At 34.0% G+C, this 131,395-nt stretch overlaps 10 protein-coding genes, 1 long non-coding RNA gene and 1 pseudogene across 17 annotated transcripts in view; 8 read left to right on the forward strand and 4 right to left on the reverse strand.

Annotated features, from left to right (window-relative positions):
* LOC145576798 (lysine-specific histone demethylase 1 homolog 2-like) overlaps positions 1-1,554 on the forward strand; it is a 4,585-nt gene extending 3,031 nt beyond the window's left edge. The window contains exon 2 of the mRNA XM_081634505.1: positions 373-1,554. Coding sequence (XP_081490631.1) covers positions 373-1,115 — 743 coding nt within the window. The 3' untranslated portion in view covers positions 1,116-1,554. The remainder of the gene's footprint in view (positions 1-372) is intronic.
* A 1,502-nt stretch (positions 1,555-3,056) lies between these two features.
* Positions 3,057-3,890, reverse strand: LOC145575644 (protein ULTRAPETALA 1 pseudogene; annotated as a pseudogene).
* Positions 3,891-11,273: 7,383 nt separating this feature from the next.
* On the reverse strand, positions 11,274-19,165 carry LOC145576799 (uncharacterized). The gene is made up of 8 exons (XM_081634506.1): positions 19,072-19,165; positions 18,753-18,881; positions 17,443-17,495; positions 17,303-17,348; positions 15,614-15,691; positions 15,125-15,247; positions 13,136-13,203; positions 11,274-11,930 (listed from the first exon to the last, which is right to left on the reverse strand). The coding sequence occupies exons 2-8, from the start codon at positions 18,858-18,860 to the stop codon at positions 11,843-11,845; spliced, it is 564 nt and encodes a 187-aa protein (XP_081490632.1). The 5' UTR covers positions 18,861-18,881; positions 19,072-19,165; the 3' UTR covers positions 11,274-11,842.
* Positions 19,166-20,876: 1,711 nt separating this feature from the next.
* On the forward strand, positions 20,877-25,756 carry LOC145574880 (O-fucosyltransferase 20-like). 2 transcript variants are annotated; one of them, XM_081632755.1, is made up of 6 exons: positions 20,879-21,739; positions 21,873-22,041; positions 23,476-23,565; positions 23,656-23,939; positions 24,032-24,290; positions 24,706-25,753. In XM_081632755.1, exons 1-6 carry the CDS (start codon positions 21,156-21,158, stop codon positions 24,943-24,945), a joined length of 1,626 nt encoding a protein of 541 aa, XP_081488881.1. In that variant the 5' UTR covers positions 20,879-21,155; the 3' UTR covers positions 24,946-25,753. The 2 variants fall into 2 exon arrangements, with proteins under 2 accessions (XP_081488880.1, XP_081488881.1); XM_081632754.1 differs by having other exon boundaries at positions 20,877-21,739; positions 23,476-23,939; positions 24,706-25,756.
* A 457-nt stretch (positions 25,757-26,213) lies between these two features.
* Positions 26,214-26,939, forward strand: LOC145575645 (uncharacterized). The gene has a single exon (XM_081633476.1). It carries the CDS (start codon positions 26,214-26,216, stop codon positions 26,937-26,939), a length of 726 nt encoding a protein of 241 aa, XP_081489602.1.
* Positions 26,940-32,865: 5,926 nt separating this feature from the next.
* LOC145576800 (uncharacterized) lies at positions 32,866-44,318 on the forward strand. 5 transcript variants are annotated; one of them, XR_014098557.1, is made up of 14 exons: positions 32,866-33,038; positions 35,166-35,279; positions 35,903-36,013; positions 36,091-36,153; positions 36,305-36,418; positions 36,550-36,699; positions 37,107-37,184; positions 37,255-37,476; positions 37,644-37,730; positions 40,687-40,806; positions 42,762-42,854; positions 43,001-43,116; positions 43,206-43,430; positions 43,834-44,318. XR_014098557.1 is itself a non-coding variant. In XM_081634507.1 (12 exons), the coding sequence occupies exons 1-12, from the start codon at positions 32,889-32,891 to the stop codon at positions 43,061-43,063; spliced, it is 1,365 nt and encodes a 454-aa protein (XP_081490633.1). In that variant the 5' UTR covers positions 32,866-32,888; the 3' UTR covers positions 43,064-43,736. The 5 variants fall into 5 exon arrangements, 2 of the variants coding, with proteins under 2 accessions (XP_081490633.1, XP_081490634.1); XR_014098556.1 differs by lacking the exon at positions 43,834-44,318 and having other exon boundaries at positions 43,206-43,733; XM_081634507.1 differs by lacking the exon at positions 43,834-44,318 and having other exon boundaries at positions 43,001-43,736.
* A 4,135-nt stretch (positions 44,319-48,453) lies between these two features.
* On the forward strand, positions 48,454-94,423 carry LOC145574881 (uncharacterized). 2 transcript variants are annotated; one of them, XM_081632756.1, is made up of 7 exons: positions 48,456-49,045; positions 49,801-49,878; positions 51,241-51,275; positions 51,361-51,416; positions 53,332-53,433; positions 55,416-55,504; positions 55,634-55,907. In XM_081632756.1, the coding sequence occupies exons 1-6, from the start codon at positions 48,605-48,607 to the stop codon at positions 55,472-55,474; spliced, it is 771 nt and encodes a 256-aa protein (XP_081488882.1). In that variant the 5' UTR covers positions 48,456-48,604; the 3' UTR covers positions 55,475-55,504; positions 55,634-55,907. The 2 variants fall into 2 exon arrangements, with proteins under 2 accessions (XP_081488883.1, XP_081488882.1); XM_081632757.1 differs by lacking the exons at positions 55,416-55,504; positions 55,634-55,907 and adding an exon at positions 94,333-94,423 and having other exon boundaries at positions 48,454-49,045.
* Positions 58,803-60,504, forward strand: LOC145576801 (F-box/LRR-repeat protein At3g48880-like). Its single transcript, XM_081634509.1, has 3 exons — positions 58,803-58,965; positions 59,063-59,580; positions 59,660-60,504. Exons 1-3 carry the CDS (start codon positions 58,888-58,890, stop codon positions 59,826-59,828), a joined length of 765 nt encoding a protein of 254 aa, XP_081490635.1. The 5' UTR covers positions 58,803-58,887; the 3' UTR covers positions 59,829-60,504.
* Positions 94,424-97,224: 2,801 nt separating the features above from the next.
* On the reverse strand, positions 97,225-98,592 carry LOC145575646 (uncharacterized). The gene is made up of 2 exons (XM_081633477.1): positions 97,953-98,592; positions 97,225-97,892 (listed from the first exon to the last, which is right to left on the reverse strand). Exons 1-2 carry the CDS (start codon positions 98,590-98,592, stop codon positions 97,225-97,227), a joined length of 1,308 nt encoding a protein of 435 aa, XP_081489603.1.
* A 12,195-nt stretch (positions 98,593-110,787) lies between these two features.
* LOC145576802 (uncharacterized) lies at positions 110,788-113,182 on the reverse strand. The gene is made up of 2 exons (XM_081634510.1): positions 112,943-113,182; positions 110,788-111,230 (listed from the first exon to the last, which is right to left on the reverse strand). The coding sequence occupies exons 1-2, from the start codon at positions 113,076-113,078 to the stop codon at positions 110,935-110,937; spliced, it is 432 nt and encodes a 143-aa protein (XP_081490636.1). The 5' UTR covers positions 113,079-113,182; the 3' UTR covers positions 110,788-110,934.
* A 9,910-nt stretch (positions 113,183-123,092) lies between these two features.
* LOC145576803 (uncharacterized) lies at positions 123,093-124,609 on the forward strand. Its single transcript, XR_014098560.1, has 2 exons — positions 123,093-123,936; positions 124,021-124,609. It is a non-coding gene; the product is annotated as an uncharacterized LOC145576803 (long non-coding RNA).
* A 578-nt stretch (positions 124,610-125,187) lies between these two features.
* Positions 125,188-131,091, forward strand: LOC145574883 (uncharacterized). Its single transcript, XM_081632760.1, has 8 exons — positions 125,188-125,352; positions 126,118-126,222; positions 126,401-126,468; positions 127,179-127,251; positions 128,077-128,168; positions 128,252-128,356; positions 128,900-128,999; positions 130,906-131,091. Exons 2-8 carry the CDS (start codon positions 126,118-126,120, stop codon positions 131,080-131,082), a joined length of 720 nt encoding a protein of 239 aa, XP_081488886.1. The 5' UTR covers positions 125,188-125,352; the 3' UTR covers positions 131,083-131,091.
* The last annotated feature ends 304 nt before the right edge of the window (positions 131,092-131,395 follow it).

The raw sequence follows: 131,395 nt of genomic DNA on the forward strand, positions 1-131,395 counted from the left end.
CTATTATTGCAATGGCAAGGCTGCTTGCATTTGGCCCCCCTTCCTTTGGTACCCCAGATTAGCCAGATCGATTTTTAGGCATTGTAGAAGAGTTGCTAATTGATGTCGATGTAACCTTTTTGCGAGAATTTTAATGTCTGATTAACTGATGAAAGACTTTAGATGGCAGTAAATTCTTAGCCAATAAAACATGGGATTTACAGCTGAGATTTTGAAAATAGGGGTGACTTGGTGCAAATTGACACATATAAGAGGGGATTCGGACGTATTTTCCTATTGTATATCCCTGTTACATCACAATTTCCATTCTCATTAACAGGCTTCTGATTCATATTGGTCTTGTTTGTTTTACTTTTGTGGGTGGCTTAATAGGTATATACAATCCAAAAGGTGTTCAAGTGCCTGATCCTATTCAGACAGTTTGCACAAGGTGGGGCACTGATCCTCTTTCCTATGGCTCATATTCTCACGTCCGAGTAGGTTCAACTGGTATCGACTATGATATCTTATCGGAAAGTGTTGAAAACCGATTGTTCTTTGCTGGCGAAGCAACAAGTAGGAAGTACCCGGCCACTATGCATGGTGCATTTTTGAGTGGCCTAAGAGAAGCTGGCCGTATTTATCGAGGCACTAGGAGTTTACAGTTGCATGGAAGGAAAAATGGGCAAAAAAGTGTTGGACCCAGCTTTGATACCCTTCTTGATCTTTTTAGGAGGCCTGACTTAGAGGTTGGAAGGTTCTTGTTTATTCTCGATCCGTTGACAGAAATTGGGAGCTCCCTCGGGCTTTTGAGAGTTGCTTTTGAGGACTTCAGCAGTGAACTCTGTGATAATTGTAGTTGTTTAGTTGACCAGGGGACAAAATGTGCAAAACATAGTAGCCTTCCTTTGCAGCTTTACGCAGTAGTATCTCGTGAACAAGTAGAACAGCTGCAACAAGTAAATGGAGGAGATCGAGATAGGTTGTTGTATTTTTTCAACAATCTTGGGCTAAAGCTCATGGGACCGAGTGCTTTGGGTGCTCTAGGTAACACTGTGATCACTGCCATTCAAAATGCACGAAGAGGTAGAGGCAGGTACCGTTTTGGAAGTGGACCTCCTCAAGGAGTCATATAATTGCTGCTGGTCAGCATTGTCTGGTTGTGTTAGTGTTTGTAGATTACAAACTCAAGCTTAGAAGGTTGCTGTTTCCTCTTGTTTCCAGCTAGTGGTAGATGTTGCAATGATGAAGTCGTGAAGCAGTCAATGTAATTTTTTTGTTTGGTGCTGTTTCCGACTGGTAAGAGCAACTAAAGCGAGGATGTATTTGTCAGGGAATAGGTTGTAGTCTGCTGTGGTAGCAACTAGCAAATGGGAGTGAGGAAATTGGGTGGTAGATGACTAGTTGCTGCTGCTATAACACCTTCTGACTTCACAATTACAGTTATGCTGGTATTCTTGGGCCCTTGCTCACTAAATGTAAATTTTGTGTACACTAAAATTTTTGATGCTTTGAAAATGCAACACTTCTGACCTTGTGATATACCAGTAGCAAGAAAAAAAAACATTTTGTTCATGTTCTTTGCTAGTGAAAGTAGGAATGGTTGATAAATTAATGTGGCATTGTGGCATCAAATAGCAACGCACAATCTTGGCACACCATTTGAGAAAGTGATTAGAAAAGGTAAATAGACGGATTAAAGCTAAAAAATTAAAAATTTAAACATTAACCTAACAATAGTTTATTATTGATGGTAAAATTAAATCAAATAATTTATCATGTTTACCTAGCTAGTTTATAATATATATCTTCCTTGAAATGCATGTTAAAATGACGTGTTATAAGTAAATAAAAACAAAGAGAGTATGATCTAATATAAATATAGATGAAAAGAAGCCCATTTCTTATACTAATTCCGATTTTTATTATTTGCAATTTTAGAATATTTTATATCTCACAAATAATACCCCGAAGTTGCAATAAATAAAAATCAGAGGTAGTATTACTTACTTATTAGGCATTAATGGACACATATATTGTGGTAGAAAGGAAGGAAAATACTAATAATGGTAGAATTTACTTGTATTATTTGAAAAAACCAAACTTTTTTTTTAAAAAAAAAGGTGAAAAAACTAACCTGTAACTATATCATATTAAGGTTTTGTTTGGCAATAGCGTTTATGATAGTGAGTAGCGTTTTGACCAAGTTAAAACACTAGTGGGTAAATAATAATTAAAAAATTTAAATCGATTGAGGGAGACATGGAGTAATACAAATATACAATTAGGCCTTGTTTAGTTCAACTTATTTTTACTTATTTCAGAATAAATAAGTTCAGATCAGAAAAAAATAATTTCATATCAAATCAGATCAGAAAAAATAAATTCAGATCAGAACATCGTTTTATTTGCGGTTTTTTATCGCTAAATATCTTTGATTTCGTAATAAAAAAAAAATTGTGAAAATTAATGAAATACACATTATTGTGAATCTAACAAGATCCCACTTGATATATTTTTACCTTATAAATTATCGTACACTTAAGGTCAAATTTTATTCAAATTAGACAGATTAGACCAAACCAGATCAAATCAGATCAGATCATATTAGACCAGATCAGATTTGATCAGCAAAAATAAGGTGAACCAAACAAGGTTTTACTGTTACATACAAAAAATGTTAAGCATGCATGCCATATTAGTCATATTACTTATACTTAATATATAAGGATTTGTGATTCAAAAAAAAAAAAAAAAAAAAAAAAAGGATTTGTGATAATGGCACAAGTAAAGTCGGATGCATGAAATATTATAATTTAAACTATAGGTTTTTTTTTTTTTTTTTTTTTTTTTTTTTTTTGAGGGAATAATTTAAACTATAAGTAATAACACTAATAAGAAAATTCTGTAGAATTTCAGCTCTTAAAAATAACAGAAAATGGACTAAAATAGTTTAGTACAGAAAATGGACTAAAATAGTTTTAGAATAAATTTTAAAATAAAATCCAACCATGTAGATAAATTCTACGATTATTACATGGATAAAGTTTGATTTTGATTCCTCAATAATCTCCAATTCAAACTTCAATATTGAGAATGTAATCCAGGCAAGTACGACAGTCGCAATCGTCGAATCGGCACATATCGCAACCAAAGCATACACATGATGGGCAACCCTCGCATGTTGGTCTTGCAGGACATCCCCTTACTAGATTTTTAGCTCCCCTTCTTTCATCATCCTCACACCTTAAGCTACACATTACAAAAAATCGTTCTCATATTAGTTCGTATCCATGTTACATGGATTACACTTCAAACAATCGATCATATAATATAAGTAAGACATAGCCCTGGATGGTAATTAGCTGGTAGCAGATTAATATAGCTAATTGTATTAGCTGGTTTAACTAGCGAATTATATTAGTTAGTTTGATTAAGTGGTTGTAAATAGCTGATTGCATAAATGTGTAATAAATAATTGTTTATTGTTACAGAACGTATCTTTGATAGCGCTGTATTTTATCCAAAGACATAAAAATGTAACATGTGCAGATATGCATGTATCGTGATATGTTGTACGTAAATATAATTTCGATTTAAGAAGGTAGGAAGTATACAAGTGACGAGACATGAAGATAGACTTACAATTTGTAAGGAAAGTCAGAGCAAGTCCAAGTAGCACTGTTTTTGGTAGCTTGGTGGTAGGCCTTACACTGGTCTTTGTTTCGACACATAAAGAGTCGGCGCTTGCCGCAAGCAGTGCATTTCATGAACTCATCACGGTGGACAGTTCGACTTCGAGCAGGCTTAACTGGATCACTGCGGTCTTTAATTGATCCTTTGTAATACTTGAGCAGTTTTGTATCCCTTAGAGGCTTAGATACTCTTTCTTTACATCTACAAAAACCCATATATGTCCCCTCCAATTGCTCGCTCCAGTAAACCCTGCATGCTTCTCGAATTCACTTGGACTTATTTTTTCTGTGCACCAAGTAACGTAGGGCATCACTTGTTAGATTTTACACTGCAGAGCATGATGTAAAAACATTTTCTAATATCATGGGTTAAACAGTCCGTCTACATACGTCAACACTTGAGAGTAGAGGGGAAGACCATGTGATGTAAAAGTACTTCCTCCGTTCTTTTTTACTTGATCTATTTTGACTTTAACACTATTCATCATCTCTTCTTTGACCGTCTTTTGTGAATAATATGTAAGAAAAAACATATTCATGTTGGATCTTTTTGAATTCGTCTTAATATGTACTATCATAATATATAACTTCTATAATTTTTATTTATGAAGAATTAAAGTTATTAATAGTTAAAGTTTTGCATTGACAAGCGTGATAAAAGAAACAAGTCAAGTACAAAAAGATGGAGGAAGTACATTATTCACGGGGATAATAAATTTACTACTCCCTCCATGTTTTAATAATTGTTATAGTTTGACCGGCATATATGTTTAGGCAATTTAATTGACTCAAATAAAATATTATAAAAGAAAGATAGTGGAGTTAATAGTTTATTAAAAAGTAATGAATGTGAGAGTAAAAATATTACTAGTATAAAAAAAGTATTAGTGGGTTTAGATGGGGACCATAAGAGGAGAAAGATGTAATATTTAAATGTAGTTTAAAGACTATCTCCAATGGTGAGACTCAAGTTTGAGTATTGAAATATAAAATGAGTTATTTTTTACCTCCAATGGTGATACTATACCCACTTCTCAATTTATTAATTCATGTGAAGTCTAATTTTCCAATGATAAGACCCTCTAAAGTATACAAATATCACTTTCAATTTATGGCCCACTAAATCCATTTCTTTTTTCTAATCTGAGGAGTTGTTTTCTAATTTGTATTTATTTTTAAAAAGAAAAAGGTAAAACTTAAATAAATAACAAAATATATTAGAATATTGACAAGAGACCCACATTTTTTATCAAAAGAAACTCGAAGTTGAGTATCTAAATTTAACAACTCCAAGAAAGTTGTTAAGTTTATATATCAATTTATTGGTATACATTGCAAAAATACTCTTTCTCTCTTAAAAATACTCACTTGAGTCTCACCATTGGAGATGGTCTTAGTGTAACACATATTAATACCCGACCGAATTTGATAAGTGTAACCATTATTAAAACATGAGGGGAGTAATTAAGTTCAAATAGTTTCAAACAACTATACAATGAACTTGTTGTAAAAAAACTATACAATGAACTTATAAATACATGCATACAGATTAATTACAAGGGATTCTGTTCAATTAAAGAGAATTATTGGTGTCTACAATTAATGTCACACGTAACTCTAAGATAATTTCAGAAATAATTGTTGGCTTTTATAGTATGAGTAGTAATTTTTTTTTTTTAATAGTTTTTTTATTTTTTATTTTTTTACTTATTTATTTTTTATTTTTTAATGGTAGAATGAGTAATGATTTAGATTAAAATTTCAATATACATATTCTAAAATTGATTGATTGAGAAAGTGCAAGAATGATCAAACTCTTACAAAAAAATCATTCAGTACATCTGTATCATATCCATAACTATAAAGGGTTAGAAAAATGTGATAATTACAAGTTGCGCAAATTCATGAAACATCACATGTAACTTTAATAATAATGAAAATAATAAACGGCTTTAATAAAAAAAAAAAAAAAAAATTGTATGTACCTGTATTGCAGCCAGGATAGCAATCACAATCTATTTCAATTCTACCGTCACGATAAATTGAAATTTTGCCAATAGAATCACCATATTTAGGATGGGTAATACCACATAGAAGTTTTATGACTTCGTTATTACTGTCTATCAAAGTCATTCCCTTCAATTCTTCAGGTTTCCAAAAGGCTTCATTAGATGAAATAATCTCAACTTCATCATCATCATCATTGTTAACATCATTCTTGCCATCATTATTAACATCATCATCACTATCATCAATGACAATTACATCATGTTCGGGTACTTTGTTTCTCTTCTTTCCCTTCGATGTCTCAATATCTGGCATCGTATTAATTTATATTTAAATCAAATATTAGCGGGTCAAACTCTTTGAAAGTGGTTAGAGAATGACCAATTATTTAATAGTAAATCAATAATAAAAAAAATTTAAACTAGAACGACTGGAGTACTTTTGTTCATATAAAATTATTAATGTAAATGAAATAGTGGTTTTATTCACTTGAGGTGTGTACTAAAAAAATCTATAGGCTTAATATATAAGAGTACATATTTAAAAAGCAAAAAGTGAAGAAAGGTATTGAGATAGGAAGAAATCCCAAAACCTCAATTTTATCTCTTTTCTAATCAAGATTTGAAAGCAATTAAGAAAAATGAAGCAAGAGATTAAAAGAAATAAATAATGTATCATTTTCAAGAATATAACTTTATTTTTAAAAATTAATCTACGTTACTTTGAAAAATTGTATAAAAGACGAAATTAATATTCAGAAGTATGGAGAATGCCACATGTCGTATTATAACTTCCAATTTGAATTGAATTCAAACGAGTACAACAAATTGAGTTGTTTGAAAAAAATATAATAAATTTTACATACAAGAGGTATAGTGAATTAGTTAATGTTACACTCATGAGATGGATTTCTCACATTCATCAATAATGTTGTACAAAAATGAATAAAGAAACACTTAATAACTAATAGAAAATGGCATGAACTTATCAAAGGATTGGATAAAATATAGAAGTGAAAATTTATCTCCATTCATTTGTTTTTACCTCTGAATCTTACTTTGCTGGCATTCATTGTCGGTATCAAGTCTGGATAAAGGAGGAGAGTTGCGATAGGTATGTGGCAGCCAGCGTACAAACCTAATTACATCTTATGAACATGAATCGAAAAGCCTCCATTTACTTTCTACCTGTGAATGTTACTTTGTGGGCGTTCACTCTTTTTTTTCCCCTGTGATATCAACAATTATTTCAGAACTTAAATAGGAGAGAAAAGGTGAAATAAAAATAATTGGTTGTTACAATAAACAAGATCATTATTATCCAGGCACCTTTTTCAATTTTTAAATAAATTTAGATTTAATACGTCACTTAACATATGAAATGGAAGATCCGTTATGATTTATTACTTTCTTACAATATACTTACCTAAAAATTGAAATAGTCTCCTTATTTGTTTGGATTCTATGTCCAATATCTTACATGAATGATAAATGTATATAATGAAATACATTAGATATTTAACTTTTGAGAAGGTATTGCGTGCGGACAGACGCACAAACTGTTTGGTGTGAGAGACTTGGCTGATATATTTTACTTGTTAGCTGATATGTTTCATGTGTTGGCTGATATGTTTCAGTTGTTGGCTGATATGGTTTTTAGGTTGGCTAATATATTCCTATCGTTGGCTGATATGTTTTTTTTCTCTTTTGTTGGCTGATATCAAACATCATTTGGCTTATCTGTTTCTTTAGTTGGTTGGATATATTTATTTTGTTGGCTAATATGTATATTTTAATTGTTGGCTTATATGTTTCATTTTGTTGGCTAATATGTTTATTTTGTTGGCTTACCCGTTGCTTTTGTTTGCTAATTTCATCTTTTTGCTGGTTGATATGCTTTCTTTGTTGGCTGATATGTTCCTTATGTTGGCTGATAAGTTCCTCTTGTTGGTTGACATATTCTTCTAGTTCGCTGACATATTCCTCTTGTTGGCTGATATGTTTTTTTTGTTGGCTGATATATTCCTTTTGTTGGCTAATAAGTTTTTGTTAATGTCTAATATGTCCGTAATATTAGCTGATATTAGACATTTATTAACTGATATGTTGATTTTTTTGGCTTATATTATCTTATTCCATTTCCTCCTCCTCCTAAAGAACTCCACTCACGCAACTCCACCGAACCACCATTCCTTACCTTCTTTCCACTGCCCCTGTCACAACCCCCACCCACCACCAACACAACCACCATGCCTTATTCCCTTCCTTCTCGCACTCACTCCCACCAATCGCAGGGAGTTCGAATTGCAGGTTGTAAATCGCAGGTCAAGGGTGGTGGTCGAAGGTTATCGCAAATCGCAAGTCGTAGGGAAGAAATTGCAAGCCGAAGGGTGGAGTTCGCAATTGCAAGTCGCAAATCGCACCACCAAAATCGCAAAAGCAGTCTTCGATTCAATCGGCAAATCATCAATTTTGATTAATTTATAATTGTGTTATGCAATATAATTGATGTGAATTTCTGATTTTGATTTTAATTTTGATCTAAAAAAAGAGGAGTAGAGGAGAAAGAAAGAGTAGGGTAGAGAAGAAGGAGAGAGAAAGAGAAAGAGGAGAGCTGTGCAGTAGCCGCACGAACTGTTGGGTGCGGATGCCCGCACCCAATAGTTTGTGTTAAATTTTTTAGTAGTGATGCACTCCATTAATTTGTTGATCGGTTTAGTATGGGCCAAATTTTATAAGCCCAATAGCTATATCTTACGGTTTCTCGATAATTCTAACACGTTAATTAACTTATCGGCAAAAAATTATGGAAGATACTAGAATGGTTATTGGTGAGTGTTCATAAAGTTAATTTCTAGATATATGTGACAAATTTTAATAACATGTGTTCAAGTTTAGTTTTTACACTATTCATCCACCCCATACGTTAATGAGAAATATGAGAGATAAGGCGTCTATTAGGAGTGATCCACCACAATCCACCTACCTCATCATCAATATGATCCTCCGAAGTTCTAACCTCCTACATATACTCCATGAGTGTTCCTCGTACACACAATCTCAAGTGTTTATTTTACTTACCCTAATTACATAGGATTGATTCTTGTATTCTCCTATTTTCAAATTAAATCCTCTGTACTACCTACAACCCTTCCTTCATTATGATCAAAATTGAACTTCTCACAACCCTTTGTCATTCTTCTTCCAATCCAATGACCCTTACTTAAATTTTTCGTCTCAACAAATTCAAGGTCAATAGATCTCTCTGTGAAAAACCTATATAGCGCTTGCACAACTAGAATTCCAACCTATGTGCATGCTATATACTATGTATTAATATATGTGACTTATGTGTGGCAATCTTTTCTGCTCATGTCATGCACGCATGGAAGTTTTTCTGCTCATGTTGCAAGTAGCCAAGGTTGTCTAAATCCTAATCATGGAAACGAACCATAATAATCGGTTTTTGAGATTAACAGTAATCGACATATAGATGTCTCAAAAGGAAAATGTAACTTTATAGTCAATCATAATAATAATAAGGAAAAATACACTTTAATAATCCCAACTATTGCTGATTTATTTCTAATAGTCTCAACTAAGGTTTATTTTTTAATAATCTTAACTATGACCTGAGTTTGCTTCCAATAGACCCAAAAACCAGTTACCTAATGAAGTGGTAAACTTTTTTTTTATTATTTGTTTTTAAACTCCACATGTCAGCAAATGATTGGCTTACTATTAAAAAAAATAAAATAATAATAATAATAACAAAAACCATCCTAGCCACCCCCTCCCCCCTTCACCCACCGTGAAACCCTAGGCCAACCCCAAAAACCAGCCACCCCTAAACCACCGGTCGACAGGCCCTCCTAACCCCCAAAACCACCTACCGACACACCTCCATACCTCCATACCCCCAAAACAATTGCTCCTCCCGCAGACTTACACTTCTAGCGACGGCCCTCCCAACCCCCAAAACCACCAACCACAATCCACCCCACACCAACCCCTAATTGCTCGCCGCTTGGTTGCAGCAATTCAACCTCCAATAACCACCCCTCTTTTCCCTCCCTCGCCTAAAATCAAAAAACCTTGGTTGGGGAGTTTTGCTAGCAAGTCTAAGCGGAAAAGAAGATAAGGAGGGAAGTTGGGGTGGTTTCGCGAGAGGAGCTAGGCTAGAAAAGGAGGGAGGTTGGGGTGGTTTCGTGAGCGAGCAAACAGGTGGGAGGGTGGTGATTTTGCGGATGGTTGGGGGTTAGTTTATGGTGATTTCAAGGGTGGGGGAAGGGAGGGGGCAGTTTCGGGCATGGGGCTGGGGAAGGTGGTTGTTTTTGGTGGAGTGGAAGGGGAAAGGGGAGGTTTCCGGCGAGGTAGTGGCGGATTTCGGCTAGGCTAGGGGGATGGGGGTGGCTGGTAGGGAGAAGAGGTTTTTTTTTTTTTTTTTTTTTAACTTTTTCAGCTTTTTAGTTTTTATTTATTTTAAACTTTTAATTTTTTTTTAACCACTCACATGATACCACGTGTCAAAGCAACCTGTTATATTAGGTTGATTACCAATTGGGACTGCTAGTGGCAAACTGACATAATAGTTAAGATTATTAAAAAATAAACCTTACTTTGGATTATTAGAAATAAATCGCTCATAATTTGGATTAATAAAGTGTATTTTTCCCAATAATAAAAAAATTATGAAGCTCCTAAGCAAATAAATGAGAATTTGATTATCAAGCGCTTATAAAGATTTTTAAAATTCCCACTTCTTTTTTTTTTTATTTTTATTTTTTTTAAAAGGATAAAAAATTCCCACTTAAGGCCTATTTTCTTCAGCTTAATTTTAGTTTAGTTCAGTTCAGTTGAGCTTCAATTAGTTCAGTTCAGCTTTTAATTTCCTTATCCCATAGACAATTTATTTCAGCTCTATTCAGTTCAGCTCTAATCAGTTCAGTTCAGCTCGGTAAATCAGAATAGGCCCTTAATATAGTATACAAGGATAGATTTTCAATTTCCACAAAACATAAGAATTTGATTACCAAGCCCTCCAATTCTGAAGATTTGCAAATGCGTTCATAACATCCAAACAAATTAAGCCATTTCTCAAGAAATTTGATATGGGATTTAATTTCAATGAACAACAAATGCATATTCCTCTCTAGATTCCTCCATCGAATAAAATACAAATGCTTTTGAAACTTTTATTCCTATGTGAATTGTGAACCAAACAATGCCTCACATTCCTTCATAGATGCAAACCTCTAACCCTCCAAAATAATACACTAAAGAATATTGAAAAATATTCAATAATACAATCACGTCTCTACTTCAACTCATAACCTTGTGCAGTTGTGCTAATGTGGCTCATGGAGGGTTTTTTTTTTGTCTTTAGTTTCTAAGCCTAACCCATAAACACAAAATCATACTCCTAAATTCAAGACAAATCCATGTTTGTGCGCTTGCAAAGATAAAGTCTTCATAAAAGAAAGGTTATAAATTATATGAAGAATTTAACATTGTTTGAGGAAAAAAAAAACATAATCAGGACAAATAGAGTGCAAATCTTTCCTAAATTTCATAATTGCATTATAATCTCATTTCGTTCTCTTAAAAATCAAGAACACTTTTTTGAGGGAAAACAAGATTTCCTTCATCTTTTCCTCCCATTGCATCTTCCTATCATATCACCTAAATCTATATCCCATGATAAGTGGTCGAAGTATATATAAAAAGTACATATGGCACTTGGAGTAGCTAGGATTGAAGGAATATATATGCAAACTTAAATTTACAAGATGAATTAGAACGATAATTATGGGAGAAATTCCCAGTCTCTAATGCTCCTACCTCTGTACAAAATTACTGAAGATGAAAAAAACAGCATTCTCATAATACATCCGACTGCCAGAAAATCGCCTAATAAGTGATACTCCTATCAACTGCCAAATCAATGACTGATTGGAAATTTCCAAAGTAACTGTTTCGGGTGTGAAATAAGTCCTTCAGGAAATTAACAAGCAAGTGAAAATTTAAAGGATAGATGAATGGCTTTAGGTTCTCTGCTTCATCAAATACACTCAAAAGGGCAGATCTCATTTGCCAATAGATAATGCATGATAACAGCAGACCTGGTATAGCATTGAATTGAATCATGGACCATTGATTGTATCATTCCTGCATATTTCTGTTAGGGGGAAGAAGAAGAGCAAGCCTACTTTTGTATCTGTCAATTCGTTGCGATCTTTCTTCTCTAAATCTGCAGCAAAGAGGTGCAAAAGTTTTATAAAGTTAATCCATATTTTACCAGCATATCGCCTAATACATTGAAGCACTGACAACTGGAAACTCTAACCAAATTAGCTTGATATATACCCACAAAAGCAAACAAAACAGAGGGAAGAGATTTTTATACGGTATAGAGATTAAAATTTAATTATCATTTTTTCACATTCCACAAGAAGTTTTTTATTGAGATAGGAGGGCTAGAGTGGTTTTTCGTCTAATCTCACCAAGCTCGTTCTAGGAGGGATTTCCCTAAAATTCCCCCTTCTACGATAGGCCTTCTCCTTACCATTTTTTTCATTAAAAATAAAATAAATAAAAAAACAGAAAAAATAAAATAAAAATAAAGTTTCTCATTAATTAGGTCACTTAGCTGAAAAAACTGTTCAAATTTCTATTCCTTATACCTTAGGGGAATGAAAGTTATAATCAAGCCTATCTAGAAGGAAGACCAAATTGTTATAATTATGATATAAAAATCAGTTAAAAAAAATATTATAAACAGGAGTTAAAAATACTTTTTTAAACAGTGAAGCTATCTAGGATCTCTTCATGGTTGCAGTTGTGGTTTTTAATTGTAGATAAGGCTTCAACGTGGTGATTGTCTGGTTGAGTGGTTGTGCATTCCAAAAGGAGTTGGCTGTGGTTTGCGGCAGATAGGTGACTAGGATTTTGATGTTGAGTTACGTTGTGAGGCGGTGGTGACCAATGTTTTAAGTGGTGGCGATGGTAGGCAGGAAGATGGTCGTGGCTGCCTGGCTGGTACATGTAGTCATGAAGCTGTGATGAGGTTGGAGAGGGGTGGAAAGTGGGGGTGGTTGGCAGGTACAACAGGGCGGTGGTTGGTGTTGTCAAATTAATTATTAAGTTGGCTGGGGTAGTGGGGTTATTCTAGTTATTTGGATTTTAATTATGTCTGTTGGGGTGGTCGGGTTATTTTTATCTTTTGGTTTATGAAAGGAATAATTTAGAAAACAGATATCTAAGATTTCAGAATGTTTCAGTGCTGCAATTATTTTAAGACGTCCAATAACAATAAGTGTTGCAATAATCTAGAAATCGAGAAAGCATGTGATTCAAAGATGGCATTTGATGCAGAAAGTCAACTAGAGTTTTCAATCATGGCTAATAAATAAACCATTTAAGCAACACAGAATCACGAGGGATATCCGGATATACCTAGCTCGAATTCTTTTAGCTCGCTTAATATGCCTGGTTAGCAGCACTTCAGCACATGGAATCTCAACCTGCATGCAGAAAGAGGGAAGTGGGATGAACACTCCTGAAAAATGTCACACCATGGCAATCTTCTTATCCACTTTGTTTTTAATAACATAATTAAGAAAGTTTATTTAAAAAAATAAATAAAGAAAAGAAACTAAGGAAAGACGATAAACAGGCTCTAAACATAGAAGCCCCTCCCCTCATATTATAATTAAAAAAATATACACAAAACCACTACAGGTTGAGTAGCCTGGCCAAATCCACTTGTCTTTTATTCCATTCCCAATCAAAAAAGAGTAGTTCCAACGAGACCCATCCTCAAACCAAAAATAATTGTTCTTAGCATAATAATGGACTAGACACAACCCAATGCCCAAAAGATTCACATCAGACTTAACTCAGCTACTTAGGTCCTACACAACTAGTAGTCACCAGTCAGCCAACAGAGCACAGAGATAGTAATCAACAACTCCAGACAGAAATGAGGGAACCATCAAGCAATTTTAATACAACAACAATACCAAAGCTTAATTGCAATACAATGGGGTCAGTTGCATGAACAAAGATTTTACCTCCAGTGATCATCGACATAGATCCTCTCCTATTCCCCTTTAATTAAGTGCAATTGTCATAGAATAGGAATAATATTCAATAAAAAAGAAATAACTATGATAAAACAAAAAAAAAAAAAAAAATGTAAAGAAACCGATAGACTGTTGTATTATTGATGCACGTAAATAACCAGGGAGTTAATACAACCAAGGCCTCAAAGTAGCTATTGATCTACAAGGACGAAAGAAAAAATTACTGAATATATCAGATAATACTCCCTTTTAACTGTCATCTTTATATTAATACAACCGGTCCAATTTGTTGGCCTGAATAGACCAACTTGGCCCGAGAAACACGCATATTTGACCCAACTTTGGCCCAATCCGGCCATATGATCAGCTCCAAACCAACTCCTATTATTCATTAAATCCTTCCAACTTCACGGGCAAGGCAATAACAGGATTCCTAACAACACCAATCTGCATTCCTCAGATGGTCATTCTGCTTATATCTTCCACACGTTAACTGAATTGGAAGTCTATAGTAAGTAGGTTGATGCACTTTAACCAAATTTCTTCTGATCATATTTAACCCCTATATCCAAGTCATATAAAGCCTCCTTATTCCCCACTTTCCTTTATGTTGCAACTTCACCTAATACATTGACTGATTGACTCACCTCGTCTCCTGTTCCTTCACATGGAAGCTTTCACCGTTGTTTACCATCCGATTAACAGAGCTAGAGAATTCCCTCAAACCCCAAATTTAAAAGTCATCAGTTCCACCATCTTCAATTCTCTCTCTTTCTTTTCCCCCTTATTCACACCTCCACACTACTAACACTAGCTATAAATGGATGGTCACCCCATAGTTAGTTCCAAGTTCTCTGAATTATCTCAGCATTAAAACTCAAGGTGCCTACTAAGATATTCCAATTCTATTGAATATAAAAGAATGCTACAGTCATGTCAAAAACAGAAATGAATTAATTCTACACACTACAATACTAAATTATTTTGAGTAATCTAACGTTATTCAAGATCTATCAAGGATACTCATACAATATCCAAATAATATGATTAATTCTTCAACAACATCCAAAACTCGTCATGAATGCTATAAAGGCATCCAAAAATAGCTACTGATTAGCTTGCTAACTGAATTGTACTTACCAACATATAATGAATTATTAAGTTAAACCATCTTCAATCTTCCACAATCATAAAGTAGTTACTATCTTGCACAAAAGAAACTGTAAAATAAAATATCAATATGACAGGTATTGGAAGATAGAATGCAAGAATACCCCTATGCAGTTTCAAAATTTACGATAATATTTAAGACAACAGATATGCAGTATAGTTATAATATTATAGTCCAAGAAGAACCAACCTCATCAACTTCTGATTCATATTCATCATCTCTATCCTTTCTCTTAGGCGAGGAAGATTCATACAGACGCAGAGGCACAGGCAAGGGCTTCGGAAGAGACATTGAAACATCACCATATTGTGGCTGCAAGTATTAAAACAATTTAGTAAATGGAGATGGAAAAATATAGATGAACTATAAACAAGAAAACAGCATACAAAATCTTCAGTACTTCAAAATCCAACAAAATACTCCACAGCCAAGGATTGATAGAGATTGTAACTAATAGCTATTTGGCATATCCTAATAACAACCTCCCTCAATTTAATCTCCAGGACTAAAATATGGTTTTGGTCAAACAAACAATTGCTTAGAGATACATAGATAAATGGGAATCAGTTGCATATGCTCTGCACAGATTAAAAAAGGTCCACAGATCAAACTCGTTATACACTCATCACTCAATAATAAGAACAGTATAAATGAGTAATATGACCAACGTTTGCTTACTTGATTATCTTTTACGTATCCATTTCTCAACCATGATCGACAAAGCGCATATAATGAAGCCTCATCTGAAATCCTGACCTACAAAAAGTAGCCAAAACAGACTTAGTATAGAAATTTGATGAAAGATAAAAATGATTCAGTTTCAAGTTATAATTGCACAGGAAAATGTCCAGACCAAGATTTTCAGGAAATTAGAAAGTAGAGGCTGCGATATCAAGACAATTATCCCCATAACCCCCATTTGTACAGCAATAACAGCAACAAAATTTGAGAAAATTTCTAAAAGAGTGCTAGCGGGATATAAAAAGAGAGGAAATACATATAATATATTTGAAAGAGCCTTAACAAAGGAAATCAATGGTTTGAAAAACACAAGAGTTTAGGCACAAAATTAAATAAGTATATAATATAAATTACATGAGTACACACATTAAGTCATGACATGCCCTCGACATGCATTTTCTCCCTCTACTCCACCCTACACGATGTTATATTGCCCTCAATTCCCAAAAATTCATATCACTATAAATCACCCCCTTCCAAGTTTTCTCAAGTCTTCCTCAACCCCTCAAGATCCCATCATTTTGCCACTCTTCAAGCCTCCTTATTGGAGCCTCGCTTGATCTCCATCTTACATGGCCAAACCACTTTAGGTGGTTCTCCCTCATCTTGTTCTCAATAGATGTAACTTGTACTTTCTTCCTAATCATCTCATTTCTCAATAAATCTTTTCTTGTATGGCCACACATCCAACACAACATACGAATCTCTTCCACATGGCCCACATTCATCTTATGAAAGTGACAATGCTTCACACCCCAATTTTCCGTACATTATACAATGCAAGCATGATTGTCATACGGTGAATTTACCCTTCAATGAGTTCAATCTGATATGCCGAAATCACATAAAAACCCTGTATCACTCTTCCACTTCAACCAACTTGCTTTGATTAATAAATCGAAGAAATCAAAACCTTGAACAATCCTCCCACCTAAGGGTAATTTGCCCCTAGCTCCCTAATTCTAACTCAGCTAAACTTTACATTTCAAATATACCATCTTACTTCTACTAGCCTTAACCCTTAGGTTCCAAAGTTCGTCTCCACAATACCAACTTACTTCCTAAGCCTTCACTCATCTTATCAATCAACACAATATCATCGCCAAACATCATGCACCATGGTATATCATCTGTGAATTGAACTCGTCAATTTGTCCATGACTATGGAAAAAAGAAAAAGGCTAAGTGTAGAACCTTGATGTACTCCAATTGTAATAGCGAACTCTTCCGTCTTCTGTCTTCCCAACACTAGTCCGTACAAACTTGTTAAGTCCCTCATACGTGTCCTTAATGCAGAAATATAATCCTAAATATAATAGGACTAATAAAGTAATAATAACTATTCCTAGCTGCAAAAGACTATGCAAACTGATAAACATCCTTTAATCTTAATGTATAGACTCAAACACCTAAGACCTAACTGCATAAGCTAAAATGCCAAGTGGATAAGTCAAACACAAGAAACATACGTAGTATAATAAAAAAAAAAACCTAAACACCTTCCCCCAACCTGTATTAACTAAAAATAACTAACTTATTCCCACATGAAGAATCAAAACAATTCTTTATTGTTCTGGGGCTGATTATCACATACACATCATTCATAAAAAGAAATATATACCCTACCTTTCGATCTCTAAGAGTGACCAAAGTATCATCTTTGTCTTTGTCTCTGCATAAGTCAAAGCATTAATCATGGCCACCGGTCTACAACCTTAAAACTAAAGCTCACACAAGCAAAGAGCTAGGCGAGAAGAGATTCTCACATAGGATCTTTAGGAGCATCATTATGAGGAGCAGAGAAGGAAAATGAACCAGCCTGAACAAAATAAGCTTTCGATAAGAATTAAAAAATAAAAAAAAGAAAAATAAAAAAAGAAAGAAAAAAAGAAAAAAAGAAAGAAAGAAAAAAAAAAACGACGAGTTAAATAGAAGCATTCAAATGCAATAATGCAAAGCACGTTAATCATAGAATACCAAGTAACAAAAGAGCACGAGTATGTAATTCTGCCAGGCACATCTACCATAAACGACCAAAGAACCACCTCTTGGTTGGCAGAAACGCCGAGGCCCTGAGTATGGAAATTTTCAAAGCAACTTTATCATAAGCAACCAAGACAAGGTTGTCCCATGATATGAAAAATAAGACGGAGAAAAAAAGAACAAATTAAAAACTTTTGGTCAGTCCTCAATAAGCAACGCATTGTTTGTTACTTTCAAGTCTTATCTCAAGCAGAACCTGAGACTATTGATGTGCAGTTGCAAGGTAGCTTACTTAGAAATTACTCAACCTACACTCCTATACTTGAGCCTACTAATTTTGAACATAGCATTGTACTCCCTCCATCCTAATTTAATAGTCACAAGAAGGATTGCAAAGAGTTTTAGGATATATATATTGTATGTTGGCTTATCGATTTTATGTTAATCAAAAAGTAGATGCAACTAAATACAGTGGAGGAATTTTATAATTGAATGAGAGGGATTTTGAGACCCTAACTTTAGGTAATCGCAAGAGAGAGGTAATAAATTACTGGTAAGTCCATGACATTAGAGGAAATGGGACAAAGAAATTGGATTGGGTGTAAATGGAAAGTCTGATAATTAGATTGGGACTGAAAGAGCATAAAAGAACTTATTGAAACTCCTCCATTTTGCTCTAATACCCGAAAAATGTTCCATAATCTTATGAGTCATATTGAGAGTGCTAGAATTTTCCTTGAATCTAATTATCTTTTTCAAATCCCTTACAACAACCTTCAAAATTTCATGCAAATATTTGTACAAATACCACATGGAAGGGAACCTAGATGTACTACTTTTGCAACTAAACCGGCCCGTTCAAGATCATTAAATCACAATCTCAACAGGGCGAACGAGACAACGTAATTATGTAACACCCACAAACTTTAGCCAGGTAAGACACAAATTCCACTCAAATCAAAAGTGATGACTTCATAAAATCTAAAATACCAAGTAAAAAAGCAGCAACATTGATTCAATACTTCACTAGACAAATCCTATATCTTAGGAATTAAGAAAATCCAACAAAGACGTAAAAAAGAAGAAATCAAACCTTTGACTGAGGAAAATTGTTCGAGGTAACGCCTTTAGAACCAACAGTGATTGGAACAGATGACATGTGAGCATCAGAAGGATGCAAATTAGGACCACGAACAAACATTAAAGGATTATCAACAAAATCCTGCAACAAATCAGCAACCAATTTTGATTTAACTATCAAATAAGACTTGAAAAATCAAATATGATTCTTCTTATTACTACAAAATTGATTTTTTTTTTTTTTAGTTCAATAATCCATCAAGAACCCTAAATTGACTATACTCATAATTAAATCATGATTTTTTCTTTAAAAAAAAAAAAGAACATCTTACCTCAGAAGCTTCGACAATGGAGGAGAAAAAGCTCGGAAGCCGGTTCAATGTAGAACCCGTATACGCGCTTCAAAGGAAGGGATTCTGAAAAATTTCCTCCTCCCGCTTTAAATTATGTTGTTTTTTTTAAAAAAAAAATATTCAAAATACATAGAAGTATTCCGTATGTTTGGCATGACCGTATGAGTATTTCCTACGGTATTATATTTTTAATTAAAATACATTAAATTGATTAATATATCAAGTGAAATCTTTTTAAAAACGTTTCTAGCTAATTTCAACATAGTAGAATTTATAATAATAATAGGCCTCGTTCACTCCAGCTTATTAAAAGCAATTAATAAGAGAGAGAGAGAGTTAATGTGGTAATTACTAATTAGACTCGATAAAACTGTCCCATACATGATTGCCTAATCAATCTTTGAAATTACTTGACTCAATGGTTATATGATACAGACTATGCCCCCTTGAACCAAACTAACTCGATAATCAATGTTTTTATAATGATTATTTTTTGTAAATAAATATTTTATTAATAGAATTAAAAATGGTCTTAACTTTAAATTTATTTGAACGGTTCCTATCGAAAATGACTAGTTCTAATTAACTTGATTAGCATAATAGCATGAGTGTAAGATTTAGATGGATAAGTAAGAGAAAGTGGGTGATAACAAAGTAAATACATTTTACAAGGACATGACCAAAAATTACTAAAAAAAAAAAAAAATGAAACAGAACCGTATGGATATTAGAGTATCTCTTATGGTTGCAAACTTGCAATCAGAGGCTTGCTTGCTAATTTTAGAAATCTTTAGTCAACTATTAGCTTGATGATTATGAAAAAACTAGCTTGGAAAACAAGAAAGAATAGTAGTCAATCATTTATTAGCAAGTGATCATGATCCATTTAGATAGCAATCAAGTAGCTATCTACTGAGATACAAATGGAGTAGCTAATAATAAAATCATAACTTCAAATTTTATGTAAAATGATAAACCTAATTTAACAATCGATTAACTTGTCATTAAAGATACTCTAGCATAATTAAAGATAATCTTCACTTATACGTCTCGTACTCTATCTAAAGTCAAATATTACACTTACTTCCTTCGTTTTTTTTTTTTTTTTTTTTTTTTTTTTTTTTTTTTTTTTTTTTTTTTTTTTTAAGTATATTACTTTCTAAATCGTTCATTTTTATTTTACTCTATTGAACTCACCTTCTTAAAACTCAATGCAAAGCAAACTGATACACTTAAAAAAGAACAACCATACTGTGTGGTCGACCACACTGTGTAGCCAACTGACACACACTAAAACACCGATTGGGTAACCCTTGACCAACCGAGTAGCCCCTAAACAAGTAACTCGTGACTGAGAAACTTCTGACTAAGTTAGTAACCTCTAAACAAGTAAGTTCTGACTGAGTAACCTTTGACCGATTGAGTAACTCCTGAATAAGTAAAACCGATCACACAATTTGAATAGTCACATATAAATTTTGTAAAAAAGAAAGGGATAAAGTAATTCGAAATAAAAGGAACCCTTTAATAGACTACCCTAAGCAAACAAATAATAATAACATAATAATCATCAATCAAAACTCACTCCCACTCCCACTCCCACTCCCAATAATGCATTGGTTGTAACATTATAATATAGACAAGAATAAAGCAAAACTTAAAATGAAAGACACAAAATGATGGGGACAACCCCCCACTTTCCCCCCAGTTATTAGGCCATACCATTATATCAGACTATACCATATGTTGTATCAGTCCACTTTTATTCACTAGGGACGCGTATAACTTGCTCTATCCATCTTCTCTGTGTTCCCGCCGCCAGCTTTCCCTTGTTTTTTGTATTCTTCTCTCTTTCATCTCTGTTTCCAGCTTGGATATTACAGTATTACAAAATTATTACCATAATAATACTGAATTTGTTCAACAGAAATTCTTTCCATTCTACTTTTTGTATTTTAAATTACAAGCAAACTCATCATCTTCTCAAGAAAGGAAGAAAAATAGAAAAAGTGAAGTAAAGGGTAGTATTGTAGAGTTAGTTTTGAACAAACAAAGAAAGAAATATGGTGAAGAACAACAAGAAGCAACTACAACAACAATCTTACATTGCTGTTTCTTCTGAAATCATAAATTCCCTCTCTTCTTCTTCTTTACAATCTCTTCTTGTAACTCATCATCAACCCCAGATTAAAAGATGTTCAAATAAGCCAAAGAAATGGGTCAAAAACCCAATGTTTTTGCTGATTTTTACTATCTTCTTGTTGGGGTTTCTGGGTATGGTTACGCTTTACTTCCTCAATCTCCCGAATGCGTGTAACCAGCAGCATCAGCTGCGAGATGAGGAAGTGGTAGAGTTTAAAAGTAAAATGACAATATTGCCAAATATAGTCGATTCGAGTGAAGATTTCTGGAATCAGACGATTGGGTTCGGACTCGGGTATCGGCCGTGTTTGGAGTTCAGCCAAGAGTACAGACAGACGAGTGAGGAGATAGTGAAGGATAGGACTAATTATTTGATGGTGGTTGTTAGTGGTGGGATGAATCAGCAGAGGAATCAGATTGTTGATGCTGTTGTTATTGCTAGAATTCTTGGAGCTGCCCTTGTTGTTCCTGTTTTTCAAGTGAATGTTATATGGGGAGATGAAAGGTAATTTGTTTTTTACTCGTTGCTCATATCGTATTGTATCGTGTTTTCTGGGGTTTATTGTTTTAGGGTTGCAGTTGTTTTTATTACGGAGTAATTAATTGTGTGTTTGTTTGTTTGTTTGATGATTGTTCAGTGAGTTTTCGGATATTTTCGATTTGGAACACTTCAAGAGGGTGCTTGCTGATGATGTAAAAATAGTCTCATCTCTCCCATCAACGCTGTTGAGGATTAAACCAGTTGAAGAGAGTCAAACTCCCTTTCATGCCACTCCTCATTGGATCCGCCATCACTACCTTGGAAAGGTAACACACTAATGTAGTAATATTACTTATTGATACTCAGCAAATTTCAATTGGAATTCTTTTAGTTGTTGTTATTGTATATGAATTTAAGCATTACTTGGGTACGCGGCTTTTACATGTAACATGTTTTTGTACCATACACGAGTATGTTTCAACTCTTGAATGTATAATTAGTAGTTTTGAATGAGATTATTTGTGCTACTTGGATAAGGTTGAAATTTTAGCATTGTAAGGAATTTAAATATGGTATCTTTCCCCCTTCGACTTGATGTTACAAATTCTGTTAATTTACATGTGAGTGAGTGGTGCTCATCTCTTATGAGTTTGCTCAAAGTTAAGGAATGGGGTGACTTATTTTGGGTTATTGCGTGGGGTATTTGGCTTAGGCGAAATAGATGGGTTTTTGAGAATCAGAAAAGGGGAGTGGAAGAGGTTATTCACAAGGCCATTGACCTTATCAGGGAGTATGCTTTAGTTATAAAAGCGAGCAGTACTTGTGTGGTGAGCAAACAAAGCATAAGACTACCTGGGAAGCCCCTGTACCAGGTTTGCTGAAAATCAACTCCGATTTTGCTTCTATCAGTGGCTCATTTTCTGGAGTTGGAGGGGTCGTGAGGGACTCAACGGGTGATATAGTTGTTTCGGTGTGATTGAAAATTCATGGCAGGCTTCCTGTAGATGTAGGGAAAGCGTCAGCTTTGCGTTTTGTGTTGTCGATTGCCATCAAAGCTGGCTTTCGCAGGTTTGTCTTGGAGACTGATAATTTGAAGCTTTTCCACCATTTGAAGAAAGGTCTCGTTTTGCCTACTGCCTTTGGTCATGTGGTTAGGGACATTATCCTTCTAGCTAACTCTTGTGATAATGTTTCTTTTTCTTTTGTTAAAAGGGGTAAAAAAAAGAGTTGCTCATGACTTAGCTCAACTAAGTAGTAGTTTTAATGAGATGACAGTGTGGTTTGAGGAGTATCCTCAAGAAATTTGTAGTACTGTGTTGGCAGATTTGGAGTCTTTAGCTCCGTAATAATATGTGCTTGCATCCCGTCAAAAAAAATAAAATAAAAATGGATGCTTAGACATTTTGCTACTGCTCTATTAACATCAATAAGATCAAATTAGGACTGTAACGAAATTGACAGAAAATTCAACCACATTTGTCTGCTTTGATTAGTTATTATAGCTCTTCCAAAGCTAAACTAAGTTTCAGCAATCATCTGGAGCCTTTAGTAGTGTGTGAGCTAAAAATCATTGTCTCAGTGATACTAGTAGCCGGAAGTAGGCTAGTAGCTACAACAAATTTTCTGCTGGCAGCCTAGCATACATCTAAATTTTCGTAATTTGTAATTTGTAATTTGCATCAGATGAGTCACACGAATCATTATTTCCATGTAAGTCTTGTATATAATAGTAGGTGTTGTTCTGTTTGTTTTCCTTGCAGCTGAAAAAGTATAACGTTTTGTTGCTGCGTGGTCTGGACTCCAGGCTCTCTAAGGATCTCCCATCTGATCTTCAGAAGCTTCGTTGTAAGGTATCATATATGTCTTACCATGATAATCTGTTACTGTTTTATTTACTTGCAGTGAATTTGTTTCTTACCAATTTTCTTTTGCTTGCAAAGGTTGCATTTCAGGCACTCAAGTTTGCTCCTCACATTCTACAATTTGGTAACAAAATTGCTGAGAGGATGAGCAGTAAAGGCCCTTATGTTGCTCTCCATCTGCGAATGGAAAAGGATGTGTGGATAAGGACTGGATGTTCACCTGGCTTGAGCCCAGAGTACGATGACATGATAAACAATGAGAGAAAGCGGCGCCCTAAACTCCTTACTGGCAAGTCCAACATGACTTCCCATGACAGAAAGCTTGCAGGACTTTGCCCCTTGAATGCATTTGAGGTTGCTCGGTAAGGAATTATTTGACATTTCTAAGTACTTTGATCTGTTTTTGGCATAGATGTTTTGTCTCTTACGCTTAATTCTATTATTATGCTTTCAGATTGCTCAAAGCTCTTGGTGCTCCAAAAAGTGCTAGAATATACTGGGCTGGAGGACAACCACTTGGTGGCAAAGAGTCCTTGCTTCCTCTCATTAAAGAATTCCCTTACTTTTACAACAAAGAAGATCTTGCACTGCCTGGTGAACTAGAACCGTTTGCAAACAGAGCCTCGTTCATGGCTGCCATCGACTATATAGTCTGCGAGAAGAGCGACGTGTTCATGGCATCTCATGGTGGAAACATGGGACATGCTCTCCAGGTACCTTTATCAACAAATTTCAGCTTCTTTTTTTTTCTTTTTTTTTAATAATATAAAATTGACATGAACACTTCGGAATTAATTGTCACATGATAGATGTCTCCTTGGCATTTTGTCTATACCACTCCATTTCACTGTAGATGACCTTGATGTCTATGGAAATCTTAATATTATACATAATTAATCTATTTCCACCTTAGGAAATGTAACGCAGTCTTAAGAGAAGACTTGCCTAATTGTTGTATACCTTTACTTTTCATCTTAAGAAATGTAACAATTTCTTTTTGGGCATCCGATAAAGTTGCAATCAAAAGGTTCAGAAGATGAGAAACTCTTGCTAAACCAGAATGCAATCATAAACGGCAATATGTAGCTTGGATCAGTTTCTGACAATTCGGATTATTTTTTTATACAGGGACAGAGGGCTTATGCAGGACACAAGAAGCATATAACTCCCAATAAGAGACACATGCTGCCTTACTTCATGAATTCTTCTCTGCCTGAAACTGAGTTTAACAAAATCGTGAAGGAACTCCACCACGACTCTTTAGGGCAGCCAGATTTAAGGATAGACAAGCCAGGAAGAGATGTTACCAAGTATCCTATCCCAGAGTGCATGTGCAATACTTCTTCAAACAGTCATTCCTTTGCTTGAAAACTCACACTTAATTCGTTTCCTCATCACGTATACTTGTCAACTCTTAGGAATGGGACGAGGAATAATCACTCGAAAAGAGCTAAGCTAAGACAAATATTACAGCAAGTATAACCGGATGATATTCAGACTAACAAAATCGCTCTTACACCTTAAAAGCGCAATCTTTGGTGCACTTCAGTGCAAGGTTATTCCTTTATTCTTTCCATTCTTTTATAGATTTTGTTTAGCTTATACACCCAGTAACTTAGTAAATTTTTTTGTTTTATCACATCCTATACTTGTATATATGTACAGATAGCAACACAATCAAGATTTACACGTTTAATTATTTCCTTTTCAATGTAGAACATGCGATATTGTAATGCAAGAATCAATATCAATATTATTATACAAAAGTTGTATGTAGTAGTAGATGATTACTGCAGCATAATTTTACAAGTATTATTCAGCTCAAACTTTACAGCACAAAAAATAATGGAATTTAATAATAGATACAGTAGTTAGGTTCTTATCTTTATTATTGTCCACAATTTACAATTGTTTATAAGTATGTAGTCTAAGAGAAAGTCAATAATGAAATAATGATGAATGTCTATTATATAGAAGTAGGTGAGAACAGAATTAGAACATGGCATGTTCAATTTTCATTTCAAGTTGATTTGTATACCGGTAGATGGGTCACTCATTTAACAAAAATTAATAACCTCACTAATTTTAGGATAAAACCAATTTGTTTAAATTAATTAATTAAATAGACTTCTTTTAATGCATATATATAACAATCAAATTCCAGGACCAAAAACTAATTCCAATTAATTAAACCTCACTAATTTATTGGAGCTTCCACATCAGCTTGCACAGTCAGCAGTGCCACGTCATAAGTTTGTTATAACTACTTCCCTGATTTTCAGGAAGTTAGTTATAGATATTTCTAGATTTTTATTTTTGTAATTTCTAGATTCTTTATTCTCCCTTATATATTCTTACATGTTGTAATTTGTCATTATTACATACAATACACAAAAATTCTCCCAGATTTTCTCTCTATTTTTCAGAAAGTTTCATGGTATCAGAGCCTGCAATTCCTGGTTTTTCCGATTGATTTTTCAATCAATTTCTTCTTGATTTTGATTCTTTCTCTTTTCTTCCTGATTTGTTGTTGAGATCATTGTTTTCTGCTGAATTTCTGATCAATTTGATCAATTTTTACGCTGATTTTCATCTGTTCTTCGATTTTGTTGCTGAAACCTTGAATCTGTTCTTCAATGGCTGCTGAAACTTCTTCGAATTTGCCTTTGAATCAGAATCCTTCTAGTATCTACTACATACATCCTTCTGATGCTAATTCAGCTCAGCTTGTTTCCTTCAAGTTTAATGGCGATGGTTTCACCAGCTGGAAACGATCAATGTTGCTTACATTGTCAGCCAAGAACAAGGCAGGTTTCGTCAATGGCACTTACAGTAGACCAATTGATGAATCCAGTGCTGAGTTCAAAGCTTGGGAACGATGCAATGATCTAGTTTGTTCCTGGATTTTGTTTAATCTAGATGAATCTATTGCTAGCGGTGTGATGTTCTTGAGGTCTTCTCATGAAGTCTGGTTAGATCTTGAGGAGAGGTTTGGATTCACTTCTTTGGCTCAGATTTATGCTCTAGAGCAGAAGTTAGCTGAGGTTTCTCAAGGTAATCAGTCTGTTTCTGAGTTTTTCACTTCAATCAAGTCAATTTGGGATGCAATTGATGAGGCCTCTCCTCTGCCTTATTGTACATGCAATAAATGTAGTTGTAATCTGACTAAAAGAATTTTTGAGAGACACCAGCAGAAAATGGTGCTTCAGTTCATGATGAAGCTCACTGAGCAATTTTCTACTATTAGAGGCAATATTCTGATGATGCAGTCTCTTCCTAAGGTGTCTGAGGTATACAGGATGTTTGCTCAAGAAGAAAACACAAGGAAATTTCTCAGTTGTCTGCTGGTGGTGAATCCTTAGCTTTTGCAGTTGACAGAAGGAAGTTTACTTCTCCTGGCTTGAACAAATTTTCTAAATCTCATAATTACAATCAGAATTCTTCTCAAATTCCTTATAACAGATCTTACACTGCTGGTCAGAAATCATTCAATAATTACAGTCAGAATTCTAGTTCATTTGGTAGACAGAATTCTGAGCATAAGTTTGCTAAACCTAGACCCAAGTTTTACTGCACTCATTGTGAGATTCCAGGTCATAGCATTGATAGATGCTTTAAGATCAATGGTTATCCACCTGGTTTTACTGGTTTCAAGGACAAAAGAATGGCTGCAATGAGTATGGCTGAAGATGATTACATGGAGGATGATAATTCTCTCAGAACAATCACTAATAGAGAATACAATCAGTTTATTTCTCTCATTGAGAATCAGAAACCTGAGGTTGCTCCTACTACTTCTCAGAGTCATGCTATGATGGCAGGTAACTTCTGTTTGCTATCTTGTTCTGATTCTAAATGGTTGCTTGACAGTGGTGCTTCAGACCACATTTGCTCTGATTTATCTTCTTTTTCTGAATACAAGCCTGCTTCTATAGTGGATAAATACATTACTATTCCTGATGGTTCTAGGGTATTAATTACTCATGTTGGCACTGTGAAATTACATGGTGGTATTGTCTTGGAAAATGTGTTACATGTACCTGATTTCAAGTGCAATCTTATTTCTGTACACAAGTTGTGCAGAGATTTGAGGTGTGAGTTACTTTTCACTCATGATAAGTGTTTTGTTCACACACAGAGAGGAGAGTTGATTCTTCTTGGTAGCATGAGTTCAGGCTTGTATAATGTTCAAGACCATCAGGAACAAGACAGTTGTATTGGAGCTTCCTTCTCTAAAGCTTGTGTTGTAGTAGATGATAATACTAAGCTTTGGCATCTAAGGATGGGGCATTTACCTTTTGCTCAATTGAAGTTGATAATTCCTAACTGTGATATACATAGTTCTATGGTGGATTCTATTTGCCAAGTCTGTCCTAGAGCAAAGCAAACTAAGCTACCTTTTCCTCTTAGTAGTATTAAGACTGAAAAACCTTTTGATCTTGTGCATATAGATGTTTGGGGCCCACATTGTGTAAAAACTATCACTGGTTGTAATCAGTTTCTTACTATTGTGGATGATTACACCAGATTTACCTGGGTTCATTTTCTGAAGAATAAAAATGAAGTTGTTGCTGTTATGTCTGATTTCATCTCTATGATTTCTACTCAGTTTCATGCTAAAATTAAGATGCTTAGGTCTGATAATGCTCAAGAGTTATGTGAAGGGGAAATGAAAGTTTTGTTGAATAAGCATGGTGTTTTACACCAGACAAGCTGCAGTGATACCCCTCAACAAAATGGGGTTGTTGAGAGGAAACATAGGCACATCTTGGAGACTGCTAGGGCTCTTTATATACAAGGAAGGGTTCCAGATAGATTTTGAGGAGAGAGTGTTCTTTGTGCTGTGTATTTGATCAATAGGATGCCATTGTCAGTGATAAATAATGACATTCCTTATCAGAGATTACATGGTTTTGTCCCTGATTTATCTCATCTAAGAACATTTGGATGTCTTTGTTTTGCTTCTACAACTAAGGTGAATAGAAGTAAAATGGATGAGAGAGCTGAGCCTTGTGTGTTCTTGGGCTATTCAGTTAGCCAGAAAGGGTACAAAGTCTATGATCTTACAACAAATAAGGTCAAAGTCACTAGAAATGTCAGATTCCATGAAAAACACTTTCCCTATCATTTGTTCTATAGAAAACAAAATCCAAATTCCCTGCTCTCTACTGACATATATCTTCCTGTTTCTACTTCTCATCCCTTGGATTTCACTGATGAACCTATCTATGATACCTCTACTTCAGTTTTCCCCAATCATGATTCACTCTTATTTTTTCCCTCACCATCTTCTTCTTCTTCTTCTTCTTCTTTCTCACACACTTCTTCAAATTCTTCTGATTCTTCTACTGTTTCTATTCCTGATCATTCTAGTCCACCAAGAAAATCATCTAGACCTCACAAGTTTCCCTCTAAGTATGATATTTACCACTGTAATGCAGCTGTTACTCCAACTACAGTTACAGAACATTGGTGTAATCTGGTGATGTTTGACAATTTCACTCCAGATCACAAGTGTTTTCTTGCTAACACTTGTGATATTCATGAACCTCTCAATTACTATCAAGCTTCTCTAGATCCTCTCTGGGTTGATGCTATGGACAAGGAGATTAATGCTCTTTTGAGTAATGAAACTTGGGAACTGGTAGATCTTCCTAAAGGAAAGAAGCCAATTGGCTGCAAGTGGGCGTACAAAGTGAAGCTTAAAGCTACTGGTGAGTTAGAAAGGTGTAAATCCAGATTGGTTGCTATGGACAAGGAGATTAATGCTCTTTTGAGTAATAAAGGTTCCAGAAGGCATTCCCAATCCTGATAATAAAGTTTGCAGATTGAATAAGTCAATCTATGGACTAAAACAAGCTTCAAGACAATGGTTTGAGAAACTAGTAGCTTCTTTGGTTGGTTTGGGATTTCTGCAGTCTAAAAATGATTATAGCCTTTTTATCAAAAGGTTTGGTGCTTTAATTTGTGTTGCTGCTGTATATGTGGATGATATCATCCTTACTGGGACAGATGAGGCTGCAATGACTGCATTAAAAGTTACTTTGCATTCAGAATTCAGCATCAAGGATTTAGGCAGATTGAGTTATTTTTTGGGTATTGAGGTTGGGTATTCTGATGCTGGTGTTATTCTTAGTCAAAAGAAATTCACTAAAGAATTACTTTTGGATTGTGATCTGCCTTTGAAGCCTAGAGCTGTGACTCCTCTTCCCTTGCACTCTAAACTACAGCTTCTTGATGGTGATTTAATTGGGAATCCTGACAAGTATAGGTCACTTGTGGGCAAGCTAAATTTCTTGACCCACACTAGGCCTGATTTATCTTTTGCTGTGCAAGCTCTCAGCCAATTCATGCAGAAGCCAAGGTCAAGTCACTTAGAAGCTCTCATTCATACCTTGAGTTATGTGGCTAATACAGCAGGCCAAGGCATTCTTCTAAGTGGTTCTACTGAACTCATCTTACAGGCTTTCACTGATTCAGATTGGGCTGGTTGTGCAGACACCAGAAGGTCTGTTACTGGTTTTATTCTGCTCTTAGGAAAGTCCCCTATTGCTTGGAAGTCCAAGAAGCAGAGTCTGGTTTCTAAGTCATCAGCAGAGGCTGAGTATCGTGCTATGTCTGCTGCTTCTTCTGAAGTCACTTGGATTGTTAGAAGAGCTTGGTGTGTGTAATTTGAAGCCTGTAACTTTATTCTGTGATAATCAGTCAGCTATTCATATAGCAAGGAATCCTGTTTTTCACGAGAGGACCAAGCATATTGAGATAGATTGTCACTTTACACGTGACAAAGTCTTGGAAGGGTTGATCACTTTGGCTTATTTGCCTAGTGATGCTCAACTTGCTGATCTTTTTACAAAGATCATTCCTTCTCCTCATTTGCAGAATTTGTTGTCCAAGATTGGTGTGATTTCATCAGCACCTATCTTGAGGGGGGGTATTGGAGCTTCCACATCAGCTTGCACAGTCAGCAGTGCCACGTCATAAGTTTGTTATAACTACTTCCCTGATTTTCAGGAAGTTAGTTATAGATATTTCTAGATTTTTATTTCTGTAATTTCTAGATTCTTTATTCTCCCTTATATATTCTTACATGTTGTAATTTGTCATTATTACATACAATACACAAAAATTCTCCCAGATTTTCTCTCTATTTTTCAGAAAGTTTCAGAGGCTGATAAGAATTGAAGACATTTAAATAACCAGGACTATGTATCCTCAGACCTCACTAATACTCGCCAATAAGACATCTTAATTAAGACTCTCGCTAAACAACAAGTATTTGTGCGAGCAGAATAACACAAAAACATTTGTCCTAATCCCCCAAATCTAGCTTGGCCAAGCATGAAATCAAATAGGCAAGCTAGCATTACAGCTCTTCATAAATTCATCCCCTATAATCCATTGGTTCAATAAACGTCAAGTCCAATCATTGAAAGTACAAAGTATAAAGTTATAAATTATAGTAAGGGCCTGTTTTGATGTACTGAACTGAAATGATTGGAGATGAACTGAGTTGAGCTGAATTGAATTGTTTATAAAAAAGGAAATTAAGAACGGGACTGAACTGAAATTAAGCTGAAAAGAGCAGACCCTAACTCTCTATGAAATTGAGACAAATATGTTGGCAAGCTCATTGACAAATTAGAGTGTGTACTAGTACCACCCTTTGTCCCTTAATAATCACTACAACACGTCAATACCCCATTTTTTTTTCTTCATTTTTTAAGTTATAAGTATAACAACTTACTCTTAGAAAACCAAAAATTTACTTAGTACAAAGTACCTCTATGACTAACATTACTCGTTAAAGAGACTATGTATTTAATTTTATTTATTTATTTATTTATTTGAATAGGTAATAAGAAAATAAACATGTAGAAGCCCTTTCATAGGGAGAATTTATAAATGCAAGCTAGGTTGCACAAGTACGGGTACTGACACGAATACAGGTATGAAATGGATACGGAAAAACGTCTATCTCAAAATAAGAGACACGGGTACGGAATTTTAAAATTATATTTGTCATTCCGTCCTCTCATTAAATCATATTGTATGATATTAACAATATAATTTATATGAAGGCACTCCTATTATTTAATAATTATCTTATCTATCTTAATTTACTTAAATTTTCTCATTAAAAAAGTTGAACAACCCATATCATAGTAGGATATGGTACGAGACGTATAGTCGTGTGTCCCACAAGTGTCGGTGTTTGACACGGTAGTTGGATAAAGTGCCATGCATCCTAGAATGTTTTTTTTTTTGGTGTTTAGAGAGCTATAAGGGCGGGGATGAGAATCGATCTCAGGATCTCCTGAAATCGGGAGAAAAGCTCTAACCACTTGATCTATCCCTCACTCTCATGCATTCTAGAATGTAAGTGAACAACCAATTTGATCCCTCGCAACAACAATTAGGAGGGGACTGGAACCTAACCACCCATAAGCCACGACTGATCCTAGAATCCAGATTAGCCCGAAGGGTGAAACGGGTGAAACATCAAAAAAAATAAAAAAATAATATAAGTAAACAAAAGAGGATGGAGGATGGAGGATGGGATCATGGGAGGGAGTACCTTATATTGTATACTAGCTTAGGCCCCGTGTCATGCACGGTAAATCTAATTTATTTATTTATTTTTTATTTTTTTATATAAAAGTAACTAAATTTAACAAATAAAATTTGATAAAACAAACACGTCAAATATGTAGAAATTATATAGTCATAATCTATATTAAAAGGCAAAGCAAAAGATTAATATATAATATCATGAATTAGATTAAAAAAATTACAGGGTGGTTAGTGTTACAAAGGTTACGCTGCACACAAAACACGCTTAAAGATTTAAGTCATGTTAATTTTAAAGTAATTTCATTAATATCAATTAAATGAATCAATTTTATTAGGAAGTATATTGCTTTTTTGGCAAAATCTAATAAAATCCGGTTAAAGTAATTTCGTTAATATCAATTATATGAATCAATTAAAAAGAGTTGTATTAAGATTTTAGTTAAATGTGCATGGAAGAATTAAAAACATAAAAGGAAAATATTTATTACAAAGATAATATAAAAGATTTGAAAGAATATTATTATAATTGTATAATACAAATATTCTAAAAATATTTTTTGTTAAAAAGGAAGGGGAATTTTGGAGCGAAAAAATAACATCAGAATATGACACGTATCACCTCCGGTGTCTGTTTTAGTATTAAGTTATTGATTGATTGATTATTGATCTGTACTCCTACCTCTTTTGGCCTCTACAACATTAGAACAACAGCAATCTCCTTTGTTGAGACTTGAGAGATGATGATGTTGGGTTTGTCAGGTGCACCATTTTCTTATCCCCTGAAATTATACAAACCCATTAAAGCCATAACCTCAAATTCTTCAGAATTTTCTCTCTCCTCTCCTGTTACTCCTCGTTATCATCTTAACAGCCCATTTGTTCCCGAGGTATGTCTCACAATTCCCCGCCTTTTTTCTTTTTAATGAATTCATGCAAGTTTTATGTAAGAGTGCATATTTATGTAGTTTGCCCCAGATAATGCAATAATTTGTTTGGGGAATTAAACAAATTTTGTTACTATATGTGAAGCTTTTGCAATTTGTTATCATATAATATGGTGAAGAAATTGAACTTTGCTGAATGTGTATGAGTTTATGTGCTTTCAATAGAAAGAATGGATTGACTCATGTAACCCAGTACCCCAAATTGGTGTTTTTATTGAAAATAGCAATTTTCAGTGGTTTTATTTGTAGTCTTGAAATGAAAAATTATAAGTTTAATGTCGGATTTAACTTGGCATTTCTTTGTCGGAGGGATGTCGAGTTTATAACGGTTATGACTTGAGAATGTATGTCCGCTTATAACTGGGACAATCTGGAAGAGTCAAGGAAAATAGGGGATGTTTTGGGAAGTTAAGTATACAGACATATAATGTCTCCACTCTATATACAAGTTTGGATTAGACTGACTTAACTTGGTACTTTGTTTCAATAAAATGTTCAATTGTATGGCCCTAGGAAAGATTTAGCTAGAACTTTAGGGGGTGTTTAGTTCGCAAACCCGGCATGGGTTTGGAATTGGGAATCAAACTAGGATGGTATGGGTTTGAAACGTGATTTTTAATACCATGTGTTTGGTTTTGTTCGAGAATGAACATTTGTCTTTTGTTTGATACCTGAAAGTGTGGTATAAGTCATACTCACCTCCCCTCTTGAGTTTTGAAACTCTATACCCCGTGGGTTTGAGATATAGGTTTTATCGATTCTAAATCCATACCTCATTCCAAATTATGTGAACCGAATACCCCTTAGGGGATTTGTCTTTTTTTTTTTTTTTTTTACCATGACACTCTAGCCTTTGGATCTAAATGTTGGCATTTGTTCTAGTTTTATTTTTTGAGTTTGTTAATTTTATAATTTTGTTACTAGTTATCATTTCCCTAATTTTAAGAATTATCCATGACAAAGGTGTGGTAACTTTATAGTGAAGCTTTATTAAAGTGTGTTAATAAAACCATGACTAAGTTTAATAAACCTCATTAAAACCTTATTAAAACCTTTTCATGACATACACCTACTATTATTTTAACACATAAACCTACTATTATTAACGACAAAGGTTTTAATAACCATGACAAAGTTTTTCATCAGGGCTTAATTTGCTGACAAAGGTTTATTAAAACCATGACAAAGGTGTGGTAATTTTTAAAAAAGCTTTAAAAGTTATCCATGACAAAGGTTTTAATAAAACTAGCTGACCATTATATGTGAAGCATAAATTGGGTTGTCATCCTAAGTCCTGTGGTTTAACTGTTTCTATTTCCTGCTTTAGTGTTTATAAATAACTGAATAATATTTGTATTTGTATCTCAATTCTTGCTGTAATTTAAGTTATAAAAAGTTCATGAATGCTCATTATTAAATAGATGAGCTGATCTTGAATAAGTTTAAGAGCTTGTTCAATTAAAGAGCTTGAACACAAACAAAGTTACACTCTTTCAAATTAGTTCATGAACAACTCGTTTAATTAAGCTTGTGAAGCTAATTTATCTGTGGTCGTGAACAAGTTCATTTATAATCATTATAAAACGCTTTGTTTATGTAAAAGTTCACTTGTTGCCTTGATTATAACTAATCATTGAACATTATTCTATGAATTTAACTTAAATTATTTGTCTATATATTGAGATTTTCAAATGTTGAATGCGCAAATCTTTATTTTCCATCTGAAAACCTTTTTATGAGAAATGCTCGTGTATTAATGGAAACATGTTTATGAATTCAGCATGATTAATAAACAAGTAGTTCACAAACACTAGAACCTTACCAACAAGCTGAGCTTGAACAGATTATAAGCTTGGTTAAAAGCTTGGGCATGTGCTTGAGCTTGCCTAAATGAAATGTCCATGGACAAGGCAGACACTGTGATTCAAGCCCTGTCTGTCTCGATGGATACTGGGCTCAGCTCAGTTACAACTCTATTTAAAGGCTTATGCAAATCCTTATTATTTTATTTTTTTGCTTTTGTGACTAGTAAGAATGACGTTTTATCCTCTTTTGATGTCAATAATCCAGGTTGATTATGCAGTGGCTTCATTACACTCAGAGTTCAGGGACATCGACAATTTGGTAGCACACAATACTTCCCGTGTTCTAAAAGCCTTTCAGAATGCTCGAGTTGGATCTCATGTGAGTGGATCTGGAAACTCTATATGCTGTATAGGATAGTGTTTAAAGGCTTCTTTGTTAGATGGAGGTAATTGAGCTTGTTAGGTATGTATTGTCTAGAGTCCTCTAGACAGCATGTTGGCAAAGTAAGTCTTCCTTATTGGGCATGCACTTGGATCTTTGCATCTGTCTGATAGCACCTGAATTGTTATCAGTCAATATAATTGTACAGATCTCACTATCTTGTCAAAAAGACAAAGGTGAAGTATGAACGAATTCGACTATTGTTCCAAATTTAGGATTAGTTCAGAGGTAGACATTTAAAATTATTTATTTTAACTACTGGATAAACTTTTATGTCTACAGCTACAAGGCTACCAAGCAAAAATATTTCATTTTTTTTTTCTTTCTTGGGTAACTGAGGCAGTAATGACATCTGATGTTGTCAGGAAGAATTTATGTTATATTGCTATGAAGTTATTGATAAGTGTTGATTTTTTCCATTAGTCCAACTATGTGCCTCCTTTGTTGCCCTGCCATTTAATTTTGCAGTGTTAAAGATGCAGTTTTCTTGTTCTCATAAGATAATACATATCAATGATCTCAAGATTCCTCAACAGAGATCTCTGATCCACTTTGTGTAGTTTTTTGCTGGATGCACTGGTTATGGCCATGATGAAGCTGGAGGACGTGAGGGTTTAGACCAAGCATTTGCCGATATATTTGGTGCTGAGTCTGCTATTGTCCGTTCACATGTAATTTGTTTCCCCATTTTCTCTCCGCATTCTTTGCTTTTTGTTCCCATTGCTATGTCTCATTGTTCATTCTTCAGTTTTTTTCAGGCACCCATGCTATTACTTGTGCTTTGTTTGCTATGTTGAGGCCAGGTGACGAGGTTAGTTATTTTTCTGGTTTACTTCTACTTGGACATTTGCTACCTAACAGCTCTACTTGCACTAGATTATTGAGATATTTACTTTGTTTTCTCTAATGTTTTAACTATTCCTTTTCTAGAAGTGTGTCTTGTAGACTCATTAGTTTTCCAGCTTCTGGCAGTTGCTGGTGCTCCATACGACACTTTGGAGGAAGTCATTGGAAAGCGTGACTGTGATGGGATTGGATCTCTAAAAGATTTTGGAATCAAATATCGAGAACTTGCAGTAATCTTTCCTTGCATTTTTTTTCTCTTTTCTTTATTTTAGTTTTACCATATTTTCTCCTCCCAAAAATGGGAAATGAAAGCATTCAGGTGACAAGCTGCAGAACACTTATGGCTTAGATGCTATTTCAGCTTGCTGAGGATGGTGGGCTTGACTGGGATGGATTGACAAGTGCTGTCACTCCTCAAACAAGGTGTGCACTCATACAAAGATCATGCGGTTATTCATGGCGTTGCAGTTTAAGTGTCAATGAGATAGGGAAAGCGATAAAAATGATAAAGGTATTTCTGAGGCAGTAATTATTAAACTACTTTTTTATCCTCAGCTAGTTTTATTAAAAGTTGTACTACAAGTAATTGTAAAATGATAAAGGATCGTAGTTATCATACTGTAAAAATTTCAATATAATCTTATTTTATACTCCAGTAATTGTAACCTTGATGCTCTAAAGTTGGCCTAATTTTAAAATAAAGATGACTTTTTCAAGTACCATGTCTTTGATTGTTTGTTTATGAAGCTTTTCCTAAATCTTCTCTCTCTAAATTTTCTGAACATTTCTTCTGTTAACTGATCTTAGATGAGTATTTTATTATCTTATATCTTGTTGTTTATAGTTTGTACTTAATAAATCTCTCTGCAAAGAAGTTTATTTAAAAATCCCATCTGCTAAAGTTAATAAAACATGCAGGTGCAGAATCCAAACTGTTTGGTCATGGTGGATAACTGCTATGGTGAATTTGTGAATGCAATTGAACCCCCAATGGTGGTATGTTTCTAATTCTATTTGTAATATTAGTGCACTGGAGAAGGAACAAGAACTAATTAGTTTTTGACAGGGTGCAGATTTAATTGCTGGAAGTTTGATAAAAAATCCAGGAGGGACTATTGCACCATGTGGAGGTTATGTTGCTGGGAAAGAAAAGTGGGTGAAAGCAGCAGCGGCTCGCTTGTCTGCTCCAGGACTTGGAATTGATTGTGGCTCAACTCCTGGTGATATCATGCGGACTTTCTATCAGGGATTGTACCTTGCACCTCAGATGGTTGGGGAAGCCATCAAGGTATTATATGCTAGATTTTTTTTTTTAAAAAAAAAAAAAACTTAGAAGTCGACCCCACTTTTGGGATTAAGGCTTTGATTGATTGATTAGAAGTCTGATAATTATCTTCTTAGTTATTTCAGTAACTACATCCCTGGAACAATTCTGTAATTATATTTTTTGAACAGGGTTCATTATTAATTGCTGAGGTTATGTCTTTGAAAGGGTTCAAAGTTCAGCCACGTCCCCGAGTTCCAAGGAATGACACAGTGCAGGTCGATTAAAACTTAGCTTCGTAATATTATTAGTTGGATAATGGATGCTGTTTATACATTTTGTCATAAATTATCTTTACTGTGATGTTTAAATCATGTTGTGCTGGTAAATTTACTTCTTTATTATGTTGTATGTAGCAATATATATGTGGCATTTCTTTGACAAGATGATGAATCTAATTGGAAAATCTATTAGACTATACCAACATTGGCGTATATAAGTTGACGTTACTGTGATGTGTCACCTGTGTTATGCTGGAAAAATTTCTTCTTTATTATGTTGTAGTCTGGATCATTATTGGCATCATTATGACAGTTGCCTGCTAGGCTCTGCTGCTCCAGTTCTAGACTTTTGCCTTAGTGTCCTAGTGAGATGGTATTTTTTGTTGCCTACATAATTAGCTAGCTAGTTCAACTATTTGCGACTTACTTGAAGCCAATTGAGTGTCTTTTCTGTGAAGGTATTTCTGTGGGTAGTTATCTTTTACGAAAAGGGAATCTCAAGGTAGCCTTTCTCTGTGTACATCTCATAAATTTTGCACCATAGAGGCTAGAGCAGCTATCAATCAATCAATCAATCAAAGCCTTAATCCCAAAAGTGGGATCGGCTAACATGAACCAAATTTGATTATTCCGTGTAGTCATCAACATAAATCTTTCTCCTCCATCCCTTACGATCCAAAACTTCATCCTCACGTAAATCCATGCACTTCATATCCTTCCTCACTCCTTCCAACCAAGTCATCTTTGGTCTCCCTCTTCCTCGTTTAATCCCTCCATGGTCCCACTCTTCCACTCTTCGCACCGGTGCACCCTCGGGTCTCCGTCTTACATGTCCAAACCAACGCAGACGATTTTCCCTTAATTTATCTACAATGCCCGCCACACCTACTTTCTTGCGAATAACCTCATTTCTGATTCTATCTCTTAAAGTGTTTCCACACATCCACCTTAACATGCGCATTTCCGTAACCTCCATCTTTTTAATATGCTCTTTCTTAGAAGCCCAACATTCTGTACCATAGAGCAACACTGGTCTTATGGCAGTCCTGTAGAATTTTCCCTTCAACTTTAAGGGAATGCTGCGGTCGCATAACACTCCCGTGGCCGCTCTCCATTTAAGCCACCCTGACTTAATCCTGTGGGTCACGTCTTGATCAATGTCACCATTCTTCTGGATGATCGACCCTAGGTACTTAAAACATTCACTCATGGTCAAATCCTTTCCATCCAAACTCACCACTTCATTGCTTGTCCCCCTCTGAGTGCCAAAACGACATACCAAATATTCAGTCTTACTCCGACTTAGCTTAAACCCTCTAGATTCCAACCTTTGCCTCCATTGCTCCAACTTGACATTAACCCCATCCTTAGTCTCATCCACCAAAACGATATCATCTGCGAACAGCATACACCATGGAACCTCATCTTGAATTGGTCTAGTTAATTCATCTAGAACCGTTGCAAAAAGAAAAGGGCTTAATGCAGACCCTTGATGCAATCCGATTGTAATAGGGAAATCTTTTGTCAACCCTCCGCATGTCCTCACATTTGTTGACACATCCCGATACATATCCTTAACTAGGTCTACATACCTTCGTGGGATACCTTTCTTCAACATTGCCCACCAAAGTATCTCTCTTGGCACCTTGTCATATGCCTTCTCTAAATCAATAAAGACCATATGAAGATCTTTCTTCTTTACCCTATAAAACTCCATCATTTGTCTTATCAAATGGATTGCCTCCATAGTAGATCTCCCAGGCATAAAACCAAATTGGTTATCTGAAATGCTTGTGCATGCCCTCAACCTTTGTTCAATCACCCTTTCCCACAACTTCATAGTATGGCTCATAAGCTTAATTCCTCGATAGTTAGAACAATCTTGAGCGTCTCCTTTGTTTTTATAAACCGGGACCAAGGTGCTCTTCCTCCAATCTTGTGGGATCCTTGTAGCCGTCCATATCTTGTTGAAAAGGTTTGTTAACCAATCAATACCAATCTTACCCAAACACCTCCACACCTCTATCGGTACCCCATCAGGGCCAACCGCCTTCTTAGGTTTCATCTTCCTCAGTGCAATCTCCACCTCTACTCTCCTAATCCTTCGCACATACTCCATGTTGATTTCTTCATCACTCATAGAGGTATCTCCTATCACAACTCCAATACTTCCATTAAATAATTCATCGAAGTACCCCTTCCACCTGTCCTTGATGCCCTCCTCTTGCACTAGGACCATTTGGTTCTTATCTTTGACACACTTCACCATGCCAATATCCTTCCTTGCCTCTTGTCTTCTCTTTGCCATCTTATAAATGATCCTTTCTCCCTCCTTGGAATCAAGCTTTTCATAAACCTCCTGATATGCCTTTTCTTTTGCTTGGCGAACAGCTGCCTTTGCCTTACTCTTAGCCTCCTTATACGCTGCAAAGGTTTCATCACTCCTACATTTTCCTAAGGCTTGATAGCATTCCCTTTTTTGCTTAATTACTGCTTTCACCTCTTCATTCCACCACGAAGTATCTCTCTATACCGAAGTTCTTCCCCTTACTTCCCCTAAGACCTCTTTGGCCACTCTTAGGAAACAGTTCTTCATTCGTAACCAAGTCATGTCCGGATCCACCTCTCCATCCCAATCCGCTTCTTCAATTACCTTTTCTGTAAAAACCTTAGCTTTTGCATCCCTTAGGGTCCACCATCTTATCCTTGGTTCTTCTTGTCTAACTTTTTTCTTCGCCTTCTCTTTCAGACGAATAGTCATTACCAATAGCCGGTGTTGGGTGACCACACTCTCCCCTGGGATAACCTTACAGTTTATGCAACTTTGTCTATCTATGCTCCTTGTGAGCAGGAAGTCTATTTGAGTTGCATTTGAGATAATAGTTGATATTATTTCATTCTTTTTTTTGAAGTAAAAGGATGAAATCTGATTATATTAGTCTTATTAATTCAGGCTGTCGAGCTAGGGAATCGAGAACGCCTTATTGCTTTTTGTGAGGCGGTGCAGAGAAGCTCTCCTGTTAGCTCGTTTACTAAACCAGTGCCTGGAGCAACTGCTGGATATGCGTCAGAGGTTGGTTAACTATACCCTTTTATTATTACATTGTGTGTGATGCGTAATTTGTTTGGATAAAAAGCCATTTCATGATGGCTTTCTAAAAAATTCCTGGGAACAATCCAACTAATAATATTACGAAGCTAAGTTTTAATCGTAATTTGTGTGATGCAAAATTTGTTTGGATAAAAAGCCATTTCGCAAGTGCTAGATTTGATTGAATTGTTTTATATATTAAAAGTCTGATTTTCTTGTTCTTAGTGAATCAGTGAATGCTCACACACACACACACAGATTTTCTTGTTCTTAGTGAATCAGTGAATTCTCTCTCTCTGTCTTTCTCTGGAGACCGTTGGGGTGTTGAATGGGGTTTTATAACGAGATGATCAAATTCTAATGGTTTGGTACAACTTTTATATATTGCATATCTCATAGCAGGTTAATACAGAATATGTATTGAACATTTCTATGCTTTCCTTCTTCAATTCAGACTAACATGAGCTCAAGCTTGGTCTTTAATCAAGATGATTGTTTTGAATTTTAGGTCTTCTTGTTACATTCATTAGAATAAGTTTATATTGCTTTGTATGTTTCAACGCGGCCTAGTGGGTTGCTAACAATCAATCTAAGAGGAGGGGCACTTTAGGTAGTAGGCTTGTAGCATAATCATACGGTTTTTATTAAGGAATAAGATAGCTATTAAATCAGGGTAAAAACTTTATATGTAGAGAATATTAGAGAGAGGAAAGCATTTGGAGTATTAAGGAGAGTTTTCCTGTTGATTGTTTTACACTTTTGTTGAGAAAAGGCCTCTCCATTGCTTGAAAGAGTTGAAAATATCTTCTATTATTGTTGTATTTTCTAGATATTGGTAGTTTACGCTTCATCTTTTTCCATTAATCTCCATATGCCATTCCTTATTTCTGTCAGCTACTAAGGGCCTGTTCTCATTGACTGAACTGAACTGAACTTATTAAAGCTGAATTGAACTTATTTGAGCTGAACTGAACTGAAGTGAATATTTTATAAGAGAAGGAAATTAGGAGCTGAACTGAACTTATTAGAGCTAAATTGAACTGAACTAAACTGAACTGAACTGAACTGATTAGAGCTGAACTGAACTGAACTAAACTTATTAGAGCTGAACTGAACTGAAGTGAACTGGACTGAAAATAATCGTATCAGAACAGGCCCTAAGTTGATTCTTAACATCATTACAGTCCTGCATTTTTTCACCTGGCAAAAAAAAGGTGAGACGATGCTAGGCAAGGAGGTTCAGCTATTATGATTTACGAGTAGACTTTCAGCATCTCATAGGGAGGGCATCTGTCATTTTTTTGATGTAGTTTTTGTGGCTTACTTATGTGTTGTATTACATCTTAGCGTTCTTGCTACCACAATCTGTAGGAACTAGATAAAGTTTTACTTTTACTTTTGGAATTTGGAAATATCCTCTTACTTGTTTCACTTTCACAAATTTTTGTTAATTTTTTTTTTCCTAAAAAGGACCTTTTGTTCTGAGCTTCTGACTAGTTTATCTACTGGTAATGTTGTGTGCATCTACACCTACAAGAAGTGCAGTTATTTCCTGACCCTGAAATCTGCCATATAGGGTATTATTGTAGTTAGTGTCTAGGAAATACATCCAATTTTACCATTTTAAAATGTGACTGTCCCTCTCTGAGCTCTGACTCTCCAAGGCTTCCTTGTCTCCCGTAACATGAAAATGAGGGTGAGAGTCAAATGAATTATTGTCTCAAGTTATTGAATTATGCATGTTCTTTCCTACAAGATCAAGGACCAACTAGGCGCTCATTTGATTTTGCGTTTGAACTATCTCTTATTCTCATCTGATTAACCGGAAATGCGTGCTAATTGCCACTAATTCTTTTTAGAAAAGTATAAATAAAATAAAATAAAATGGAATAGCTTGCTTCAGAAATGAATTGATTATAAGGTCTATGGTGATTCAGGTGATCTTTGCTGATGGAACCTTCATTGATGGCAGTACCAGTGAGCTGTCATGTGATGGACCACTGAGGGAGCCGTTTGCTGTATTCTGTCAGGTCTTTACTTATAATCCAACTTTTGGAGCTATCTCACATCGCTTGTTTTTCTTATTGTAATAGTGAACAAAATTATGGAGTTTTCTATTTATATGGGGTGTTTGAAGTCATGTTAAATTGAATTGGGATGCCTGAATTTGATGCAGGGTGGTACTCACTGGACTCAGTGGGGATTGGTTTTGGGAGAGGTTCTTAAATCCATGAGTTAGAGCAGAGAAGCCAGTAGCATTTTTCTTCCAGAAGTATTATTCTTTTAGCTGAGGTAAAGAGAATCCTGGTGGCACTTTAAATCTGTAGCACTAACTAAAGGATTTATATTGAATAATATTGACACCCGTGTATCATGGACAGTTTTGTCAACATTTAAGTACATGGATCTTCATACAACTGATACAAGTGCAATATAGTACAAGGAAGAACTACTCTTGCTGTGAGAATGGGAAAAAGCGACAACCTAATTTTGTTAATTGTTTGAAGCAAATGATGTGTGATTTGTGAAAGGTTCTTACAGCTTCCCTTGCCTTGGTTAAGGAAGAAAAGCTGATGCTGCCTCAAGACTGACTGCTTCTATCTTAAGTTAGTATATTTATCAGTTAATAATTTTCATACGTTTTGCTCATTCAGGAAGAAAGAGTTCTTTTCTTATCTTTATATCATCCGTTTAATTATGAGGCAAATGCATCTCCTAGACCTACCATACTGTCCATAACTTGTTACCCTGGAAACTCTAGTAACTTGTTTGAGTTCTCTTGCATGATTTCTGTCTGCTCACAACAAACCTTTGTAAAATATCCCTGGATTTTGAAATGAAATAAAAAAATGTGTTCAAATTCATATGTTGTGATTACGTGGATTGTTCAAATTCAAATGCTAACCATCATTGTGTTCATGATGCAAAACGCTCTGCTCTTCCGCTTCATATATATGTGCTTGAGTTCTAATAAGGAAGTTATCATTGTTTGGTTCTCTTTTGCTGCAGGAAACCTTAAATCAAGTCTTTGCTTTGTTCAGGGGCCAAAGAAATGATGCAGTCATGCCTAAATGTCTAAACAGCTTTGATGTAAACAGTTGATCTTCAACGAATCAAAAACAAGCTTCTTTCGACTTGATTCCCATTAAACACTGATCATATATTTTTTGAGGCTCTGAACATTATTACTGTCTAGAATTATCATGAAAAAACTGATTTTTGTACAAATTTTGTTTAGATTTTATAGAAGGGATTTGAGGAGAACAATAGAAGGTAATAGAAAATGATTGTTAATTGTATTGAATATTAGAAAAAGTAAGAGGGAGAATGCTTAGGCAAATTAGAATCTAATAAGATTAAACACAATCATGTGTTTACTTGTTTAAATAGTTTCATGTAGAACGCTTAGGCAGATTCTCAGAAAAGGATCTGCTCAATTAGGTTTAGGGGATTTGATAATCATACAAAGGCATGGAGAAAATAGAAAAAAATGTACTACAAATCAGTGAGATTTGACTAATAAGGATCTGAACTAATATGTTAAGATAATTAGTTTGACTATGGAAGATTTTACCCATAAATATTGGTAATTTTCTTCCTTGACGTTTGCCTTTTTGCCTTGGACTTGATTTCTTTGTTTAGTGATTTATTGTTTGCAGAGTAATTTTGATACAAAGATTTTCTTCATATTCCTCTTTCCTTTGCTTGATTGATAACCTCTTGCCACGTGCCTTAGATGAAAATCTTCACTCAACAATACACAGTAGAGTTCTTGATTGACATTGTGAAAAAAACTTAATATGATAGATTTGATGCGTTAATTTAAATTAGAATTGAAATCCTTTAATTTGGAACTCCAAAAATAATTTCCTTTCTATTTTCTTGACCACTTTTTCTTGGAACGCTCTCATTAGTGATCTATGCACAACATATAATATTTTAATGCCAATAATATTGATTTAATTTAATAAATAACAATCAAATAAACCACAAAATTATTAACAAATAATTAAATATAAAAATGTCTGCTCTAACCCTCATTTTTTTTTTTTTTTCATAATTATTATCCACGACCTTTTAGGAATTGAAGGAGGCCTTGATGAACGAAGTCATCTACTTCATTTAGGGATTTAAATTGTATCTTTGATAGTATATACACATGAAACTGCAAAGGTTGATACCAACTAGAAAATTTATTAAAGAAAATATATTTTACTTGGAAAAATGTATAAAATATGTGCAAAACATGTGTTTAAGTTGAGCCCATGTTATTATTCTAATGTTAATAACTACTACGGTACTACGTCCTTTTTTTGACACATTTTGACTTAATGCACTATTCACATAACTTACTTTAATTTGACTTTCTTTTGTGATTTTTTTTTGTTTTTTTCAACAGCAAAAGGTTTTGTGATTTAGTCTTAGATAAAAATATAGTCATGTGGGGTCATGTTAACTTCGTCTCAACGTCTAGTTTCCGAATACCAAACTTTGATAATTTTTTTCTATTACGCAATTAAAGATATTTACATTTAAAAATATGCGTTGGTAAATGTGCCTAAATGAAATATGTCAACTAATAAAATACAATCATACTTTGAGTAAAAAAACATACACTATGATTTTTTATACATTGACAATTCTTGACTTGTTTGAAAAGGCTTCTGATCTCCTTATTTTTCCATCTCATTGGACGATCTTGGGGGTGCGCATATTCTCAACTTGGTTTCTCCCAATCAAATGGGACTGCAAAAGGAAAATGCGTTAGAAAATCCTATTATCATATGACTCCAATTTTTTTTTGAATAAATCTTAATTGGCCAAATGAGTATTCACAATATTTTTTTTATTGTCCTACTTTTTTTAAAAAAAAAAATCAAGTTTTTATCTAAGAATTTTTCTATAAAGTTGGATTGTAAAATTTTCTAAAAGTAACAAGTAAAGCACATAAATATCATTCCTAAATAATTTGCGAATAAATTAAAAGAAAAAAAAAAGTATATACAAAGTAGAAAAGAAATTTATTCAACAAATTCAAAAGCTAACCCATCAATGTGTCATATAGTTTCATAGTTACATACTCGTTGCTAATAAATGTAAGCTAGTTTAACTGGTAAACTCTGTAGGGATGATATCCATTTTCTTATATAATAAAATTGACTTTGTACCATTGTACTTTACACCTTTGTATAAAAGAGAAGAAAAAGATATAAGGAACACCTCATTGTTACAAAAAATATAAGGAATACCTCATTGCATCCTTTAATTTTTAAACACTAATTTGTATTGATGGTGGCTACCAATTGAAATTTTTATCCTAACAAAAAATAAGGAGAACCCAATGAGGGGGGGGGGGGGGGGGGGGGGGGGTTTAGATTTAACATCAACGCTTTCTTCCCAATAATAAATTATAGACATTTAGATTACAAAAGTTTAGGGTTTCAAAGACATCATATATAATACTTAATCCAAAATGTGAACCAAATCTTCGTGATTAGTTGTGATTTCTCACCTGATTTGTCTACTTAAAATGAAATCAGTATTGTATGATCATGCTCTAAAGTGAATCAAATCAACATTTGTTGATATTGATTTTTTTTTAATTAAAAGTCTATTTAAAAATAAATAGTCAACAGTACATGCGTAAAATATATGATGATAAATTATGAATTAATAATGTTAATCGTATCTTCATCATGATAAACCAAATCTTTATAATTAATTGCAATTTCTCACATAAGTTATCTACTCAAAAAATAAATCATAAAATATGAATGTAAGATATTGCGATATTAATGAGGGGAGGGGGTGGTGGACGTGATTTCGTATCATATATGTCTATCTATAATGAAATTAGTATGTCTATAAGTGTGATTCTATATAGTGAACTAAATTGTTGGCAATGATTTAGATGTTTATTTTACCAAAAAAAAAAAAAAAAAAAAATCAATATTTGTAAATGCATGATAATAAGTTATAAATAATGTGAATAAAATCTTCATGATCAACCAAATCTTCATGAATAATTGCAATTTCTCTATTTGAAACATGTATCATGAAGCTAGTGTAAATGTGCAATTACAATGACAAGGTGGTGGTGGTGGAGATGATACCATTCTTACCAAATTTGTGTACTTAAGGTTAGATGAAATCAATATGTGTGAATGTGTGATGCTATAGTGAACTAATTCATCATTATTGATTTTGATTTCTTACTTAAATAATGGATAATTTAAATGAAATATACGTGTGTAAACGTTGATATTATAAATTATAATTAGGTTAATGTGAACCAAATCTTGATGATATATTGTGATTTCTCACATAAATTGTCTACTTAAAAATGAATCATTAGTAGGGGTGTGGAAAAATACAGGTTCCCAACAGAATCACAATCGAAACTTGTTAGGAAGTGCATGTTTCAGTTTTTCTTTTTTTGGGTAATAGAATTAAGAACTTGTTGTAACAACTTCCGGTTTAGGTTCTCAATTTTCTTAGAACTGGAATGAACTTAATATTTTAAAATGTAATTTGTTTTAATAATAATTGATTTTCAAGAATTAAATTATGAAGATAAAAAAATAATTTTCAAAATCATGATAAATAATTGTTGAAATCCCTACATTTTTTTTTACAAAATAAGATAAATGAATTTTAATTATTTTTTACATTTAAATATAAATTAAAATAAAATGCTTATATTCAGTTGAATTTGATATGATTTTTAAAAATATCTTAATTAATTTCTTATAGTTATAATATTATTTTCAAAATTAAAATGTCTTTGCCTAATTATTATTCTTTAATATCAACATAGTTCAATCATCATGGAATTCATTAAAATATGGACACGTCCCTAAACTCTCCTTTGCAATGATGATCTCCACCACATTAGCGTAACTGGTCCCTAAAACTTTCAATAGTGTAATAAATTATACCTAGTCATCTTTTCAGTCCCTAAACTTTCATTTAATTTTTTTTCTGAACAAAAAAAAATTTTCATTATTTAGTATATAAATGCCAACTCAACTTAAGAATGTCTCTAAACTTTGAATTAAAAATTTTAATTTTTTTTCCACATGTATACTAAGGTTTCTAAACTTTGGTAAATCAACAATTTTCTACCGAAAAAGACACTAATGGGTGATTGATGGACCACTTTACATCATTTAAAAGATGAGAGAATAAGACCCTATTTAGTTCGCCTTATATTTGCTTATCTGAACTTATTTGATCTGGTATGATCTGAATGTCAAATTTGACCAAACTTTGACCTTAAATATACGATAATCTATACGGAAAAAATATATCAAGTGGGGTCTTGTTAGATTCGTAATAATGTGTACTTTATTAATATGTGATTTTTAGAATTTTTTTATCACGAAATTAAAGATATTTAGCGATAAAAAACTGCACATAAAACGATGATCTGATTTGAACTTATTTTTTCTGATCTGAACTTATTTTTTCTGAAATAAGTAAAAATAAGGTGAACTAAACAAGACCTAAATTGTTACAAATACTAAAGTATAAGAACTTTTTTTTTTTTTTTTAAAAGACAAGTTTAAGAATTGTATTTTACCATAACTCGACTCCATCCTTGTTTAGTGAATATAAAGACTAGCATTAACGGTTGGTACAATATACTCGAGAAACATACATAAACAAAAATCTTTCCCCACCTCAAATTGGTCTGTTTGATTATTTTTTCCCATTTATTCGTCTTCAAAGAGTTCATACCCATAAATTTATTTGCTACTCTGTAATTAATGATTTTCCAATGACAACACTTTCCCCTGTATCCTTCACCACTTCAACCTGTTTTTGCCATAAACCAACAAATATTTTTCTTCCAAAATCATCTCAACCCATCAAATTTCACTATCTAAAAACCACAAAAAATGTTAATTTTCATCAAAATTGCTTGAAAATTGAGCTATGTGCTTATAGAAGAAAAGGGTTTTTGCATGATATGAGAATTAGTGAAAATGGGATTTTATGGGGAAATGAGAAGAAGTTGAGGTTGCAAAAAAGGGTTGTATTGGTTAAATTTAATCAATTTCCTGATAATTTTAATGGTGGGAATGGTGGTGGAGGTGATAAGAGAGATGATGGTACTACTACAAGAGTGTTGGTTAATCTTGCTTTAGCTGTGGGATTGACTTATCTTACTATGACTGGCCAACTTGGTTGGGTTCTTGATACTATTGTATCCCTTTGGGTAACTCTTATCTACTCTACTTGTTTCAATCAATTATGTTTATGTTTGTCTATTAAATTAGTTATGGAGTTGTTTATTTGGATATTAATTTGTCTTGTGAGTGTTTGCTAGTTTGTGGGAGTTAAGAGTTATCGGGTTTATTGTTCGTGTTTGTGAGATTGATCAATATCGGATATTAATTTAGGGGGTGACATGCTCATTTTGAGTCTCAGCTTGTTTTTATCTTCATTTTGTTGTTGGTTGTTTTGAGTGTTGTTGCGAATTGCGAATTTGCTCCTTTGAAAATGATTGTCTGTTGAATATCTTTTGTTTGTAGCAAATTAGCTATATACGTTTTCTTGCCTTCATGTTAGTAATCATATAGCGGCTTCAATGCATGAATTTATTGTTGATTGGTATAGAATTGTCTGGAAGATGGTTGATTGGTATAGTGTTAGAATCCCAAATTTCAATTTCGCCTTTTGCCATTCTTAAACATAATCATCGCATTTTTTTTGCCATTAGAGAACTTTATCAAGCTTATAAGAAATTATCCTATGTTGTCATTTTGGTGCTGCGGCTGTGTTGTGCATGCTAAGTATTGTGTACAACATCTAATTACTTTTCGTATGTTTACCGTCGTCATGCTAATCTACATTTAGGCATCTGACTTTGCTCAATTGATCAGCATTGTATGAAAGCTGCCACATTTAAAATATGTATTGCTAAAATGGAAACTTTTACTGATGCCGACTTTCCACATTGTGCATATGCAGCTACTGGCAATAATTATACCTGTAGTCGGCTTAGGAGTGTTCCTATGGTGGGCAGGAAGAGACATAATTCAAGATAGTGTGAGATATTATAAATTAACTTACTTTTCTCCTTTTGCTATGATATGCAATGCATGGGTTAAATTTTTTGTTAATTTTTGTATGAAGGATTGTTCATATTGGAATTATTTGCTCATAGTGCGTTGTATATTCTTTTCAAAGACTTGGAGGGTATAAATTTACTATATCAATGCTTTTTACTAATAAACTGATAATTGGTATCATTTTCAGTAATTTTGTAAAGCTTTGTTGCCTAATAATACTATATATAATGTTGGAGTGTGGTAGCTCTCTTTGGAAGATCAAGGAACTTAATTTCTAGTCTTCTTGTTTTGTTTATACTAGTACTACTGTACTAGTTGATGATATGAGCAGGTTTCTTGACCAATTTAGCTTATTTATGGCAATTGCTGAATTGCTGTTCCTGTGAGTGAAAAGAAAATTCTCTTTTTCATACTAGTCATTTTATGTTTGGTTCTTCTTCATATTCTCTTCCCAAGTCCCACCTAGACTCCTATTGAATCAAATCCTGACCACATTTTAAAGGATTTTGAGCTACCATGACCATAATATCATGCAGTGACAACTGTGTACTGTCTGCATCACCTGCGAAAATGAATCCTTGACCAATAGTGTGATTGTCATTGCATTTTTATTTATATAAAATTCTGCTTTCAGCTCCTTCCATTCTTCTATACATACCCTTTCCAAAATCTAATACCAATATGCTTCTATCTCTTAATCTTTTATATGATACCTTTCTTGATCAATAGCCTGTAAATGTTTCTAGTTATATGAATCTTTGGAAGACCTGCATTACTGAGTGAGCTTGCCTAGATGTGTTGAAAGTTCGGAACATATGAACAATAATGAGCATACCAGAAGCTCAGACGTGTTTCTGTTGATTTAGCTGAATTTTAGGAACATTTTCAGAAATTTAGGTGGTTTTTGTAAGTTAAGTTGTAAATAGATCTCCTAATTGTGTTAGCAATATAAATGTGGATGGAAATAAGCAGGAAGATCAGAGACACTTGCAAAGGCAGGAATTTAAATGAATGTTTGTCATTCCTTTTATAGACGATCTTATTATATTAGTTGTTGAATGAAATGGCTTTGAAGAAGTAATTTCATTATTAGTTTCCCATACCAAGCACAAATTATGTATATATGTAAGCTTAGCACAATATCACATCCTTCTTGTCTTGGATCCCTATCATTATGTAGGAGGTGTTTACATTGCCTTTTCCTCCATTATATATCAATATGCTAAATGCGCAATTCGTGGTTTTGACTCTTGAATAACAACTACTGGTCTACTGCTATATGCTGTTATCTGTTGCTTTCGTTGACTAACGGGTATCTGTATGGTGTATATATATGCAGTGTCCAAACTGTGGTAATGCTTTTCAGGTTTTCAAGTAAGAAACCACTCAATCGCTTAACAACTATGATTATTACTATGTTTTTTTTTTTTTTAGATTTACTAATGGTGTCTAATATCAGATCAACTCTAAATGATGAGCCTCAGTTATGCCCATATTGCACTCAACCCTTCTCAGGTAAATAATGTTAGTTTTATTTGTTGTAGATTGTTGAGTAGCTATCTAAATTCCAGTAGTGTATTACAATTAGATCAAAATGCTTTGGAAGATTCTTTGGTATACCATCACCATGTCATATATAAGCTCTACGTAGACTGACCGAATGCATAAAGCCTTTCACTGGCAGTGCTCAATTAGCCACAGCTGCGGCACCCGACATTTTTCATATGATTTCTTGTTACTCTTGCTAGCATTCTCACTTTTGATATCTCCAAGTGTTGTCCATCCATTCCGATCAGAGTTTAGGCTGTAGTGAAAGGTTATTTCATTTTGAAAAAAGAAATAAAAAGCAACACTAGTTTTCACGCTTTACAAGACTTCAAAAATATTTGTTTACTCCGTATTTTTGTGTATATTATCAAAAATACACAGTCAAAGTTTACAAACTTCATGCTAGTAAAAGTTAATGTTGCATTGATCTGAAACAAAGGGAATGTTATAATTGAAAGAATACATTTGATTATAATTTATAGATGCATATTATTTTATGGAGGAAGAGATTGTTTTGGGTGTGAGCTTACCTACACTTATCTGCGCTATATGAACTTACCTGTACTTAATAATCTGAATTGATTAGTACTATTGTAGTTGTGAATTGAACTTAAATTACTCTTATCAACCCTTATTATAACTTATTGGCAACACATGAAGGATTAATGTCTTATTTGATTTAGAACTACCAATCTCCAAGATTTTTTTGCCTAGAAGCAGTCAGACCCTACTTGAATCTTGACCAGAATATACACATTTTCTAACATTCAACTGCTCACTAATTCTCAAAATATTTTGCCAGTACTGCCTTGGTTCTTTTTTATTTCTAAAGTGGTCAGAGTTGTCTTCTTTCTTTAAGCAGATCTGAATAGAAATAGTGTTTTCTTATTTATTTCTATGCTCAATACTTTCTCTCCATTGTTCAAAAACCTTTTCTATGTGGTAGCAGTTTTTTTTTTTTTTTTTTAATTTTTTTTATTTAATTTTTTTTATTTTTTTATTATAGTAAAAGCTTAAAATAAAAACAATGTTCAGTATCAATCAATCAAAGCCTTAATCCCATAAGTGGGGTCGGCTACGAAATGAAGAAGTATATTAAAAAGACATCCAAGAGGAGGGATATTATGCAGGTGTATAAGGATGGCTGAAGCCAAGAGTATCATGCCCTTGAGCTATGAATTATGATTCCATCTACAAATCAATATAAACCAACTGTGCCTCAGAATGTAAAACCTGACTCCAAAACGATTCCCGTGTAACATATTATTCATCATTTCTTTATCCTCCAGTGCATCACCAATTGCAACAGAGTCATCTTCAACTTTTACTGATCCACCCCCTTTTCTTCCTTCTTTCCACGCCACTAAAACTTTTCTGGCCTTACTAAATGTACCAATGATGACCAGTTCTCTTTGGAGGCTGTCTCGTTTCTCCTCCTCACAGGTTTACATATTGAATAATTTTCAGCTTACATTCAATTAATCATGGCTCGTAGGGATGGGGACTCCATTATCTACCACATAGTTGGGGAAATGCCCCCCCCCCCCGCGGGTTCATGAGAATGTTCTGAATTTCTTAAGACAACTTTCTCTTCTAAAGCTTTATGCTTTCTCTACATTTTTTTTTTAAAAACAAAATTTTCGTTTTCTATTAAAGTAATAAGAGTTTGTCCTTTGTCTCTTTGAGGATTATAATGCACTGGTTGTAATTAGCTGAATGCTATATTCTTTATTATGGAGGCTGCAAGATTCACCTCACTATTTGCTAAGTTTTCTTCTAACAACTATTTTATTACTCCATATGATATTGGTTTATGGAAAACTTTTCTAATTGGAAAAAACTTCTCATTGCATGTATCTACGGATTTGTTGAAATATATCAGTGGAAGGGAATAAGTTTGTCAAAGAACCTATTAACTTTTCCTCCAAGCGTTCAACTCCATTTGGACAAATATTTGATGACTTCTCACCTTGGTCTAGAGAAGGTATGATCCTGGCTTTTAGATTCTTTTGCACGTATTTTTCCTTTCTATTTATATCCTTTAGTCATTTCCTTGGCAAATTAGGCGTGTTCTCATATTCCATGATTGATAACAAATTATTGCAAAATGCAAATGTGTGTCTTGTCAAAATTTTTGGCACTATACTATCTTAAATTAGATTTACTTTTGCATAGCTTTACAATTTTCCTTCTTAAGCTTTCTCAAAATGTTGTTTGGCTTTATACTAATTTTGATTAGACATGCCTGCCTTGTAACCGTAAACTTCAAATATTTTCATTTGGAATCTTGATCTAATCTGGATATTTGGTATATTCTGTACTTATCAGTAGCGTCCTTAGATTATTGTTCTGGCCGGTGCTGGTGCTGAGTGATGCCACTTTGTCTCTGTTGCTTGGATGTATGCAAGTTCCTTTTTCTTTATTTCTTATCATAATTGTGAAAGTTTATAAAGTATTTGAGCACTAGAAAAAGCATGAAGGAAAAGTGATGATATTCCTTGGTAGCTCACTAAGTTTGACAAGAGGAGTGAACTACCGGCTGAAAATCCTCCTTTCTTATTTCATAGAACATAAGTAATTATTTTAGGAAGATGCTTATGGGCTTATGGATATGAATAAACCATGATCCTGAGAGAACTATGGCACCCTTTTATATTCTATATCATTTGAGGGGGAAGGAAAACAATAAAGCGAAGAACAAGTTGATGTATGAACTCTTCCCTTTCATCCCCTCTTTCCTTCCCCTTTCTTTATCCAAACACACTATTAGTCATTTCCTTGGAAAATTAGGTATGTTCTCATATTATATGATTGATTATTAATTATTGCAAAATGCAAACGTGTGTCTTGTCAAAAAAATTTGGCACTATACTATCTTAAACTATGGTATGTTATCATATTATATGATTGATTATTAATTATTGCAAAATGCACACGTGTTTCTTGTCAAAAAAATTGGCACTATACTATCTTAAACTATATGTACTTTATCTTAGCTTTACAATTTTCCTTCTTGAAGCTTTCTCAAAATGTTGTTTGGCTCTGTCCTACTTTTAATTAGACATGCCTTGTGAGTATAAACTTCGCATACTTTCATCTAGAATCTTGATCTCTTCTGGAAATTTAGTATTTTTTGTACTGATCATTAGCATCCTTTGGTTATTGTTCTGGCAAGTGCTGAGTTATGCCACTTTGTCTCTATTGCTTTGATACATCGAAGTTCCTTTTTTTGTATTTTTTTTTTTTATAAAGTATTTGAGCCCTAGAAATTGCATGAAGGAAAAGAGATGGTATTCCTTGGTAGCTCCGTAAGTTTGACTGGAGGAGTGAACTATAGGCTTAAAATCCTACCATCTTATTTTATGGTACATAAGTAGTTATTAAGAGGATGCTTATGTGCCTATGGCTACGAATAACCGGGATCCTGACTCCTGAGAGAACTGTGACACCCTTTTATATTCTATGTAGTATATCATTCGAGGGGGAAGGAAGACAATAAAGTGAAGGACAAGTTGACGTGTGAACTGGGTATTTCTAGGTGTACCCAGATTTTCTGATCCTTTTTCCTACACTATTCTTAATAAGCACCAGTGAAAACTGAAGAAATTTTGTTTGTTAATCTGTCACTGCTAGAAGCCTTATTGTTTCCATTTCTCTGCAATGCTGGCAAAATTGAGACTACAGATTTTTTTTCCTCCTATTTTCTGATGTTTAGTCAACCCGTTTTTTTTCTTACAGTGGCTTATCAAGTTGAAATGCTAGATGTAAAGTGTTTCTATATTGATCACCTCTCCTGCAGACTTGTTTTACATAGCTACCAAATTTTGTTATACAATATATATGCTTAGATATGAACCTCAAATTTAGACTTGCTATCATTGGTACTAGGCGGTTAGATAATTTGCTAGAATGCTTCAGTAGTCTACTCTCATAGGTGACAACTGACAAGTAATTTTCTATTTGCAGAAAAGAGTGCTTCGTCATCTGTAGTTGATGTTGAAGCCGAAGTGAAAGATGCAGAATGAAGCTCACATAATTTTTTTTCCTGTTTAAAGGTAATGTTTTGTTGCAACACTCATCCTATGATAGATATGCCCAAATTATAGGCTATATTTATGTTTAAGTTTCGAGATAATAGGTCTTTTTTAAAATTTTATTAACTTTAAACTATATAATATTGCCAGTAATCAGGCTTGGTCTTTGGTGTAGCAAAATCCAGTTTTGAAGTTACAAATATAGAAAGGATCTAGATATGTGTACAATCTTATTGTCAGGTTATGCGAATTGGTTATGTAATTCATCATATAGTGTAGCTATTTCTCTAGGATGAGCTTGATGAGAGTTGGCCTCACGCTAGAATGTAAAAGCTTGGCATACTGCTCCATGCCACTACTTTTCATGTAATGTAAGTTACATTCTAATAGAATTGTACATACATGTTGTAATTGTTATCTTAAATCCTGTTACAAAATTTTGTTAGTCATGCAATTTATATGTGCCATTACTTTCTTTTAGGGTTGTGCAAAATCTTTTCCAGTTTACCTATTAATATATGAGCCTAAACCATAAGTGGAAATTCGGTCATTTAGATAAGTACATCATTAAAGAACTTAGGATTTCTTAAATGTGTTATTAACAACGCTTAATTACATTCTAAAGAGAGAAATGGAGGGAAAGAAAGGATGCACCATCATCCATTGTTTGGAATTAGAAGGATCAATTTTCTTTTCTCCTTTAATAAACCAAATCCCTTGATTGTTGGAGAGATTTGGAAGAAAAATGGAAATTCACCTTCTCCCTCCCCTCACCTAGTCACCTCCCTTTTTTCCTCTGTATTGTTATCCAAATAAAGTGTAAGTGTAAATTCTATGAATGAGTTTCAACAAAAAAAAAAAAAAAAAAAAGCAAAATGGGGGTTGTTAATTCATCACACCCTTTAAAGAAAAATATTATTCATAAGATTTCATAACACAAACAAAATAAAGAAGTAAAGAATTTTTCTGTCAAAAAAAAAAAAAAAAAAAAAAGAAGTGATCATGGAATTTGATTTGAATATAAACTTTCCTTTTTTAAAACTTTCCTAATTCTATTCGGATTTAAACATGTTCAAAGATAGTCAGATATTATTTTTGTGCTTCATATTTTTTATCCAAATTTTATATGGTTGGATAGATCTTGAAATTATCTTTCCAATGATATGTTATAAAATTCACCTTATATGCTGAATTAAAATTATTTTTAGGCTGAAATTATTTTTATCGAACTTAAATTAATTTTACTAATTCTCTATTATATATTTTTTAGGAAATTTTGTCTAGAACTACCCTAAAAATAGGGTCATTTGTGAATAATTACCCGTTTTTTTTTTTATTTTTTTTTATTTGTTAAGAACTACCCACAAGTTAAGAAATGTTTGGGTAGCACTACCCATTAACCATTAACGTTTTCCGTCCAAAAAAACGTTAATGGGGCCTACTTTTTCACTTTTCCCACTTAATTAACTCCCCTAATTACCTTTCCTCTCCTTCCTAATTAACTTTCCCTAAACCCTAGAAATTAAAACCCCAAATTTAGACATCTTATGTATTACAATGGTCAATTAGACATCCTATCAATGACAATTACTAATTAAAATGCAATTGAATTCAATCTCAAAGTCAAAATAACCGAAACCTAGAACTCAATTGAAGCCCTAAACCCTAGAAATCAAAACCCCCAAATTTATTTAACCCATAAATCCTAATCCGAATCACTAATTTACACCTTAATTATGTTAATTGCGTTCAATTAAAACTTGTAAACAAATACAATAAACCATGAATTAAAAGGAAAGTGTGAAACATTACTTGAATAATTGAGAATTTGTGTTCAATTGATTGAGTATGTTATTTTGTATTTTTGAGTGAGAATGGAGGGGAAGTTAATTAGGGAGGAGAGAGAAGATAATTAGGGGAGTTATTTTTTTAGTGGGAAAAGTGAAAAAGTGGGCCCAATAACGTCTTAATTAGACGGAAAACGTTAATGGGTAGTGCTACCCAAACGTTTTATAACTTTTGGGTAGTTCTACACAAATAAAAAAAAAATGGATAGTTGTTCATAAATGACCCTATTTTTAGGGTAGTTTTAGACAAAATTTCCTACTTTTTAAAAAGTTATTAAATAATTAAAGTTATTTTTAGTGAATTGAAATTAGTTTTATTAAATACTTCGTATTATTTTTGTAAGGTGAAGTAAAAATTTTATTTATTTATTTATTTATTTTTTTTGTAAAAAAAAAAAACAGAGGTAACGAATCCTTTCTAAAAAAAATAAAATCATTAATTTTAGTTCAAATTACCTCAGTTTAATCCTCGGGTGTGATCTAGTGGAAAGGTTTGTTACCCCCTCTATTTCATATAAAGTACAACACTTTCTTTTTACATCTGTTTTATAATAATTGCAACACTTCCTTATCTAACGACCCACCATTATTTTGTTATTATTTCTCTCCCCTATTTACACTATTTTTCTCTCCCACTAACAATTAAATATATTTTCATTAACTATACTCTATATTACTACATATAAAATTCTTCTTTTGATCCCATTCTATAACTTTCCTAAAATTTTATGTAACCTATTGTGAGATCAAACCAACTGGACGTATTTTGAGTTTGTCATTTTTAAAAAATACTTCATTCGTTTCTTATTAGTTAATATATTTCTTGTTGATTTTGCATTAATTGTTTTTTTCTCTTCCCGAAACCTATTTATTTGTAAATTTAGAACCCTTGAGAAATATTTTAAAATTGGATTATTTTTTTCCCCTCTCCTCCATTGAAGCACCTACCTGAGGTAACTTATTTTTCTTAACTATCGAATATCAATTTCACATATCTAGTGTAAATCTAATTCAATTTAGGGTTCTTCTAATGTGAATTAACTATTGAACTGTTGGTTTATAATTTTAAGAGTTTAACCAATTCCAGAATTTTACTATTCATATATTGTTAATCGAGAACAATTTGATTTGATGATAGAATCAAATTTGGTTGCTAATTTTCTTATTGATGATTATAAAGATGGAATCTTTGCCTATTTAAATATCCAATTTAAGTTTCCAGAATTTCATATTCAACGATATATTCAATTTTAGGGTTTACTTATTTCAATTTTGTTTTATGGTAATCAATTTCGCATGCCTTTGCCTGTATGAGTGGTATTGTGACTAAGTTTCGTATTTAGCTTGCTAATGATCATATATTCAGATATTTTCTTTCTTTGAATTAATTTTTACTCTGCAGTTAAAACATAGATATAACCCCTTATAGAAGGGATGCCTAACTCATCCTTGGTGATGATCGTTTTTTGCTTTAATTGTCAGGTCGAACAAATCGTGTTGTAAAATACTGTATAACTTATATGCTGTGTTGCTGTTTTATTTAACTAGTGAATAGCTATGGATGTCAAAAACTCCATTATATCTAAACCTACCATACCTCAAAGCGTAGATACCCCACAAGTTTCGCTCTTGAAGGTATGCCTGTAACAATTTGTGTACAAATCTGCAGCTTAATTTTGGGGCTAAATCGTATAGTTAAATTCTTATGTTGGCTGTTTACTTCCACTTGCAGAGTCACAAGCAGTCGATCATTGGTACATTAGACCCTTGTAATAATAAGAAGAGAAGAGTGACGAAGACTGGTCTACAAGAAGAAGAATGCAACCTAGTGAGTAGGCAGTGGGAGAATTTGGATTCAAATATCCTTAGAATAATATACTCCCACGTACCTGTTCAGGACTTATTCCTGAATGTGTCCTCTGTCTGCTTATCATGGGAGGCTGCCTGCTGGGATTACATGTTTTGGAGTCGTAATGTTGTCGATTTGAGTGCCACAGGTGCTGGACTTGGCGTTTATGATATGTTAGATGTAGTGTCACTGGTCAAATTCAAATCAAAACCTGTGCCAGGGATTTTTACGGCATCTGACTCATCAGAAAAGTATAATGGTATGGCTACGAGTTTGATGAGAAAGTTATGCCGCATATTTGAGGGCCAGAGTATACAAGGTTGGATAGACTCAATTCAGACCATTATCCTGCCCTATGATTTGGAAATATCGGATACACATCTTCTCTACATTGCCGAGAGGTAAATCATAATGACATTTTACTTCCCCTATTGCTTGATATCTTAACAAATATCATCTGATAGACTATTTATGCTGCAGAACACCTCGCCTACAACACTTGATACTCCTGTGTCCCTGTAAGATAACAGCTAGTGGCTTCACCAAAACCATCCAAAACTGGAAACATTTGAAAGAGATACATATAGGGTCGCTTGAAAATTATGCATTCATTCGATCATATCCTGGAAGAGATGGGCAGAAACTGTAAGGAGCTTGAAATTTTGCACATACATCAGGAAGATTTCAAAGTTGACGGTGCAATTGCAACAGTAGTTGCCAAAAGCATGCCTGGATTGAAGAAAATGGAGTTTGAGCTTGGAGATATGCGTCCCACTGGGGTAGTATCCTTGTTTGAGATGTGCCTGAAACTGGAAGAGATGCGCTTCAGCTGTTGTGCATTGAAACATGATTATGACTTCCCACCGGAATATCCAGAATTATCTATTTTTGAAAGACGTTGCGGATTTAACTTGTTTTGGATCGACACCGGTGAAGCTGATGGAGAATGGAAAGTGGAACCCGAAGTAGAAAGCCTTGAAGAGTGTAAGGAGACAGTGGAGAGATTCAAGTATAATTATACCGCAGAAGAATTGTACCACTTCATCACGAGCGAGGAATATAAGGCCATAAGACTATCACGTTTTGAAAATTGGGTAACTGATTCAAGGAGTTGGTCTTTAATGAAACGGCCTTTTTCAGCCCAACGTGAAAAGCAAATCATCGAAAAATATACAAAGAAATTCAACGATCGAACAAGGAGTCGAGGGAGACGTTGAATTTGGTTTGCAATGGCGATGTGGCTGAATCCTTTAATTTCTTGCAGCTTTTGTCGATTAATCTTTGTTAGATTTTCCTCTGATGAGGTTCGGATGACTAATTTTGATCCCGTGTAATGTACGGTAATTTTTTATTATACAACTACAATAATATTATTTCAAATCTTTTATACTTCATCCGTTCTTTTATTATTGCACCATATAGGTTGGCACACTTTTTTTTGGTAGTGGGAAAAGGGAAGAGAGAGAGGGGTAAAATTACAAAGTTATCCATGTAATGTAAGTATAAACTAAAGAATCAAGTGGCAAAAGTAAGGGTATATTGGGTATTTGTAGTGTGAACATAGATATTTTATTTCCTAAAATAGAAACGGTGCAATATTCGTGAAACTTCCTAAAAAGGCAAGTGGTGCAATAAATAAAAAACGGAGAAAGTATTATTTTTGTAATAAATATTTTCCTTTATATTTGGTGTTCTTAATTCTTCCATAAACATTTACCTAAAATATTAGTCCATTCCTTCTTTTTAATTGATTCATATAATATATATTAATGAGATTACTTAAGCTGATTAATATTAGATTTTGCCAAAAAATAATAATAAAATTGAATTGTTTCATATAATTGATATTAATGAAATCACTTAAATTTTTCAGCATATTGTGTGTGCGGCTGACCACACCATATGGCGCCGATTATAAAAGAATAAAGTAACCTTTATAACACTAACCGGGCAACCCCGACCTGTAATATAATATTTAATCTAAAACATGATATTATATACTTCGCAGTAATATTTTGTTTTGCCTTTTAATATATTTGATGGGTATGTTTTATTAAATTTTATTTGTTAAATTTAATAATTTTTTTTAAAAAAACTTAATTTACCGTGCATAGCACGGGGCCTAAGCTAGTTAACTCTATTGTATTGACAGAATAGCCCCTTATTACACTTATAGAGCAACACCAATAGATTAACCTTTATATTACTAAGTAACCCTTATATTTTTAACAGAATAACTCCATAGGGACTGATCACATGGCCAACCATATCATCCTTGATCATTTAGAAAACTAAGGATTTCTTAAATTTGTTATTAACAAAGCTTAATTACATTATAAAGAAAGAAATGGAGGGAAAGGAAGGATGCACCATCATCCTTTGTTTGGAATTAGAAGGATCAATGTTCCTTTCTCTTTTAATAAACCAAATCTATCTATTGTTGGAGAGATTTGGAAGGAAAATGATTTTCACCTTCTCCCTCCTTTCCCTTCCCTTCCCTTTTCCCTTCACTATTGTTGTCTACAAAAAAAGTTAATGGAGGGGGCAGGGGAGAGCTCGACAATTCATCACCCTCTAAAGAAAATATTATTCATAACACAAACAAAATAAAGAAGTAAAGAGTTTCTGTGTAAAAATAACAACTTCAATTTTAATTTGAAATACCTCAGTTTAAACATTGAGAGTGGTCTAGTGAAAAGGTTTGTTATCTCACATGTTGTAAGATCATACCTACTAGAGGCACTTTGGGTTTGTTTCTTATTAGTTGATATATTTCATTTAGGTATATATTCCGAATTTAAATCTATTTTCCTTAAGATTAATAAAATTATTACTCACTTGTTTGTGGACATAGCCAATGTGTTGTTGGTGAACCACGTACATTCTATGCATGTTTCTTTGACTCCTCCCGAAATTGCGTTATCGAAGCTGAGCCCACTCGGGAGTTTTAGCGGCGAAGAGGCTGGGCGAGAAGGGCACCACCGAGCGAGGTCTTTGTATTCGTTATTTGTTTTTTTCTTACATCCTTCATAATAAATTGGGATTAGAGCAGGTTTGATTGCACCATCTGATAGACATCGTATGTGTTAGGCTTATGTTAATAGTGTCATGCCTAAAAGTCAGAGAAGTAGCAATTTTGGTGTTAAGCTTTGCGAAGTTAAGGAGGATTTTTTTAAAAACAAAAGAAGGATTACTTGTTACAAAAGAAATTACATATTTTGTAGTATAATATAGTAAAAATTAATAAGGGTATATCAGTATATGTGCAACACAAATTATTTTGCACATTTAAATAATCCTATGATTTAAAATACAAATATTGATTTAGGATTATTTAAAATAAAAAATTTTCACAATTATTACGCAGGGTAAAAAAAACTATTCGTCGGGAAAAAAATGCTTATGCTTATTTATTTATGTAAAATAAATAAATAATACGTCAAATACTAATGTAACACCCTAGAAATTCCTTTCCTTTTAAATACCTATTTTTCTCTTTTTAAAACTCAAAATAGAAAAATCTAAGACATTACCGCCACCGTGAAAACGGCTAAGGCAAATATCAAAGACACACAGCGGAAGACTATCTTTGAAAACATTCAAAACAAGTCAACTTTAAAAGTCAACCAAACGAAAGTAAAGTCAAACAAAAGTAAAACGAAGTCAACCTACAACTTGAAACTATTGTAGGCCCTTATTAAAAACCAAACAACTTAAAAACCTTTGCGTTAGTCTCACAAGCATAATATAAAATAATTAAAGCAATAAATCACATCAAAATCTTATGGAAACTAAGCATGACTCGCTCTTCACTCATGTCCATTATGAATATGCTTCATCACTTGAAAAGATCCTCTCTACTTGTCCCCACTACTCTCCATTAGAAATGATCATCGTAGGGCCAAGGCAAAGACAAGGCCAAACAAACATACAAACACACAATCAGCAATGCTGAGTACATAAGCGTAAATTTCTTTGATGATGTAGGAACATGCTAGGCTTTGAATAAATAATTCCAAACACTATCATGATAGATTTTGATTGGAATTTGTTATTTGGTTGACGACGTTGGTTATTGAATTATGAAGCATGGATTATTTGTGATGGATTAGTGATTGAAAATAATTAATTTGACATGTTGTATACGAATCACACTTTTATTATTGGCATGATAATGAGCATGTTTAATTAAACTAAATGTTTAATTTGGTTTGGAATATTGAAAAGGAATTTTATTATGGTTCATATAATTTTTATGATGCTATAAGCATGAGGAAAAAGCTATTTAAGTGTCTATGTACACGATGATTAAATTATATTTTGTTGCCTTAGTGCACTTAAGGTGTTTCTAACACCGAGGGATAGGAATTTTGGCACATTATGCGTTTAGGTGTCTTTGACATCGAGGTAGATTAAAAAGGGTTCAACATTAAATATTATGTGGTCACTAATTATTCAAGAATTAAATTGGTATGTTGAATTGTTTGGAATAATTATAATGATTGATTGTGTTATGGTTTGAGAGTCACCACCAAGTCTAATAATATGTAAACAACGTAAAGTGCAAGAGATTACGCATCAAAACTCTTGGAACGTATATACCTTGAGTATGAACATAGGGGGGAGTTATGGGGTTTTATATTCAACCATAACTTCTACTGGGAGTACAGGACACTGTATATTCCTTTCCATTATTATGCACAGGAATTCCGCCACTTACGAGTGGTTCTTTTATACTGGCACGGTTAGCTACTGTGTTAGTACCCCTTTATCGGGGCAGGTTAGGGGGAAATTACCCGTTCGATGCGTAATCAATGCTAAATGAATAAATTGGTTTTTTATTTGAGGGTCATGTTGTATGTTGTATGCTTGTAAACAGGTGCAACAAGGTAAGTTGTGTGATGATAGGATGAAAGTTCCTTTGGGACCCTTCTTAATTATTATTCTGCTTGTTTCGATTAGGATCCTTGGAGAAACACTCATACTCCCTATGCCCCAGCTTATTGCAAGCACGACAAATAACTAGATTGCCATCACAATCTTTCTCATGGTGGTTATTCTTGCACCTTTTACAAAAATAACGCCTTACATCCTTGTTACTCCCTTAGTTAAAGTTCCTAGCTCCTCCATTGAAATTTCATCCCCTTTTAACCCTTGGTTAAAGGTAACAATCGTCAAGGGGGGACGAAATTTTAATCACTAATCCATCACAAATAATCCATGCTTCATAATTCAATCACCAACGTCAACCAAATAACAAATTCCAATCAAAATCTATCATGATACTATTTGGAATTAATTATTCAAAGTCTAACATGTCCCTCATCATCAAATAAATACCAAGTACGCGAACGTACCTTGAATACGATCTTAAAATCACGACGACTATACGAAATCATTATATGCTCCACACAAATATACAGTTCTTAAATCACTCATAAATTATTTAAAACATGTTGAAAATTAATTTAAAACCCCTTACTTTAATCCCCATTAATGGGTTATCAAAAATCTCTTTAAGAAACTTAATTATGGCTTACTAATAAAATTTCCAGCTTTATTAAATCATGAAAACTTGTTGTAAAACACTAACAACAAGATACTAAAAAGCTCACTTCTCTCTCCTCTAACAAAAACCCCCGTAAACCTAGGTGCTCGCCGGAGATCCGGCGCCGCAACCGTTTCTCCGACAAGCTTCCTTTATTTTCTCCTCTTTTAATCCGTGGGAATCGCCGTTCGAGCCTCCAAGAGAAGAAAAAGCAGATTCGCGACCTCAAAAGGGCTTCAATTTCAGGTATATTCTAATCAACGAGAAGTACGATTGTGTTATTATTACCGACGAAACAAGAAGTCAAGGCTAGTCTTAACGCCGCCGTTGAAAGGGTATCGATAAAAGATTTTCCCGACGGTAAAGGTGAAGTTAGGGTTAGGGTTTTCTCTTTCCTTTGCCGAAGTTCGGTCGAGGTGAGGCGAGTTCTTGCGTTGGGCTACAAGATCGGTTCGTTGTCGTCCTAGTGGTGTTTCAGGGTGAGGTAATTTGCGTGCTGCTTCTCTTCTTTATAGTGTTATAGGTTGCCCTTCATTAGTTTGTTGTGGCTTTTGTAAGTGATGGCCTCTTTCATAGTTGGTTTTCTCATTCTGTTATTTGGTTTGGTGGATCTCCATGAGGTTGTTGTTAGGTGTTATTTAGACTCTAACCATGTGTGGAGCTTAATTATTTTGGTGGTTGAGATTGTAAAGGATAAAGGAGTGTTGTAGGAGTATTGTTTTATGTTAGTTTCTGTCATAGGGGTTTCAAGGTACTATAATGCCTTGTTTGGTTCTAGGTTGATGGCGGTGAAAGCTTGTTTTTTTTAGAAACTATGGTGTTTGGTAAGGAGTTGGTTGGTGTTATTTGGTCCTCGTTCGTGTTCTCTTTCGATCCCAATTGTCGAAAGATCTTTGGAGAATTGACTATGTTTAATTCTCATTTTAACGTAGCAATGGTTTCTCAAATCGTTGCTCAAAAGGCGGCTCCCCAAATGCAAAGTTTGGGGGTTCATAGCATGTCATCAAAAGTCTCTCTTCTTGAGGAGAGACAAAGAGTACCTTTTTACGGTACTGTGTCACAAGATGCGGTTCTTTTCACCCGGTATGGCCTTGACACTTCCTTTTTACCAACCCTTTTGCTGTTAATCCTAATCTTTTGTGGTTTGCTCATCAACAACAAAAATTACTCCGTCCTTCTCTCAACTGCTCTACTAGTTCTTGCGACGACTCTGAAGTATGATCCAAGACAAGTAAATTTGGTTTCAAGCAACCGAGATCCTTCAAACAAGAAGTTTTTAAGTTATTGCTTATGTTGGTTTGTAAGAGCTAGTTTAGCTCATTTAAGTGTTTTGATGTAGTTTGTATTAGTTTGATTTTGCTGTTGTCAAAAAAAAAAAAAAAAAAAAAAAACTTGTTGTAAATATGTTTTAGAAAAAATTGTCAAAAATAATACAAACTTTCATCCGTCCACTAAAAACAAGTCGAACTTTCGATTTTTTCTAAATAATACAAATTTTAGGGGTAACCATTTTAAACAAGACAATTTATCTAGAACCTAAATAACCGGTTAACATTTTTTATTTTTTTGATAAATTCATTTAAGAATTTAATTAACTCCTAATTAAACCTTTAATCATAATTAATTTACAAGTAAAAAAATTAACAAAAAAATAATAAAACCCCCCTCCCCTCACCACCAGCCACCCCCACTTCCCCCCACGCTACAGCAACTCCCCTCTCCCATCCCCCAGCAGCGCTAGCCCAGATACCCCGCCGGCCCGCCACCAATCCCTACCTACCGCCGGCGTCGCCCTCCTCTCCCCCTCCCTCGAACCACCAATCCACCATTACCAGAACCCCATTCACCTTCCCTGGAACCGCCATCAACGAAATCTATCTCCCTCCCCACAAAAAACCTTCGAAATTCCCTCCTTTACCCCCGGAACCCCTTCCTGTCATACCCCAAAGCATATTCTTCTCTTTCCCGACGGTTTGGTCAACATTAGTGAAGCCCCCTCCCCTGAAATTCCTCTCCTTCTGCATGAAACCCATGAAATCCCCCTCCCTCCCTACGAAAACCCCAAATTGCCCCTTCATCCAGCCTCAAACACCCTAGTCGGTAGGGTTTCGGCGGTGGGCGAAGGGGTAACTTGGGGTTTCGTGGGTTTTTGAGTGAGTTTCGTGGGTTTCTGTGGTGGGTGGGAATCGCGGAGGGGAGCAGGATGGGTAGGGATGCCCAAAATTGGTCGCTGGCGCGGGGGAGGGGGTTGAAACGCTAGCAGGGATTACCGGCGGGTGGGGCGCCACCAAGGAAGGGGGAGGGGAAGGGTGGTAGTGGGGAGGGTGTTTTTTTTAAAAGAAAAACAAATAGGGAGGGTTAAAAAAAACAAAAATAAATAATAATAATAATAAAATTTAAATCTTTTTATAAACATAAAAACAATAAAAATATTTTTAAAAATTCAAATTAAATTATCAAACCAGTAAAAAAAAAATCAAACTAGTAAAACAATGACACGTGTCTTATCTACCTATTAATCAAGTCATTAACCGGTCATAACTTGTTTCAAGAGAATACCCCCTAAAGTTTGTTTTATTTAGAAAAAAATAGAAAGTTCGACTTATTTAGCGGACGAGTGAAAGTTTGTATTATTTTTGACAATTTTTCCTATGTTTTATAACACCTAATTTAATGATTTATACCACCCATAATCAAATTCCATCATCATACACTAATTTAGAAACCTAGGGTTTCCAATTTAGGGCTTTTTAAATCAAAACCAAATATGTAAAATTTATTTGTATAATACTTATAATCAAACATCATAAAATTATTACAAATATCCAAAACATCAATTAATTAAAGGCTAGTTTAGGATTAAAGCAAAAGAATTGAAAAAATATTTTTTTTTCTCGGAAGCCGCACGCACACAACCACCACAACACGCGACTAAGATGCTACCGCACTCGCCGGTGTCGCCGCGGATGATGGCGTGCGCGCTGTTGGCTGTGGTGGCGGCCAACGGTGAGTGGTGGAAGTGGCCGGCCGTGAGTGACATAAAATAAGGGGAAGGGGAAGGGGAATTAAGAAAGAATAGGAAAAATAAGAGAAAAGAGAGAGAAAATTACCTTTGAGTGTTCTCCACTCTGGGCAAAGTTCAATTTGCCCATGTGTTGGATATTTATACCCTTTTTCTCTGAAAACCCTCTTAAACTTAAATTCCCTTCCTACCTTTAATAATCCCTTTTCTATTCAAACATGTATTTGACTTTGACTTTAAAAATTACCTTTTTTAAAATCACATGCCCCAAACTATATTTTTAAATAATAAAATAAAGTATTTCCAAAATTATTAAATAAATAATTAAAATACCATAAATAATTTATTTCAAATTATTTAAATACTTTATGAAATACTTATATAAATTAAAATACGTATTAAAAATACGAGGTATTAAAACTACAAAAAAAATTATTTAAATCACGTCGGATGTTAAATTACTCGCCCAAAGGATATGGAAGACTACATTGTCTTCTTTATATGAAGATGGACTGGATTCTTATTATTCTTGTAATTCTATTGAACGTAATCTTACCAAATACAAGGAAATAATACATGTCCACCTACAATCCAGCTTTAAATTTCTAAAACAAACACCAGAGAAATAACTATTTAAATTCTAATTTAAGATAATTCTATTCCAATTACTGTTGTCACAAAATGATTTATATAGTAATTTAGTGTTTTTGTTTTTTCAAGCCTTTTCTCGGATTATGCTCTGAATGGATTAATATGTGTAGACACCCAAATGTGTCTCCCCAAAACCAAACCCGGTGATGAATACTTTTCACGTCGAATTGTAATCGAATGAAGTGAAAGTGTGGAAAGTCTAGTGTTGCGGTTAGTTTTTATTTCTCTTCTTTCTCTCTGTTTTCGAAAACCTATTTTATGAAAATAGCCAATCCAGTTTAGTTTGGTCCATGGATAGGGTCCAATAATAGTGTAGTTGGATTGGGCTTGAAAAGAGCTTTCCAATGATATATTATAAGCCCAATTCCGATGAATAATGAGGAAGTTATGGCCAAATTACTAAACTGGGCCCGGTTTGACCTTTATATGCGGCCCAATGATCTAGAGGAGGGCCTATTATGATTTATCATTCCTATTGCAATTAGGATTGATTATAGTCTTCTAGAATCTTCTAGAAGGTTCTTTTGAATCCTAATGTGATTAACATTGATAATTGAGTTTTATGAGTTTTATTTAGGATAAAAGAAGTGTTTTCAATGAAATTACAGTTTTACCCCCTCGTACGCTTAATTTTATCAAAAATATGAAAACGTGTGAAAAAACTGCCTGCAGTGCCGCACCACAGGCTGTCGCGCGGCGACAGCGTCGTGTTTTATTCTTCTTGAAACTATGATTCTTTTTTATCATATTCCGGCTGATTTTCGTTATAAGTAGCCTTCTTAAACCTCCGTTTTTAATTACCAACTCTCATCAAGAATTTCTTGATTCTCTCTATTCTTTTTCTAAACTTTCCCTCAAACAAAATTCTTCATACATTAGTTCTAGACACACTTAGCCAAGTTCGAAGTTGCCTTCGCCCTAGACGTGAAAGGTTTGATATTTCTGAGGGTTTGGTCCCAAATCTCTATTTCAATTATTTAATTTGATTGTTTGATTTTATATTTTCCTTGAAGTTACTAACATGTGTATTTTGTTATTAGAAAGAGATACGAGGCATCAAAGTATGTAGTCTTATTGCTCTATTCTTGAAGAAAGCATGTTTGTTATTTATTAATTCCTAGTATCATGTTAGGATGTTATTATTGCTTTCTAGTATCATGTTTAGGGTGCTTCCTATGCTTTCTAATATCATATCAATATCATGTTAGTATCATGCTAGGGCTAAAGCTTTGATCTTTATTGCTTAGTGACATGCTAGGGTTTGTTATTAATCTTGTTAGTATCATGCCTAGGATCTTGCTATTATTATGCTTTAGCGTTGATATGATTATGGTTATGATTATGATTGTTAATTATGATTATTATGATTTATGATTGTTATGTTGCTTGATGTTTATTTATTATTGTTGCTTGATCACACCTTTTATGCATGTTTAAAGGGAATTTGTACTTGTAATCACGCTTAATAGGATAATTAATAATCTTGTTTAGGGTTAATATGATTATAATTCAAGTGATCGCCAATAATAGATTTATTTGTGCATTAATATTCAACCAACATAGATAAACAGGTTTAGGGTTAATCTGTTGATTGTATGTTAGTCAGAAAGCGCACATGAATACGAGAAGAATAAAGCGCACATGAATTTTGATTGTATGTTGCTTGCTGCTTGCTGCTGGGCGTGGCGCGCCATGCCCATGCATCACAGCCCCTGCGCGCCAGCATGCACGCTAGCAGTGCTAGCACGCTAGCGCGCTGCTAGCTAGCTAGCATTGCTGGCTTGATGCTGCTGCTGCTAGCGTATGCTAGCGATGCTTGCTAGCCATGCACCAGCAGCACTGCCTGCGTTGGTGCGCTAGCACGCACCAGCCAGCCTAGGCTCGGCGTGGTGCGCATGCTAGCCACCATGCTAGGCCATATGCCCCTAGCACTCGGTTTTCTCGGGGCATTCCGATACTAGGGGTATTTTGGTCATTATGTTGATTTATTAGTAATTTTCTCGTCTCGTCTTTTATTATTTTCAACTCGACTTCCGACGTTCCAAGCTCGAATTTCCGACGCCTAAATATTAATTACTCGGTCGACTCATTAATTCCTTCCGAATTAATTCTTTGCTTTGGTTCGTTAGTTGCTTGGGTGTGACTCGAAGGGTTCAGTCAAGATTAAGCTGTAATATTAATTATACATTAATATTACTGATTGGAAGCGGCCTCCACCTAGGCATTCCGATCACTTGACCTCACTGAATAACTAGCTTTCTAATAATTCCGAACCCTCTATCGGAATAATACACTTGTTCGAAGGACACCATTTATTTCAAATGAAACCAAGCAAAGAACATTTTTAATCTACGTATATTAAAGTACAATGTTTATGATGTACAGAACATATAGTTCATATATAAAGAACATATTGATCAGATTTAATGAACATATTACATTCCAATAAAAAAAGAATATGTATCAAGAAATGATAAAAGAACATTTATCATAATACGAAGAATATCATCTTCAACCTCAGAAAATAGCACGAAAACAAGGTACCATGAAATCAACTCTATTATAACATTGAATCACTTAGAAATAAAAAATTTACCATGGTTTCTCTCTATATATAAATTCTCTTAACAAAAAAAACGAACTTTTATTTACCAAAAGTATTCTATTAATATATAAAATGTAAATAATAAATCAATTTCATGAATCAAGGAATATAAATAACAAATCAATGCCTTAAATCAAAGAGGGAATCGTTTTGATTTTTTTTTTTTTTTTACTCATGTACTTTAATTTGTATGCAATGTTCTTTCCGCAATTTTTAATACCTTAAATCAAGGAGTGAAACCCGTTTTTTTCCCCTACAATGGCGTATCAAGTTGAAATGCTAGATGTCAAGTGTTTCTATTTTGATCACCTCTTGTGCAGACTTGTTTTACATAGCTACCAAATTTTGTTAGACAATATAAATTCTTAGATATGAACATCAAATTTAGACTTGCTATCGTTGATAATGGACGGTTAGATAATTTGCTAGGATGCTTCAGTAATCTATTCTCGTAGGTGACAAGTAATTTTCTATTTGCAGAAAAGAGTGCTTCATCATCTGTAGTTGATGTAAGCCAAAGTGAGAGATGCAGAATAAAGCTCACATAATCTTGTTCCTGTAATCCTGTTTGAAGGTAATGCTTTGTTATAACATCTCATCCTATGATAGATATGTCCAAATTATAGTCCATGTTTACATTTATGTTTCTAGATAATAGGTCATCTTTTCAACTTTATCAACATCAAACTTTTTTTTTTTTATATTCTCAGACTCTCAGTAATCAGGTTTCGTCTTTGTTGTAGCAAAATCCAGTTTTGAAGTTACAAATATAGAAGGGATGTAAATATGTATACAACCTTATTGTCAGGTTACGTGAATTGGTTATGTAATTCATCAAGTAGTGTAGCTATTTCTCTAGGATGAGCTTGATGAGAGTCGGCCTCACACTAGAATGTAAAAGCTTGGCATATTGCTCCATGCCACTACTCTTCATGTAATCTGTAGGATGAGCTTGATGAGAGTTGGCCTCACGCTAGAATGTAAAAGCTTGGCATACTGCTCCATGCCACTACTTTTCATGTAATGTAAGTTACATTCTAATAGAATTGTACATACATGTTGTAATTGTTATCTTAAATCTTGTTACAAAATTTTGTTAGTCATGCAATTTATATGTGCCAGTGTGCCACTAATTTCTTTTAGGGTTGCGCAAAATCTGGTCCAGTTTACTTTTAATATATGAGCCTAAACCATGAGTGGGAATTTGGTCATTTAGTATGTCAAGTAGCTAGGTTTCTGGTATAGGTAAGTACATCGTCCTTGATCATTTAGAAAACTAAGGATTTCTTAAATTTGTTATTAACAAAGCTTAATTACATTATAAAGAAAGAAATGGAGGGAAAGGAAGGATGCACCATCATCCTTTGTTTGGAATTAGAAGGATCAATGTTCCTTTCTCTTTTAATAAACCAAATCTATCTATTGTTGGAGAGATTTGGAAGGAAAATGATTTTCACCTTCTCCCTCCTTTTTCCCTTCACTATTGTTGTCTACAAAAAAAATTAGTGGAGGGGGCAAGGGAGAGCTCGACAATTCATCACCCTCTAAAGAAAATATTATTCATAACACAAACAAAATATAGAAGTAAAGAGTTTCTCTGTATAAAAAAAAAAAAGTAACGAGTCCTTTCTAAAAATAACAACTTCAATTTTAGTTTGAAATACTTCAGTTTAAACCTTGAGAGTGGTCTAGTGAAAAGGTTTGTTATCTCACAACATGTTGTAAGATCATACTTACTAGAGGCACTTTGGGTTCGTTTCTTATTAGTTGATATATTTCATTTAGGTATATATTCCGAATCTAAATCTATTTTCCTTCAAATCAATTAAATTATTACTCACTTGTTTGTGGACGTAACCAATGTGTTGTTGGTGAACCACGTACTTTCTATGCATGTTTCTTCGACTCCTCCTGGAATTGCGTTATCGAAGCTGAGCCAACTTGGGAGCTTTAGCGGCGAAGAGGTTGGGCGAGAAGGGCACCACCGAGCGAGGTCTTTGTATTCGTTATTTGTTTCTTTCTTGCATCCTTCATAATAAATTGGTATTAGAGCAGGTTTAATTGCACCATTTGATATACATCGTATATGTTAGGCTTATGTCAAAGTGTCATGTCTAAAAGTCAGTGAAGTAGCAATTGTTTTAGCCTTGTAACTCTGATGTTAAGCTTTGCGAAGTATAAGAAGGACTCTTTTAAAAACAAAAGAAGGATTACTTGGTACAAAAGAAATTACATATTTCGTAGTATAATAAAGTAACAATTAATAAGGGTATATGTGCAACACAAATTATTTTGCCCATTTAATCAATCCTACGATTTAAAATACAAATATTGATTTAGGATTATTTAAAATAAAAAAAAATCACCATTATTACGTAGGGTAAAAAAAAAATATTCGTTAGGAAAAACATGCTTATGCTTATTTGTTTATGTCAAAAAGAAAAAAATTACGTCAAATACTACAAAAAAATTATTTAAATCATGTCGAATATTAAATCACTCGCCCAAAGGATATGGAAGACTGACTTCCAACAGTAGAATAATGCGAGAAGAACAGAAAACATTGTCTTCTTTATAAGGGAACGGAGCTAACTAAAATGCTACGATCTTTTGCTGATAGAATTATCGGAAATAATTCGAATGGACCGGAGCAGTTCCATTGGGCGCGTCCCCGCTGACTTCCTAAAAACCCAATGTCGGAAACATTGGATCAGGGTGAAGAGGGAATTTGTTTGCCCATAAGTACGAGATCCATATTGCAGTTGCAGATCAATCTCATGGGGATGATGCAAGGAATCTCAGATGTGCCACAATTGAGTACTGATTATATGGTGGCCCTGTATCAATTGATGGAGGAGCCCAGAACCATAGAAAAGTTCCTTGAGCTGATATCAAGAGATGGAATAGTTTCTAAGAAGGACTACGACACTTTGAAGAAATGTGTAAAAATGGGAGCCACCCAATACTACATTGATTGGGTTGGTTTCGTCTGTGCTGGGGAGGATGTTGACGACCTTGATAGTCGCATCAAAGAGTTTAAATACAAAGAATACAAATAGCTTAACTAGGTTAACTAAAGTACGTGAACATAATAAATACACTAATTATTTACATAATCTAATAAGAATACATGTCCACCTACAATCCTCTTTTCCCGGATTATGCTCAAAATGGATCAATTTGAGCGAAATAGATACATATAAAAATGATAATCCCTAACTTTCTATTGATCAAATAACGTCAAATTGGAACAAGAACGATAATTTTCAAAAAATCTACTGTAAAATAGTTTTTACGTGGAAATTTCAATTACACCAGTTTTGCCCGAGACAAGCATTTGTTGTACCAAGTAGCAAATATAAAAGAACTTTTAGAATAAGTTTTAATGTTTTAGAGTAAATTTTTATTCATCTTAATCATAAAAAAAAATATATATATGTATAATTGCAATTGCGTAATAACTACATCTCATTTCATATAACTAATTACATAAAAATTATTTACGTATTGACAAATTACATGAAGTGCATGTAAGTTGTTATATTATACAAGATTTTTTTTTTTAAAAAAAAATAGTGTGATTAATTGACCCTATTTGTAATCCCCATATTTTCAACTTGATTATAATATATTTATTTATTATTTATACGACTATTTTTCATTTCAATTTTATATTATGAATTATTTTGATGTAAAAGTAATAATATTTTCATTATTAGCAAACTAAAACTATTAAGTTTATAGTTTAAGTCATAATCCTCTTTTAAGTTAGAAGCCCAATGCCTAAGTTTTACTAAAGCCCAACCCACACAACCCTTATTCTTAATAAAATTAGGAAACTTGGTCCAAATAAAAACCCCAAAAACCCTTACTTTCCCTCACTTCTCTTCCTCCTCTTTCACGTACTCACAACAGTGGAAAAAAAAAAGTCGAACACCCTGCAGCCGCTGCCGCACTACCACACCACCTGCCGCGCCACTGCCCAGCCACTAGCCACCTATTGCAGTACGCCTCCTTCTCCCTCCATTTTCTTTACTTCTCTTTGATTTTATTAAATTGATTAAAGTTTCAATCTTTGTTTAAATTTTGTTTTAAATTATTATTATTATGGTTTGATTATATACATAAGTTATAAAAGATCATGAATTTATGAATTTTGATATGTTTAAATTATAATACAAAATTTCATATTTTATATTATGTATAATTTAGGGTTTAAATGTTGATTTTTCATGTTTTAGGACTTAAAAACGTGTTAAGCAAGTTAATTATCAATACTATGATTTCATAATGACAAAACCCACAATTTTATACTTAAAATTAATTTCCAGATTATATATTTTGTGAAATTGGAGTTTTATGTTGTTTATTTGAAGGATTTTAAGGTTTTAATGTGTGATATACTATTATAACTATTGAATTATGAATGTAGATCATTAAAAGTTTGAAATTTACAATTTAATTTATTTTTCAGATTCTATATAATTTGATTTTTATTAGTTTTGAGCCAAAAATAAAGGTTTATAATGCTTCTACATGTTTTAAACAACTATTTATGCAATATGATAAGTATAGATTATTTGAATTGCAAAACTATTAATAAAACAAATTTTCAGCATATGTTACTAAGTTAAACTTGCTAGAATTTTATATTACACGCTATATTTTCATGATTTTAGCGTATAAACTTATAGTAAACTATTGAATTATTAACCTTGACTATTGGGAATAATTTAAAGGCATTATTTTGATGGTTTAAGAGGTTTTAAAGTAGTTTGGTATTGCTGTAAATTTATTTGCTTGGGTATTGATTTAGTTCTTGTTTTTGGTTTAGGAGAGGACTTCGTAGAAGGCGACTTCTAGTTACTAAAGTGGCCAACCAATTCGTTTATTCAAGGTACGTACGAGTTACGAAACCTTGCCTTTAGAAGCGTGCATAAGGATGTATCGAGAACTTAGTATCATGTATAGAGAAGACTATGCTTAATTGTTTGGTTATACATTGTGATCTGATTTCTGTATGTTGTGCACTATTCTAATTTGCAAGTAATATTTATGCATTAATTGTGCAAGATGCGCTCAGAGGCAAAGGTATGTGATTTGGTGGAATGATTTATTTATTACTCGTTCATGATTATTGAAATAGAATGAGTAAAGGAAGAATTTAAGTCTAATAAGACGAGGTTAAGGTTTTTGGGTGCCTTATGCACTCAAGGTGTTTATACACCGAGGTAGTTAAAGGAATCAATAATAAACATTGCTTGTCACTAATAAATCAAGAATTGAATTGGAAATTTGGCTTGCTTGATTATTGAATTGATATTGGATTGATTGTATTGTTTTGCATATGAGTCATCACCAAGTCTAAACTTGTAAATCACGTAAAGTGCAAGATGGATGAGCAATAAAACTCTAGATTGGTGCACATCTAGAGTAATGACAATCAAGGGTTGGGGTACACGATTGAATGTTAGTAGCATGCTAGGGATTTCTTATTATATTTCGTAGCTTGTATGTACTCAGCTTTGCTGATTGCGTGCTTTTGTATGTCTTTCTTTGGTCATGGCCTTCGCTTTTCAATGACCCTGTGACGATCCAATTTTTACACTTGTAATATTGGGGAGCAGATTAACCATAGGTTCTTACACATTCAGCATTCGCATCAAGGTTGTGGGATTTTGTGTGGAGTGTTGGTTACTTAGCAAAACTTTATTTGCTACTTAATTTTGAATTTATTTAAACTCGGTTTCATTTTTATACTACTTTTATTAGTTTGGGTTTTGAATAAGGGCCTTAATGGTTCCAAGTTGTAAGACTTAATTTGGTTTTGTTTGTTGGTTTTGAAACTTATTTATAACTCAATTAGTTTTTCCGCTGCTAATTTCTGATATAGCCTTAACGTTTGAGCACGTGGCGGTAGCACATCAATAATTCTCTTGGATTTTGTTTAGGGTACTCACAGGTTTAAAGAGAGAATTATTGGGGTGTTACACCATTGCTTTAAACTTAGCTCCATCACTATTGTGAACTTGAATCCAGTGACAGATGTACTCAGGTGCAAAGTGGTGCACGTGACTCAATAGAAAAAAAACTGAAGTTTAATAATTTTTAAGTTTCATTTTTCAGGTCTGATTGTTTGGAATTACATATTTCTTGGAATTTTGCAGTTGTATTACTTGAATAATTTGTTATTTCTGCTTAATCTAAAATCATACTTGCTTTTAAAAGAGTTTTTAATGTTGATATTTATTTTTCAGGGAATGGTTTGACAAAAAAGAGGAGAATAAGGTATTGGTTTTCATAAACATCGAGAGACTCTCAAATTCAATTTGAATTACTTGACTTTCTAGAATTTCGATGAATTTGAAGCTGAGAGGAGGCGAAAAAATCAAGCTATTGATGATGCTCTTCAAGCCGGATTTTAGTATCGACAGAAAATTCCAAATGTGGATTTTAACTTTTCAAATCCATAGAGATGACACTATGTAAAAACATCGAATGAGTGATGTAAAAAGTTGGTATGCAAGAAGTATATAGAAAATCTAAGACTTCTAGTGAGTTCTCTTGACTCCTTTCATTGAGTTGGTATCAATCTGTTATACATATATATATATATATATATATATACATATATATATATATATAAAGGGATCACTAGCTTACGTAAGATGGGAAAAATAGTCATACTCATTAGTTTTTTTTTTTTTTTTTTATTTTTTTTGAAAGATAGTCATACTCATTAGTTAATAGCTAACACGCAAGATGAGATCAATTTATGGACCAAGATTTTATTTGGTGTTCGTCCACCAAATATGTGTAATCTATTTACTTTTAAGCGTGTATTCTTTTCAAGTGTAAGTTTACAACCTAACATCTATCCAAAAAATTGTATTCGATTCCTATTTGCCTTTTATTAAACTGTACACATACCAGGAATATAGGCCTCAGTGCCTCACATATTATTTTGAAAGATATAAGGGGTCGTTTGGTTAGGGATAATTAGAAAAGGGAATCAATAAGGTTTATTCTCTTTGTTGTTTGTAATGCAATTTTGATAATTCTCTTTACCCTCTTCATTCCCATGAACTCCTTTACTCTGATTCCCCACACCCCTATTTCTATTCCCTTTTAGGGCTGGCAATGGATTGGAGGTGAACACTCCGAACTTTTTATGCTCGAATATAACCTTAAAAAGTTAAAAACTACAATAATATAGCCATGGTGGAAAAAACAATATATGAAGAGAGCTAGGCAGCGGCCACCCGGGTACGGCGGTGGGGGTAGTGAAGTGGTGCGGTGACAAGGGTGAGTGCGGTGGTGCTGAAAAAAGGTAAGAGTGGGTGTAACACCCCCAAATCTCCCACTACGGAAATACCAGTATAATACGTATAATTATACCGTAGATATAGACTTGGGCGTATTACCGCCACGTGATTACGCAAGGCTACTTAACCTACTAAATAAAACAATACTTTGCAGCGGAAATTTCAAAACTCTTCTTTATTAACAATAACTATAAATAGAAACCAATGTCATGAGTACTCAATTTAAATACAAGACCAAAACTCCTAATTTAGATGAAACCAAATCCCGGGACTCCAATGCATCAATTTATTCACTCCACCTGAAATAACACTGCTTACCATTACGGTAAACAGGGCGAACCAAAACAAATAAGAAGTACGGGTTAGAAAAATATGCTAAGTACGGTAAGTGCAAGATAATTAAACTCAATTTATTTGTAAACATGCTTTTGAAATCAATTACAATAATTAATCCAATAATTCCAACTCATAATTCAAAACCGATTCTCAATATTCCAATATCAATAATCAATAAAACCAATTCCAATTATTTTAAAACCAATTCCTCATATTAAAACCAATTCCTCATATTAAAACCAATTCCTCATATTAAAACCAATTCCTCATAATAAACCAATTAAACCAATTCCTCTCCCAAGTGTGCACACCCCCCAAGCTAGTCTCCTTATGTTACAAGGCTATTCTTGAGGAAAGACCCGGTCATACAAAGTCCAAGGCCTTATCAATAAACCAAATCCGCATAATGGGATTACCAACATGCTTATAAAGCATAAATAATAATAAATCAATGATTCAATAAATTCTCTTTTAAATCCAATAATTCAACCTTTAATAATAATAATCCAAACCCTTTTTTTTTTATAAATCCAACATGCTTTCAAAACCAATCCTTTTTAAACATGAATAATAAATTAATTAATCAAAACATGTTATAAAAATCAATACTCCAATTTAATTATTAAAACCAATCTTTTAAACATACTTTTATTCATAAACCATAATTCAAGTCAATTTAATTCAATCACCATAAACATGCTCATTCAAATCAATCTTTTTTTTCAAGGTATCTAACCACCTAACGTACCTTGATCCTTGCTTAGCAAAAACTCACTAAAGGAACCTCAAGAATCTTGATCGAACACACCCTACAAATAAATATAACCTTAATTAATATAAGGTTAACAAATAATCACAAATCATTAAATTAAAAACCCCCCAACTATATGCACATGAACCTTTTAAATTAATTTTCATAAACATCATTAAAAATCTAATTTTATATAATTAAAACTACTCATAATAATTTTTATAAATCCCCCATAATAATAATAATAATAATAATAATAATAATAATAATAATAATAATTGAATAAGAGAAGAGAAGAAGAAAAGATAAAAAAACCAAGGAAAAGAGAAGAATTGGATTTTCGTTGGAAAGAATAGGCAGAACTTGCAGAGGCTATAACTCTTTTGATATAACTCCGAATTGGGTGATTCTTGAGCCTAACCTCAAGGATTTTTTGAGAGAAATAATTTTCTGTGAAACAGCAATACCCCAAAAACTGACCAGAAGTGCCCGAAAATTGGTTTCAAAGATAAACGGGATGATTTGTGTAAAGAGGAGAAGAAAAGAAGAGAATTGGTGTGAAGAATGTGAAAGGTATGGAGGGGTATTTATAGGCTAGCTCATGCAAGAATTATAGAAAGAGAATTTGGGAAGAATTATGGTAAGTAGGGTTTAAGGGATTACTTGGAGAAGTGAGTAAAGATTTAAGGAAAGTTTTGATATTAAAGAGATTGTGTATAATTGAATATGGAAGGTATGTATGTCATGAAAAATATTAAGGAAATTGGAATTACTTGGGGAATAATTAAGAAGAATGAATGGCAAGAAAATATGATGATTGGATATTAAAAAGACGGAGAATTAGAATTAAGGAAAATAGGAGATTTTGGGAGATAATTAAAAATATAATTTTACCAATTAATTTCCCCCAAAATATTTCATGAGGGCCGAAAATATGGAGCTTACCATAGCTCTAATTTTCGGATTCCTCTGGATATATTTAGGAATATTTTGCTCGGTTTTTAAGGAATAAAATAATTGTATAAATAATATAGAATAATAATTAAATAATTAAATAATTAAATACCAATTATTTACCAATAAATAACTAAGAAAAATCAGATTTTCCATACATGGAAAATCCGAAAATCCTAGCTAGTTATTAGGTAATTTCGGCCATAATAATTAATTAATTAAAAAATTATTTTGCTTTAATTAAAATATCCGAAATATGTAAATAATCCGATTTTTAAAATAGGATAAATGGATAATAAATCTTATCCAAAATAATAATTTGTTTTTAAAATACTTTTGGCGCCAAAATTCAAATATCATTTTGGCTCTAAGATTTAAATAGTAAGTTGAATTACTAAAATACCCTTTTTAGAAAATAATAATTAATTAATTAATTAGGAAAATACGTATAAAAATACGGGGTATTACAGTGGGGGCGGTGGTGTTCCAACAAAGAGGGTTCGTGGTCCATCATGGCACCAACCATGGGAGTGAAAGATGGAGGAGAGTTTAGTACCAAACAACATACTATATCAATGGGATTTTCTTTCCATTACCCTCCTTTCTCTTTCTCAAACTCATTCCCTTTCCCTTTTACAAACCAAACGGCCCCTAACAGTATAACTTAACCATAAATATACAGTATGCCAGAATACCAAAGCCAATAAACATCATGAGGGTAGGACTTTTAACTTATAACACATTTGGCTTTAAAATTACATGCAATAATACAATTAATATTAGTCATTTTTAGACCTTTTATCTCATCCTATATTGTTATATAACAATAAAATCTCGGATCTCACACATGGAAGCAACTATGTAATATTTACCATCATACATGATACATTACTGAGTTATTCATAAGATCTAGCTCATAGACGGGACCGTATCATAATTCCTTTCTTGTTTGGCATCAGAATGTTTTGCTTAGGAGGAATCCTTTTGAGGGAGCTTGGCTCCGGTATCTCTAAAGACATCTCATTCTTCAGCTTCATCGCATTCATCTCTTCATGCATCTTCTCCATCTTGCTATTCTCCTTTTCTGATTTTGTAGTCTGGTTGTTGCACACTTTCAAGTCTTCTTGCACTGTTAAGGGGTACAATATCAGAATTTGAAATTGATTTTCCAAACCGATAAAACATATTTATACTTTTTTAAGTAAGAACCTTCCATCCAACAAAATCCAAGTAAAAAAATACAAGATCGACCTATTTTTTTTATTTCTCAACCTCTTTTCCTTTCCTTTCCTGTCTCCCCTGCCAGCTGCCCACACACATACACAAGTGCGCGCGTGCACACACACACAAACTGTAATTCATATAATGGAGCTATCAATAAGGAAACCAAAAGGTCAAACGAAAGAGGGTAACAACAATTATTAAAAATCATCCCACTACCTTTAACTAAAAATTGTTTAAAATCAATTGTTTGAGATTCTCCTTTCTAATTTCATAGAACATAAGTAGTTATTTTTGGAGGATGCTTAGGGGCTTATGTATATGAATAAACCATGATCCTGAGAGAACTATGGCACCCTTCTATACAAATTACATCATCTGAGGGGGAAGGAAGACAATAAAGTGAAGGACAAGTTTATGTGTGAACAAGGTATTTCTAGGAGTACACAGTTTTTTTTATCCTTTTTCCTACATTATTGTTAACATGTCACTGCTAGAAGCCTTATTGTTTCCATTTCTCTGCAATGCTGGCAAAATTTAGACTACAAATTTTTTTCCCCTATTTTCTGATGTTGAGTGAACCCTTTTTTTTTTAAACTCAAAGCATAGTTAGGATTATTAAAAAAAATAAACCTTAGTTTGGATTATTAGAAGTAAATCGGCAATAGTTTGGATTAGTAGAGTGTATTTTTCCTAAATTATATATATATATATATATATATATATATATATATATATATATATATATATATATATATATATATATATATATATATATATATATATATATGAGCTCCGGCAAAAAAAAATTAACGGAGGGGGCAGGGGAGAATTTGACAATTCATTACCCTCTAAAGAAAATATTATTCATTACACAAACTAAATAAAGAAGTAAAGAGTTCCTTTGTATAAAAAAGGGTCACGAGTCCTTTCTAAAAATAGAAACATCAATTTTAGTTTAAAATATCTTAGTTCAAACCTGGTGAAAAGGTTTGTTATCTCACAAAACATGTTGTAAGATCTAACATACTACAGGCACTTTGGGTTTGTCATTTTGTTAAATACTTCCTTTGCTTCTTATTAGTTTGTATATTTCATTTATGCATATATTCCGAATCTAAAGGCCTGTTCCGATTTACTGAAAACAATTAAACTTAACCAATTGGAGTTGAACTGATTGAATTGTTTATGAGAGAAGGAAATTAGGAACTGAACTGATTGCACTGGGCTCAACTAAACTAAATTGTTTATGAGAGAAGGAAATTAGGAACTGAACTGACTGGACTGGAGTAGACTGAATTGAATTGAACTGAACTGATTGAAGTTGAACTAAACTTGAACTGAATTGAAATTAAATTGAACAGAATAGGTCCAAAATCTGTTTACCTTAAGATTAATAAAATTATTGCTCACTTGTTTGTGGACGTAGCCAATGTGTTGTTAGTGAACCACGTACATTCTATATATGCATGTTTCTTCAACTCTTCTCGGAATTGCGTTATCGGAGCTGACGAACCAACTCAAGAGCTTTAGCGGTGGAGAGGCTGGGCGAGAAGGGCACCATCGAGCGAGGTCTTTGTATTTGTTAGTTTCTTTCTAGCATCCTTCATAATAAATTGTTATTAAAGTAGGTTTGATTGCACCATCTGATAGACACCATATGTGTTAGGCTTATGCGATGGTGTCATGCCTGAAAGTCAGAGAACTAGCAATTGCTCTAGCCTTGTAAGTCTACAAAGACATTACATAATTCGTAGTATAATATAGTAACAACTAATTCAGGTACATATGCTACACAAATTATTTTGGACATATAAGTAATCCTACGATTTTAAATACAAATATTATTTAAAATCGAAAAACGTTCACCATTATTACATAGGGTAAAACAATACTATTCGTCGAGAAAAAAATTCTTATTTGTTTATGTCACAAAAATTATTATTTCTTAAACTACAAAAAAGAATTATTTAAATTACGTTGAATATTAAATCACTCGTTCAAAGGATATGAAAGACTAACGTCCGGCAGTAGAACAATACATGAAGAAGAGAAAACCATTGTCTTCCTAATATGAAGATGGACCAGATTCCTGGCTATTATTCTTGTAGTTCCATTGAACGTATTCTTCCCAAATACAAGGAAAGAATACATGTCCATATACATTCACCTTTAGATTTCTAAAACAAACACTAGAGAAATAACTATTTAAATTCTAATTCAAGATAATTATATTCCAAAAACTGTCACAAAATGATTTATATAATAACTTAATATTCTTGTTTTTTCACCCTTTCCCGGATTATGCTCAGAACAGATCATTTACGCTATGTTTGGATAACAATAGTAAAGGGAAAGGGAGGGGAGGGAGAAGGAAAAATTTAAATTTCCTTCCAAATCTCTCCAACAATGGAGGGATTTGATTTTTTAAAAGTGGAAGGAAAATGGATCCTTTCAATTCCCTCCCCTTCCTTCCTTGCATTAGATATCCAAACAAGGAATGATGCATCCCTCCATTTATCTTCTCTTCCTTTCCCTCCACTTCTCTCTATCCAAACATAACATTAGAGTGAATACATATAAAAGTTATCATCACTTACTTTCTGTTGATCAAATAATGTCAAATTGGAACAAAGACGATAAGCTTCATAACACATAAAGTGATATAGTTGATATGTGGAAATTTCAATAGCATAAATTTTGCCAAGTCAAGAAGTTGATGTAACCAGTAGCAAATATAAAAGAACTTTTAGAGTAAGCTTTAATATTTTTTCTTTCAATTTCACCTAAGTTTTGTAGTATTTGCAAACTATAAGAGGATTTGGAATTAAGGTTAGAGTGCCTTCCAGAATAAATTACATATAGAAATAAATTTATTCATCTTAATCATTATAAAAAAAAAACATATAATTGCAATTGCATAATAACTGCATCCCATTTCATATGACAAATTACATTAAAATTATTTACGTATTGACAAATTACATGAAACTTTATGTAGGTTGTTAAATTTGATAGATGTCATACACCTGTCAAACCTAAATTCCTAACAAAACCAACTAACAATGTAGTAGGGTAAATAGGGTCGAATGAATAGTATGGAAAAACTAAAGTATGTCATATGAATTAGGATAAAAAAAAAATAGTCTAAATTAAAGTAGGAAAAAAACAATTAATAAAAGTACCTAAGGTTATGGTTCACTAGGTTAATAGTTCTAAATCTATCAAATATCAATAACAATTCAATCCATCAATCAATTATTCAGAGAAATTGCTAAGTCTACGGTCGGGTCGTTTTAACGGTCTTAATTCAACATAAATATTTAGTCCGACCGCTAACATAATTAGAATTGCTAATTGTAAGTAAATCTCTAAAAGTAAGATCTTTCAATTCAAACTCTTATTCACAAAAATTAATCTAACAATTATACTAAGTATCACTAAGGATCTCAAGCTAGGCCTTTTTTAAGGTAAATTGAGTATCACTAGGTGAAAAAACAAAATTGGCACCGGTTCAAAACCCCTCAATGCCACCGGTTTTGAACCGGTGCCAATTTGGGGGTGCCAATAAGTGCATGAAAAGCCACCGGTTTGAACCGGTGGCAAAACTCGGAATTGGCACCGGTTAACCGGTGCCAATTCCGAGTTTTGCCACCGGTTCAAACCGGTGCCAAAAGTGCCCCAAAAATCAATTTTTTTTTCTTTCTTTTTTTTTGTGTCTTTTTTCACTTAAAAATTAAATCGACTAAAATAAATAAGAACATCAAAATATAAATCGAATATCAACCAATATAATCGAAAATTTACAATATATAATCAAAAAACATTTACAATATAGATCAATAAAATAGATCAATTACAACATATAAAAAAAAATTACAATATAAATCAAAAAAAATATTTACAACATCACAATCAAAAAAACCCCATACAACATCTAAATCAATATTCTTGCATCTTGATTCTTTGATTTAAGATCTAAATCAATATACCTGCACCAATTAAAACAAAAAAATAAATCGATTAAAATAAATTAGCTGCGAAATTTTTTTAAAAAAAAAACCAAGAAAATAAAAAAAAAATCAGTTAAAAACCCAGAAAATAAAAAAAATCGATTAAAATAAAACAAAAATCGAAAATCAGTTAAAAACCCATAAAATAAAAAAATATCGAATTAAAATCGATTAAAATAAAAAAAATCGATGAAAATAAAAAAAACGATTAAAATAAGTTAAAAACCCAGAAAATAAAAAAAATCGAATTAAAATAAGTTAAAAAATTCGATTAAAACAAACCAGAAAATAGAAAATCGGTTAAAAACCGAGAAAATAAAAAAAAAACGATTTAAAATCGATTAAAATAAAAAAAAAATTCGATTAAAAAATCGATTAAAATAAAAAAAAATTGAATTAAAATCAAGAAATTAAACCCAGAAAAATCAAGAAATTAAACCCGGAACCTAACCTCGAATAATTTTGGATTAAACCCTAACCTTGCTCATGCATGTGTTCGTGGTGGTCTTGGTGGTGGTGGAAAAGTCGGTGTTGCATGTGAAAGTGGTGGTCTTCGAATGAAAGAAAGGAGGAGGACACGAGGGAGAAGGAGACGAGGGAGAAGGAGATCGAGATGAGAAAAAGGAGGAGATGAGAAACAAAAGGGAGAACAGGAGACGAGGAGTAGGAGAAGGAAAGAGGAGTGGAGAGGAGAGAGAAAGAGTGCGGCTGAGAGAGAGGAGAGTTAGGGTTGGGGGTATTAAAGGGGCGGGTTTTTTTTCTTAATAACTAATGGCACCGATTCACATTGGCACCGGTTCAAACCGGTGCGCTATATGTTTTTGCCACCGGTTTGAACTGAACCGGTGCCATTATTCCTGGTTCATTTGCCCACCCATTTTTTAGTCTATTTTTGCCACCGATTTAGACTGAACCAGTGGCAATTAAGGGGTGCCTTTTTGCTTTTTTCTACTAGTGTATCACTGAGAATCTCAAGCTAGTTAGGCCTTTAGTAAATTTGCCTTTTTAAATCCAATCAGAAAATCTCCTATTTTCTTTATTAGAGAAAGAATAAGAAAGGATACAATTTACTATAACCTTGGGAATTGGGAAAGATAATTTCATCTCAATATGGGATTTATAAAGAGTGATGTGGATGGAATCAAGGATTCTTGAAGACAGACTGAGGTAAATAGGATCTTGCAAAAGAGATTTTAAAGATCTAATCCCGAGCCACTGTCACCCCAAAGACTAATGGTTTTCTCATTCCCAGATTCCTAAACAACATTTTTTTAATTCTACTAAAGAGATCTCTATGGTTAATTTTAAAGTTTTTAAATTTGGTATTTTTTTTTTTACAGGGAATGATTTGACAAAAAAAGAAGAGAATAAGGTGTTGGTTTTCATAAACACCGAGAGACTCTCGTATTCAATTGGAAGCATTTGAATTCCCATAAATTCGATGAATTTGAAGCTGAGAGGAGGCGAAGAAACCAAGCTTTTTGATGATGCTATTCAAGCCGAATTTCAATATTGGCAGAAAAATCCAAAGGTGGAATCTAAGTTTTCAAATTCATAGAGATGGTACCACATAGGAACATCGAGTAAGTGATGTAAAAAGTTGGTATGTAAGAAGTATATAGATAGTGAGTTCTCTCTTGACTCATTTCATTGAGTTGGTGTCAATCTGTTATAAAAAAAACAAAAGGGATCACTAGCTTACGCCAGATGGAAAAAATAGTCATAAACCTAAACCCATTAATTAATAGCCAACACGCAAGTTGAGATTGATTTATGGACCAAGATTGTATATTTGGTGTTCGTCCACCAAATATGTGTAATCTATTCACTTTTAAGCATCAATCCCAAAAAAATGTATTCGATTTCTCCTTGCTTAATTTTTATTAAATTGTACTCATACATTTATTCAATTGTACTCATACAAGGAATAAAGACCTCACATGTTATTTTGAAAGGTATAAGCTAAATAGAGCTGTCAAAAGCATACTCGACCCGAAATACCGACCTAAACCTGATTATTAACCGACCCGAATGAACCCAAAAAAATGGTGACCCGAACCCGATATGACCCGACCTTAAACCAACCCTAGACCCGAGTTGACCCGAGTATTTGAGACCCGAACCCGAACATGAACCGACCTAGAGACGACCCGACCTGAATGTAACCCGTAAATTATTGACCTGAACCGAAATCGACCCAAACCTGTTTTAACCCGTTAAAACCTGAATTTAACCCGACCTATTACTAACCTGACCCGAATTCAACCCGACCTGTTCCTAATCTGACCCGAATTTAACCCGACCTGTTACTAACTTAAACTTACTAGAACTTATTAGCTCGAATTTAAACTTCTCTGAAATTATTTCTCTTACAATAAATGAAGAAATTAATAATGATTAAACATGAACGTCATTACATGAACTGTTAACAAACCGACCCAAAAAATGTAACTGGACCCAATATGACCCGACTTGATATCAACCTTAAACCCATATTAATCCAATATTTGATACCCGAACCCGAACATGAACCGACTTGATTATTATAACTCGCAAATTATTAACTTGCCGACTTGAACCCAAGAATGACAAGACTTGGAAAGGACCGACCTGATTATAACCCGAAAATTATTGACTTGAACCGAACCCGAGAATGACCTGACTTGGAAATGACCCGACCTGATTATAACCCGCAAATTATTGACTTGCCGACTTGAACCCGAGAATGACCCGATTTGGAAATGACCCAACCTGATTATAACCAGCAAATTATTAACCAAACCCGACTTGAACCCGAGAATGACCTGACTTGGAAATGACCCGACCTGATTATAACCCGCAAATTATTGACTTGAGCCGAACCCGACTTGAACTCCCAATGGTATTTTCATTCCCTTTCAGGGCTGGCACGCAATGGATTGCAGGTGGATCGGGTGGAGCTCAATCCACCTCCATCCGCCAACAGTCCATCCGTCATCCAACCTTTTCCTCACCATTTATTAACTCTTCATCCACATCCAACCTGTCCATTATCTGTGGATGAATTGGGTGATCGGGTGAAATAAAATACACCATCGATTATTTATAATAGTAATATGCATAAATTAACAATTTGATATATAGTTGACAAAATCTTTAAATTTTCCAACATTCACATTATTATACGAAGTCTAATTTATGTTACTAGAAAATATAAAAGTATATACTTATGTAGTATTACAAATAGCCAAATAGGTTAAAAAAAACATTTTAAATTTTTTAATAAATATAAGCGGATGGATGGATGAGATGGGTGATGGACGGATGAAGCTCCCCTCGAAAACCAAATTCGTCACCCGATCCATCCATCATCCATATAAAATCGATCTGTATTTTTTCGGGTTTTCATCCATTTAATTGGATCAGGTGGTTGGGTTATGCATGGGATCGAGTGAAATTACAGGCCCTATTCCCTTTGTTTGTGCCACCTGTGCACCTCCACATCCACTAACACCAATGCACATCCACTAGTCCACACCACAACCCAGACCATCACCACCTCACCACCACCACCATCACTGACACCGCCCCACCATCTTTAACATCTCCAACACCATCCCACCACCGTCACCAGGCCATCTCCGACATCATCCCACCACCGTCATGTTCAATAACACCCAAAACCCACCCAAAAACCACCCTAAACCACCAAAAGCCCACTTGAAACCACCACCTCATCTAGGAAAAAAAAAAACCCTAGCCACATAAAACCACCAACATCTAAAATTCGGATATGCAGTTTTAATGCTCGAATATAACCTTAAAAACTTTAACATAGCCACGGTGGAAAAAACAATGTATCAAGAGAGCTAGGCAGCGGTAGCGCGTGTATGGCGATGGGGGTAGTGAAGTGGTACGGCGACAGGCCGGGGTGAGTGTGGTGGTGCAACAAAAAGGTAAGGGTGGGTCGGTGGTGTTCCGGCAAAGAGGGTTGGTTGTCATCATGGCAACAACCATGAGAATGAGAGATGAGAGGAGAGTTTAATACCAATAAACAACATACTATATCAATGGGATTTTCTTTCCATTATCCTCCTTTCCCTTTCTCAAACTCATTCCTTTTCCCTTTTATGAACCAAACGGCCCCTAACAGTATAACTTAACCATAAGTATACAGTATGCCAGATTACCAAAGCCAATAAACATCATGAGGGCATGACTTTTAACTTATAACATATTTGGCTTTAAAATTACATGCAATAATATGTTTAATATTAGTCATTTTTAAACCTTTTATCTCATCCTATATTGTTATATAACAATAAAATCTCGGATCTCACACATGGAAGCAACTATGTAATATTTACCATCATACATGATACATTACTAAGTTATTCATAAGATCTAGCTCATAGACGGGACCGTATCATAATTCCTTTCTTGTTTGGCATCAGAATGTTTTTCTCAGGAGGAATCCTTTTAAGGGAGCTTGGCTCCAATATCTTTGAAGATATCTTATTCTTCAGCTTCAGCTTCATCGCATTCATCTCTTCCTACATCTTCTCCATCTTGCTATTCTCCTTTTCTGATTTTGTAGTCTGGTTGTTGCACACTTTCAATAAGGTTCTATCTTTCAAGTCTTCTTGCACTGTTAAGGGGTACAATATCAAAATTTGAAATTGATTTTCCAAACCGATAAAAAATATTTTAACTTTTTAAGAAAGAACCTTCCATCCAAAAAAATCCAAGAAAAAATAGAGGATTGCCCTGTTTTCTTATCTCTCAACCTCCTTTCCTTTCCTTTCATGTCTCCCTTGTCAGCCGCCCACACACACACACGTGCGCATGCACGTGCACACACACACAAACTGTAATTCATATAATGGAGCTATCAATAAGGAAACCACTAGGTCAAAACAAAGAGGGTAGCAACACTTATTCAAAATCTTTTATGCTTATTAGAACCAATAGCAGGACAAGATTTGAATTCATTTTACCAGTTGCCAGTAATAAGGAAAAACGTTATGTTCCATGAATTGTGAACTCACAAAAATAAATACCATTACAATATCTTGATCACTAATACGGAGTAAAAGAAAAGCTTCACCACAAAAGTTGTGAACCCTCAAAGAGTATAATCTTTTTCAAAGAAACTTTACTTCATTAGAAAGCTGCAAGAATTGTGATGTCTACAATCTATATACAATGGCGTATCAAGTTGAAATGCTAGATGTCAAGTGTTTCTATTTTGATCACCTCTCGTGCAGACTTGTTTTACATAGCTACCAAAATTTTATTATACAATATAAATGCTTAGATATGAACATCAAATTTAGACTTGCTAGCGTTGATACTAGATGGTTAGATAATTTTCTAGAATGCTTCAGTAATCTATTCTTGTAGGTGACAAGTAAATTTCTGTTTGCGGAAAAGAGTGCTTCATCATCTATAGTTGATGTTGAAGCTGAAGTGAAAGATGCAGAATGAAGCTCACATAATTTTGTTCTTGTTTAAAGGTAATGCTTTGTTACAACATCTCATCCTATGATAGACATACCCAAAAAATTGAGCAAGCTCTAAAGGAAACGCAAAGTGAAGATGTGTCTGATGATTCTCTTTCAAGGTGTGCCGATCTTGAAAAGCAACTTAATGCACTTTTAGAGTCCATCACAAAGCCTCACAGAGAAGGAAGAAAAATGAAATTCTAGGACTTTTTGACTTAGATGGTGTTTAGCGCGAAGAGGAAGCTGATTTAGAAAAGGTGGTTCAGTCCTTCTACCAAAACCTCTTTACTATCGGTACTCCCTTGGATGATGCTTGTGAGAAGGTCCTTGATTCGACAGAACGTCTCATTACTCCAAAAATTAATGCAGAGCTCTTACGCCCCTTCTCGAAGGATGAAGTTTTTGCCGCCCTCAATCAGATGCACCCTTGTAAGGCTCCGGGTCCTGACGGTATGCATGCTATATTTTTTCAGAAATTTTGGCATATTATTGGTGATGATGTTGCTGGTTTTGTTAGTAATGTTTTACAGGGAGATGAATCAATTAGCCTTGTGAATTTTACTAATATTGTCCTTATCCCGAAAGTCCAGACTCCTACTACGATGTCTGAATATAGACCTATTGTTCTTTGTAATGTGCTTTACAAAATTGCTTCAAAATCCATTGTTATGAGACTAAAGTCAATTCTCCCTAACATTATTTCGGAGAATCAGAGTGCTTTCATTCCGGGGCGTCTCATTACTGATAATGCTCTTATTGCTCTTGAGGTGTTCCATACTATGAAAATGAGAAGCAAGGGCAAGAAAGGGACGCGTTCTATGAAGCTTGATATGAGTAAGGCCTATGACAGAGTATAATGGAATTTTCCAAGAAAAACTGCTTTTGAAGATGGGTTTTGCGGATAGATAGGTTGATGTAGTCATGGATTGTGTGACGTCGGTCAAATATTCTTTTATAATCAATGGCAACGTTTGTGGCTCAGTGGTTCCTTCTAGAGGTCTCCGACAAGGAGACTCCTTGTCCCCGTATCTTTTTATTCTTGTTGTAGATGCTTTTTCAGGGTTGCTTCGGAAAGCTTTGCATGATGGCTTTATTCATGGGGCTAAAGCTAGCCGTTGTGGTCCGACTATCTCTCACCTTCTCTTTGCGGATGATAGTCTCCTTTTTGCAAGAGCCAACCGAAAGGAGTGTTCGAAAATTGTCGAAATTCTTGACATATATGAACAAGCTTCCGGTCAGAAAATTAACTATGAAAAATCGGAGGTCTCTTTCAGCAGGGGATTTAGTACCACAGTACAAGATGAGTTGTTGGGATACTTGCAATGCGATGAGTGGACAATCATGATAAATATCTTGGAGTGCCAACCATAATAGGAAAATCAAAAAAGATGATCTTTGCGGCTCTTAAAGATAGAATATGGAAAAAACTATCGGGGTGGAAGGAAAAATTTCTCTCTAGAGCGGGAAAGGAGGTGCTTCTAAAGTCGGTGATACAGGCTATCCCTACTTACATCATGGGGGTTTATAAAATTCCTTCTGGAATCATTGATGAGATTCATGCCATGATGGTGCAGTTTTGGTGGGGGGAAGATGAGGTAAAAAGAATAGTCCACTGGAAGAGTTAGAAGGACCTTTGTACTCCCAAGTGCTTAGGGGGTATGGGGTTTAGAGATTTAAGAGTGTTCAATGATGCCCTCCTTGGGCGTCAAGCCTGGAGAATAGCCACCAATCCTGATTCCCTTTTAAATAAAGTACTTAGTGCAAAGTATTATAAGGGAAAGAACTTTCTTGATGCCAATCTAGGTGTAGGGGGAAGCTTCTCGTGGCGCAACATTTGGTCCTCAAAGAGTTTGATCAAAGAAGGAATGGTTTGGCGTATTGGCAATGGTTCTATTGTGAATATTTAGTCTGACCCTTGGATTAGCAGTGGGGAGAGTAGATTCATCACTACCTCTTGTTCAAAAGAAGTAATTTATGTAAGAGATTTGATTGACCACTCCTTGAGGGAGTGGGATATTAATCGTATTGAAAGCTTATTTAATGGGATGATATACGCATCATTCTTGCTCTGCCTCTAAGCTCTGTTGGCAACCCCGACTCTATCTCATGGGCTTTTCGATGGATGGTAATTACTCGGTGAAAACGACTTATATGCTCAGGAAAGGTTGCAACCTTGATAACTTTCACAAGGCATGGATTGAAATCTGGGGCATGGATGTCACTCCCAAGGCCCGACATTTCCTTTGGCGTATTTGTACAGGTACCCTTCCTACTCGTGCATATCTAAATCGCAGGCATATGGTTAATTACACAGACTGCCCGTGGTGTGTAAACTGCCCCAAAACCGTCTGCCACGCCCTTTTTGATTGCCCAACTGTGCGTGAACTTTGGGTGGAGTGTGATTGCGTTGAGATGTCTATTTGGCCTTCTGGAATATCCTTTTTAGACTTAATTGTATCATGATCTAAGTTGGACAATAAGAAGAAATGCAGGGGAGGTTTTCTTTTGTGGAATATATGGTTCAGAAGAAATGAAACGATTTTTAATGGAAAGGAATTATATCATCCCATAATTGTTGATCGCGTCTTTCGTCTAGCTGCTGATTGTATGGCTTACACAAAGAAAATATATGGAGGTATTAGGAAACGCTCCTGCAGCAGCTCGAAGACGTGGAAAGCCCTGCCTGAAGGGCCCATTAAGCTCAACTGCGACGCCTCCTTGGGTGAAGAGGGGTGGATTGGGATGGGTGTGGTCGCCAGAAATCACGAGGGTGAGATCCTCTTCGCTGCTACTCGTCAAAACAGGGCTCATTGGCTGCAAATCATTGCTGAGGGAAAGGTTGTGCTTCTTTGCAATGAGACTAGCCAAGCGCTTCGATCTTTCGAATATCATCATTGAAACTGATTGTGAAGTTCTCATCAAGCGGTTGTGCAAGGGTTCTATTTTCTTCTCTGATCTAGACTCTCTTTTAGATGATATTTTGTTTCTTAGTTCCTCTTTTATTTCTGTTAATTGGAGTCATGTTAAGCGTAGTAGCAACATTGTTGCCCATAATCTAGCTCGCTTAACGCCTTTTGGTAGTGAGCAAATTACAAAGTCCTTGTGAGGTTTCCCCGTATGTACTGATGGATAAATTATTAATATAAGGCTCCGATTACTTATTCTCAGAAAGAAAAAAAAAGGGTTTTGAGATAATGCGTCATTTTCCAATTTTTTGAACTTTAAACTTTTTTTATATTCTCAGTAATCAGGTTTGGTCTTTGGTGTAGCAAATCAAGTTTTTAAGTTGCAAATATAGAAAGGATGTAGATATATACTACAATCTTATTGTCAGGTTGTAATTCATCATATATATACAATCTTATTGTCAGTATGTAATTCATCAAGTAGTATATATATATACAATCTTATTGTCAGTATGTAATTCATCATGTAGTGTAGCTATTTCTCTAGGATGAGCTTGATGAGAGTCAGCCTCAAGCTTGGCATACTGCTCCATGCCACTACTCTTCATGTAATCTGTAGGATGAGCTTGATGAGAGTCGGCCTCACGCTAGAATGTAAAAGCTTGGCATACTGCTCCATGCCACTACTCTTCATGTAATCTGTAGGATGAGCTTGATGAGAGTCGGCCTCACGCTAGAATGTAAAAGCTTGGCATACTGCTCCATGCCACTACTCTTCATGTAATCTGTAGGATGAGCTTGATGAGAGTCGGCCTCACGCTAGAATGTAAAAGCTTGGCATACTGCTCCATGCCACTACTCTTCATGTAATCTGTAGGATGAGCTTGATGAGAGTCGGCCTCACGCTAGAATGTAAAAGCTTGGCATACTGCTCCATGCCACTACTCTTCATGTAATCTGTAGGATGAGCTTGATGAGAGTCGGCCTCACGCTAGAATGTAAAAGCTTGGCATACTGCTCCATGCCACTACTCTTCATGTAATCTGTAGGATGAGCTTGATGAGAGTCGGCCTCACGCTAGAATGTAAAAGCTTGGCATACTGCTCCATGCCACTACTCTTCATGTAATCTGTAGGATGAGCTTGATGAGAGTCGGCCTCACGCTAGAATGTAAAAGCTTGGCATACTGCTCCATGCCACTACTCTTCATGTAATCTGTAGGATGAGCTTGATGAGAGTCGGCCTCACGCTAGAATGTAAAAGCTTGGCATATTGCTCCATGCCACTACTCTTCATGTAATCTGTAGGATGAGGCTAGAATGTAAAAGCTTGGCATACGGCTCCATGCCACTACTCTTCATGTAATGTGACTTACATTCTTATAGAATTGTACATATATGCTGTAATTGTTATCTTGAATTCTATTACAAAATTTTGTTAGTCATGCAATTTATATGTGTCGGTGTGCCACTAGTACAAAATCTGGCCAAGTTTACCTACTAACATATATATGAGCCTACACCATAAGTGCAAAATCAGGACTTCTTAAATGTGTTATTAACAACACTTAATTACATTCTAAAGAGAGAAATGGAGGGAAAAGAAAGATCATCCTTTGTTTGGAATTAGAAGGATCAATTTTCCTTCCTCTTTTAATGAACCAAATCCCTCTATTGTTGGAGAAATTTGAAAGGAAAATGGTTTTCCCTTTCTCCCTCCTTTCCCTTCACTATTGTTATCCAAATATAGTGTAAATTTAATGAATGAGATTCAGCCAAAATAAAAATAAAAATAATAATAATAAATAAGGGAGGGGTTGAATATATAGTTTTTCTATTCAAATGAGGCTAGAAGGTGAGAAAGAAAATAGAAACAACAAAGCAAATAAACAAGAAAAAACAAAGTAACCTATAGAGGTACAAGGCATAGAAATATAGAATAGCCACCCCTCGAACATCCTCCTTTAAAATACGACTTAATTCTACTGGAATAAATTGATTAAATCTAATTGAGAGTATTGAGTAGCTCCGCGGTTGACCAACCAATCCCCTGCTCGGTTTCCTTGTCGATACACATGAACAACCATTATTTCCCACTGATTCGCCTCAATTAGCTCTTTACCATATTTGATGTCATGAATATTCTCTCCCCTAGGGATTAATGATTTGCCTAGAGCCTATATGAAAGCAACATTATCCGTTTGGATTTTCAGCCTAGCAATGTGTAAGTTTTTTGCAAGTTCCAAGCCTCTAGTTAGGGCCACAACTTCAGCTCTAAAAGCTGAGCAGTAGTCAAAGTTTGTGGCAAATGCAGAGACAAAGTTGCCAGCATAGTGTCTAATGATGGTTGCAGCACCATCACAGTTCAAAGTGAATCAAACGTAGCCTCGGGCTTGCCAAATAATGCTAGCAGGAACTCATGATGCTATATAAAATCTAATATAAAATCCACATTGTATAAAGTTTGCATTTTTTTAGTCTTATATTCATGTCCATGTATAGGAAGTAGCTAAATGCATCATTCTTCATATACATACATCATCTACTGTTTATAATTGTATAATATTGCTTTAATGATATACTTTAATTTTTATATTACATTTAGAAAATATTTACCACAGCTTTCAAATTATGGCTTCGATATATAAATGAATATGCACGTCAGTCATATAGTAAGAATAATTTGCAAGAATTATGAAAAGTTTTATAAAAATAGCTAGATTAGAGCATCAATAATGCATTGTTTCTTATATGGTAGTTCTTATTCTCTCTCTTGTTTCACATCATCATAAATTCTTATTAAGCTCCACCCTTCATATACCCAAAGAAATGCATTAGGTCTTAACACTATATCTTAATCTCTCTCTTCTTTCTCTCTCTTACTTTTAATAATTGCTCCATCATTATTATATTTGTCCAACAACACTTTTTTTTTTTGAGGAACACTTTTATTATTATTATTATTGCTACTGCTACTACTACTACTACTACTACTAGTATATATGCTTGTTTTTTTTAATTATTGTTTTTTGGTATTAAACAACATACAAATGTATTGTTAAATATGAGTTATATAATGTACTTAAAAAAAATTGGCATTAATATTGAATATGGAGATGAGAACTTTTGCATACAATAACACATTAACAATAGTAAGAAAAACATAAACACAATTAAAAGAGACAAAGAAATACATTCAGAAATTAAAATTAATAGGAATAAAAATACATTTTATTCCTCACCATCATGACCAAACCGATCCCAGATATGTTCCATTAAGTCATCTCGCAATTGAATATGGGTTCCCCTATTTCGTACTCTCATCCTATTCCTTAGGTATGTTTGCATATCGGCACGCCAACGTACATTATAATTAGTTGGCGAGTCATCATCATTTTCTGCTTGATCCAACTGCCTAAAATCTCCATACTCTTCATTGTGAAGGTAACCTTGTCGTTCATCTTCAACAATCATGTTATGCAATATGATACAAGCTATCATTATTTTTTGCACAACTTCTATTTTCCATATTAGTGCCGGGTTTCGTATTATAGCAAATCTAGCCTGGAGAACTCCAAAAGCACGCTCAACATCTTTTCGTACCGACTCTTGGCGTTGCGAAAATAATTTTGCTTTTCGACCTTGTGGAAGTCGAAATGCTTGCACAAAAGTTGCCCATTCTGGATATATACCATCTGCTAGGTAATATCCCATATTGTATTGGTGACCATTTACTTCAAAATTGACTGGTGGCGCTCTTCCTTCAAAAATATCATTAAAAACTGGAGATCGATTTAGTACATTGATGTCGTTTGATGAGCCCAGAACTCCAAAAAAAGCATGCCAAATCCATAAATCTGCCGATGCAACTGCTTCTAATATTATTGTAGATTTACCATCTCGACCTTGAAATTGTCCTTGCCAAGTAGTTGGACAATTTTTCCACTCCCAATGCATACAATCTATACTTCCCAACATGCCTGGGAATCCACGCACCTCTCCAATGTGCAATAGCCTTTGTAAGTCTTCTTCATTTGGCTTCCTCAAATACACGTCTTGAAACTCGGCAATTATAACATCAACAAATCTACTTAAGGCATTGAGTGAGCTTTTCTCACTAATTCTGACATACTCATCGATTTGGTCAGCTGCTACTCCATATGCCAATAATCTCATAGCTGCAGTGCATTTTTGTAGTGGTGAAAAACCGGGCTTACCTACTGCATCATATTTTTGTTGAAACCATGGATCGCGTTGTTGGACTCTTTCAACTATATGCATAAATAACGACCTTTTCATCCTAAACCTCTGTCGAAATTGATCATCAGTATATACTGGATTCTCAGCAAAATAATCTAAGAATAACCGGTTGTGACCGGCAACATGATCTCTTGGTCGATTGGGAGAACGATTCTTCCTCTGCCTTTGAGAAGTTGAACTCCTTCTAGTGAGCTCGGTAACAGTTTCAGCTACAATTTGATTGCGATGTGGCATTTCCATTACCCAATTACGAGCCATTTGCCGGACTTGTGATCGGGGGTTTGGATTTTCATGGTCTAAGCTTGCAGAGCTTGAACTTGAACTTGAACTAGAAGCCATAATTATTTTTGAAGATGCTGCGTATTGAAATTTTTGTGAAATAAGAGAGGAATTGAATTGTAAGTTGTGTAAACATTAATGTACAAGGTGTTATTATATAGATTTGAAAAGTTAAAGATGCTTGTAAATAATTGATGTGCCATGAAAGACACGTGACACACCATGCATTGTCACACAAAAGTCATATTATATCAATACAATGCTATTGATGTCGGCAGAAGAGCTCTGAGTACATCGATAATTCACCTGCAAAAGAAAATGCCTCAAAATTATTTATGTACGTGGTTTTTGACTCATATTTCAACATGTTTGTACTATTTGGTCTTTTGTCGTTTTAAAATTACAAACATAAGCATGTTTTTTTGTTTTTTCAATACAACATAACTAATAAGATTAAGAATTACACTAATACGATTAAGAATTACACTGATACAATTAAGAATTATGTTGGTACGATTAACTAGTAGTAATTAAACATAACAACTATTGATAAACTACAATTACATTAAATTAACAATGATGTTTAAAAATAAAGTCATTACATGGTCATTAATTCGTCCCACAACTTATTTTTACGAGCTTCATCTTCCTCTGATAAAGTATCTCGACTTAGTAATGCTTGTAGTAGTTGATATTTTAATTCCCGTTCTTTCATGATTTGGGCTTGTCTTTTTCTTTCCTCTCTAATTCGTTCAACCTCAACGAACTCCTTCACTGCCTTTGCAGTTTCTTCGTTTGAATGTTGTATACTTGCAAGTTTCTCTTGCAAAGGATCAACAACATCAGTTGCCTTCATCTTCAATTTCCTTTTTGCTGCCTTTTGACCCCCTGGTCGTGTTAGGGGGTTAGCACTTTGTGGTGTTCTTTCTGCAGATGACGAAGAAAAATTTCCACTTTCGTCTAGTCTTGATCTTTTTTCACTCCCCTCACTTCCTCTAGATTGATTGATACCACTTGGAGTTTGATAATTTGGAGGATCAAATAAGGGTGTTGATGAATCGGTGGTGTACACAAATGCATTCATAAATTTAGGTTGGTTTTTTAATCTTTCATATGCAAAGTCAAACTTAAAATCTTCATCCATATCAGAATAATAAATTGCGTTAGCTTCATTAGTGACATCTAAAGTGCACTCACCGCTTTTATTTCGTTGTTTGCATAGATCAACACATGCTGCATATTTTGCAACTGCAAGTCGTATTTTTTGCCAGCGACACTTGGGTTGTTGAAGTTCTCTTGATCTTCCCCCACTACGATGCTTGTTGTAGTAGTCTACTATCTTACTCCAAAATGCTTCACCGGTTTGATTAGTACCATTTACTTTATCAGGAGCATAATTGAGCCATCCACTAATTAAAAGGTTATCTTGGGCCTTATTCCAAGATATCCTCCTCCCTTTACCACTTGAAGTTGTTGGTGTTGGTTCATCATTATCACCTTCATTTTCTTCTTCTGCCACAGAATTAATGTTAATGTTACTAAGAGATACACCGGACCCTGAACCTCCACAACCATGATTAACCACATCCTCACCTTCAGATTCCCCGACACTTGACAAATTTGTACCATTTAACATATTTGTAAAATAATTTGAAGAATTTTGAGTGGAGTATGGGGAAAAAGATGAAGTTGAAATGTTATTCCCCATGTTTTGGTGATGGTTAATAGAAGGATGAAAATTAGGATTTATATTTGGATTTACTTGAAAATTTGGGTTTATTGGGTAGTTTGGATGGGTGGGAAAATTTGGATTATTGGGATAATTTTGATAAGTGGGGTAATTTTGATTGTTTGGATAATATTGAAGATTTTGATTATCCATTATGTAATTTGGATTTATAGGGTAATTTATATTTGTTGTGTAGTTGGGTAATCTATAATTTGGATTATTTTTTTCCATGTTGAGAAATATATATTAATTATGAAAGGAAAAAATTTTTACAAAAAATTGAAGTATGGTAATTTTGGTGATCAAGTTATCTACTTTTATATTGTAAAAACAAATTAAATAACCGTTACATATTACTATTACATTGTTAAAAAAAAATTCAACTTAAATTCTTTAAAAAAAAAAAAAAGTGATTTACATGCATGCATTCAGTAAAAGAGCCGTTGGAGCTCTTTTGCATGAATGCATTTGCCATGTGTAAATGTTGGAGGCTTTCTGCATTTCTCTGAATTTGCTCTACCAAAATGCAGAGTTTCGGTGGATATTTTTATCAAAACGCACATACATTATAGTGGCACCCATGTCGTTTAATGCTAACTCATCACCAGTTCTTATTTTCAAGACCCATTGCTTATTTCAGAATCCCTTAACACAATTTCTAAATTAGAAACTCCCATTTCTCACCTAAGAACTAGCTCTTATATTTTCTCTCTCCTTAAGAACCACCTAAGAACCCCCCATTATTGATGCTCTTAAAGCTCCATTGGACTAATAGCATGTTATGAACTATTCATGAAATTATGAAGAACTCTCCAAGAACTTAGACAATATATTTTGGAATTTTACCTATGAATATTGCAACATTGATGAGATGTAAGGAGAAGATAGATTCAAATTTTTTTTTAAAGCTGAATTTCTTTTATTCTTTGTTAAATTGAAATAAAATGATAAAAGTTTTTTTTGGATAAATTTTTAATTACTTTTTTTTTTATAAATGACCAACCACATTATGACACGTGACATTTCTTACCCGAATAAATTACCTCCTAACCCAATCGGGTTTGCCTAATTTTAAGAATATATTCTACTCGTATAAAGTTAACTTGTTTTGAGTTAATTGAAGGTTTGACTTATTTTGAGAAGACCGACTAAAAATTTAACTTATTTTTGACAAATTTTCATCGAATCAAATAGCTGGTAACGAAGGGTTTGCTACAGTGCTTTATTTTTATATAAACTACTCCTTTTGTCCCTAATTTTTTGCCCGACTGCAAATATTCGGGTCAAACTTTAAAATCTTTGACCATAAAATCTCGTTAGTTTACAAAGGATTACAATGTATGATCATTTGACATCTAATTAAATACGTGTCTAAGTTCACCGGGAACTCTTCATAATTTCATGTACAGTCCAAAGCAACTGTATTTTCAATTTTGTAGTTCTTTTGCAAATTATTACGAGTATTTATATTTTATAATTTTTATCATACTAGAGATTCTGGATGCGCGCTATGGCTAGTCTTTGAAAGAGTTTTTACAATTGGCCCAAATGAATTAGCATGGTATTTTATTATAATTATTTGTATATAGCCGATAGATATGTTGATATTGTAACTGTGCAATATTTTTTGAAACTTTAGTAGAGTTAAATTAAATTAATTGGGAAATTCTCTCCGGTAATCACGAATTTTTATTTTTTTCTCAGTGGTAAAGTCTGAAACTTTTAATTATCAATGGTAATCACACATTAATATTACTAAGTCAATGGTAAATTAAGTTAAATAAATTGTTAATTTTTAACCATGGTTTAACTATTAGGACTATAAAAAGACACAACTACCCCCATTTAATTTACTCCAACCTTCTTTCTTCTTCCTTTTTCTTTCCACCTTCATTAATTCTTTCTTCTACCACAAATTCCTCACCTTTTCTTTTTCTTTCTTTTCTTTTTAACATTCCTCCATTATTTCTTCAACTCCATTAGATTAGATCCACTACCAATAACCAATTTTTGGAAATAAAAATTTTCCCCAAAATGATCATCTTCTCCAACCCCATTTCCCCTTTTTATTAACGTTAATTTTGCCCCCAATTTCTCCCTCATCTGTCATTTTCTCTCCTCAATCGTGGACTCGTGCTTAATTGAAGATAGATTGAGAGGAAAGAAAAAATAAATGATTTTTAGGGATTGTATTAAGCGATTATGGGTTCAAACCTCAAGGTAAAGCTAAATTCGGCATCAATTCTTCTTCTTCTTCATCATCTTCTTCAAATCCTGCTTTTAATTTCGAGATCAGAGGGTCAAAAACGGCGTGTCGATGCTCGTATTGGGATTATTGAGGTGTCGATGGTGGGGGTCTCCGGTGGGGGGGGATTTGCGACGCCGTCATCCGAGCTGAGCACCGGCAACGAGGGAGGGTGGCGGTTGGCTGGTGGTTGGGTGAGTGGGGAGGGGTTTGGAATTTTTTTTGTTTTTTTTTTTAAAAAAAGTTGAAGAGTACTAATGTAAATTCAATGTTACTTAACCATGGACAATTGATTAACCGTGGTTAATCGTTTAATGATATTTTATTATCATCAATGTTATCATTGGCGTAATAATATTAATTCGTGATTACCATTGATAATTAAAAATTTCAGACTTTACCACTAAGAAAAAATAAAAGTTGGTGATTACCAGAGAGAATTTCCCAATTAAATTTAGTGAGAAAGTGACAAATTTTATCAAGTTCTAGAAAGGTAAATGTTTAGTTTTAGAAATGTAAATGTTTGATATACTATTTTTATAAAGCTGATATACTATTAGAGCAACTCCAATGTTTGTAGATAGGGGCTTGCTTGCAATTTTCAAAAGTCTCTAGCTACTAGTTTGACCATTGGAGCTAAAAAACACAATTAGCTTAGCTTTTGGCAAAAAAGTTTCTAAAATTATTGGAGATTAATATATTAAAATAATTAAATTTATAGGGCTAATTGAGAAAGTCAAACTTATTTAATTAGCAAGCTAGTAGCTAACCATTGGGGCACAAAATAGCTATAAAGAAAGTTAGCTTAAATCTACTCCTCTTCTTTACCTTTCACCATCTTAAACTAACCTAAGTAAATCTCAAAAAATCATCCCTTTTTCGGAAAATTAACAAGACCTATAGCCCTTTTCTTTGCTGTCTCTCTCTTTCCTCTTCATCTTCTTACTGCTTTCAGTAATTATATGTCAAAGGGTGAAATTATCAATGGTTAGAGGAAAGGGCAAAGTAAATGCTGAAATTATTGTGAAATTCGTAGCTTTTAAATTATAAATTGTTGAACATGTGAAAAACCCCTAATTTTTTATTGCTCAAATTAGAACCCTAAATTTTTAATTGACGAAATTAGCAAAACCCCTAATTCAATTCAAGCCATAAACCCTAGAAATTAAAATCCCCAAACTGAATTGAAACCCTAAACCCTAAACCCTAAATTGAATCCCTAATTATGTTAATTGAAGTAAATGAAGAACCCTAAACCAATTAAATATACCAAGAATTGAAACAATAGCTTAAAACATTTCCATATTTAGTGATAAATTGTGTTGAATTTAGATTTTTGGACGAGTTTAGAGGGAAAGTAATGAAGGAGGAGAGAATTGAGTGGGAAATCGTAAGAGTGTGCCCCAAAAATGGCTTAATTGGACGGAAACTGTTTATGGGTAGTGCTAGACAAACATTTGCCATCTTATGGGCAGTTTTAAACAATATTTTTTAAAACGAGTAGTTGTTCACAAATCAGCCTATATTTAGGGTAGTTTTACACAAATTTTCCTATTAATATCCTCACACTATTCATAAAAGCCTGTGACTTTTTAAAAGGTAAGGATAAAAATATAATATTAACTTTTTAATACATAATATTAATTTTTTAATACTTTAATGGTTGTAAAAAGTCACATAGGCAATAAAATTGAGGTGAATGGATCGAGAAACTTACTCAATTACTCTGTATTTCATTCTATGTTTAGAAACACTTAATTTAGAAAAATACAAAACACTCTACGTATTTTAGTTTTCTCTCTCCTTTCCTTCCTCTTACTTTCAAAGATGACAAATATGGAAAACGACATGGATTTACTGATATCAAAACTCTCTAGTATTCGAATTCCGACCAGAGAAATCGCATTAACAATCAGCATTTCATCCGATTCTCCGGTAATTTCCATGTTACATTCGGTGATATTTCGCATTTTTATCAACAAACGTCCAATCAATTTTAATCAATTATGATGAAATTAATTCATCTTAATGATTAAAAAACATATAAATGCAATTGCATAATACTTGCATCCCATTTCATATGACAAATTACATCAAACTTATTTATTTATTGACAAATTACATGAATTTGCATGTATGTATGATTAATTTAATGGAGAGAGAATTCGGGTAGTTACAGCGGAAATTATATGATCTGATCCGATATAATCGGGTTCCTACAAATTGAGTATTCGCAATTTTTTTTTCTTTTTAAGTTTTTTTTGTTAGTTACATTATACACACCTCATTCCATAACTAATCAATAACTAACTGAGCTTAGTATACTCCACCAAAATATTATTATTAAAATTCAAAAAGAATTAGAAAATAAATATACAAAATAAGTTTATACATGACTGAAATCTATTAGAAAATCATCCCAATGGGAGCAATCCTAACAATTCACATTTAATGTGATATGATTTTTTTACCTTTAATTTAGTGATTCATTTTATTTTTCATATTCATTTTATTTTTCATCATCATTTTTAAACAATTCTTTTCTATTTCAAATTTATTCTGTTTTTTTGGTATGTTTTTCCAAATTTATTTCCAAAAATTCGTTTTTAATTTTTTTTTTTTTGTGAATTTTTTTTTTATTTATTTTAAATAAATTAAGCTTTAAATTCATCTACCGTTTTTCAAAGATATTCATAATTTTTTATTTTCGTTTTTTACAAATTTGTTTTTTTATAAATTTATTTATAATTTCATGTCATGCTAAAAAAAAAAACTAGAGTACTATTTAAATTTTATAAGGTTTTTTTTATTTTATACTTCAAATTTGATTGTGATTTTAATTTTTTTTTTAATTTTTTTTTGGTTTAATTTTGGATTAGATCCTAAACTTTTTTTTTTTATTTTGTTAACTTTTTCAATTTACAATTTAAATTTGATTTTGGTTTTTTTGTAGTTATTAATGTTAATTTGATTTTTTTTTAAATAAAAAAAACTTAGATCTTATTGTAATGTTTGTAGGTAAAAATTTGTTTAGAAATAAATAGGAGAAAAGGGTGAGGATATAATTTTAGAACTAAGAATAATGCATTAAGTTATAAGTAATATTTATAAAATTTAATTTAGTTTTACATGTAATTTGATTCAAATTAAGCATAAAGCAATCATACTATACAATAAAAAAAATTTAATCATAATATTTAACTAACAAATTTTATCCGATCGCGCGGCTAGTTACTAGTTACATATATAAATAAATTTATTTGTATTCATTATTTAAAAACAATATAAATGGAATTGCGTAATAAACTAATAATTGCATCCCTTTTCATGTGACAAATTATATGAAAAATTATTACGTATTAACAAATTACATGAAACTGTATGTATGATGTTATATAAAATTGCATCCCTTCTTTCCATATTATAGTTTAGGTTTTTTGTTTGGGAAAAAATATGTTCAATGGAATTATGAGAAAAATAAGAATCTATATTCATATTAAGAAGACAATGGTTTTCTATTCTTCTCGCATTGTTTTTACAGTCAAATGTTAATTTTCCATATCTTTAGATGAGTTATCAGAAAATGTTATTTTCTTTATTAAACCTTTTTTTCTTGTAAAAAAAAAAAAGGTCTGATATGGTATATAACATGTTTGCATTTTTTTACCGCCGATGCTATATTGTTTGCTGGAAATAGTGTTGACAACCATATTGTTGCTTAAGAACACAACAGGTAATGTTGCAATTGGTTGTTAAATATTTAAATGTTTTATACAACCTCAAGGATTCCTTAAATATATCATTATTAATGCAAAAATCATTCGGAGCTTATCAAAGAAATGTACTCGTATAAAACTTATTCTGAACTTAAATTTTCAAATTAAAAACATGAGCTTAAAACTTAATTATTTCGAGCTTATCAAAGAAAAATATATAACTTTCTCCAAATGTGATACTTTCCATGGATTTGTTGAAGAAAATATATTCATAACACACAAACCATTCTAAAAAGATATTATCATGTCCTTAATAGATAATGTATGATGCACATAACATGATACACAAGTGAAAGCCCAAACAATGAAAACAGAGATGGTATAACACTAGCTTCAATTAATTACACCCAATGTGACCGCTTGAATTTTAATATGTTCAATATACGTCAATGTCTCACTTAGGTGAATCCGCAACATTTTGCAAAAGACAAATGAGGATAGACAAGTGAGGATGAACATTTAAAAGTTCAATTTTGTACGACTGATTAGAGGAAACGGGGGGTAGATGAGCATTGTATCTAGACCGAGTGTCATTGAATGGAAGAAAATCTTTAAATGACAAAAACTAACAATAAGACATACTTGTATTAACCTAACCTACAATCAGAGAGCAAAAACAAAATAAGCTTCATTCAACAATTTAAGGAAGCCCGCCCCCGTTAAGGAACTAATTCCAACGAAAATTTTTAACAAACGACTATAAAGAAACTACCCTCTCTCCCACTCGTAGTCTCATAAGACAAAGTATACTCATAATTATTCTCGACAAAAAGGTTACTGAATAAACAGAACAATAACATTATATTTCATCAACAACTAGAGAACCAAACACTTGCTAATTGGTCAAGAGCAAGTTCAGGCAAGAGTACCATCTTGCACTAACATAGAAAAAAAGTGCTCCTAAAAAGACACTTCAATAGTGATTTAGTCCAACCTAATCTCCAAATAAGTTACTGTATTCAACTAAGACTTTGCCATCCCAATTCCCTTCCAAGAATCCTACTTACTTACATATTCATTTTATTTGAGAGGAGGAACCCAATTTACTTAGGTGTGCAGCTAACAGGACTAATACGAAGAACTATTGGGGACGGAGCAACAGATAAACACAATATCGGGAAGAATAATAAAATACGAAACAACAAAAACAACACACAAGTTTTTACGTGGAAAACCCCTCCTCAATAAGGGGAAAAACCACAGTCCGGATCTCCATGGACGAAACAACTTCACTAGCAATAATTAAGGGAGTACAATGACCACCACTACAATTACAATATTAGATACAATGTATTTTAGAATAGTCTACACTAAGTACCCTTAACATTGGTACTTATACTAATTCTAAAATACCCCTCACACTAATATTGTGTTTGCCTCTTGTTTGTTCCTCCCTCACTTCTACGTTCACTTGCTAGCTATATCTTGCTAGCTCCACTTCTACACGGTGTGTGCCATCTCGCACATACCCTTCTTTTTATTACTAGCAAACTACATTTTGCTAGTCTCCTCCTTGATGGTGTATCTCCCCACACACACACACCCTTCAACACACACGGCACATCACATATATATACACATATGTGCAAAGCTTCTCACATAAGCTTTCTACCACATGCCATCCACCTTGGCTTCTTCAACGTACCTCACCAAACTTCTCACCTACACAAGCAACCAAGTCAACACTTGGAAGAGCTTATCCCCCCAAACTAGACATATTATGTCTAAAGTCATCGACACCATTTAATGCTCAATCAAGTTGGACTTTATTAAATTAGTCCACAAACTTCTTCCAACCGTCCAAAGGCAACATGCATTCATTCTTCTTCTTTCTCACCACATTAATATTATTAGTACAATAATAATATTAATTAACTATGATTTGGGGAGAATAACCTAACAAGAACATCATCAGCTCTGCTGTGCCATTCTACTACATGAACAATGTCCTTTATCTACATGACTACATCGGGACTTAAAGCTGACATACTACTCAGAACAATGTGTACTGTTGAAAGTTTTAACAATCTTAGAAGGAAGTTGTTTCCCATTTCTTGTTTTTTTGGGGATGGGGGATGGGAGTGATGAGGCATTGTCACGACAGCAACAATAAACATGGCTAACCTCGTCTTTCTTTCCTTTTTTGTCTCTCGTTAAGAACTTGTAACCTCCATAGAATAGTGTGCCCCAACCAGCCAGAGAAACAATGACAAACTGCAAACAATGAGAATTTAGAGTGTGGCATGGCAGCGCAACAGAAAATCTGCCCAAATAAACCAAAAAAGTTTTGCAACTAATGTACGAAAGTGCATGATGGAGCATTCTCCTAGTAATCCTTTAATCCAAGATGTAACCCCTACTTCATTTTAGCAAGTCTTTAACGAAAACTTTCACCTCTGCCAGTTTATCAAATGCTTTTGAAAGAGTAACAACACAAACAAGCATTCCTTCGCTCTTTTATTAAGTAATAAACCAGTTGGAAAACCAGATCGGAATTTCAAACACTAATTACAGGATTAGAATAGATATGTCAAAAAAGTTTATATATATTGGACACATGATATTTAGCATATGACTATCTAAGTAGTCCGTATGATCTGATTTTTCAGTATCCGCCCTTTGCTTGATCAAACAAATCACTATGTGACGCACGACTTCTCCATAATAAAAACCCAACTTGTTAACAATATCAAAATACAAATCATATTTGGAATATTGCAAGTGAAAAATTAAAGCATACAACACTCACCTGTTCTTCCTTCCATCTCGATGGGCTCAGAGGGTCCTGCCAAAAGTTCACTTTCGGATGGCCATGATGATCTGCAATGTAAGCAACATAAGTAAATTCATTGGACAAAGATTTCAATTTCAAATGAGGCATTTGACATGTTACAACTCCAACAAGACTCTTCCAAAAATTTTGGATGCTATTGCAAAAAATAAAGCAATGGAATGCACTAGACTACTAGAGTATAAAGTAATCAACATGGGTACAGAGTACTTGGGGGAAATAGTAAGTCCGCAGAATATACATCAACCAATAACTCACAAAATGCTCAAACTTCTACAGGAATATATGCCTAAACAAACCTAAACATGATTCCAGGGAAACCTTGGACGATATCCCAAGATTGTCAACAATAAGCTTAATATCGAACCAGGTAAAGTACACATAACACAACCAAATAGAGTATCAAGAAATCATGCAGCACAGTAATTGAGGTGAATGAAGAATTCACATAAGCTACATCAAATTCAATAAATCTCACTAAATGCTCAAGATACATGGCTAAACGCAATTGCAGAAAAAGATTTTAGCTTGGACTTTAACCCAGACAATAAGCTCAAGTCTTATGCTCAACATTTGGTTAGTTGAGCAAATTCTTAAATTAGTATAGCAACTTTTTGGATGAACAATTTCACAAGATTTTTTCGCTCTTCACCCCTTCAAAGATATGATCAAATTTCATGAACCCTGACTTAATCAAACGAATAGAGTACAACCAAAGCAAATTCAAACTCATTCTAAATTTGTACAGCTTTAAGACACCATTTGAGAATTCCTACAAGTAGCACATCCGAAAGAAGCTCAATTTTATTTTATTTTTCTTAGTGTATAGGAAGCTACATCGGGTGATGATGCGGATGGGATTCGATCTCAAATCATAGCATGATCACCATATTAGACTGCAGTTACAAACCACCACACAGATAAATGCATAACAGCATAAAGGATTCTACTAACAATGGTTTAGGATGCTACTAAAGTACTCATATTAGTATCATAATAAGTTGGTAACATGCCAATTTTGTCTGTATATTCATAATTATTACTAGTATTTTATCAGCAGTAAGCCAAAGATCAGAGAGGAATAAAGGAAAAAGAAAGAATACCACCACCGCTAGAGAAACCTCGCCGTTGTATGAAAGGAGGAGCACCGGTGAGTTTAGAGGAGGAGAGGCGAGTCAGCTGAGTAGCTTGACGAGTTGGTCCAAACCAAGCAGTCATTTTCGTAGCTTCTTTCACATGCAGGAAGGAGAGGTGAAATAGATGGCACTATGTCAAAGCATCGAGTGAAATAAATAGTTGGTACATTAAGAAGTATTTAGAAAATCTGACACTTCCAGTGAGTTCCTTAACTCCTTTCATTGAGTTGGTGTCAAATCTGTCATAAAAAAAAGGGATCACTAGCTTACATAAGATAGGATAAATAGTTATACCCATTAGCCAACACGCAAGATGAGATCGGTTAGGAACCAAAATTTCATATTTGGTGGTCGTCCACCAAATATGTGCAATCTATTCGCTTTTAAGGGTGTGTTCTTTTCAATTGTAGGTCTACAACCTAACGTCAATCCCAAAAATATACCTTCCATTTCTACTTACTCGCATTTTTTTTAAAAAAAAAAATGTACATATACAAGGAATACAGACCTCACAGATTATTTTGGAAGGTATAAGAGTATAACTCAAACCATAACTAATCAGTATGCCAAATTACCAGAAGCCAATAATCCTGAAGCTTTAAAATATACTTCGTACATAATACATTTAATATCAGTCTTCTGTAAAATCTCGGATCTAACTCACAGAAGCAACTATGTAATATTTACTATCATACATTACTGATGAGTGATTCATAAGGTCTAGCTCATAGACGGGACCGTATCATAATCCTTTTCCTGTTTGGCATCAGAAGGTTTTTTTTATCCACCTGCTCAGGAGGAATCCTTTTGAATGAGCTTGGCTTCAGTATCTCTGAAGACATCTCATTCTTCAGCTTCATTGCATTCATCTCTTTCTGCATCTTCTCCATCTTGGTATTCTCCTTTTCTGAACTCAACATAGTGTCACTGTCAGGCTTCTGATTCTCCTGGTTGTTGCACACTTTCAAGGAGCTTCGGTCTTTCAAGTCTTCTTGCACTGTTTTATGCAACTGCAGGAGACCTGGATACACCCAGTGTCACAAAGGGATGAAATGAAGGTCACAGAGTAGAAACATGAGAACAATGTTACCAACTTACTACAATAACTAAAACATGGAACGAGGGGAATAAAGAGATGACAAGGGCTGTGTTTGATTGGGTCTTTGGGAGGATAGTCATAAAAACTTGATTTTCTTCCAATTTCCTTTAATTTATTTGGTCTGTTAAGGGGTACAACATCAGAATTTGAAATTGATTTTCCAAACGATAAAATATATTTCTGCTTTTTTAAGAAAGAACCTTCCATCCAATAAAATACAAGTAAAAAGTATAAAGGATTGCACTGTTTTCTTATCTCTCAACCTCCATCCCTCTCCTGTCTCCCCCCCCCCCCCCCCCTTCTCCCAGCGCCCCACACACACACAGTAATTTATATAATGGAGCAATCAATAAGGAAACCACAAGGTCAGGCCAAAGATGGTAGCAACACTTATTAAAAATCTTCTTATGCATACTAGAACCAGTAGCAGGACAAGATTTGAATTTATTTTACCAGTTGCCAATAATAACGGAAAAATGTTATGTTCCATGAACTGTAAACTCACAAAAATAAATACCATTAGAATACCTTGATCACTAATAAAAGAAAAGCTTCACCACGAAAATTGTGAACCCTCAAAGAGTTTTAAGCTTTATCAAAGAAACTTTACTTCATAGAAAGCTGCAAGAATTTTTATTGTCTATAATGTATATACTAAGTCCAAATGCAAAGAAACTTGAACCTAAGTCCCCAACCCCCCAAAAAAGAGATGAATGTTTTATGTTTATGAAATTTCTAATGATGCATTGAGATGATTTAATGCAGTAGGTTTCATCATTCCACTACCTTTAACTAAAAATTGTTTAAAACTACCTGAGATCCTTAAACAACACATTTTATCCCTACGATTTAGCAAAATTGCAAGTTTGCAACCAGTCATGCTACAAGAGAGAGACACAAAGGGACACTAAAGTAAAGCCGCCTTTTACAGTTAACATTCGAGATCTTCCAAGCATACGACGTCGTATGATGCACAAAAAACACAACAACACATGTTCATAACCACAATTTGAGACTTACTAACAAAAGGTGAATTGATGCAAGCTTCAATTTCACCCTTCAAATTCCACATGATTGCATGATTATCCCTATAAGGCGGGTTAGCCACCTAACCTCAATAAATTTCTACGAACTTCTCATAAAACCCCAATATAACCCATCATTTACACATTTTAGTATAATTGTTTATCATATTAAGAACTTATGCTTATCATATTAAATTTTCTTGTATTGCTAATTATCATCAAATGAGCTTCATAATACACAACACATCAACAATAACTCACTTTTCTGGCATAAATTAATTAATCTTCAACACATTATGTTTCACAAATCCCCCTTAAAAATTTATTATAATACAACACCCAATTTATTTTAGTACTAATTACTAAACAATGTGGACTACAATGTCCAACATCGATTTCAAAATCATAATTCTTACATAAATCTCCAGAAAATCATGATCAGATTGCTGATAAACCAAACACAGTTACAAGAATTAGTAGATTATACTCTTTCAGAATTTTACATCATAGTATTCATTGCAACAATTTTACACATATTAATTAACCCAACAAATTACACAATTTATACTTAATCACAAAAAATTCTGAAAATTGGGAAATATAAATAACCTTTTTTTCCTTTTGTTGACAAATTAACGGAAAAATCGACTGCATACTTTCCGATACTTTCCAGAAACCAGCCTATTTTCCGGCGACCGGACACGCGGTTCTGCATCAGTTCTCCGTGATACGAAACGGCAGCCATAATTTAAAACGGTTCACTTTGCTCGAAACGTTTAAAAGTGGGGAGTTTCGGAGTGGAGCTTTAGGAAGATAAAATAATCATCTGCAAAATTGCAAGCTTTTGGGATGGAGGAGGGCAAATGTTAATACGACGCCGTTCTACTTACAATATCTAATCCATCCAAATTTGACCCGAAATCCGTTTTGACTTTTGAATACTTCATATTGCTCTCTCCGTCTCAATTTATACTTCCTGTTTGTGTTATTTAACGGTATTTAGAAATAGGAGTAGATCATGGATAGAATAAAAAATAAAAAAAAAATAAAAAAGTACGATTATAGACAAAAGGAAAAATTGACATTTGCTACCAGCAAAAGCACCTCGTGTCACATTTGCTACCCGTTTAATTTTTTATTTTATTTTACTACCACCAAATCCCAAAATTAGAGATTTCACTACCTGTTGTCTTATGCCGTTACTTTTTCCGTTAGTGGGGCCCAATCACTGTTCAGCCACCACCCAAGCCACCTCACTGCCACCGTCCAACCTCCTTTTCCCCATCAACACTGCCCCGAAACCTCACTGCCACCCCCTCCCCTCGCCGGCGACCAGCCAGCCCCTTCCTGTCGTCAGAGCTAAGCCTCTCCCCCCGACTACCACCGCTACATCATCAGCCCCCCTCCCCTGTTCATTTTCTTTGGCTGCACTAATTCGCTTCTTCCATCCACCATCATCTAAAATCAACATCTTCAAACGCTTCACCTTCAATCATCATCAAATCGCAGCCGTTGATTCGATTCAACGCATCTCAATTCTCAACCGCCCAATTTCATCAATTTCGCTCTAGAGCTCTGAATCTTTGGTTGAATTGGGGCGTTAATTTCCAATTATGGGGCTCCAAATGCTAAAATTGCGGGCTGAATTAGAGTTTCTTGCGGGCTGATATTTGTTCGATTGGGCTGTCGGTTATGGTGGTGCGGGGCTGCTGGTAGAGTGTGCTTTTTGAGGTGGCGCTGCAGCCTGCAGGCAGCAGTGTTGGTTCTGAATGTGCTCGCTGCAGTGTTGCGGTGGGGGTTGAAGTGTGGGATGAGCTTGGTGATGTTGGAGAGAGCAAGGAATTTGCAATGGTTTGATGTTGTGGGTGCGCTGGTGGCAGTTTGCAGTGGTTTGATGTGATGTCGGTGATGGTATGAATGGTGGTGTTGCTGGAGGTTCGGCTGACAGGGGTTAGTGAGGTGTTTGCGTGAGGAGCTGGGAGTATGGGAGTGTTGGTGAGTGGTTAGTGTAGTGTAGGTTAATAAATTAGTGTGGTGAAGGATAAATTGGGCCCTACTTAACAGTAACATTGACAGAAACCGTTACATGATAGTGATGTAACGCCCCGACCTCTAACTCGGGTATTAAGGTAGTCTAATTAGCAGCGGAATTAACCTAATTTGGTCGAGACGTCACTGCCGTAACTCCCACACGAGAGTTACAAGGCAACATTCATACCTTAATTCATAAAGTATAGAAATCTATTCAGTACAAGAATTAATCCTACTTCAATAATAGAAGATCTTATTTTAATAAAAACTTACTAATGTCTTACTTGCTAATTAAATTAATAAATCATTCTCTTAAAACTATAAATATCTAGTGAGCTTCTTAAGATAATTAAAATCCTCGCCACTACGTGTTCCCCTTTGTTCCAGCAGTACCTAAAACAGAAAAAACATCAAAACGGTGAGCCGAAGACTCAGTAACGTACTATTCTAGCAGCGTAACATCATTTTAATTAATTCATTTTAGTTAATAAAACAGGGAGAGTAGAACATATTAAAACAGGTAGTAAAACAACATTTCAGTAAGCCTTCGTTCATAACCTTTTTAATAAATCATTATAATCAATATACATATAACAGGGGTAGGACGTCTCCTACTAACAGGGGGAGCCAGTGCTCCATACATATCAGGGGGAGCCAGTGCTCCTAACAGGGGGAGCCAGTGCTCCATAACAGGAATGGGCCAGTGCCCTCAGGGGAGCTATTGCTCAATCATATCAGATTATATTTATATTTTCTTATAATTAATAGAAATCAAGAAATTTCCAGTCATTCAGAATGCTTTTATAAAATAGTATAACATCTATATAAAATATTTACAGTGTATCATAAAACTCATCATTACAGTATCCTTGTGATTCCTCATAAAAATCATATATTTCAAGGAAAGATTTCAGACAAATCATAGTTATAATCCCGCAAATCATAAAATATATTAAAGACATAAATCACTTTCAGTTCAATCGTAACATCATACTTTAATAAACGTATTTCGAAGGGAATTGCGGGTACTAGCAATAACCGTTACCTCGATTTACAGTCCGATAACCTTCCTGTTAGCTTTTATCTTATCGTTCTCACTGAGCTCCGAGGTCCGATTCCTCTTTTATGAAACAAGAATTTAAATTATCATATTAGTAGGGAAAAATTGATTAAAACTATAAACTCTTTAATTATTTTAGTATGAAAACAACATAAATAGTCAAATACTCATTTTTATTAGAAATGGGCATATATATTAGTACGTAAGTACATATATGATACTATGATCATTTAGAAAAACAAATACTACTATATTTTATAATCAATAAGGAAAGTTAAGGATTATTTATCCTACAAAACAGTAGACTTACATGGGCTTAAACAAAAACAAGGAGCTTGGCAAGATGGCAATCAAGCACAAAGCTATAAAAGGAGGGAGGAGAAGGTTGGCGGCAGCCAATAACTTGGTCACCTGGGGCAGGGAACGGTGAAGTTGATAGTGGTAGTGGTGATGGCATTGCCTTGGGCAAAAGGGAGTTTATGGAGTATATATATAGCTTGTTTGTTGTTAAAAACTTAAAAGAGAAGAAGTGAAATAATAGGATAGGATTTACGTAGTATGTGATTATCACAAAGATTGAGCAACAAATCATTGAGAAGCAAAATTTTGACTTCACCTCTTCAATACTTAGGCGTAAAGGAAGAAGGGAGTTAAGAGGTGCCTTTTGTCTTTTGTTCCATGGGGATAAGCTCTTAATTGGACTAAAATTAATAAATCAACTTTGATTGATTTGGGCATATAAAATTAAGCAACAAGTATAAGGCCTTCAATACTTAATCGTAAAGAAAAAGGGGCGGAAAGAGGTGGGTTTTGTCCTTTTGTATGAATAAGGGTATTTTGGTCATTTTATTTTCTCGGATAAAAATACATATTTTGATACAAATCTTTAAACATTTTACTGACCGGAAATAAGCTGTAAAATAATAATTTACTTTCCTTAAAATTAGCTTATGAAATAATATAATATTAAAATAAAATTCAAAACTAAAACATTAGTTCTTGTTAATGTAGAGACAAAACCTTAATTAAGCTAATGAAATAAATATTAGAGTATAATAAATCAGGTTTTAAAATCTCGGGTATTACAAGTGATATATATAGTTCGGGAATTTGGGTGGTAGTAAAGTAAAATAAAATATTAAACGGGTAGTAAATGTGACATAGGGTGTTTTCGCTGGTAGCAAATGTCAAATTTTCCTAGACAAAAGTTAGAGACAAAATGAAAAATAGTGTAAAACAAGTTGAAAATTCAAGGGTAATTTAGGAAGTTAAGTGAATAAAGGTTAAAAAAAAAAGTTATAATAGTCTTTAGATACTATCCTAAAATAAAAATAGAAACAATATTTTAGGTTTCGAGAATAGAAAAACAGGAATTAGAATGTGGGATGAAGTGAGTATAATTTTTAAGAAAAATGAATATGATATATTCCTCTGTTTTCTTTTAAACGCAAACACTATTCTATAATCTATATGGAGTACTCCACTTTCTTCTTCTTTTTTTTTCTTTTTTTTTCTTTTTTTGAAATGTACTTCCTCCATTTTTAAATACTTGCCTCATTTCTTCATGCGCGGAGTTTTAGGAGAAATTAGAGAAACTAATAAAATATGGAGGTAGTTGGATAGGTGGAAGAATTAAAAAATTGTAAAAAGAAAACGTAGTGGAGAGAAGTGGAGTAAGTATTTAAAAACGGAGGGAGTAAGATACATGAAGGAGATTAGGTACATCTTCTCGCAGGATCGTAACCTAATCTATCAAGGAGTAAAAAAAAAATTACTATCTAGAAATGGATCTATATCTTGATGAGTCGGAGTAAATAGTTGAGAGAGACAACATAATCAGCTGCCCGATTTCCTTCCCAATAGATACGTCATGCCTAAAAGCTCAAGTAAAAATCCAAAATAGCCTAGCTTGATATTCGTCATAAGAAGATGAAGTTTCCATGGACAACTGAAATGACCCTAATATTAATAACTGTTAGATTATCGTCTTCAATAAAAAAATATAGGAAATATTATATTCCCTAGCAAGGAGTCCATTGCGAAGGGCAATAGCTTTTGCAAGGAAGGTCGGACAAGAGCCTAAATTATAAGTACGACTGGCCACATGATTACCCAATTTGTCTCGAATGACCATACCTGCGGTAGCAAAATTCTGATTAGCTGAGCCATCAAAATTAAGTTTACAAAAACCTAATGGTGGAGGAGCCCAAGAGATGATGGGGGTAGGAGGAGGTGGTGGAGATGATGCAATAGTAGAACTATGGATGGCATCAAAGAAGTGAGCGAGATTCTCATTCCTTAAACAAAGAGAAAGCTCGTATAAAAACACTATGAATATTAGCAGAATAATTCTTAAAAATAACTGCATTAAGGTGTTTCCAAATACTCCAAAACAAGATCACAAAGTTTCATATGTGGCTGGCCACACCGTACGGCCAGCCACAATTTTTTTTTTAAATTCTTTTTCTCTCTCTTCTCTCTCTTCTTTTCTTATTCTCCAAGCCCAGAGCCTTCATCTCATTTTCTCAAAAAACACAAATTTCGCAACTATCGTCGATATTCGTCTTCTTGGTTCTTTTGTCGGTAGTTCGTTCGTCTGAGGTGGTGGTTTCGCTGGGTGGGTAGTGGTGGTTTGGTGACTCCATCGCTGGAAAACAAGTTCAAGGTTTTTAAGGCCAAATTCAGCCATGAAAACTCTAAATCAAGCGTTTTCATGGTCGAATTTGGCCTTTTTAGCCGTATTTGAAGTGAAATTTGAAGCCATTGTTAACTTTTTAAGGTATTTGTTCGATTTAAATTTTTTTTAATGGTTTGGTTGGATCGGGTTTGTTTGTGGGTTAGGGGCTAGTGGCAAGGTGTTTGGGGCTGGGGCTGGTGGTGTGGGTACGGGAGTTGGTGGTGTTGTGGGTTCGGTCAGTACAATGGTCGAAGGTTTGATGATTGTGGTGTTGTGGCCGCCATTGTTGCGACTTTTGAAGATTAGATGGTTGATTGTTGTGGTGGTTGGAATTGGTGATTCGGTGACTACTTTAGCGGTGGAATTGATAGTTAGGTCAGGGGTTACTACGTTCGGTCAGGGATTACTAGATTAGGGGTTACTAGATCCGGTCAGGGGTTATTAGGTCAGTCAGGGGTTACAAGGTGGATCAGGGGTTACCAGGTCGGAGGGGTTACATAGTTGGAGGGGTTGCTTGGTTAGGGGTTACTAAGGGTCTTTTCTGATTGACTTAACTGAGCTGAACTAAACTGAACTTATTGGAACTGAATTGAACTGAATATTTTGTGAGAAAAGGAAATTAAGAACTGAACTGAACTTATTGGAATTGAACTGAACTGAAAATAATCTGAAGAGAACAAGCCCTAAGTCGGTGGGTTTATTTTGTCATTGTTTGCTGACTTGGCGCCCTGCCACACCGTGCGGCTGACCGCATCAAAAACACGCTGAAACAAGATAGTTATCTTAGGAAGAAATCTAGATGAAGTGACTTTAAGAAATCGAAATAAATCATGGATCTGAGTAATTTGGGGTAGGATACCAAGCCACTGACGGATGGAGGAAGAAGATCAAAGTTCCATAGAAAAACACTTTTATAGTTTCTACAACCCTTCAAAAGCCACAACATGTGTTACTATTTGAAATTAATAGTGTAATGACGCCTTTACCCTTGTGTCTTTGTTAAAATACTTTTATCTCCCAATGTATAGTGTGCTTCCGTTTATACCCTCGAGCTATTTTTTATTTTCAAAATTGCCCTTCAGGCTTAATTTCAGCACTTTGTCTTCTTGGTCTTCTCTCAGTCCTGCCTTTTCCCCTTTTCATGCTCCACCATTCAAACTTTCCATTTGCTTTCTCTCTCCTTTGAACCAGTCTTTGTTAAAACCAGTCTTTCTCACTATCACTCTATCTTTCCTTTCTCACTTCATTTTCTCTCTCTTCACTCTCCATTCTCCACTCTGCACGCATCATTTTAATCATTTTGTTGAATTTTAAAGTTTTTAGCTTACTTTCAGGATTTGTGAAGGTGGATTTTTTTTTTTAATGAATTTTGTCGAAACTGATGAATTTTGATTTTTTTTTATTTTTTATTTATTTATTACATTCATCAAGATCTAATGAAATTTATTTGATTTATATGGTTTTACGTTTTAGCTTACATTCGTTAAGAGCTGATGATTCTTATTTTGATTTTTTTGGATTTAAAGGGAGCTCAAGGATCTATTAATGGAGATGATCCTTATATATTTGATTAAAGGTAACAAAAAAAAAATTATATACTTGTATCTTTCTACATAAAATCATTTGAATATTTTTTCTTCAATCAGAGTATGTCGTTTTACATGTTACTCTGATTCAATTTTAGCTTCAGATAATTAAGTACTCCGTGTGAGTAATTTATTGTTTGTATGATTTTTTTTTTATTTGCAGATTTTAATAATTTTATCTTCTTCGAAATCAATAGGTTAGTCTACTCTCGACATTGAAAGGTTTGTTTTCAATTCCTTTTCTTTCTATCCTTACGGTTTTAGTTACTGGATTTTTGATTTGAAATTCTGGGTTTTGATTTGGAATTATGGGTTGTTGTAGGGTGAGGCGTGTACGAATGCTCAAGCAATCAAAAAAATTTGCTTGTTTGGAAGGTTAACAATTGTTAATTCTTCCGTGATTATAAGTTAAGTTTAATCATTTTGGTCCAATTCAACTTATGATCAAATTTAACCGGTGAGAGTTAAATTTCAGAATATTTAGAATGATTTGTCTCTGCTGTCATACATAAAAAATAATTTAAAGCTCTGTATTCTTATTCTTTATGTGCTATGGTCAATTTCTCAGTCATTAGCTTGTAACTAATGTCACTTTAGACAAAGTATTGATTAAGCTTGTTGGCTTTCTGACATAGTACCATGTGGTTATTTGTAACTGCATGTCCTACTTTTGTTTTAATTAAATTTAAAGTTTACAAAACTTTGCTCATTCTATTCGTCAATTAGTTGTGTTCTTTTGATCTGGTAGTGAATTTAATCCCTACCCTTTTTCTATTTTTCTCTGTTAATCAATAGGGTTCTTTCGTTCTCTTATTGTTTGATTGATTTTGATGCTTTTTTCTTTGTTGGCTTTTAATCGGAATTGGTAAGATTCCCTTTCGTTTTTGTTTTTGTATTTGATGTTAATTAGTTGATCAGCTTCTTTAATCAGTTGGAATTCGAGCATCATCAATTACTTTGATTTTCTTGGGAATAAAGATCGACTCATAGTAATTTTTGTTGTTATTTTATTGGAAGATCTATTACATTGATCATTTTGTTAGTGATTACTGATAAATTGTTTAATTGATGATGTTTGGTATCTGGAATTTGAAGTGATTCTATTGATGAAAATGGGTCGATTTTTTTTTTTTTTTTTTTTGGTTGTTTTGGAATGATTTTACATTTGCTTATTTAAGTGGGATTGTTGGATAAAGTGTATAAGTGTGTAGTTTGATTGTTAAGGATTGGTTTGGACCAATTGGTGGGATAAAATGTTAAAATCTGATGAAATTTACTTCTTTGTGGTATATGGTGGTTGTGTTCATTGGCAGCTGAGCACTAAAGATGGCCCTGAGGATTGACATTCCGGCCACCACCCCAGCTCGGACAATCTCCGCTGTAACGTCTACATTATGGGAGGATCTAGCCAACAGTGCTAGCAAGGACTGCCCTAGGGAGATGATTAACATGAAGAAAATTCAGTGTGATGAAAGATGATCAGAGGGGCTTTTGTGGAACTTTACAGGGGTCTTCGCCTTATAGAAACTTAGAAACTTACTGTTATATGTATATGAACTTATGAAGTTTGTTTTTATTTCTTGCTTCATTGCCTTATTTCCATATAGCTGGTGCATATTGCAATGCTAACCAAATGCTAATTGTGGTCTACCATTTGTCAGTACGCTGAATTTGGCAGCATTTCATGAAGATTCTCAAGAAGTTCAACAAGGTATATACCACTGATTATTGTCCTAATTTTCTTAAGTGGTCTCTCTTTGACCTGATTTTATTAAGTGATCTTTCTTAGGTGGGGGCACACACACACACACACGCACGCACGCACGCACGCACACATACGCACGCACGCGCACACACGCACGCACACACACAAACACAAACAATTTTTTGTATCAAGTTTAGGTTCTACACGCCTTAAATTTTTTTTGTATCAAGTTTAGATTCTAGATCATAACATCAAAATTTCTTTCAATTATTTCTTGTTAAGAACAAAGTAACTAGGGCAATATGAGTCTCACATGGCATTCATTCTTCCTGGATTATTCCGAGTGGTCAATGAAATTTATGTCTTTAATCCCAAATTCTCTGTATTCTCACCCACTTGAGTTAAGATACATGTTGTTGCATTTCAGTATCTGTTTGCCATAGAAAGAACAGTTTATCTTGCATTGCTTATTATCGAGTCATTCAGAGCTACAACAGAAGCATAACTTTATTTAAATCCCTCTTGTTACTTAATTTTCTGTAGCACCTATATGTTTTACACTCATTTAATGACTCTTAACTGGTGAATACCTGCAGCTGCAAGTGCTCGATGCATTGAGAGGCGGACCTGTGCAACTCCTACTGTCATTGTCATTGGTGGTGGTATCTCTAGAGTTGCTACTGCTCGCTTTCTCACAAATGCGTCATTCAAGGTCACTTATTCTGTGCTTATTCTGTCATGCATTTATTCTGGTGTCCTCCCTCTGTTCTTTTGCTTACGGAGCTTCCTGATATTTTTTTTCAGGTGATTCTGTTGGAATCACGTGATAGACTTGGTGGCTGAATTCATAGAGAGAGAAAGAAAAAGGGGTAGGGAAAGAGATTAGAGGGTGAGAAAAAGGGGTCAAAGGAGCCGAAAGAAGAGAGAGAGAGATAGCAAGAAAGGGGAGTTGGGCAAAGAGCGAGTGAAATAAAGGGAGAATGAGAAACAAGGCCACGAGAGAGCAATATGGGTCAAAAGAGATAGAAATAGAACAATAAGGAAAAGTGGGGCTAGGAGAGAAAGATAGGTTGGGGAAGAGAGAGGAAAGGCCCGGGAGAGAAAAGGATAGAGAGGTCGGAATAAAGAGGCAAATAGAGAGAAGTTAGAGAAGTTGAGAAAAATAAAGGGGGTTAGGGAGAAAAGGGGGGGGGGGAAGAGGGCTTGGGGGAAAAGGAAGCAAGTGTGGAGAGGGATAGGTGGAAAAAAGTAGAGAGAGGGAGGAAAAAAAGGGTATATAGGGCAGGCTAGGATAGAAGAGGAGGGGCACACCGTGAGAAGAGAGGGGTCAGGAGAGGGAGAGGGAGAGAGAGAGAGAAAGAAAAAGGGGTAGGGAGAGAGATAGAGGGTGAGAAAAAGGGGTCAGAAACCGGAAGAAGAGAGAGAGAGATAGCAAGAAAGAGGAATTGGGAGAAAGAGCGAGTGAAATAAGGGAAAATGAGAAACAAGGCCACGAGAGAGCAATAAGGGTCAAAAGAGACAGAAATAGAACAATAAGGGAAAGTGGGGCTAGGAGAGAGAGAGATAGGTTGGGGAAGAAAGAAAGGGATAGAGAGGCCGAAATAAAGAGGTAGATAGAGAGAAGAGAAGCTAGAGAAGTTGAGTAAAATAAAGGGGGTTAGGGAAAAAGGGGGGGGGGGGGAAGAGGGCTTGGGGGAAAAGGAAGCAAGTGTAACCTACAGTTTTCAATGTCTTTTATAGGATAGAATAGGGACAAAATGGATTAGAAAGAAAGAAAAAGACTAAGAGAAAGAGTATGGGCCATGGGCTTTTAAAGGAATGAATGATATGGGAACAAGTTTGACCTATAATTTTCAAAGGCATTAAAAAAAAAGTGGGAGAGAGAGATAGAGAGAGAGGTGAGAAACAATTTAAGAGATCATTCTAAGCGTTTAATTGTTGAAGGGACTTAGATGCTATGGAGGAAGGAAATAGAGAGAAAAAAAAATGGTATATGAAATAAAGAAGATAAAATTGCAATGGGTTTGAAGGAAGGAACAAGGATGAAAAACTGTTTAGTGTAATTTTTACTCTAATTAGTACACTATTCGTTTATTCTAATTAGTACACTATTCGTTTACCTGAGCTCTATAGCTCTTTTTGCTACTCAATACAGTCAATACCATACCCTAAAATTTGATATAATTATTATCTAAGACAATTTAATTAATTTTCCTTTTTTTTTAGATTACTTCTACATTGTTGAATGTTTTCCCCCTTTCTGTTTTTGTTGAATTGCTTGTTTACTAATCGTATTATTGTTGAATGTTTTCACACATTATGGAGTGATTAGTACGTATGATGGGTTTCTGTTGTAAAATCAATTGTGGGTATTGTATATATCACATGTGCTTTGTAGGATTTGCTTGTGAATGATATGTTGTTGTATTTTGCGTATCTATTTCTTGTTATCCTGTTTGAGTTTGGATTGTCTAGGATTTGCAGGTAAGTATTGCATTGAAGTTTTCCTGTATTCTGCTTTTCTTATTAACTTATACATACATGGTAATGTGTTTATTTTCATTGAATTCAAATATGTTTGGTAGGAAAGCGGTGGTGTTTATTTGCTTATTTTATTTGATGCTGCAGGGTGATAATCATGTTAGTCGAGGATTTGAAGCCAGTGAAGGATACCGACCATACGAATGTTGCTCGATCTTAGATGTGAAATCAGAACCAATTAAGCTAGATGAGTTGTGATGTGTGTAACAGAGGATAGTGCTTTTTATAATTAATCAAAGGTAGCTTTTATTTGCACAAGAATATGTTGTACAAGATGCAGCCTTCGATGATGTATACAATTTTTAAAGGGCAAGCAAATTATTTAGGCATGAGCAAACTATACGGAGGTGAGCAAACTATTTTAGGGTAATGTAATTTGAATATGATTTTTAGAAGTGAGAAAATTCTTTGGGTGTGAACAAATTATTTAAGGGTAATTTGTATATGATTTTTAGAGGTAGGCAAACTATTATGACATTTAGGGGGTGAGAAAACTACTTAAAGGTGGGAAATTTTGTATGATTTCTAGGGTTTAATAAATTCTATAAGGATAAGTAAATACTTTAAGGGTGAGTAATTTTTAAAAAGGTGAGGTAATTTTATACAATATTAATATACTTGTATACAATATGAATAATATTTCTATACTTAATTACAAAATGCTTAATTATTCTTACATTTTTGACAAACATCAAAGTATAATTATTTAACAAAACAATAATAATCGTTTCTACTTCTTAACAATAAATACAATAATAAGTATTATTACACATTCACTTATGATACTATATTACCGATGCTTAATATTAGTTTATTGGGCTATCGCGCGCATCGCGCGCGATGGCACAACTAGTATTAGACAAGTAGATTTACTAACCACTTTTACTAGATAAGTAAACTTACTAATTTATACCATTTTTTTTAAGTTGACATGTTTTGATTTTAACATTATTTATTTATTTACCTTTTTTTTTACGGAGTTATGAATAGTTGTTGAATTTGGGAATAGACAAATATGACTAAAAAATCGTGTCAATAGAAAAAAAAAATGAAAGAAGTTTTAAGGAAAAATATAGTACTTATGTGGGATCTTATTAAATTCATTTCCATTAAATTTTTTTTATTTATTTTGTTAATAATAGTACAGTAATATTTTCTCAGTTTTTTTTTAAAGAAAATTTATCTAGTTAAAAAGGAAAATGCAACTAATTATTTATTTATTTTTTCAAGTAACGCATTGACAACGTGTAATTTTAAACATGTAATGAGAAGATTGAGAACAGAGGAAGATCTAATCGTTCCTCCTATGTTTTGCTGACTTGCTCCCTCCATTCCCGAGTTTCCTCCATTAAAACGCACTCTAAATTCTCCATTGAAGTGGCGTCTGAGCTTTCTCTCCACCATTGAAACAGCTTTGAGGTAAGAATTTTTTTCTTTTGATTATTCATCTAATATCAATTCATAATCTAGGGTTTAGTTTTGCACTATCGTTGATTTGATTCAGTATATTTTTCGTCTAAGTTGGATCATCGAACTATTGGTTATAACTCATAATCTAGGGTTTAGTTTTGCACTATCGTTAATTTGATTCAGTATATTTTTCGTCTAAGTTGGATCATCGAACTATTGGTTATAATTGCTGAAGGTTTGATAGATTATAACCAGCAATTTTGTTCCTACAATTTTTATACCCGCAATTTAGATTGATAATCTTCATTAAGAGTATTATTTTGCGATTCATCATGGTTTATAAGTTTAATTGATCTATAGTCTTAGACTTTGTGTAATGTAATTGTCGTGTATATTCGTATCCTCGTTTCCGAAGCTTGCCGAAAAACATATATTGCTTCCATCATTAACAATGTAGGAGACTAAGAGCTTTCCGAAGCTTGTTGAGGTTTTGCTTGTTATCGAAGTTTTGGATATTTATTCAATTTGGAATTATTTCTTATTGATCTCTGATGTATGATTAGTAGTTTAGTATTGTTGTATCTTTGTCGATTTTAATCTTATAATTGGAAGCAAGGATAGGAAAATGGGTCGAGGTTGGAGAAATTCTCATTTGATTAGTGTAGTATGATCAAGGACATAAATGTTTTTGCTTGATTGCCAAACATTGCCGAGGTTGGTAGGTTCGTAATTTGTTTATTTATTTATATATATTTGTGTGTGTGTGTATGACAGATGACAGGTAGGAATCTTGGTATGGGGATCAGCAAAACTGAGATAAATCTGAGAAGATTAATTGCTGCTGCACCACAACAGCAAAATCAGGCGAAATTAGCTCATGTATGTAATTCATGATGTTGTGAATAATTTAAGCGAAATTAGCTCATGTATGTAATTCATGATGTTGTGAATAATTTAAGTTTTTGTGCATCTAGTTTTTTTAATCATACGCCTATTCAACCTGTTTGTAGCTCATATGCTTTTCTTCTGATTGGATTTTAAACCTGTAATTATGCAGTATGTTGCTACACTGCGCGAATTGTTGGAACAGCTTACTGAAGAGACCACTCCAGAAGGCTTGCCGAGGTCAGCTTATATTACATCTTTCCTTATAAGTTTGTGGTGTTTAAAGTGCTTTATAAAAAAATGTTTAAAAAGTTTGTGTTAACTAAAGAGATCAACTGCTAATAGATGTGAACCAAGCTCTAGTGAAAAACTCTCTTTTCTCTCTTACTGTAATAAAAAGTGGAGATGTTCTTTTGCTTTTTAAAATTAGAGAAATGGGTTGGAGACAGAGAGGGTGGGAACTGGATAGTTTGGTAATAAGCTTCTTCAGCAATGCACGGTAGACGCAGATGCAATAACCTTAGCAGTAGAAGTAGAACTAGTAAGAAATTAGAATTAAGATTTTGGAATTGCTATTTAGCCTTGCTGCATTCATAAAATCATCTATTTTTGTTGAGAAAAAACCTATTCATCATTCCTATTTGCATAATGTTGTAGACTGCGAGTGAAAATTGGGACTAATTTCTTGGTTAGGATAGTGTAATGATTTATCTAGACAATATCTTTGTCTAGATAATCTGTTCATTTATGGGTATAATAATCTAGCTATCAAGCCGTTTGATGACTATTGTGATTTGTGATCCATAGTTTTATGTTATTTTTGTGTTAGATACTTTGCTCTGTCATCAACATAACTTAAAGCCTTTACTTTTTTAAACTCTTTGCTACTGTATGAGTTTACCAAACATCAATTTAATCAATTCACTCTGCTCCTGGGTTTTACCTTGTAGGGTCTCCAAAGCTAAAGTAAATGATTACTCTAAGAAGATTGAATCTATCGCAGCCAAATTAACTTCACCAATGGTATGTTTTGGAGGCCTCTTAATGTGTAATATTTTGCTATGCTTAATCTTAGCTGTTGTGGCTCTGCAATATTTTGCTTTTTTACACTGCATAATCACTAATTTGTGATAGCAAAATGTATGCTTATATGTCTGCTAGGTAATTAACTTCACCAATGGTATGTTTTGAAGGCCTCTTAATGTGTAATATTTTGCTATGCTTAATCTTAGCTGTTGTAGCTCTGCAATATATTGCTTTTTTACACTGCATAATCACTAATTTGTGATAGCAAAATGTATGCTTATGTCTGCTAGGTGTCTGTTAATAGATTATGTATTTTTTAAATGATTTTGATTGAGGAGGTTGCTAGTGATTTGTTAGTTACACAGAATTGAGTTTCTCGAGCTGTTCTAGGATTTTTTTTTTAAATTATTTTTTGTTGTTGAAACCAGAAATTTGCATTATGTGGGGACCAAGTTGTTTCTTTAACAAACTTCAGATGTATCATCTTTTAAAAAGGGCAGAAAAGGAAGAGGTGGCCAGACCCTCTGTATATAGAGATAACTATATAGTGAATATGATAACCAGCACTATTGCTGTTCATCTGGTTTTTTTCCTTGCAGATGAAATTAGTGAATATGATAACCAGCACTACTGTCTTTTTTTTTTTCTTTTTCTTTCTCCCTCTCTTTTTTATATAAAGTTTAAAATCATGAGAGCTTATTTATGTTGAATATATGATTTCAAATTTTCAATAGTTCCAAAGGGAAAAAGTTTGCTGCTTTTGATAAACTTTGGTGTGGAAGGAGGTTTCATTAATGACTATTTGGTTCATGACTAATGCAGGAAATCTTTGAAGAGACTTCAACTGAGGCAAGCCCTCAAATAGCTGAAGAACTTAAAGTTGCCTCCCCACCAGGACTTAGGAAGAGACCAGTGTATGTAAACATTACAGTCTTATTCATGGTGTTATGTTAAGGAAAATTTTGAAATTGAGTTGGAAGATTTTTTACGAGTGTAGGCCATCCTCATTTGCTGAAGACAAGTCACACAATAATGTTGGACCTGATTCCTCACCACTTGTTAAATTAGATGCTACTGCCCACTCACATATAGACAAGCACAGGTACTTTTATTCTGAACATTGCTTTGTAAATGTGGTTGATAACTCTGAGTTTATCATTAATCACTTGAAAGAGTAAACTGAGTAGTCTTCTTGATACACATCTACTGTCCCTATGGAGTGTTTTGAGAAAGAATATGAACTATACACGTCTTCCAATGTTAATTTCAGGAGCAAGAGGTCAAGGGGATTATAACTTGAAAGTTGAAACATCAGGAAGCTCAGTTTTGCTTATCTCTACTGGAAGAAAAATATAAAGAATTGTCTTGTATAAATTTTGTGGATTCTTTTTGAGGAACTTGTTTCTGACCCCATTTTTTTTTAATGAAGTTGTCTTCAGCACTTTTTTTGCATATTTATACAAATGTCTACTTTATCCCATTTGCAGTAAAAGATTAAATCCTTCAAGCCTTTATTGAGGGAATATGGTTAAAAATAAATTTTCAGAAATTGTAGTATCGTGTTATTGATTCTAGGTGAGCATATGCTCAGTCGGCTTTCCTCTGTATAAAATTTGTTATTAACTTTCCCTTCTTTGTACTACAGAAAGCTTCAAGAAGACTTGACTGATGAGATGGTGGGAATGGCACGACAATTGAAAGAGAGCAGTCTCTTAATGAGTCAGTCAGTGCAAAATGCTGAGAAGGTACGTACGTACCTTCAACTCTGCTTTCTTAATCTGAAGTGCTTTTTTCTGAAAGGAATCTTATGACATTGTTGTATAAAGAGACCAGGTTGTGGTGTTAGTCACTTGTCCGTGTAATTAAATAGCTGCAGGTCATGTGTTATTTTCCTCTAAAAAATATTTTATTTTGTAACTGGATTGCCATAAGACCAGTGTTGCTCTATGGTACAGAATGTTGGGCTTCTAAGAAAGAGCATATTAAAAAGATGGAGGTTACGGAAATGCGCATGTTAAGGTGGATGTGTGGAAACACTTTAAGAGATAGAATCAGAAATGAGGTTATTCGCAAGAAAGTAGGTGTGGCGGGCATTGTAGATAAATTAAGGGAAAATCGTCTGCGTTGGTTTGGACATGTAAGACGGAGACCCGAGGGTGCACCGGTGCGAAGAGTGGAAGAGTGGGACCATGGAGGGATTAAACGAGGAAGAGGGAGACCAAAGATGACTTGGTTGGAAGGAGTGAGGAAGGATATGAAGTGCATGGATTTACGTGAGGATGAAGTTTTGGATCGTAAGGGATGGAGGAGAAAGATTTATGTTGATGACTACACGGAATAATCAAATTTGGTTCATGTTAGCCGACCCCACTTTTGGGATTAAGGCTTTGATTGATTGATTGATTGATTGATTTTGTAACTGGATTCATTCTATGCTCATACATTGGGTTGGTATCCTTTACCTTTATCTTGTCTACCTATGAAAAGAACTGGATTGGACTCCCAAATTTTGTCTTGAGTTTAGGCTTGAGAGTTGAGATTTAAAAACCTACTCATATAACTTTTCTTTGGATTTGGAATTGGATATAAATTAAATGCAATCTTGCCAAATTTCTCCATACTGCTAGTGCTAACTGTAGCTTTAAAAAAGGGGACTGTTGTGAGGCAACTAGGTGTAATATGTATTGGATGATACAAAGTATTAAACTGTGGAGTTTTTTAGGCTGTCAATATGTTTCCACTTCAGGTTGGCAGTTTGAATTCAAGTTATATATATACATATATATATATATATATATATATATATATATATATATATATATATATATATATATATATATATATATATATATATATATATATATATATATATATATATATATATATATATATATATATATATATATATATATATGCCTTGATGAGCTTTTTTATGCATCTCTAGTCTCTACTTCATGAAAGGTTTTCTAATTGCTCCTTTCACTTGCTACAACTTAGAAAACCAAAAACTTTCTACGACTTAGAAAACTAAAGAAATAACATGAAACGTTAGAAGATTGTGTGAATAAGGTATTATTTAAGTACAGGAACCACTATATCCTATATAAAATCAAAGGCCAGCTCACTAAGTAACCTTTTTTCAATTGGAGATGAGCTATTGAACTGTATGTTGTGCATGAAAGGCAGAGGCCCAGGCGCCCAGGATAGGGGAAAAAAAAAAAACTTGTTTCTGGTAAGGGCTTTTTGTATAGAGTTATAAGTATAATTTAGGATGGGGCACTATCTATAGTCTTGCAGCTGTATCTTGAAAATATTCTCACTATCTCACGACACTGCTGAGAGTTTCAGTGGATATTAGTGTGAGGTAGTTTTTAGATGTAAATTTCAATCTATATGCTATCTTTTGCGGCAAAAGATTCCATGTCTTCGGTGCAAAAACACATTTCTTGCTTGCTTTCGCAAAAAATTAAAATTTCTGTTTCTGACCTCTCTGTCTACAAGTCAATTGTTTTAAATGCCATGCTTGTTGCTTCTCACCTTTCTGGTCTAGCCTAGCATCTTAAATTTGTTTGTTTCCAACTTAGATCACATTATTATGGATATATTTTGGGGGGTTAATTCAGTTTTTTCATCATGCTTTTGTTGATATAGATACTTGATTCAACCGAGAAGGCAGTTGAGCATAGCTTGGCAAGCACTAGTCACGCCAATGTAAGGGCAATGAGTGTTTTTTCACAGAGCTCAAAGACTTCATGTTTTACATGGCTTATTATGTTATTTATGCTAATGATTTTTATGATGGTGGTTTTCCTTATTCGTATTACTTGAGTTTTTTTTACTGAAGCCACTTAGGTTGATTTTTTTTTTTTTTTTTTTTTTTTTTTGGGTACATGTAATTTTTGTGACCTAAATTCATATCGAGGATTATATAAGAGTTCAATTTTAATTGTTCTGTAATAGGGAATGAAAGTTTGATGTACAAAACGAAGAAGGTACACCAATTACCAAATGGTTTTATGGTCAAACATAGAATATGGAGAAGGGAGTAAGGGACTCAAGGAAGAAGTTATAAATAGTTAGTTAATTCTCTTGTCAATTCATTTATAAAATAATATCAAGTAACAGCAAGTCAATCATATCA

The sequence above is a fragment of the Chenopodium album genome, chromosome 13 (genome assembly GCF_948465745.1).
Source record: "Chenopodium album chromosome 13, dcCheAlbu1.1, whole genome shotgun sequence".
Lineage (NCBI taxonomy): Eukaryota > Viridiplantae > Streptophyta > Magnoliopsida > Caryophyllales > Amaranthaceae > Chenopodium > Chenopodium album.

Excerpts from the sequence above, each read along its gene's own strand:
- LOC145575646 (XM_081633477.1), bottom strand. The coding sequence starts at position 98,592 with ATGGCTTCTAGTTCAAGTTCAAGTTCAAGCTCTGCAAGCTTAGACCAT. Across the intron at positions 97,893-97,952 it reads CATGTTGGGAAGTATAGATT|ATGGTAAATCTACAATAATA; the intron begins GTATGCATTGGG and ends TTCAAGGTCGAG.
- LOC145575645 (XM_081633476.1), top strand. The coding sequence starts at position 26,214 with ATGGCTGCTGAAACTTCTTCGAATTTGCCTTTGAATCAGAATCCTTCT.
- LOC145576802 (XM_081634510.1), bottom strand. The coding sequence starts at position 113,078 with ATGGCTGCCGTTTCGTATCACGGAGAACTGATGCAGAACCGCGTGTCC. Across the intron at positions 111,231-112,942 it reads GTCAACAAAAGGAAAAAAAG|GTCTCCTGCAGTTGCATAAA; the intron begins GTTATTTATATT and ends GGGTGTATCCAG.
- LOC145574880 (XM_081632754.1), top strand. The coding sequence starts at position 21,156 with ATGGTGAAGAACAACAAGAAGCAACTACAACAACAATCTTACATTGCT. Across the intron at positions 21,740-21,872 it reads GTTATATGGGGAGATGAAAG|TGAGTTTTCGGATATTTTCG; the intron begins GTAATTTGTTTT and ends ATGATTGTTCAG. Across the intron at positions 22,042-23,475 it reads GCCATCACTACCTTGGAAAG|CTGAAAAAGTATAACGTTTT; the intron begins GTAACACACTAA and ends TTTTCCTTGCAG.
- LOC145574881 (XM_081632756.1), top strand. The coding sequence starts at position 48,605 with ATGACAACACTTTCCCCTGTATCCTTCACCACTTCAACCTGTTTTTGC. Across the intron at positions 49,046-49,800 it reads ATACTATTGTATCCCTTTGG|CTACTGGCAATAATTATACC; the intron begins GTAACTCTTATC and ends GTGCATATGCAG. Across the intron at positions 51,276-51,360 it reads AATGCTTTTCAGGTTTTCAA|ATCAACTCTAAATGATGAGC; the intron begins GTAAGAAACCAC and ends GTCTAATATCAG.
- LOC145576801 (XM_081634509.1), top strand. The coding sequence starts at position 58,888 with ATGGATGTCAAAAACTCCATTATATCTAAACCTACCATACCTCAAAGC. Across the intron at positions 58,966-59,062 it reads CACAAGTTTCGCTCTTGAAG|AGTCACAAGCAGTCGATCAT; the intron begins GTATGCCTGTAA and ends TTCCACTTGCAG. Across the intron at positions 59,581-59,659 it reads CTTCTCTACATTGCCGAGAG|AACACCTCGCCTACAACACT; the intron begins GTAAATCATAAT and ends TTTATGCTGCAG.
- LOC145576799 (XM_081634506.1), bottom strand. The coding sequence starts at position 18,860 with ATGTTTGTTCGTGGTCCTAATTTGCATCCTTCTGATGCTCACATGTCA. Across the intron at positions 15,248-15,613 it reads GATACGTAAAAGATAATCAA|CCACAATATGGTGATGTTTC; the intron begins GTAAGCAAACGT and ends TAATACTTGCAG. Across the intron at positions 13,204-15,124 it reads ATGAATCAGAAGTTGATGAG|GTTGAGATTCCATGTGCTGA; the intron begins GTTGGTTCTTCT and ends TTCTGCATGCAG.
- LOC145574883 (XM_081632760.1), top strand. The coding sequence starts at position 126,118 with ATGACAGGTAGGAATCTTGGTATGGGGATCAGCAAAACTGAGATAAAT. Across the intron at positions 126,469-127,178 it reads ACTCCAGAAGGCTTGCCGAG|GGTCTCCAAAGCTAAAGTAA; the intron begins GTCAGCTTATAT and ends TTTACCTTGTAG. Across the intron at positions 128,169-128,251 it reads GGACTTAGGAAGAGACCAGT|GCCATCCTCATTTGCTGAAG; the intron begins GTATGTAAACAT and ends TTACGAGTGTAG.
- LOC145576800 (XM_081634507.1), top strand. The coding sequence starts at position 32,889 with ATGATGATGTTGGGTTTGTCAGGTGCACCATTTTCTTATCCCCTGAAA. Across the intron at positions 36,154-36,304 it reads TGTTGAGGCCAGGTGACGAG|CTTCTGGCAGTTGCTGGTGC; the intron begins GTTAGTTATTTT and ends TTAGTTTTCCAG. Across the intron at positions 42,855-43,000 it reads CGTTTGCTGTATTCTGTCAG|GGTGGTACTCACTGGACTCA; the intron begins GTCTTTACTTAT and ends AATTTGATGCAG.